A 144,179-nucleotide genomic window follows, 5' to 3' on the forward strand; every position below is an offset into this window, starting at 1 on the left:
AATATTTTCAAGTTTGTTGACAATACAAAACTAGGTGGGATTGTGCGTTGTGAGGAGGATGCAAAGACGCTGCAAGGTGACTTAAATAGGTTGAGTGAGTCGACAAACACATGGCAGATGCAGTATAATGTGGATAAATGTGAAGTTATCCACTTTGGTAGGAAAAACATAAGGACAAAATATTATTTAAATGGTGATGGCTTGGGAAGTGTCGATGTACAGAGGGACCTGGGTGTCCTGGTACACCAGTCATGGAAAGCAAACATGCAGGTGCAGCAAGCAGTTAGGAAGGCAAATGGTATGTTGGCCTTCATTGCAAGAGGATTTGAGTACAGGAGCAAGGATGTCTTGCTACAGTTATACAGGGCCTTGGTGAGACCGCACCTGGAGTATTGTGTGCAGTTTTGGTCTCCTTACCCAAGAAAGGATATACTTGCCATAGAGGGAGCGAAGGTTCACCAGACTGATTCCTGGGATGGCAGAACTGTCGTATGAGGAGCGATTGGGTTGATTAGGCCTGTATTCACTAGAGTTTAGAAGAATGAGAGGGGATCTCATTGAAACATATAAAATTCTGACTGGGTTGGACAGACTGGATGCGGGAAGGATGTTTCCCCTGGCTGGGAAGTCTAGAACAAAGGGTCACAGTCTCAGGATACAGGGTATGAAATTTAGGACCGAGATGAGGAGAAATTTTTTCAATCAGAGGGTGGTGAACCTGTGGAATTCTCTACCGCAGAAGTCTGTGGAGGCCAAGTCACTGAATATATTTAAGAGGGAGATAGATAGATTTCTAGAAACAAAAGGCATCAAGGGGTATGGGGAAAAAGCAGGAATATGGTGTTGAGATAGAGGATCAGCCATGATCATATTGAATGGTGGTGCAGGCTCGAAGGGCCGAATGGCCTACCACTGCTCCTATTTTCTATGTTTCTACTCCTGTGGCTCGGTGTCAAATCTTGCTTGATAACGCTCCTGTTAAACGCCTTGGGACATTTTACTATGTTAAAGGCACTATATAAATGCAAGTTGGTGTTATTGTTCAGATGCAATATTCTTGTATATTATATAGCAACGGTGTTAAATTGCCGGTGTAATATCCATGTGTATTATATAACAACAGTTTGAATGGTGGAAGTGTAGCACTGCTATGTATATATAATCACTGTGCTGGAACTGTAATATTCTAGCGCATCAAATAATAACAATGTATGATCCTGTAATATTCTTGCATATTATATAGTCACACAGTTTGTGTGATGACGGTGTAATAGTTCTGTATTTATGATATATTATAATAATTACACAAAGTGTACAGTGAAATCTATATTTATTCCATTCCCCAAGTACATTTTACAGCATAAACATTTCAGTGGAATATAACAGACAATACCTTAATAGAGAATCTTATCATACAAATATACATCATTATCAATATTTAATCTCATTCTACCAGGAACAGTAAAAGAACTGCTGTCCCAAAGGACAAACAAAAATAAACTCAATTTGAATTTTATTTAAAATTAACAGTTCTAAAACAGAATTATCTAAATCGGCTTCTTTATCCCTGATTTTGGGAAGTCCGGCAACGCAATGTATGTATCTGTGAGGCTGCTCACAGGTTTGTGAAGCTGTTGCAAGCATAAGGATGGCCTAGTGGTTAAGGCATTGGACATAAGATCCAATGGGTTTATACCCACGTGGGTTCGAACCCAACTTAGGGTAACTGTTTACCCCTTTAATCAGGGGGCACTTGATTATTGTTTCAACTAAAATAGTTGTAGAGCTGTTACATTGTGAGTGGCTTAGCCAGTCACGTGATGTTCACAAGACTCAATAGGTCTAGGTCATTCACGATGAGGCATGCGGTTGTGAGCCTAGTGGATGAACTGGTAAGGCGAACGGTGATTGTTAAACCTTTTGTTAATAAACCAACTAGTTCTTAATAGCAATGTGTTGCTATGAATTCTCAAGAAAAGAGCCCACAAAGCAGATACGTTACAGGCGGCAAGAAACAAAACCAAAGCACTGGAACTGCACATCCGCTTTGTTGGCTGCAGACGCGTCCTGAAATAAATCTGTTTTTAGGTATACTGGTTGGCCAGGGCACCAGGGAGAACTCACTGTGGTCGGGGAGGCGGCTAGTCCCATTCTACGTCCACCGCACTGTTGCTGGTCTCTGGGACAGTGCCGGTGATTGGAAGTAAGCGGTGCTGTACAACATTGGCAAGGAGCAACACTGTGCACCTCGAGTGCCCGCAGCCCAGCGAGTGTGTGGTCGCAGCTGGTGAAACCCCAGCTTGCGGAGACGGTGACTAAGCTACGATGAGAGGTTGTCGCCCAGCAAGCCCTGCGTTGCGTCAGTGAGCGGTTCCGGATGTGGTCGACTCTGTATTCTGAACAGAAAGAACAAACACGGAGTTAGGTGAAGAAAATCAATCACAACTTTTCGAGTAAATGTCTTTTTTTTTTTAAAAACCTCTCGAAAGTCAGCTGTGGCTCACTGAGTAGCACACTCGCCCACCTCGGAGTCAGAGATTTGTGGGTTTAAGTCCCACTCCAGGGACATGAGCACATTAATCTAGGCTGAGGGAGTGCTGCACTGTCAGAGTTGCCATCTTTCAGATGGGACATTAGAAAGAAAGAAAGACTTGGATTTTTATAGCACCTTTCAAGACCACCGGACGTCTCAAAACGCTTTGCAGCCAATTAACAACTGTAATGTGGGAAATATGGCTGCCAATTTGCACACAGCAAGCTCCTACTAACAGCAATGTGATAATGACCAGAGAATCTGTTTTTGTTATGTTGATTGAGAGATAAATATTGGCCCCAGGACACTGGGGATAACTCCCCTGCTCTTCTTTGAAATAGTGCCATGGGATCTTTTCCATCCACCTGAGAGAGCAGACGGGGCCTCGGTTTAACGCCTCATCCAAAAGACGGCCCTTCCGACAGTGCAGCGCTCCCTTAGCACTGCACTGGGAGTGTCAGCGTAGATTGGGACTTGAACCCACAACCTACTGACTCAGAGGCAAGAGTGCTACCCACTGAGCCACAGTTGACACTGTCAGGGTGTTGTCTTGAATCTTATTGACTAGCGGAGCAGGCTTGAGGGACTGTGTGGTCTACTCCTGCTCCTAATTCTTATGTTATTATGTAAAGGCAGGTCGTCCTGGTGTTTCACACAGGTTGTGTTGAATGGCTCATGAGGTATTGCAATCTGAGGAAAGTGGTTCTCAATGTTCCACCAGAGGGTTTGGAGATGTTACCTGTCTCAATGATGTCTGTATGCTGGGGTTTGGAATTGGGGTCCATATTGAAGTTTTCCTCAAACACTTGCTGAGACACCGTTTATAGGCATCCCTCACCTATTAGAGGCAAAGACAAAGAACATTTGTAGTTTGAACTGCGTACAAATATAAGGCAGCGTGAGCTACCGAGAACATAGCAAAGATCGGCGTTCCAGCCCTGGTCTGTGCTGAAGTAGTTTAGCTCAGGGCTTGATTGGAATTTAATCTTGTCTGGCTCAGTTACTTACCCAATCACCTTGACAACCAACAATGAATTGCATTTATATAGCGCCTTCAATGGAGTAGAACGTCCCAATGCGCTTCGCAGGAACCTTACCAGAGAAAATTTGACACTGAGCCACATAAGGAGACATTAGGACAGGTGGCCATATGCTTGGTCCAAGAGGTAGGTTTTAAGGAGCGTCTTAAAAGTGGAAAGAGAGGTAGAGAGGTGGAGAGGTTTAGGAAGGGAATTCCAGAGTTTGGGGCCCAGGCAACAGAAGGCACGGCCACCGATGGTTGAGCGAAGGATACTGGGGGTGTACAAGAGGCCAGAGTTCTTGGAGCATTGTAAAGATGGAGGGTACGACAGAGATAGGTAAATGACAGCTTTCGTTATCGTGTTTAAGCAGAAGCATGGATACAGTTCTGGGTTAGACTGGTCAGCATTGCTGCAGGGACTAATGTCATGCAGTCACAGCAAAATAATTAGGCTTCACCCTAATTGCTCTGAACACCATTACAAATCCACTTGGGGGCTTCTGAGGGGGCTTGACAGGGTAGATGCAGAGAGGATGTTTCCCCTCATGGGAATCTAAAACTAGGAGGCATAGTTTCAGAATATGAAGTATAATGTGGATAAATGTGAGGTTATCCACTTTGGTGGTAAAAACAGAGAGACAGACTATTATCTGAATGGTGACAGATTAGGAAAAGGGAAGGTGCAACGAGACCTGGGTGTCATGGTACATCAGTCATTGAAGGTTGGCATGCAGGTACAGCAGGCGGTTAAGAAAGCAAATGGCATGTTGGCCTTCATAGCGAGGGGATTTGAATACAGGGGCAGGGAGGTGTTGCTACAGTTGTACAGGGCCTTGGTGAGGCCACACCTGGAGTATTGTGTACAGTTTTGGTCTCCTAACTTGAGGAAGGACATTCTTGCTATTGAGGGAGTGCAGCGAAGGTTCACCAGACTGATTCCCGGGATGGCGGGACTGACCTATCAAGAAAGATTGGATAAATTGGGCTTGTATTCACTGGAGTTCAGAAGAATGAGAGGGGACCTCATAGAAACGTTTAAAATTCTGACGGGTTTAGACAGGTTAGATGCAGAAAGAATGTTCCCAATGTTGGGGAAGTCCAGAACCAGGGGTCACAGTCTGAGGATAAGGGGTAAGCCATTTAGGACCGAGATGAGGAGAAACTTCTTCACCCAGAGAGTGGTGAACCTGTGGAATTCTCTACCACAGAAAGTAGTTGAGGCCAATTCACTAAATATATTCAAAAGGGAGTTAGATGAAGTCCTTACTACTCGGGGGATCAAGGGTTATGGCGAGAAAGCAGGAAGGGGGTACTGAAGTTTCATGTTCAGCCATGAACTCATTGAATGGCGGTGCAGGCTAGAAGGGCTGAATGGCCTGCTCCTGCACCTATTTTCTATGTTTCTATGTTTTTTTTAATAAGGGTCGCCCATTTAAGAGGGAGATGAGGAGAAATTTCTTCTGAGGGTCTTGAATCTTTGGCATTCTCTGCCCCAGAGAGCTGTGGAGGCTGGGTCATTCACTATATTCAAGGCGGGGATAGACCAATGTTTGAACTACAGGGGGAGTCAAGGGTTAACATAGAAACATAGAAAATAGGTGCAGGAGTAGGCCATTTGGCCCTTCGAGCCTGCACCACCATTCAATAAGATCATGGCTGATCATTCCCTCAGTACCCCTTTCCTGCTTTCTCTCCATTGATCCCCTTAGCTGTAAGGGCCTTATCAAACTCCCTCTTGAAAATATCCAAATTAACTGGTATCAACAACTCTCTGCGGCAGGGAATTCCATAGGTTAACAACTCTGAGTGAAGAAGTTTCTCCTCATCTCAGTCCTAAATGGCCTATCCCTTATCCTAAGACTATGTCCCCTGGTTCTGGACTTCCAACATCGGTAACATTCTTCCCACATCTAACCTGTCCAGTCCTGTCAGAATCTTGTACGTTTCTATGAGATCCTCTCTCATCCTTCTAAACTCCAGTGAATAAAGGCCCAGTTGATCCAGTCTCTCCTCATATGGCAGTCCAGCCATCCCGGGAATCAGTCTGGTGAACCTTCGCTGCACTCCCTCAATATCAAGAACGTCCTTCCTCAGATTAAGAGACCAAAACTGAACACAATATTCCAGGTGAGGCCTCACTAAGGCCTTGTACAACTGAAGAAAGACCTCCCTGCTCCTATACTCAAATCCCCTAGCTATGAAGGCCAACATGCCATTTGCCTTCTTCACCACCTGCTGTACCTGCATGCCCACTTTCAATGACTGATGAACCATGACCCCCAGGTCTCGTTGCACCTCCCCTTTTCCTAATCTGCCGCCATTCAGATAATATTCTGCCTTCGTGTTTTTGCTCCCAAAATGGATAACCTCATTTATCCACATTATACTGCACCTGCCATGCATTTGCCCACTCACCTAATCTGTCCAAGTCACCCTGCAGCCTCTTAGTGTCCTCCTCACAGCTCACACCACCACCCAGTTTAGTGTCATCCGCAAACTTGGAGATATTACACTCAATTCCTTCATCTAAATCGTTAGTGTATATTGTAAATAGCTGGGGTCCCAGCACTGAGCCCTGTGGCACTCCACTAGTCACTGCCTGCCATTCTGAAAAGGACCCGATTATCCAGACTCTCTTCTTCCTGTCTGCCAACCAGTACTCTATCCACGTCAGCATATTACCCCCAGTACCATGCACTTTGATTTTGCACACCAATCTCTTGTGCGGAACCTTGTCAAAAGCCTTTTGAAAGTCCAAATACACCACATCCACTGGTTCTCCCTTGTCCACTCTGCTAGTTACATCCTCAAAAAATTTCAGAAGGTTCGTCAAGCATGATTTCCCTTTCATAACTCCATGCTGACTTGGACCGATCCTGTCACTGCTTTCCAAATGCGCTGCTATTTCATCCTTAATGATAGAATCTAACATTTTCCCCACTACTGATGTCAGGCTAACCGGTCTATAATTACCCATTTTCTCTCTCCCTCCTTTTTTAAAAAGTCCATAGGAACTGATCCAGAGTCAATAGACTGTTGGAAAATGATCACCAATGCATCCACTATTTCTAGGGCCACTTCCATAAGTACTCTGGGATGCAGATTATCAGGCCCCGGGGATTTATCAGCTTTCAATCCCATCAATTTCCCGAACACAATTTCCCAACAAAGAAGGATATCCTTCAATTCCTCTTTCTCACTAGACCTTCTGTCCCCTAGTACAATCGGAAGGTTATTTGTGTCTTCTTTCGTGAAGACAGAACCGAAGTATTTGTTCAATTGGTCTGCCATTTCTTTGTTCCCCATTATAAATTCACCTGAATCCGACTGCAAGGGACCTGTTTGTCTTCACTAATCTATTTCTCTTCACATATTTATAGAAGCTTTTGCAGTCAGTTTTTATGTTCCCGGCAAGCTTCCTCTTGTACTCTATTTTCCCCCTCTTAATTAAACCCTTAGTCTTCCTCTGTTGAATTCTAAATTTCTCCCAGTCCTCAGGTTTGTTGCTTTTTCTCATCAAATTATATGCCTCTTCCTTGGCTTTAACACTATCCTTAATTTCCCTTGTTAGCCATGGTTGAGACACCTTCCCTTTTTATTTTTACTCCAGACAGGGATGTACAATTGCTGAAGTTCATCCACGTGATCTTTAAATGTTTACCATTGCCTATCCACCGTCAACCCTTTAAGTATCCTCTGCCAGTCTATTCTCGCCAATTCACATCTCATACCGTCGAAGTTACCTTTCCTTAAGTTCAGGACCCTAGTTTCCGAATTAACTGTCACTCTCCATCTTAATAAAGAATTCTACCATATTATGGTCACTCTTCCCCAAGGGGCCTCGCACAACAAGATTTCTAATTAGTCCCTTCTCATTACACATCACCCAGTCTAGGATGGCCTGCTCTCTAGTTGGTTCCTCGACATATTGGTCGAGAAAACCATCCCTAATACACTCCAGGAAATCCTCCTCCACTGCATTGCTACCAGTTTGGTTAGCCCAATCAATATGTAGATTAAAGTCACCCATGATAACTGCTGTACTTTTATTAGACACATTCCTTATTTGTTGTTTGATGCTGTCCCCAACCTCACTACTACTGTTTGGTGGTCTGTACACAACTCCATTGGGAACAGGAAAGTGGAGTTGAAGTCAAGATCAGATCAGTCATGATCTCACTGAATGGCAGAGCAGGCTCGAGGGGCCGAATGGTCGACTCCTACTCCTATATCTGATGGACATCCTGTGATAGTTTCGCCAACACATCTCATTAACACTGCTAATTGTTCCAGTGTAATGACTTTTTCATCCTCTCTCTCTACCTACCCATTGTCTAATCATTAATCACTCTTTCATTGACTTGCCTTCCGTTGCAAAACAGGGAAAAAAAACTACTGGACTTGAAAAGACTTTGCAGTCCACCTGACTGGTACAGTGGGACCTTGCTCTTGATCTAGGCATCTCAATAAAAAGAGACATCTGTGGCATTTAAAATAAAAATAAAAATAAAAAGGTGTTCATGGGATGTGGGCATCACTGGCAATTATTGCCCATCCCTGGTTGCCTTCATGAAGGCCCTCTTCTTGAATCCAACGGATTGTCTCGCTAGGCCATTTCAGAGGGCAGTTAAGAGTGAACCACATTGCTGTGGGTCTGGAGTCACATATCGGCCAGACTGGGTAAGGACAGCAGATTTCCTTTCCTAAAGGACATTAGTGAACCAGATGCATTTTTACAACAATCCTGTTTCATGGTCATCATGACAGACACTAGCTTTTAATCCAGATTTATTTAATGAACTGAATTTAAATTCCCCAGCTGCTGTGGTGGGATTTGAAATCGGGTCTTCTAATCATTAGTCCAGGCCTCTGAATTACTGGTTCAGTAACATAACGACCATGCTACCATACCTCCAAGGACAAATTCTTCAATGACAAAGTCACGAAATTAAACTCAACAACAACTTGTATATATACAGCGCCTTAAATAAAGTAAAATGTCCCAAGGCGCTTCACAGGAGTGTTTTATGACAAAACAAATACATTTGACACTGAGCCACAGTAGAATGTATCAAAAGGTGATCAAAAGCTTGGTCCAAGAGGTAGGTTTTAAAGGAGTGTCTTAAAGGAGGAAAGAGGGGTAGAGAAGCGGAGAGGTTTAGGGAGGGAGTTCCAGAACTTGGGGCCCAAGCAACAGAAGTCACGGCCACCGATGGTTGAGCGATTATAATCAGGGATGCTCAAGAGGGCAGAATTAGACGAGCGCAGACATCTTGGGGCTGGAGGAGATTACAGCGATAGGGAGGGGCGAGGGCCATGGAGGGATTTGTAAACAAGGATGAGAATTTTTAAAATCGAGGTGTTGGTTAACTAGGAGCCAATATCGGTCAGCGAGCACAGTGGGTGATGGGTGAGCAGGACTCGGTATAAGTTAGGACACGGGGCAGCAAGCACAGCGGGCGATGGGTGAGCAAGACTCGGTGTGAGTTAGGACACGGGGCAGCCGAGTATTGGATCACCTCAAACTCCTTTCAAAGGCATTTCTTCTTCGAATTTCAGTGTGTTTATTCAGCGAATCAGTGAGCTGCACAGATCAGCAAGACCTCATTTTCGGTTCCCGGTCTGTACTGCGTTAGCTGATCTGGGCGATGGTGGAAGTGGGAGGTGCTGTTATTGATCTCTGTTGCCTGTGTTGGGGAAAGGAAGCTCTGCTGGCCTATTGCTTATGATCTAGTGCCCTCTGCTGGAAGAGTGCGCGTATGCACAGCAGCTGAAGGCAAGAAAGTCTCCAAGCAGAGAATGACATCTGGCCAAAAATTGCGGTCGATGGTTTCCCGTGGGCGGACGCATCAGACCAAATTTTTTTTTTTACAAAAATACCTGGTGGTCCTGGAGGAACGTGGACTTGCGCTCCGAGGCCTAGCTGTGTAGTCCAACGTGGGGGCCCCATGTATTCCAGGAGCGTACGCGCAGACTGGGATCACATGGGCCGGACCAACCAATCAAAATGACGTATCCCCATTCACAGTAATGGTAAGTTCCGTTTGTACGGAGATCACATTTCTATCAATGAGAATACCCCCCAAAAACGCATACATTTTAAACAAATAAGAAACACACTTCACATGTTTAAAAGTCATTAAAATTGAATTTGATTAAATGTTAGACAAAAACGTATTTTTTTTTTTTTTTTGAGTTCTTTTGCGTATGTTGTAATAGGGGTAAAAATAAACTTACCTCAATGGACAGGCGTAACAGTTTGAAGGACATTCACTGGGTAAGAGTTGGACAAATAGCCCAACTCTCCGCCCGCAAAGGCCCTTGTTCCGGGGATGCGTTGGAACTGTCAAATTAACTTTTAACAGATTGCAAGTGCTGGATTTCGGCGCATGCACATGGCGTGCCGAGAACCGGTGCTTGCGGGACCCCTACCGTTACATGCACACATCGTACGCGCCCGTAGAGACCGCGATGTTTGCCCCCATCGAATGCACAGCACAGAGGACAGGCCATTCGATCCAACGGCTCCGTGCCGGTGTTTATGCTCCACATGAGCCTCCTCCCAGCCCTCTTCATCTAACCCCATCAACATAACCTTCGATTCCTTTCTCTAACTGCCCCTTAAATGCCCCATCCGCTAGTCGCCTCAGCCATTTCCTGTGGCGACAGGTTCCACATTCTCGGAGTAAAGTAATTTCTCCTGAATCCCTTACTGGATTAATTAGTGATCATCTTGTATAGATGGCCCCAATAGCCATGGCCAATACTCAGACAGGAAGGTGACTATTTGGGCAATTGGAATGCATTGAACTTTATCCTAGGAAAGGACAGCGACTTCGGGAGAGGACACTTGGACAATATCCCAGAGGGTTGAATGATGCGGACATGTTTCGTGAACTTGACTTGCATTCCCTTGAGTACAGAAGTTTGAGGGGAGACCTGATTGAGGTGTTAAAGGTGGGGTAGATATGGGGAAACTATTTCCTCTGGCAGGAGTCAAGAACGGAGGGGGCATCGTCTTAAAATTAGAGCTAGGCCGCTCTCGAGACGTCAGCGCCTTCAGGAGAGGAGAGAAGAGCTTAAGACACCTTCTTGCATGAATACTTGGGTGCACAAGACACCAAAGTGTGTGGAGAACACGTGAAATAAAGGAATTAGGACTTACCTTTTTATACATCAGGCAGTGCATGATATAAATGAACATCCCCTGGAAACAGTTTAATATGGTGAAGATGAACATCATTGGAATGGTTGCGTTGTGGATATAAAACGCACCCACTATCCAGGTACAGCCCAGGATGACCAACTGACCAATAGCTGTCAGTGTAAATACTCTGTAAAAACAATCATTTATCAAATTATTCAGTCTCCAACTACAGCGATGGAATAAATAACAGTAGTAGTGTTCAACAGTAATATTTATAATATGGTGATCCTTATAATGAAATTAATCCGGGCAGCAGTGATTTTGGATGACCTAAAGTTTACGTAGTGTAGAACGTTGGAGGCCAGCCAGAAGTGCATTGTAATAGCCAAGTCTAGAGGTAACAAAGGCATGGATGAGGGTTTCAGCAGCGGATGAGCTGAGGCAGGGGCGGAGGCAAGCAATGTTACGGAGGTGGAAATAGGCAGTCTTAGTTATGCTGCGGATATGTGGTCATTTGACATTTGCAGTAACCCATTAAGGGAGACTAATTTTACATGTGAGGCGCTCAGTGAACAGTGATTGGACGGAAGGCCGAGAGAGATTTTGGAAAATGCCATTCAATTGGAGAAGGGCCAAGCTAAGTCGAGCAGTAACAGGTTGTCAAGCACTTACCGATTCTTTTTCATGTTCGTCTGCTCAGTATAGATGTTTGACATTTGCTCTTTCAACCTCATCAATGTTTTGCAAAGGAAGATTAAATTGACCTGCAATTAAAGTTAAAATTAAAATTTAATGTTAAACATCCTAAAAGTGATGCAGTACTCAAAAGGTGAATAGGCAATTGTCACATCGCCCTTGATGGGTCAGTGACTTTAGCCAGTGAATTGCCAATCTATACAGACTAGAAGTTCCCAGTTTCCGTCTCCCGTACATGCTGAGTGATATCTTTAGACACCACTCCACAAGCACACGCACTACAAGATGGCTCCCAACAGAACTGTGTCACATGACCTTGCCACATGATCTTTTACTGTCATTACATCACTGGTTGTTATTCCATCAGTAGTCCACTAGGTGGAGCTCTATTACACTGCGTTAGCAGAGAGACGGTAATGGTGTTTCCATTGGGTCTTAGAATGGAGTGTGAGGGAGGGATACATCAGCTGGGAATCCCTCAGATCGCTGTCCGGCAAACCCAGCCAGAGGCGAGTATGTGCGGGAATGTAAGATTGGGATTGGGTTGGGCGATGGAACCATCTACCCTCACTCAATGTCCAGGCTCACACAAGGAAGATGTCAATTGGCCGACATACCAGAGGACAACCAATGCTGATGGAACGCGACTCCAGCGAGAGTTGGTCTCTTCGAGAGGGAGAGAGGAAAACTAAAATAAAATCTTTCATCTGAAAACACCTTTTGGTGCCCTGATGGGCGGTGGGGTGGAACATTGCAGCTCGTCATCCAATCCATACAAGGAGGTTTGCTTTTATTGAAAGGCAATAACCATAGTCGGACACAGTTCTTTAGTTACTGGAAGCCCATTAATCCTTCATCTCGGTGTCCTTTCTTCTTGTATTAGCATGACAGTGAGTTTCAGCAAGCTGTTTAACCAACGTGTCCACATACACATTGCCCAGAAGAGGGCATTGGGCAGTGATCGGATGTGGGCTACTGCCCCTCCATCGACTTCCCCCATCTCCACCGTTCCGCCCCCCCTCTCCACCGACTCTCCCTCCTTTCCCCCCCCCACCCCCCCCTCAATCCCCACCCTCCATATTACAGTAGGTTTCAAGAGCACAAAGTGAACCTTCAGTTTGACACGATAGCATATCTGAAATATTTGTGTTCTGTTTCTTTTGATCAAACTTACAGTGCTGATGATCAAAACGGGCACAAAGAAGCTGAATACAAAGTACCTCTTCGTCGTGAGCCAGCATCTGCGAGAAGAAGATAAAAGGCAGTCAATACTAGTTGGAACGTGCCTGGTTCCTGTAAAGGTAGACAACATTGTCACAATCAGCTAACCAAGGCCTGCATGATCTTGCACTGGCTCCCAGCGTCCTGGCAGTGCCTCCAAGATCTTTCGCCTTCTTTTCAAATCCTTCATTGCCTCAGCCCCATCCTATTTATTCATTTGTTCACGGGATGTGGGCGTCGCTGGCAAGGCCGGCATTTATTGCCCATCCCTAATCACCCTTGAGAAGGTGGTGGTGAGCCGCCTTCTTGAACCGCTGCAGTCCCGTGTGGTGAAGGTGCTCCCACAGTGCTGACTTTGTCGTAGAGGTTTTGCACAACTGAGTGTTTCGCAGGGCCATGTCAGAGTCAACCACATTGTTGAGAGTCTGGAGTCACACATAGGCCGGACTGGGTAAGGACGGCAGATTTCCTTCCCTAAAAAGGAAATTAGTAAACCAGATTTATTTAATTAACTGAATTTAAATTCCCCAGTTGCCATGGTGGGATTTGAACTCATGTCCCCAGATCATTTTCCAGGCCTCTGGCTTACTAGTCCAGTAACATAACCACTATACTACCATCCCCCTAATTTGGGGACATCTTCTCCAGCCACATGTCCTTACCTGGATCCTGTATCTCTCTGAATATGCATGACTGCTTATTCTCTGCTGCCTCGATTCTGGACCACCGGACATCCCAAAGCACTTTAAAGTAATTAAGCAATTTTGGAGTGTAGTCACGGTTGTAATGTGGGAAACACAGCAGCCAATTTGCGCACAGCAACAGCGAGGTGATAATGACCAGATAATCTGTTTTTGTTGATGATTGAGGGATAAATATTGGCCAGGACACCGGGGATAACTCCCCTGCTCTTCTTCAAAATAGTGCCACGGAATTTTTTACGTCCACCTGAGAGAGCAGACAGGGCCTCGGTTTAACATCTCATCTGAAAGGCAGCACCTCCAACAACACAGTGCACTGGGAGTGTCAACCTAGATTGACATGCTCAAGTTCCTGGAGTGTGCCTTGAACCCACAACCTTCTGATTCTGAAGCAGAGTGTGCTGCCCACTGAGCCACAGCTGATACTTAAACATAACAGGGGACATAACAGTACAACCTTCATCCCAGATCAGAGTAAGCGACACATATAAGATTCAGCATTCATAAGAAGACACATAAAAATGGAAACTCACGAAGATGGGGTACCATATCCTTCGCAATAAACTGCTGCTGAAATTGCCACTATCAGAGCCGGAACTCCGTAACCAATCCAGTAAATGTACCTCTCGAAAGGAACCCTTGGTGCGAAAACCACCTCCACCATCAGGTAGAGCTGGACACCTTCCAGGAACATCCAGGCGAACATTGACAGGAAGGAGTAGTGGAGAACTGCTGCGATGACTCCACAAAATATCTAAACAGAAAAGTCACGGCGTGAGTTCAGTACGCCAGTGAATGCAAAATAGATCAGAAGGAAGACTTGTATTTATAGAGCGCCTTTCACAACCACTGGACATCCCAAAGCGCTTTACAGCCAATGAAGTACTTTTGGAGTGTAGTCACTGTTGTAATGTGGGAAACGCGGCAGCCAATTTGCGCACAGCAAGCTCCCACACACCAATGTGATAATGACCAAATCATCCAAGTGACATTGATTGAGGGATAAATATCGGCGCCAGTATACCGGGGATAGCTCCCCTGTTCTTCTTCGTTACGCCCACCTGAGAGAGCAGACGGGGCCTCGGTTTAACGTCTCATCCGAAAGACGGCACCTCCGACAGTGCGGCGCTCCCTCACATTCCTGGAGTAGGACTTAGAACCCCCGACCTTTTGTCTCAGAGGCAGAGTGTGCTACCCACTGAGCCACAGCTGGCACTGCCCCTGAGCTGACCGAACGGGTGAGCGGCTGGCCTTAGTGGGATGTAGTCGGACTGGAACCTTTTTCCCCAACGAATACATGACCAGACCGTGTGGCTGACGGGACAGGAAAGGACGATTAGGTGCGTTAGACCGCTTCCCCGTCAGCATGTCGTCACTTTAACTGAACAATCATTAGGCTTTCTTACCCGATACCCCGTCAGGGAGATTCCAAAAAGGAAGAAGAAATCTGCGATGAACAAACTCAGGCACAGGTTCATGTGGATGATACGCCTTGTGTCTTTAAGGGGATAGCAAGTGACAAAAGTGAGTAATGCCATGAACAGACACACCAGCGAGATGCTTAATCCAACGTAGGTGATGACTTTCAGCGCAAACACCTCTGGGAGTTTCTGTCAACACAATACAGGAAGATCAGTCGTCCGGGATCATTTAACAATTCCATTTTCCTTCATGTATTATTACATTGTCCCCAACTCCTGTCTGAGGCGAAGCCAGACTATTGGTGTCATGAAATTAGCTTTCGACCACATATCCGCGGCATAACTAAGCCCGCCTATTTCCACCTCTAACATCGCCGTCTCATCTGCTGCTGAAACCCTCACCCATGCCTTTGCTACCTCTAGACTTGACTATTCCAACGCACTCCTGGCTGGCTTCCCACATTCTACCCTACCTAAACTAGAGGTGATCCAAAACTCGGCAGCCCGTGTCCTAACTCGCACCAAGTCCAGCTCACCCATCACCCCCTGTGCTCGCTGACCTACATTGGCTTCCGGTTAAGCAACGCCACGATTTCAAAATTCTCATCCTGGTTTACAAATCCCTCCATGGCCTCGCTCCTCCCTATCTCTAATCTCCTCCAGCCCCACAACCCCCCGAGAGATGTCTGCACTCCTCTAATTCTGCCCTCCTGAGCATCCCTGATTATAATCGCTCAACCATCGCTGGCAGTGCCTGGGACCCCAAGCTCTGAAACTCACTGCCTAAACTTCTCAGCCTCTCTACCTCTTTCCTCCTTCAAGACGCTCCTTAAAACCTACCTCTTTGACCAAGCTTTTGGTCACCTGTGCTAACTTCTCCAGTTTATCCACATAACTGAAGTCTCTCATCACTGGAACCATCCTTGTAAAACCTTTCTACACCCTCCCTTAGGCCTTCACATCCTTCCTAAAGTGCGGGGCCCATAACTGGACACAACACTTAGTCAAGGTGGGACCAGTGTTTTATAAAGGTTCATCATAAATTCCATGCTTTTGTACTCTATACCTCTATTTATGAAGCCCAGGATCCGGTGTACATTTTTAACCGCTTTCTCAACCTGCCCTGCCACCTTCAACGATTTGAACTTTAATTCAGATTAAGTGGCTGGCTGCAGAATCTACCATTGCATAATTTGTACTTAGTCAGTGGTTTAATGGGCCGGGTTCATATATTTATATATATATGAATAATTTTAACAAAGTGTGCAGTAATTTAAATCTTCAGAATACAATGCATTAAAAAAAACTAAAAACAATTTTGATTACAAATAGTTAACGATGTTAAATGTTGCCAGGTATTTTTACAAGCCTAGCTGCAGAATCATAAAGAGCTCGGCTATCAGTCATCAGTGCAATAGCTTTATAAAAATAGGTTGAGGATTCTGTCACATGGTCTGTAGAAGGACTGCTCCGCTAAGGAATGCTGTGACTGGAACTCCCTGTTCCTGATATGAGTCTGAACACTTGACACAATCATTTTTGAAGAAGAGCAGGGGGGGGCGGTTATCCCCGGTGTCCTGGCCAATATTTATCCACCAATCAACATTGCTAAAACTAATTATCTGGTCGTTACATCATCATCATAGGCAGTCCCTCGGAATTGAGGAAGACTTGCTTCCACTCTAAAAATGAGTCCTTAGGTGGCTGAACAGTCCAATACGAGAACCACAGTCCCGGTCACAGGTGGGACAGATAGTCGTTGTGGGAAAGGGTGGTGTCATGTACGTACTTTTGGGATCACTAGCCACTAGATGGCATCACTGTTGGAGGCCATTGGGCTGCACGAACGTGTGCGCAGCCCAAGTATCAAAGGCCAGCCATTTTGTACATTAGTCACTTTAGGCCTGAATAAAGCAGAGCCAGGGTTATACATCTTTGAGTTAAACAGTACTCAGTCAAACAGTTATTGCATACTGAACAGGGAGGGTGGGACAGGTTTGCCGCACGCTCCTTCCGCTGCCTGCGCTTGATTTCTGCATGCACTCGGCGATGAGACTCGAGGTGCTCAGCTCCCTCCCGGATGCACTATCCTCCACTTAGGGTGGCCTTTGGTCAACTACAGAGGAATCTCCCAGTTATCAGCCACTGGGAAAGTTGTTGCTGGAGTCCTCCTCAACCGTCTTCTCCCTATGGCTGAGGAGCTCCTCCCGGAGTCACAGTGCGGATTCAGTCCCCTACGGGGCACAACGGACATGATTTTGACAGTGCGACAGCGGCAGGAAAAATGCAGGGAGCAGCACCAGCCCTTGTACATGGCCTTCTGGTCGTTACACAGCACTGAAGGAGGCCTTCTGGCCCATTGTTCCTGTGCTGGCTCTATGAAAGAGCTGTCCAATTAGTCCCACTCCCCCCGCTCTCTCTCCACAGCCCTGCAAATTAAGTGGCTGCTCCCAGCAGGGCAGTCGAGGCCGATCCTGACCACTTGCCACTGGATGGTGAGGAGGAGCAGGAATCCTGGAGCTGATATTTACTCTCCTCGGCTGTGTGTGGGAGCTTGCTGTGCACTACTTGGCTGCTGCGTTTCCTGCGTTACAGCAGTGACTGCACTCAAACGTACTTCATTGGCTGCGACATCCTGGGATTGACATCCTGAAGGTCAATGTTCACTATTATTTTGGGGGGGGGGGGGGGGCCATGTGGCCCCTTTAATGGGCCCCATTCTAAATTCAGCACATGCGGGGTTTTTTTTCCCCAACTTAAAAGCCGGCTGAACAGCTACATGGCTTTAAGGGAACATTGCTTGAGGCTGTGAAAGGTTCTATATAAATGCAAGTCTTTTTTTCAGCTGGGATTCCTGTCTGCTATTTTCATGGTAACTTTTATTTATTAACTCTCCCTCTCTTTTTCGATATTTGTGTCCTTCTATGTTTTCTCTCTATATCCCACTCCAGGGACTTGAGCACATAAATCTAGGCTGACACTCCCAGTGCAGTGCTGAGGGCACGCCAGCTTAGCCTCACAGCTAACCTGGCGTACCTTGATGACCCTGAGATGCAGAATGCCCACAGTGCTTGGTCTGCCCTCCAGGCCACCATAACCAGTGTCTGCAAAAAAACGTTTGGTCACTCAACCAGGAAACACCAGGACTGGTTTGATGAGAATGAGCAAGAGATCCAAGAGCTAATAGATCGCAACGCAGGGCATTTCTGAGCCTTAAACAGCAACCCAACTCGGGAGCAGCAAAGCAGCATTACAGACAGCTAAAGGCTAAGGTCCAACAAAAAACCCGGGACCTAAAGAACAGGTGGTAGATGGAGAAAGCACAGGAGATACAGCAGCTGGCCGACAGCCATGATGTGCGAGGGTTCTTCACCGCAGTCAAGGCCACATACGGACCAAACTCCCAAGGCCCCACCCCACTGCTGGCCAAGAACGGGGAAACACTCATCAAGGACACTGAGGCAGTCAGGACCCGCTGGAAGGAACACTTCGAAGATCTCCTCAAATCGAGACTCTGCCTTTGACTCGAGTGTTCTCGACTCCATCCTGCAGCATGCTACTCGCCACCACCTCAGTGAGACCCCAACACTGCACGAGGTAGAAAAAGCCATAAAACAGCTAAAAAAACAACAAGGCTACGGGAGCGGATGGAATCCCTGCTGAGGCACTGAAGTATGGTGGAGAGGCACTACTGGCGCGAATACACGACCTCATCTCTCTCATCTGGAGAGCGGAGAGAATGCCGGGAGATCTCAGAGATGCAGTAATCATGACCACCTTTAAAAAAGGGGACAGGTCCGACTGCGGCAACTACAGAGGAATCTCCCTGCTATCAACCACTGGGAAAGTTGTCACTAGTGTCCTCCTCAACCGTCTTCTCCCCGTGGCCGAGGAGCTCCTCCCGGAGTCACAGTGCGGATTTTGTCCCCTCCGGGGCACAACGGACATGATCCTTGCAGCGCGACAGCTGCAGGAAAAATGCAGGGAACAGTGCCAGCACTTACACATGGCCTTCTTCGAGCTTACAAAGACCTTCAACACTGTCAACCGCGAGGGTCTATGGAGCGTCCTCCTCCGTTTCGGATGCCCCCAAAAGTACATCACCATACTCCGCCTGCTCCACGACGACATGCAGGTCGTGATCCTTACCAACAGATCCATCACAGACCCAATTCATGTCCGGACTGGGGTCAAGCAGGGCTGCGTCATCGCCCCAACCCTCTTCTCAATCTTCCTCGCTGCCATGCTCCACCTAACAGTCAACAAGCTCCCCGCTGGAGTGGAACTAAACTACAGAACCAGTGGGAAGCTGTTCAACCTTCGCCGTCTCCAGGCCAGGTCCAAGACCACCCCAACCTCTGTCGTCGAGCTACAGTACGCGGACGACGCCTGCGTCTGTACACACACAGAGGCTGAACTCCAGGACATAGTCGATGTATTTACCGAGGCGTATGAAAGCATGGGCCTTACACTAAACATTAGTAAGACAAAGGTCCTCCACCAGCCTGTCCTCGCTGGACAGCACTGCCCCCCTTGGCCCTGGACAACATGGACCATTTCCCATATCTCGGGAGCCTCCTATCAACAAGAGCAGGCATCGACGACAAGATCCAACACCGCCTCCAGTGCGACAGTGCAGCCTTCGGCCAGCTAAGGAAAAGAGCGTTTGAAGATCAGTCCCTCAAAACGGTCACCAAGCTCATGGTCTACAAGGTCGTAGTAATACCTGCCTCCTGTATGGCTCAGAGACGTGGAACATGTACAGTAGACACCTCAAGTCGCTGGAGAAATACCACCAACGATGTCTCCGCAAGATCCTGCAAATCCCCTGGGAGGATAGGCGCACAAACATTAGCGTTCTCGTCCAGGCCAACATCCCCAGCATTGAAGTACTGACCACACTTGATCAGCTCCGCTGGGCAGGCCACATAGTCCGCATGCCAGACACGAGACTCCCAAAACAAGCGCTCTACTCGGAACTCGTCCACGGCAAACGAGCCAAAGGTGGGCAGTGGAAACGTTACTAGGAGATCCTCAAAGCCTTTGATAAAGTCCGACATCCCCACTGACACCTGGGAGTCCTTGGCCATAGACCGCCCTAAGTGGAGGAAGTGCATTCGAGAGGGCGCTGAGCTCCTCGAGTATCGTCGCCGAGAGCATGCAGAAATCAAGCGCAGGCAGTGGAAGAAGCGTGCGGCAAACCAGGCTCCCTGCCCAACCTTTCCCTCAATGACTATCTGTCTGACCTGTGATAGAGACTGGTTCTCGTATTGGACTGTTCAGCCACCTAAGAACTCATGCTAAGAGTGGAAGCAAGTCTTCTTCAATTCCGAGGGACTGCCTATGATGATGGTGCTGAGGGAGTGCTGCACTGTCGGAGGTGCCGTTTTTCAGATCAGACGTTAAACCGAGGCCCCATCAGGTAGATATAAAAGATCCCACGGCACTATTTCGAAGAAGAGCAGGGGAGTTATCCCTGGTGTCCTGGGCCAATATTTATCCCTCAATCAACATAACAGAATATCTGGTCATTACCACATTGCTGTTTGTGGGAGCTTGCTGTGCGCAAATTGGCTGCCGCATTTCCCACATTACAACAGTGACTACACTCCAAAAGTACTTCATTGGCTGTAAAGCGCTTTGAGATGTCTGGTGGTCATGAAAGGCGCTATATAAATACAAGTCTCTCTTTCTCCATTTGCCTGGTCCTCTCCGCTTCACAGCTTCTCAACCTCTCTCTGCTTTCTGCTGTGTAACCATGTTTATGAACCTCTCTGTTATATATGCTCTGTGTAGTCACTGTATGTACTAGCAATAAAGTTTACACTCTGTGTATACCTTGCTGGCACCACTAGAGGGTGCAACTGGTGGAGACCAGGGTTTCCTGCCCCTGTGGCAGAGGCTGTCCACCAGAGGGCACTGTGGTAGGAGACCGGAGGGTCACCTGCATAGTTGTGCAGGGCCCAGTATAAAAGGCTGCCCATCATGCTTGTGCCTCGCTCTGGAGTTATGAATAAAGGACCAAGGTCACTACAGTTTGAGTACAATACATTGCCTCGTGGAGTCATTCACAAGTACATTACAGACATAACACTTTCTCCCTGCCTCCCTCTGCCGACACGGACCTGCTGGTTTACATGGCGGATTACCCCCGAACATTTGTACCTTTAGCGCCATCAGCACGGCAAAACTGGAGAGGTGGAACACTCGGCACACGGTGTGTGTTCTGTTACAGCTCACCAATTCACAGCCTTCGGTAGACCAGAGGCTCCCACTCGCTGTGCGATTCCAGTAGACGCAGCTTATATTTGCCTCATTTTTATTGATCTGTAGAAAAGGCAAGGGAATCTTTCAGGAATCCATGGGTCGGTGATATTGCCTTATGACATCACTAAAGCACACACCTCAAGATGATGTCATTCCTTTTATTGTATAAACAGCAGTGGCTGCATTACCACAGTACTCCAGAAGGTGGTGCTATATTACAGGGTCAACAACCAGGGGGCATAGATTTAAAGTTATTGGGTGGAGGTTTAGAGGGGATTTGAGGGGAAATTTCTTCACCCAGAGTGGGTGGGGGGTCTGGAACTTACTACCTGAAAAGGTAGTAGAGGCAGAAACCCTCACCACAATTCAAAAGTTCTCGGGTATAAGGGGGTGTCTTATGAAGAAAGGTTGAGCAGGTTGGGCCTCTACTCATTGGAATTCAGAAGAACGAGAGGTAATCGTATTGAAACGTATAAGATTATGAGGGGACTTAACAAGGTGGATGCAGAGAGGATGTTTCCACTGATAGGGGAGACTAGAACTAGGAGGCATGATCTTAGAATAAGGGGCTGCCCATTTAAAACTAAGATGAGGAGGAATTTCTTCTGAGGGTTGTTGTACATCTGTGGAATTCGCTGCCTCAGAGAGCTGTGGAAGCTGGGACATTGAATAAATTTAAGACAGAGATAGACAGCTTCTTAACCAATAAGGGGTTATGGGGAGCGGGCAAGGAATTGGATCTGAGTCCATGATTGGATCAGCCATGATCGTATTAAATGGCAGAGCAGGCTCGAGGGGCTGTATGGCCTATTCCTGCTCCTATTTCTTATGTTCTTATGTTCTTATGTTAGGAGCAGGATTACCCCTGCTTCCAGCAGGTGAAAGGACCAGCTGAAAATTGGGGCAATTAAAGTAGAATTGTTCAAGTTGGTTGTCTAGATATGACCTCTCACCTGCTGGGCGGCCTTCGCTGTGACCCCCATCCCAAATCCTGGGGCGAGGTCGTCTGCACAACAGGAGATGGCACCCTGAACCGTTCACAGGGCAGCAGAATTGGCGAGCTGGGCTTGTTGGAGTGGCCTGAATTCTCGCTTAGTTCCTCTGCCATCTTGACCATTGGCCCGAGATCAATCACCCTTTGGGGCCTTGGCATTGGCCAGCTCCCACTTCTGGCCATCGCCTCACGCGGGCACACTTGCCGCTGGCCGTCAGCTGAGCGTTTCCGGGGCAACCTGGAGTCTCCGCCTCCTGGTGTTATGTCACAATAGAGAAGAGCGAGTTGGGCGGAGGGAGCGCCGTGCTCCCCCCTCCATGGGAATCGATCAATGGGAGTAGGAGCCAGGCGCAGACAGATTATCTGTAAAGTCCCCCACTCAACCCCCCCCCCCCCCCCCCCAGCCTAGGTCACGTTAGCTTCGAGCTGACAGAAAAGCAAGACTTGTAGCTTCCTTGATTTCAACTACAAGAGGATTGAAATGGTTCCCATAGACTGAAAAAGCAATGATGCCACTGGCAAATGAAGATTGCGAAATGGTGTTATGCAAACCTTGCTGTGGTTGAAGGTGAGGGTGATGGGATGGGTACGAAAGGTTCTGTTCCTGTTGCTTATCACCACCGTTAATATTTGTGAGCTCAACTTCGCCCTGTGTCGATCAGGTTCGGCTGTGTCCTCCAACTCTTCAGCATTCTTGCCCAAAATGGCCTCCATGTTTTTGTAAACAATTAAGCCAACAGCAGGAATTGTCCCATCTGTTGGTGAAATGAGAGCGAGCAAAATTGTACCACGCCCATCACACGAACCGAGCTACATTTTTCAGCCCTCACATCATTATCATGACACTTACTGCCCTGTGTTTTATTCACACAGAGCACAGCGCACACAGCTCCTAACATGGCAGGCAGCTCTCTCGTAAGTCTCCGGAATCTGCCTGGTTCTGTTTATTATTAACTCTGCAGTTGCAGTACACAATACGTCTGCAATGTGGAGCTACAAACATTACAAGCTGACAGACATTACACATGACACTTACTGCCCAATAATTGCGGCCCTGGAAGCTTTTCCATCCACCTGAGAGGGCAGACGGGGCCTCGGTTTGATGCCTCATCCGAAAGACGGCACCTCCGACAGTGCGGCACTCCCGCAGCACTGTACTGGGAGCGTCAGCCTAGCTTTATGTGCTCAAGTCCCTGGAGTGGGACTCGAACCCTCAACCTACTGACTCAGAAGCGGGAGTGCTGAGTATTGAGCCACAGTTGACACCTGCCATAGCTGCGTTGGCAGCAACTTACACCCAGCCAGGCCCTAGAGGACAGCCCAGAGACGGATAAAACAGCCAACTGTGCCGAGAGCCAGAGGGGGAGCAGAAATGGGTACAAGTATCCTGTGAACTGTGGGGAGGTGGCAGTGGGGGTGTAAATTCGGGAATTACCACTTTTGGAGGTTGGGGGGTCAAGGATCTCGGGGTCCAGGAGTGGCGGCAATTGTGGTAAGCAATTATCTTTTGTTTTATTTTCGAGACGCTTGGAGTTGGTTTCCTCCGAGGCAGCCAATGTTTGTGAACCCATGTAGCAGTGATAGGTCCCTTATTTGCATATGGAAAGGGCCTAACGCTTGCTTCATGTGGGAGTAAAGGACACCTCTTGTTTGTCCTTTCCCAATATGGTGGGTGCTGGGCCCACTCTTCCTGCCCGCTATTTTGAGGCCTTAGGAGGCTGTGTAGTGCCCAAAAAACGGGCCCAATTTAAAGCCCCTATCAGTTCTAAACGGCTTGGGATTCTTTCTAACGCAGGGCAATGCCCTTCTTAACCCATAATAAATCAACAGTTAGCAGTGATACTTTACCTGATGCCATTTCTGCAAATACAGCTGGATCGACTTCCAAGGTGTTTCCCAGTGTCGATACGGCTAAGTGTTCTTCAGGATTTATTTGGCGCCTTATTACAATTTCTAAAAATGCAAGAGTTGACTGTTAAGTTCTGCTGTCACGCATCATATTTCTTTCTTTAAAATTATCATTCATGTCCAAGTTCCTATTAGGCCGTCAGTACTGATGGGTCGGGTTCTTTCTAGTTACGGCTTTGTATCTCCGTGATCTCCCTTCAAATCTGGATGGAAGTTCCCCCATTCGCTGTGAGCTGGAGCAAGCCAAGCTCAAAGGGAGTGTGGATTAGCATACAGCTTTTCCACTCACAGCGTTGGATTGGGGAACTTACCCTCAATTATCTGACATGGAACAAATGTTGGCCAGTCTTAACCCAGCTTCTGATCTAGGTGTTGCAAATTTATATCGAACCTTGGTTAGACCACACTTGGAGCACTGCGTACAGTTCTGGTCGCCATATTCTAACAAGGATATAGAGGCACTGGAGACGGTGCGGAGAAGATTTACAAGGATGATGCCATAAATGCGAGGATATACATGTCAGGAAAGGATGAACAGGCTGGGTCTCTTTTTGCTTGAAAAAAGGTTGAGGGGTGACCTAATATAGGTCTTTAAAATGATGAAAGGTTTTGATAGTGTGGATACAGAGAGAGTGTTTCCACTTGTGGGGAAGAGCATAACTAGAGGCCATCAATACAAGATAGTCACCAAGAAATCCAATAGGGAATTCAGGAGAAACTTCTTTACCCAGAGAGTGGTGAGAATGTGGGACTCGCTGCCACAGGGAGTGAGTGAGGCGAATAGTATCGATGCATTTCAGGGGAGGCTAGACAAGTATATGAGGGAGAAGGGAATAGAGCGTTATGCTGATAGATTTAGATGAGGAAAGACGGGAGGAGGCTCGAGTGGAGCATAAACACCGGCATGGACTGGTTGGGCCAAATGGCCTGTATCTGTGCCGTATATCCCGTGTAATCTTGTGTGAATGATAAAAAGATACACTAGGTTAAATACAGAGAAACTTAGTTCTTCCAGTGGGAGAATCAAGAACAAGGGAACATTATCTTCTAATCAAAACTGGGCCATTGAGGAGAAAAGTCAGGTAGCACCATTTCACATGAAGGGCAGTAGAAAGTTGGAGTTTCTCGTCTCTGGTACAGTGACTGGAGTTTCTAGTATCTGATAAGGGAGACTGAGGTCACTCGTGTTATACAATCACAGGCAGAGGTGTTTGAAAACCATTGGGGCATTACCAAAAATTTGTGTGGATTTTCGCTCTTCCCTTTGATTCGATGAAGCTTCGACTAAAGACATCAGCGTGCTTTCTGTATTATCCAGGAATGACGTGACCTTGCAGAGTTGGTCTGATCGTTCGTCGATTGCTGCCATATTTTTGTAGAGAGTGTCTATTTGGCATGTGCTCATACACTGTAAGCAACACAAGAACATAAGAAATAGGAGCAGGAGTAGGCCCTAGGGCCCCTTGAGCCTGCTCCGCCATTCAATAAGATCATGGCTGATCAGATCATGGACTCAGCTCCACTTCCCCGCCTGCTCCCCATAACCCTTCACTCCCTTATCGTTCAAAAATCTGTCTATCTCCACCTTAAATATATTCAATGACCCAGCCTCCACAGCTCCCTGGGGTAGAGAATTCCACAGATTCATGACCCTCAGAGAGAAGAAATTCCTCCTCATCACTGTCTTAAATGGGCGGCCCCTTATTCTGAAACTATGCCCCCTAGTTCTAGATTCCCTCACGAGGGCAAACATCCTCTCTGCATCTACCCTGTCAAGCCCCCTCAGAATCTTATACGTTTCAATAAGATCACCGCTCATTCTTCTAAACTCCAATGAATACAGGCCCAACCTGCTCAACCTTTCTTCATAATAACCCAAGGAATGAAAGGCTGAAAAACAATTGGTCATTTTTTTTTTTTAAATACATGATTATCTGGGCGGTACTGTACCACAAACAGGCAATAAAACATCAAATAACTCTCAGTACATTCATTGATGAATTTGTATAAGTAGTTTGTTCACAAAGGATGTGGATTATTAAAAATATATAGAGGTCAAGTTTCCATTTTTTTCCGCTAGTTGTATCAACGCAATCCAGGTGGAATCGACTGGAGCTGCACTAAAGATTGTTCCTGTGCATAACAATAGGAAAAACAAAGACTTGCATTCCTAGAGACTTTCATGACCACCGGATGTCTCAAAACGCTTTATGTTCAGTGAAGTACTTTTGTAATGAGAGAAATGCAGCAGCCAATTTGTGCACAGCAAGCTCCCACACACAGCAATGTGATAGCACCAGATAATCCGTGTTTTGCAATGTTGATTGAGGGATAAATTTTGGCCAGGATACCAGGGATAACCCCTCTGCTCTTCTTTGAAATAGTGCCTTGGGATCTTTCACATCCACCTGAGGGGGCAGACAGGGCCTCGGTTTAATGTCTTATCCAAAAGACGGCCTCTCCGACAGTGCAGCACTCCCTCAGCACTGCACTGAAGTGCAAAAATCCAGGCTGATGCTCAAGTCCCAGGAGATGGGATTTGAACCCACAACCTTCTAACTCAGAGGCGAATGTGATACCCGCTGAGCCACAATCGACATTTACTAAAACAGCTCACCTGGTCATTGATCACATTTCAGATTGTGGGAGCTTGCTGTGCGTAAATTGGCTGCCACGTTTCCTCTATTAATTCAGTGACTACACTTCCAAAGTACTTCATTGGCTATAAACCTTTCATAATATTGAAAACCTGCATTGGATCCTCATTTTACCTTCCCTATTCTAATGAGAAAGTTTCAATTTTATACGGTTGTCCACAAAAATTTAAAGAGGTAATTTTAAAAAAAAGTAAACGGGTATAAACATACGAACAGTGATGCACAGGTAAAGACCCGCTGGCCCATCAAGCCTGTCTGACACAATTGCCATACCTTGTGTATTGCAACATATACACTCCACCCCACCCAAAACTATGTGATCTGGGTAAAGGCGAAATAAAGAGATAAAAACCCAGACCAAATTTGGGGGGGGGAATACAATTCTGGGAAATTTCTCTCTGACCCACCTCGGCAATGGACACTGGTTCAGGAGACCACTCAGGCCCTGAACGCCCTGCAGTGCCTACCCCTCTGTCAGAGGTAATCTCCGCCCCAGCCAGAAACAGGTCCAGCTCTCGCTTGAAGGAATTCAGCGAATCAGCATCCATGGCTCGAGACGACAGCCTGTTCCAGAGGCCCACTATTCTCTGTGGGAAAGTACCACCTCCTGACGTCTGTAATGTATTTGCTTAATGGGTTCTTTGCTTAAGAGTTCATAGCAACACATTGCTATTAAGAACTAGTTGGTTTATTAACAAAGGTTTAACAAATCACACTACACATTATCAGTTTATCCACTAGGCTCACAACTGCATACCTCATCGTGGGCACCCTGAACTCAACTGGTTGGGGTTTTATTGAGACTTGTGAACATCACGTGACTGGTTAAGCCACTCCCAACTCAACAGCTCTACAACTATTTGTTTTTTTTTAAAAAAGGGCACTAGAATCCATAAATCCAAATTAACATGTGAATTTTATCAAATCAAATTAAAATTTGGTTGCCGGGGGTGATGATGCACTCCAGTCCCTCCGGTGCCCACCTCTCGCAGAAGACCGCAAGCGTACGGGTGGACACCGCGTGCTCCATCTCCAGGGACACCCTGGCTCGAGCGTAGCCGCGGGAGAGAGGCAGGCAGTCGGGCTGAACAATCCCCTCGACCGCCCACTGCCTGGACCGGTTAATGGCCATCTTTCAACAGCTTTACAACTATTTTTGTAGAGGACAGTTAAACAATTAAATCAAGTGCCCCCCCCTTAAGTGGGGGGGGGGGGGGACACTCCAAACACTTTCAAACAAGTGCCCCCTTGTTTTTTTTGTTTTTTGGGTGTGTGTTTTTTTTTTTTTTTTTTTTTTTTTTTGAGGGCACCAAAACACAAATTATACAAGTGCCCCCCCAGCTAAAAGGGGGGCGGGGGCACTAAAACCGACAAACATAGACAAATTAAACTTTAAACAATTATAATCAAATTAAAATTTGGTTGCCGGGGGTGATGCACTGCAGTCCCGCCGGCGCCCACCTCTCGCGGAAGGCCGCGAGCGTACCGGTGGAAACCTCATGCTCCATCTCCAGAGACACCCTGGCGCGAACATAGCCGCAGAAGAGAGGCAGGCAGTCGGGCTGAACGACCCCCTCGACCGCCCGCTGCCTGGACCGGTTAATGGCCACCTTTCACCAGCTCGACAAACCTGTGAGCATACTCACGGGTGTAATACACATTACAACGTCTAACCTAGACCTGGCCTTATACAGTTTAAATTTGTGACCCCTGGTCCTCCCTAACCTATTGAATTGAAAAAAATTACCAAATTGGGGGAAATAGGTTTACATTGAACCAGTCTCAATGTCACTCCAAATTAAAAGAAACTCAATGGTTGATGCTAAAACAATTAACCCCGCTAAATAAAGAACTGTTTGACAATGAGATTGGAGGCTACAAGGATAGACATAGACAAGAGACGGACAGATAGCTCATGGTTGCTGTGTCACATTGTTGTTTGTGGGAGCTTGCTGTGCGCAAATTGGCTGCTACATTACAACAGTGACTACACTTCAAAAGTACTACATTGGCTAAGGTCGTGAAAGGCGTTATATAAATGCAAGTCTTCCTTTCTTTTCTTCATTACTCGATTTCAAAATTCTCATCCTTGTTTTGAAATCCCTCCATGGCCCTCGCCCCTGCCTAGCTCTAATCTCCTCCAGCCTCAGAACCTCCCCTCCCCAGAGATGTCTGCACTCCTCAAATTCTGCCCTCTTGAGCATTCCTGATTATAATTGCTCAACTATTGGTGGCCATGCCTTCTGTTGCCTGGGCCCCAAGCTCTGGAACTCCCTGCCTAAACCTCTCTACCTCTCTTTCCTCCTTTAAGACGCTCCTTAAAACCTACCTCTTTGACCAAGCTTTTGGTCACCTGCCCTAATTTCTCCTTGTGTGGCTCGGTGTCAAATTTTGCGTCTTATAATACTTGGGAAGTTTTACTATGTTAAAGGCGCTATATAAATACAAGTTGTTGTTGTAGTTGTGAGCCACTTACCATTTGCTCAGATACTGTCGAGTTGGCATCACTGCCTATGGTCTTGTTGAAATGACATTCGCGTTCACAACCTGGGGTGATGAAGGCACAGATTACTATCACGTTACGTTCCAAAACTATTCACAGCTCACATCCACCCCCTAGTGTATTTACTGGGAACTCTCATTTCATTCCAAATAATCTGTGACTTCAGGTTCCACTCTGAAGATGTTGAAGTCTGATGTTTACAAATAACCTCAGGATTTGCCGGGGATTTCAAACCATGTTTTAATTTTTTAACATTTAGCGTTGTAGCACAGTGGATGATAGAGCGGGTACTCTGGGACACATGGGTATTATTGTCAGGCTAGGTGACAGATGTCTACACAACAGTAAACTCCTTAAGAACATAAGCACATAAGAAATAGAAGCAGGAGTCAGCCATTTGGCCCCTCGAGCCTGCTCCGCCATTCAATAAGATCACGGCTGATCTTCTACCTCAACTCCACTTTCCTGCACTATCCCCATATCCCTTGATTCCCTTAATATCCAAAAATCTATCGATCTCTGTCTTGAATATACTCAACGACTGAGCCTCCACAGCCCTCTGGGGTAGAGAATTCCAAAGATTCACCACCCTCGGAGTGAAGAAATTTCTCCTCATCAAAGTTCTTAATAGCCGACCCCTTATTCTGAGACTGTGACCCCTGGTTCTAGACTCCCCAGCCAGCGGTAACATCCTCCCTTCAACTACCCTGTTCAGCCGTGTAAGAATTGTGTATGTTTCAATGAGATCACTTCTCATTCTTCTGAATTCTAGAGAATATAGGCCTAGTCTACTCAATCTCTCCTCATAGGACAATCCTCCCATCCCAGGAATCAGTCTGGTGAACCTTTGTTGCACTGCCTCTATGGCAAGTATATCCTTCCTTAGGTAAGGAGACCAAAACTGTACACAGTACTCCATGTGTGGTCTCACCAGAGCCCTATATAATTGTAGTAAGATGCCTTTACTCTTATACTCAAACCCTCTTGTAATAAAGGCCAACATACCATTTGCTTTCTTAATTGCTTGCTGTACCTGCATGTCAACTTTCAGTGATTTGTGTCCCTCTGAACACCAACATTTGCCAATCTCTCAGCATTTAAAAAATACTCTGCTTTTCTACTCTTCCTACCAAAATGGATAACTTCACATTTCTCCACATTATATTCCATTTGCCATGTTCTTGCCCACTCACTTAGCCTGTCTGTATCCCTTGAAGCCTTTTTGCATCCTCCTCACAACTTATATTCCCACCTAGCTTTGTATCATAAGAAAACTTGGATATATTACATTTGGTGCCCTCGTCCAAATAGAAACATAGAAACATAGAAAATAGGTGCAGGAGCAGGCCATTCAGCCCTTCTAGCCTGCACCGCCATTCAATGAGTTCATGGCTGAACATGAAACTTCAGTACCCACTTCCTGCTTTCTCGCCATACCCCTTGATCCCCCGAGTAGTAAGGACTTCATCTAACTCCCTTTTGAATATATTTAGTGAATTGGCCTCAACTACTTTCTGTGGTAGAGAATTCCACAGGTTCACCACTCTCTGGGTGAAGAAGTTTCTCCTCATTTCGGTCCTAAATGGCTTACCCCTTATCCTCAGACTGTGACCCCTGGTTCTGGACTTCCCCAACATTGGGAACATTCTTCCTGCATCGAACCTGTCTAAACCCATCAGAATTTTAAAAGTTTCTATGAGGTCCCCTCTCATTCTTCTGAACTCCAGTGAATACAAGCCCAGTTGATCCAGTCTTTCTTGATAGGTCAGTCCCACCATCCCTGGAATCAGTCTGGTGAATCTTCGCTGCACTCCCTCAATAGCAAGAATGTCCTTCCTCAAGTTAGGAGACCAAAACTGTACACAATACTCCAGGTGTGGCCTCACCAAGGCCCTGTACAACTGTAGCAACACCTCCCTGCCCCTGTACTCAAATCTCCTTGCTATGAAGGCCAACATGCCATTTGCTTTCTTAACCGCCTGCTGTACCTGCATGCCAACCTTCAATAACTGATGTACCATGACACCCAGGTCTCGTTGCACCTTCCCTTTTCCTAATCTGTCACCATTCAGATAATAGTCTGTCTCTGTTTTTACCACCGAAGTGGATAACCTCACATTTATCCACATTATACTTCATCTGCCATGCATTTGCCCACTCACCTAACCTATCCAAGTCACTCTGCAGCCTCATAGCATCCTCCTCGCAGCTCACACTGCCACCCAACTTAGTGTCATCCGCAAATTTGGAGATACTACATTTAATCCCCTCGTCTAAATCATTAATGTACAATGTAAACAGCTGGGGCCCCAGCACAGAACCTTGCGGTACCCCACTAGTCACTGCCTGCCATTCTGAAAAATACCCATTTACTCCTACTCTTTGCTTCCTGTCTGCCAACCAGTTCTCAATCCATGTCAGCACACTACCCCCAATCCCATGTGCTTTAACTTTGCACATTAATCTCTTGTGTGGGACCTTGGCGAAAGCCTTCTGAAAGTCCAAATATACCACATCAACTGGTTCTCCTTTGTCCACTTTACTGGAAACATCCTCAAAAATGTCCAGAAGATTTGTCAAGCATGATCTCCCTTTCACAAATCCATGCGGACTTGGACCTATCATGTCACCATTTTCCAAATGCGCTGCTATGACATCCTTAATAATTGATTCCATCATTTTACCCACTACTGAGGTCAGGCTGACCGGTCTATAATTCCCTGTTTTCTCTCTCCCTCCTTTTTTAAAAAGTGGGGTTACATTGGCTACCCTCCACTCCATAGGAACTGATCCAGAGTCAATGGAATGTTGGAAAATGACTGTCAATGCATCAGCTATTTCCAAGGCCACCTCCTTAAGTACTCTGGCATGCAGTCCATCAGGCCCTGGGGATTTATCGGCCTTCAATCCCATCAATTTCCCCAACACAATTTCCCGACTAATAAAGATTTCCCTCAGTTCCTCCTCCTTACGAGACCCTCTGACCGCTTTTATATCCGGAAGGTTGTTTGTGTCCTCCTTAGTGAATACCGAACCAAAATACTTGTTCAATTGGTCTGCCATTTCTTTGTTCCCCGTTATGACTTCCCCTGATTCTGACTGCAGGGGACCTACGTTTGTCTTTAATAACCTTTTTCTCTTTACATATCTATAGAAACTTTTGCAATCCGCCTTAATGTTCCCTGCAAGCTTCTTCTCGTACTCCATTTTCCCTGCCCTAATCAAACCCTTTGTCCTCCTCTGCTGAGTTCTAAATTTCTCCCAGTCCCCGGGTTCGCTGCTATTTCTGGCCAATTTGTATGCCACTTCCTTGGCTTTAATACTATCCCTGATTTCCCTAGATAGCCACCTTCCCTTTTTTATTTTTACGCCAGACAGGAATGTACAATTGTTGTAATTCATCCATGCGGTCTCTAAATGTCTGCCATTGCCCATCCAGTCAACCCCTTAAGTATCATTCGCCAATCTATCTTAGCCAATTCATGCCTCATACCTTCAAAGTTACCCTTCTTTAAGTTCTGGACCATGGTCTCTGAATTAACTGTTTCATTCTCCATCCTAATGCAGAATTCCACCATATTATGGTCACTCTTCCCCAAGGGGCCTCGCACAATGAGATTGCTAATTAATCCTCTCTCATTACACAACACCCAGTCTAAGATGGCCTCCCCCCTAGTTGGTTCCTCGACATATTGGTCGAGAAAACCATCCCTTATGCACTCCAGGAAATCCTCCTCCACCGTATTGCTTCCAGTTTGGTTAACCCAATCTATGTGCATATTAAAGTCACCCATTATAACTGCTGCACCTTTATTGCATGCACCCCTAATTTCCTGTTTGATGCCCTCCCCCAACATCACTACTACTGTTTGGAGGTCTGTACACAACTCCCACTAACGTTTTTTGCCCTTTGGTGTTCTGCAGCTCTACCCATATAGATTCCACATCATCCAAGCTAATGTCTTTCCTAACTATTGCATTAATCTCCTCTTTAACCAGCAATGCTACCCCACCTCCTTTTCCTTTTATTCTATCCTTCCTGAATGTTGAATACCCCTGGATGTTGAGTTCCCAGCCCTGATCATCCTGGAGCCACGTCTCCGTAATCCCAATCACATCATATTTGTTAACATCTATTTGCACAGTTAATTCATCCACTTTATTGCGGATACTCCTTGCATTAAGACACAAAGCCTTCAGGCTTGTTTTTTTTTTTAAAAACACCCTTTGTCCTTTTAGAATTTTGCTGTACAGTGGCCCTTTTTGTTCTTTGCCTTGGATTTCTCTGCCCTCCATTTTTCCTCATCTCCTTTCTATCTTTTGCTTTTGCCTCCTTTTTGTCTCCCTCTGTCTCCCTGCATTGGTTCCCATCCCCCTGCCATATTAGTTTAACTCCTCCCCAACAGCACAAGCAAACACTCCCCCTAGGACATTGGTTCCGGTCCTGCCCAGCTGCAGACCGTCCAGTTTGTACTGGTCCCACCTCCCCCAGAACCGGTTCCAATGACCCAGGAATTTGAATCCCTCCCTGCAGCACCACTGCTCAAGGCACGTATTCATCTGCGCTATCCTGCGAATCCTACTCTGACTAGCACGTGGCACTGGTAGCAATCCCGAGATTACTAGTTTTGAGGTCCTACTTTTTAATTTAGCTCCTAGCTCCTTAAATTTGTTTCGTAGGACCTCATCCCTTTTTTTAAACCTATGATTGATATAGATTGTGAATAGCTGAGGCCCAAGCAGCTGAGGTCCAGTCTAAGTGTTATCTGCAACTTGGCATTGTTCTTGATGAGCCAAACATCGAATTCGCTATCTGAGGCACTTCAGAGTCGAGAAACAAAATATACGGCATAGAAATCATAGGCCTAGAAATTGATTTTGTGAAGCGCCCGTTTTTCAGGCGTTACCGGACTAAGGCCCCAACATGGGCAGGCAGCCACTGCAAACTTTCAACGCCATATTGGGTAAGGACAAAAAAAAAGTAAGCGGCGGAGACGGGCATTAGATCCTTTACATGTGCAAACAAGGGGTGTAATGTCTGTTCTAGGCCCCCACTATTGCCAATAGGGTAGCCCCGAGTGAAACCAGGCCCAGAGATCGCCTGCTAGACCTAACCAAGAAGGTAAGTAACCTACCTGACATGAAAGGAACAGTTTCTCCCTCCCCCCCGATTCTCCGTCCCCGCATTGCCCGGATGTAATCGGAGAATAATAACTAGAACTGCTTTGTCGACACCTGCACAATGATTCACTACCAAGGTCAACTTAAAGTAGCAAATCAAAATACATTTCAGTCATGGCTTTTGACCAGACAGAGGTTAAGTTGTTCATTCCTCATGCTCGTCATTCATTAATCCCAAGAATGTAGCATTCCAGAAGAGGGTCTCTTTACCAAACAGGTTCAGAAAGGGTGTGCAGAGCAGATGGCGGAGATTATGAGTTGAACTCTGATGTGGAAGTGCCGCCTGTCAGCAGCCAGCCTCCTTCAATAATTCAGTCATATGATTTTAGATTTAAAGCAACTTAGATTTAAAACTTTAAAAAACCCACAAAAACACTCAAAATATTGCCCACGCCACCACAATACAAATTGCAAAAAAACGTTAAAAGAACAAAGACTCGCACTTACCTGCGGAGTACTTTACCGTCCTCACCGCCGCCGGCGATGCTGGACCGCTCGGATTTCCCGGGCGCGGTCACTGTGAGGCGCACGGGTCGGGCAGGTGCTCAAACTCGCGCCGGTGTCACAACCGGGGGGCATTGCACACCGGGCGCAGCTCTTCCCAGCGGTGCTGCTCCGCGTTGCCGCAAAACTGGATCCGAGGATCACCGCGGGGCGCTGGAGGCTGACCGCCCGCCCAGAACACCACATCTCCGCCTTTCCCGCTGCTCCGGGGGGTGGGGGGGAGGAACCCTGAGCGCAAAGACCCGGAAAATCCAGCCCATTGATTCTCATAGAATCATAGTACAGTACGGCACAGATGGAGGCCATTCGGCCCATCGAGTCTGCGCTGGCTCGTTCGAGGAGCAATCCCGTTAAGTCCCACTCACTCGCTCTTTCCCCATATCCCTGAAATTAGTTTTTCCTTTAAGTGTTTATCCAACTCCCCTTTGAAGGCTGCTATTGCATCTGTATCCAGGCAGTGCGTTCCAAATCCTAACCACTTGTTGAGTATAAGATTTTCCTCATGTTGCCTCTGGTTCTTTTGCCAAATCGCCTTCAATCTGTGCCCTCTGGCTATCGACCTTTCCGCCAATGGGAACAGTTTCTCTCTATCTCCTTTGTCCAGGCCCCTCATGATTTTGAGCACCTCGATCAAATCTCCTCACAACCTTCTCTGCTCCAAGGGGAACCCCAGCTTCTCCAGTCCATCCACATAACTGAAGTCCTTCATCCCTGGAACCATTCCGGTAAATCTTTCCTGCACCCTCTCCGAAGCCTTCACGTCCTTCCTAAAGTGCGGTGCCCAGAATTGGACTCAATTGGGATCGAACTATTGTTTTATATAGGTTTAGCATAACTTCCTGACTTTTATACTCTCTGCTTATAAAGCCCAGGATCCCATATGCTTTATCAACTGAAAGATTTTGCTCCCAAAACCTTTAAAAGAGGAATATTTATTGGCAACATTCCAGGATAAAGTGTGCATTTTTTTCCTAAAGTGCCATTAATGATTACAACTATTTTAGTGTAAAACCATGAATCAAGTACCTCCTTATTAACGGGGGACACTAAAACCCACAATTAAACCAATTAATATTTTACCAGAACTTAAGTCAAATTAAAATTTGGTTCATTAATGATTACAACGATCACTCACTTGAACAGGTGGGGTGAATTAATTTCCCTACGGACACGTCGACAGCACAACAAAAATTTCCGATTGTATTGACGCACGTTCCAATGCGACATATTGATGCACCTCCTCGCTTGCACTCGTCCACATCTACAAATAAATGGCGAAATACAATCTTTTTGATTAGTTCTTCAACGGTGTAAAGTATGGATGTATCATGCAATGAGGGTGAATTTTAACCCCCCCACCCCACCCCACCCCGCCACCAAAACGGATGGGTTAGGGTCAGGTCTGATGTTAAAAATCTGAAAAATCTGAAACCCGCCGCCGACCCGTTCACCGCTGGTTGCCAGGGACGCTGGGCGGGCAGCCAATCCGCTCCCAGGAGGTGGGTTGGCCATTGACCTATTTGAACGAGGCTGGCAAGCCTGGGATTAGTGGCCGGCCGGGTTTCCCAGGCCTCTGGAAATCCGACGGCTGAAAAGAGGCGAGGATGGCTTCAGGGGAGACAGTGAGTGCCTTCACTACACTGCTTGTGGGCCAGGAGGAGCTGGAGTGCTCCCCGCACCCACCCCGTACCCCAAGCTCCGTCCCCCCCCCATCAGTGATCAGGAAGGCCAATGGAATCTTGGCCTTTATCGGAAGGGGGATGGAGTATAAAAGCAGGGAAGTCTTGCTACAGTTATACAAGGTATTGGTGAGGCCACACCTGGAATACTGTGTGCAGTTTTGGTTTCCATATTTACAAAAGGATATACTTGCTTTGGAGGCAGTTCAGAGCAGGATCGCTCGGTTGATTCCGGACATGAGGGGGTTGACTTGAGGAAAGGTTGAGAAGATTGGGCCTCTACTCACTGGAATTCAGAAGAATGAGATGATCTTATCGAAACATATAAGATTATGAGGGAGCTTGACCAGGTGGATGCAGAGAGGATGCTTCCACTGATGGGGGAGACTAGAACTAGGGGGCATGGTCTTAGAATAAGGGGCCGCCCATTTAAAACGGAGATGAGGAGCAATTTCTGTGATAATTGGTTCATGTCCTGAACCATCAAAGCCTTCCCACCACCTCTAAAGCTCAAGTCAGGGGTGTGATGGACTATACATTGTTTGCGTGGATCACTGCAGACACAGCAAGACTCAAGAAGCTCGACACGATCCAGGATAAAGCTTTTCGCTTGGTTGTCGCCCTTGCTTCTAGACTTAATGTCCCACCGTCTCCATCATCAGCACACTGGCCGCAGTATATAGAATCCACAGAAGGCACTGCAATAACTCAGTGTGGTAACTTCGACAGAACCTCCCCAAGAGCAGCAATCTTGAGGGAACTCCTCGATCCCCTCCAAGTCATGCAACATCCTGAGTTGAGACATAAAAATGCTGGAAACACTCAGCGGGTCAGGTATCATCGTGGAGAGAGAAACAGTTAATGTTAGAGATGGAGCAGGATTTAAGCGATTGTAGGGGCAGCGAGAGGGAGCGGGAGAGGAGGAAAGGACTGAAGGGAAGGTCTGTGATAAGGTGGAAGGCAGAAGAGATTAACAGCAGACTGCTATGATAAAACAGACACCTATGGAAACAAAGGCTCTCAAGAACTATGCAGATTTTAGAGCAAGCCTTAAAGACACTGGGAGAACTTCCTGACGAATACAGAGACTGTTATGCATGTAGAATGATTCTATGAATTCAAAGCAAATCAGACAGCAAACTTCATAAATAGAATAATGTATGTGTGCCTTGATTGTACAAAATCAAAAACAGTACACAGGTGCAGTATTTATTTGTTGTCAGTGAAACAATTTACAATAAAATTAATAGTTGTATCATGTGGAAAAAGAAAAAGTCAGAAGAGCTGATGGTGCGAGGCGACAGGAGATGGTAATGAGACAAGTAAAGAAACAAAAGATGGTCTAGGGGAGGCGCGAATGGGGCTTAGACATATTCCTTCATTGCCATGGAATCCCCTACCTAACACCACTGTGGGAGCACCATCGGTATAAGGACTGCAGCGGTTCAAGGAGAAGGCCCACCCAGCACTTCCTTCTCAAGGGCAACTAGCGATGGGCAATAAAAATGTGGCATTGCTTATGCTGCCACATCCAAAGACCAAATGCAGAAGATGGTCAGTGATGTGTTTGGCTTTGATTGATAATTGTGTTTGCATTGCACAAACAGTCTAAATAAGCAATGCAGTTAATGGAACAATAAGTCCTTACCTTTACAATATGGGCGTCCAGTTGTACAGTTGTTGGCTACCATACATATATTAAACCCTTTCAGACAGTGGCATGTTCTGCCCATGGTGGTGTTACGGTACTCTGAACCATAAGGACATGGTTTTGAAAGACACCTATCAATACCTGAAAAACATGCAACAATTGTGATCAATTCATTGAAATTCTGTGCTCCAAACATGATGGGATTTGCAAATATGCTCAGTTATGTTATATTCATCGTTTTTACACTAATGTTGAACCATGCCAGGTAGAATTTCCCGGGAGCCCTCCCGATCTCGAGCTGTAACTTCGTCAGAGGACTGGCAGAAAGCATGGGGAAAGGGTTTGAATGTCATTCCTCCGGGGCTTCTGCTGATCTCCTGCCAAGGATGAGGAGGCCACCAGCTACAACCACAACAACCTCCACTTATATAGAATCTTAAATGTGGACAGATGTCCTGAAAACTTCAGAGGAGTGTTCCAACAAAAATGGATGTATTGGTTGGAGCTAGTTTGATTCTGGACACATTAGGTGTCATGAAGTACTCCAGCCACAGGGTGGCGTTTTTCCGATTGGACAGAAAAGAACAAAGAGAAAGCAAAACCAGAGAGATACCCAGGTGCAGCTGGGAAGCCACAAGCAGCTTCCATTTTAGCTCAAACTGTCTGAACTTTTATTTATTAAAAACAAACTTCCTGCTGTATTAAACCTTTCAGAAGTACACAGTCATGTAAGTAACAACTTCTTATCCAATTGTTCTGCAATTGTAGTATTTATATGTGATGTACAGAAAGAGATAAGTAACTTCTCTTGATTAATGCTTGTATATTAGATCTGTCTTTTATTCTTTATCAACAGTTTTCACACTACATTATTAAAGGATTTGGATTCTGAAGTTCTGAGCTTTGGCCATGTTTCTTGGTGTAGTGTTGAAGTTAGCTGGAGAATCAGAGCTATGCTCGCGGTATGCTATGCTCTGACAGAAACCGGTATAATGGACAAATGGATAGAAAGAATGAAACTATAGACCAATTAGTCTAACATCTGTCATTGGGAAAATGCTGGAGTCCATTATTAAACAAGTAGTAGCAGGACATTTAGAAAATCAGAATACAGTCAAGCAGTGGGAGGTGGGTCATTGAATATATTTAAGGTGGAGATGCACTGGAGAAGAACAGGCCCCGATGGTGCTAGATGTATGTGATATATTCTTTATTACATCACAAACACACACATCGCACAAGACGGCTTCACAGGAACTTATCATGTGACCTTGCCACATGATCCTTTTATTATATAAACAGCAGTGGTTGCATTACCACAGTAGTCCATTAGGTGGAGGTGTCCACTAGGGGGAGCTCTATATTGCAATGTGGTCCAACCAGTTGCTCCAGGTACGCTCAAAACTGTACCTCTTGAACTTGAGTGAGCAAAGATTGGACCATACCAGCAGGAATGATCAGGAGCGGGAACCCTTGGTGAATATTTTATCCCTAGTCCAGGAGTCAATTGTCCTCAGCCAGCTAAGATCAATTTACTCGGTACAGTTGAAGATGTACAGTGTTAGCCATGGCTCAGTGGGCAGCACACATGCCTCTGAGTCAGAAGGTTGTGGGTTCAAGTGCCACTCCAGGATCTTGAGCACATAATTCTAGGCTGAAACTCCAGTGCAGTGCTGAGGGAGCATTGCACTGTCAGAGGTGCCGTCTGTTGGATGAGACATTAAACCGAGGCCCTGTCTACGCTCTCAGGTGTACATAAAAGATCCCATGGCACTATTTCAAAGAAGAGCAGGGGCGTTATCCCCGGTGTCCTGGCCAATATTTATATCTCAATCAACATAACAAAAAACAGATGACCTGGATTATCATATTGCTGTTTGTGGGATCTTGCTGTGCGCAAATTGGCTGCCGCGTTTCCCACATTACAACAGTAACTACACTTCAAAAAGTTCTTCATTGGCTGTGGACATCCAGTGGTTGTGAAAGGCACTATATAAATGCAAGCCTTTTTCTTTTTGGGCTGTTCCTGATCTGGTAAGGCTCAGTTCCACACAAGGGGAGGCAGAGGGGCAATTTATTGACATGTTAATTCTGTAACTCTTAGCTATCAATTAAAATGTTTTTTTTTAAACTTGAATTAAGGGTGAAGCATCTTAAATTTATATAATAATCCCCTATCATGATCATGTGAGGACGCAGATTTAAAAATCTAAAAGGTTTTGACAGAGTGGATACAGAGAGAATGTTTACACTTGTGGGGAAGAGCATAACTAGAGGCCATCAATATAAGATAATCACCATGAGATCGAATAGGGAATTCAGAAGAATTACCCAGAGAGTGGTGAGAATGTGTAACTCACTACCACAGGGAGTGGTTGAAGCGAATAGTATCAATGCATTTAAGGGGAGGCTGGACAAGTGTATGAGGGAGAAGGGAATAGAGGGTTATGCTGATGGACTTGGATAAGGAAAGACAGGAGGAGGCTCGAGTGAAGCATAAACGCCTGCATGGACTGGTTGGGCCAAATGGCCTGTTTCTGTGACGTATATCCCATGTAATCCTGTGTAAAAATAAATGGCAAAAGAATCAGGGGTGAGATGAGGAAACATAGAAACATAGAAAATAGGTGCAGAAGTAGGCCATTCGGCCCTTCGAGACTGCACCACCATTCAATATGATCATGGCTGCTCATGCATTTCAGTACCCCATTCCTGCTTTCTCTCCATACCCCTTGATTCCTTTAGCCGTAAGGGCCACAAATAACTCCCCTTTAAATATATCTAACGAACTGGCCTGAACAACTTTCTGTGGTAGAGAATTCCACAGGTTCACAATTCTCTGAGTGAAGAAGTTTCTCCTCATCTCGGTCCTAAATGGCTTGCCCCTTATCCTTAGTGAGGAGAATTTTTTTGATGAGGAACACGTTGCCTGAAAGGGCGGTGGTCGCAGATTTAATATAAAACTTTCAAAAAAGAATTGCATCTTTGCTCGAGAAGGAAAAATGTGCAAGAATATGGGGAAAGAGCAGTGGGAGTGGGACTAATTGGATCGCTCTTTCAAAGAGCTGGCACAGGCACGATGGGCCAAATGGCCTCCTTCTGTGCAGTAAGATTCTATGTCCTGTAATCTCCTGTGGGAGTTTTTTTGTTCACTTTGTCTGAATGGGTAAGGTGCCAGTTCGTACGGGTGAAGGAAGGAACGTCTTTGTGATACAAAAGCTAAGTACTGCGGATGCTGGAATCTGAAATAAAAGCAGAAAATGCTGGAACTCAGCGGGTCAGGCAGCGTCTGAGGAGAGAGAAACAGAGTTAACATTTCAGGTCGATGGCCCTTCATCAGAACTGGCGAATGTTCGAAATGAACAGATTCTTCAGGAGCACTGAAAGGGGGAGGGGAGGAAAGAACAAACAGGGAAGGTCTGGGATAGGGTGGAAGACAGGAGAGATTAGAGAGACACAAGGGATGATGGGCCGACTGGAGATGGTAATGGCAGAAGTTAGAAAAAGATTAGTCTAAATAGGGTGTGAATGGCAGGATAGTTACCGGCTGCTGTGGGAAACAGAGAAAAAATAAGATCGATCGAGGGTTGGGGGGGGTATATAAAAAAAAAAAGAGGAAAGGGAACAAAATCTGGGCAGAGGTTATGGTCTGAAGTTGTTGAACTCGATGTTGAGTCCAGAAGGTTGCAAAGCACCTAAACAGGTTTGTGATGGTGGACCTGTGGCCACTCTGCCCCAAGTCAACCTGAGAAAAAGACCAACGGTCAGATGGCACCCAGGGGGGTATCTGAAATTCTCGACCACCGTGACAGTCGCCCATGTGGCGTCAGAGCCACTGAGTCACCGTACGGTCAGGGGAATGCCGGTTGGGCCCATCCTTGTCCAGATGGCTTTGGGTTCATCGCAGGTGACAGAAGCAGTTCTTATTGACGCCGCTAGATGGCGCCGCATGCCATAACTTCAACCTCCCATTGAGTGTCTCGAATTCGGTCAGCCATCAACCACACAGTGTTTGATGTTCTGGTTTTTTTTTTAAAATGATAATTTCAGGTTCATCAAGGTTAGGGCCCAAAACGGAAGAGTTTCCCTTTCAGGCACCCCCCAAGCGTAAGCATCAAGAATTCCCGCTTCAGGCGTGACAACGGTGAGATGCCGAGGGAAAGCTTCCGTCCCAGCAGGCTCGGGGGGGCTTTTGCTCATGTTTGAGGGGATCGTGAGTTGCTTTACTCTTTAACCGGATCTCGCCTCTCCTGATGATACTGTCTTCTGCTGGAGGGTTCCACGGCCATCATTCATCATTACCTACCTCCCCCCTCTGGAGCGTGAGTGTCACTGGGCTGTTTGACTGTGCAACTTAGCCCAATTCGGCCTCCACCCAAATCCATCAAACATGTCCTTGCCAGCAGGGGTCACTGCATAACAGCAAGAACCCGAGCTTAAATTTATCTGTCTAATTGAGACAATTGTAATGTCTCCCAGTTGGGTTCAGCACAATGCCTGGTCTGTGTAGCTCTGTCCTACATTGGGCAGTACAGTATAAACAGCCACCAAGGGAACAGTACAGACTACTGTAACTACCCCACCATATATAATGCTTAATTCAGTGTCAGCTGTGGCTCAGTGGGCAGCACTTCGTTCCAGGGACTTGAGCACCAAAATCTAGGCTGACATTCCCAGTGCAGTGCCTCCCCGATAAAGTGCAACATCCCCAACGACACCTGGGAGTCCCTGGCCAAAGACCGCCCAAAGTGGAGGAAGTGCATCCAGGAGGGCGCTGAGCACTTCGAGTCTCGCCGCCGAGAGCGTGCAGAAATCAAGCGCAGACAGCGGAAAGAGCGTGCGGTAAACCAGTCCCACCCACCCCTTCCCTCAACCACTGTCTGTCCCACCTGTGACAGGGACTGTGGTTCTCGTATCGGACTGTTCAGCCACCTTAGGACTCATTTTTAGAGTGGAAGCAAGTCTTCTTCGACTCCGAGGGACTGCCTATGATGATGATGATGGATGAGGGAGTGCCACACTGTCAGAGGTGCCGTCTTTCGGATGAGACGTTAAACTGAGGCCCCGTCTGCTCTCTCAGGTGGACGTAAAAGATCCTGTGGTACTATTTCGAAGAAGAGCAGGGGAGTAAACCCCGGTGTCCTGGCCAATATTTATCCCTCAACCAACATCACTAAAAACAGATTATCTGGTCATTATGACATGGCTGTTTTTGGGAGCTTGCTGTGTGCAAATTGGCTGCTGCGTTTCCTACATTACAACAGTGGCTATATTTCAAAAGTACTTAATTGGCTGTAAAAGCGTTTTGGGGCAGTTGGTGGTTGTGAAAGGCGCTATATAAATGCAAGTCTTTCTATTTCATCTCCAGCACACCCAACTTAATTGCAAATACCCTGCATGCTAGCTGCATAATATACTTTTACTGAATATAATCTTGAATATTTCCCTGTGCTCACCCATGCCTTTGTAGTATGCCCATGTACAAATGGTGCTCATTCTCACGCACTGTTTAATATAATTACCCAACCACACTGATTAATATCAGACTTTGAATGTTCCTATTTACATATTCAGTCCTGCAGCATTGCTACATGTGTGTCTGCAAACTCCCTCTTGTACATTGGCTGGGGTTTGCCAGTCCATAACTTTACAACCGTTGGTGAATGGGCAGGACATTGGGGGCTGAGGTCACAGTGGTAGAAATGCCTGGCCTCTGTGCCTCACACACTCTCTCTCAAATTTTGTGTCTCACACATTCTCTTCTCTCTCTCTCTCTCTCTCTCTCTGTCTGTCTGTGACGCGGGTGTTTGAGGGGTTAGGGCAGCACTTGGCTACGATCTGACGGTGCCTCTCAACGTGTGTTTCCAGCACTTTGTCCGATCTGATTTATTGTGATTTCTATCAGTCTGAGCTGTAATTTAAATGCCAGACGTACACCCTGTCATGCGACAGGATTTGGTAAAAGAAGGAACTTGCATTTATATAGCGCCTTTCACGACTTCAGGCTTTACAGCCAATGAAGTACCTGTTGAAGTGTAGTCAGCCCTGCATTGCTCTATATGCTGTAATGGAGGAAAGTTACTGCATCACAATAATATTCCAAAGCATCGCATTTACAAAAAAGTCACTTGTAATGTGGGAAATGTGGCAGCCAATTTGCGCACCACAAGCTCCCACAAACAGCAATTTGATAATGACCAGATAATCTGTTTTAGTGATGTTAGTTGGGGGATAAATATTAGCCCAGGACACAACTCCTCTGCTCTTTTGAAAAGTGCCGTGGGATCTTTTACGTCCACTGCAGAGAGTGGACAGGGCCTCGGTTTAACATCTCTGACAGACAGCACCTCCGACAGTGCAGCACTCCCGCAGGAACATCAGCTTAGATTTTTGTGCTCAGGTCTCTGGAGTGGGACTTCTGATTCTAGAGTGGAGAGTGCTACCCACTGAGCCACAGCTGAGCTAGTTTCAGTGTTCAACTTCCAGTTTATTTCATCTCGCTGAAGTTTTGAACAAGGTTTTGAAGTGCACGCTCCACCAGTAGATTGAATTTCTCAGGTTCTATTTACTTTGCACAGAGGGGGGGTACACGATAAATTCTTCATAAAAACATACTAATGCTTCCCACATCCCCAATGAGTCATTTGGGTAACTGCATCTTACAGCAAGTACACAGGTTCTGACATCTGGTCTGTGCCAAGTTCTCTGATCACAGGTGCCTAGCAGTGGCATGCTATGACTGGTGCCAGTGCCTCTGAGCTAGGGAGGGGAGAACAGAGCATACTTAACAATAACTTGTATTGATATAGCACCTTTAACGTAGTAGAACGTCCCAAGGTGCTTCACAGCAGTGTTACAAGACAAAACAGATACATTTGACACCAGGAATCAGTCTGGTGAACCTTTGCTGCACTCCCTCAATAGCAAGAACGTCCTTCCTCAGATCAGGAGACCAAAACTGCACACAATATTCGAGGTGAGGCCTCACAAAGGCCCTGTACAACTGCAGTAAGACCTCCCCGCGCCTATACTCAAATCCCCTCGCTATGAAGGCCAACATGCCATTTGCCTTCTTCACCATCTGCTTTCTTCACCACCTGCTGTACCTGCATGCCAACCTTCAATGACTGATGTACCATGGCACCCAGGTCTTGTTGCACCTCCCCTTTTCCTAATCTGGCGCCATTCAGATTACCTTTGTCACAGTCACAAAGGATGTCACTTGTGACTTTGATGAGAGCAGTTTCGGTACTGTGGCAGGGGCGAAAGCCAGATTGAAGGGATTCAAACATTGAATTCGTGGAAAGATGATCACTGATTTGCGAGGCGACAACACGTTCAAGTACTTTGGACAGGAAAGGGAGGTTGGAGATGGGGCGATAGCTAGCAAGCAAAGTGGGGTCATGGGTTGTTTTTTTTGAGGAGAGGGGTGAGGACGGCAGATTTGAAGGAGAGGGGAACAGTACCTGAGGACAGAGAACTGTTAACAATGTCGGCTAACATGGGAGCCAGAAAAGTAAGTTGCGTGGTCAGCAGTTTAGTGGGAATAGGGTCAAGAGAGAAGACAGTGGGTCTCATGGATAAGACGAGTTTGGAGAGATTAAGAGGGGAGAGCAAAGAGAAACTAGAAAAAGATATGTTTAGGGCTAAGGCTGGGGAGCCTCAGATGAAGTTTGACCCTGTGGGCGAGGTGAAGGAAGGGAACTCGCAGAGGCAGCTGATCGAATGGTCTCAATCTTTGGGACAAAGAAGTCAATGAGCTCCTCACACTTGTTGTTAGAGGTGAGTGTGGTGGAGACAGGGGAGAGGGGTTTAAGGAGACAATTAGCAGTAGAGAATAGTAGCCGGGCGTTGTTTTGCTATCTAGAATGATCCTGGAATAGTGAGCAGTTTTTGTAGACAACAGTAAGAATCGATAGGGTTGTGTGTGTTTGGGCCAGATCTGGCAGTGAATGGCTAAACCAGTTGTCCGCTACATCCGTTCAAGTCTACGCCCTTTGATGAGGGAGCGAAGATGCGGGCTGTACCAGGGGGAACGGCCAGTGTAGGAGAGAGTAATCTTTTTCAAAGGGACTAGGATTTCAAAGGTAGTGGTGAGGGTGTGGTTGAGCAGATCGGTGGCTGCAGAAATTTCATTGTTAAAAGGTTGGACAGTTGCGAGTTGATAAGTGCAGTTGTAAGAGAATTTGGAGAGAGTTTTTTTTCAAGGGCGGATGCAGAAGGAAGGAGGTTTGGATTGGGGAAGGGGATGTGGGTCGAGAGCGCGACAAGGAAATGGTCAGAGATGGCTTTATCTTTACCTTTAGCCTTCAGGATTCATGCTCTTGATTATTGCCCAGTGGTGTGTGTGTGTGTGTGTGTGTGTGTGTGTGTGTGTGTGTGTATAGATAGATATTGGGTGAAAATCTGCATTGTGATGCCCCTCACGGCTGAAATAGTCTACTGACGGGAGTCAGGACTCTCATATGAGGAGCTGGCAGTCGACCAGGTAATAGGTGGGTGCTGGTGTTCCTTGAGTTGTACCCCAGCGAGAATCTGCCTCTTTCGGATTGGAAGAGAGAAAATTTGGGGGTGGTGAGGGCAAGAAAAGAAGGAGGAAAGATTTGCCTTTCTATAACGCCTTTCACAACCACCGGATGACTCAAAGCGCTTTACAGACAGTGAATACCTTTTTTAAAAAAAAAAGGTGTCATCACTGTTTTAATGTGGGAAACGCGGCAGCCAGTATAACAGATATAAGATACAACTCCATTGTGAGACCGGGTGCTCCAGAAAATCATAAATAGGTCTCGGTTCAACCTCATAATGTGGGCTAGCTTTGGGCCTCAACCTGCCTCTCAGCTTAAGTTCACTCTCCTTCGATTGTGGTGTATGTTCTGCACCACACATGTATAGGAGATGCAAATAAAACCATGGTTTTCGCATTCCCTATTTACCGCAAGGCACCTCTCTTCCGATAACCTGTGACTGTGGTATCGCCATTGTGGTAGCCATGGTCAACCGACTCATTGATGAGGCTTGAATGTTGCCTCGAAGGCATCAGAAGCAGAACTGTGCTATCGCCTCAGTCTCCCTCAGCCGAGGGAGCAAGAATATCAATACGTTTTTACATTGCTTTTGATACGGAACAATGGCAAAACATCTAATGTCGGAATGATAGGAACATCGGAACAGGAGGCGGCCATTCAGCCCATCGAGTCTGTGCTATTGTTCAGTTAGATCATGGCTGATCTGTAACTTAACGCCATTTACCTGCCTTGGTTTCAGATCCCTGGAAACCCTTACCCAACAAAAATCTACCTCTCTCAATTTTGACATTTTCAATTGACCCACAGCCTCAACAGCTTTCTGGGGGAGCGAGTTCCAGATTCCTACTTACCCTGTGTGTGAAGAAACACTTCCTGACATCACCGCGGAACGGCCTGGCTCGAATGGTCAGGCTACGTCCCCTTGTTCTGGACTCCGACTCCGCAACCACCTCCCCCCCCGGCCTCCCGCCGCCCCCCGCTGACCATAAACATTATTACTCAAGGGAGTATAAACTTAGTCTGTGCAACCTGTCTTCATACTGTAATCCTTTTAGCCCTGGTATCCTTCTGGGGAGTGTGCGCTGCTCCCTCTCCAAGGCCGATATCTCCTCCCTGAGATGTGGGGGCCCAGAACTGAACACAGCACTTTGGCTAATCATCATCATAGGCAGTCCCTCGGAATCGAGGAAGACTTGCTTCCACTCTTAACACGAGTTCTCAGGTGGCTGAACAGTCCAATACAAGAGCCACAGTCCCTGCCACAGGTGGGGCAGATAGTCGTTGCGGGAAAGGGGTGGGTGGGACAGGTTTGCCGCACGCTCCTTCCACTGGTTAAATAAAGTGAGTAGATCACAATTGATTTGGCCCGTGGGCTAGCAGCTCCTGGGGGAGGAATTGGGTTACGCCCTGTATGGGGGTGGTACCCAAGTCAGGGTGGGCCTTCCTGCGCCCGGTGTGGAAGTCCCTCCCGCCCAGGCCACAAAATTGGGGTTACCGCTCCCTCGCAAGGAATGGAGCGCATTGTCGCGGGCTGCACTTGTTGGGGCGGTGTCCGGGGCGCGACGCGGGCGGGATCGGCGGCTTCTCCGCGCAGCGCTGAGGAGTTTTTTTTCCCCCAAGGTCCCTCCCCCTTACCGTTGAAGGGGAGGGGCCGCCACACACTTTGATGGGCTCCACTGGGCCAACGCGGAGGTCCAGCCTCACGGGACCGATTCCGCCGCAGGGCGGACAGGGGTCACAGTGGAGCGCACAGGGGTCGCCGTGCATGGCGACGATGCAAGTGGCCGGAAGCGCAGCGGCCCAGGATGCTGCTCGCGAGTCTTGGCGCTATCGTGTTCACGCCTCAGCTAACTCCCGCGCAATTTTGCAGGTGGCGGTAGTGCGCGCCACCCCCCCCCCCACCAGGTGAAAACAGTTTTGCGCCCCGTTATCGCCCCCCGGGAGGAGCAGGGCAGGGCAATTTCGGCCCCCTATCTCTGATCACTGACTCTCCTGAGTAAAGTCAAAGTCCAGGAAGAGCAAAGGTCGGACACAAAGGTTGCTGAGATAACTTTGGATAACTTCAACACCCAGCAAGAATTAGATAGCTTGCTAGTTAATGATGAGCACGCTTGTTTGTTAAAACAGTACAACTGAGGGCTATCGAGCAAAACTCAGTTCGGACCTTAAGCGGACCTGCACGGAGAAAGACCATGAGCAACCTGGACAGGCAAATGCTCGCAATTCCTGGGGAGTTCGTTACACGTGAGGTTCGCGATGTTGGATTGTGCGTGCTGCTCTGTTTGTGGACTTAAGCCGAATGTCTTGAACCAATAAAAATGTGGTTAATTGTCAAGACATATTACCATCTCGAGTGTCCACAAATCTGTTGCTAAAAAGGATTGGGATTGTCCTCAAGGACTGCACCCAAGTGAGATGTGAGCTCTATTTTTTTTTTTTTTTCGAGGGAACTTCCAATTTTCCTTCCAGCATTAGTCGACCACGTACACTTCTCCCAGTCAACATCAAACAAGGAAAGAAGGAATACTGGAGGATGTTTCCCCTGGCTGGGAAGTCTAGAACAAGGGGTCACAGTCTCAGGATATGGGGTAGGAAATTTAGGACCGAGATGAGGAGAAATTTCTTCACTCAGAGGGTGGTGAACCTGTGGAATTCTCTACCACAGAAGGCTGTGGAGGCCAAATCACTGAATATATTTAAGAGGGAGACAGATAGATTTCTAGAAACAAAAGGCATCAAGGGGTATGGGGAGGAAGCGGGAATATGGTGTTGAGATAGAGGATCAGCCATGATCATATTGAATGGCGGTGCAGACTCAAAGGGCCGAATGGCCTACTCCTGCTCCTATTTTCTATGTTTTCTATGAATAGTATTATGGCACACCAATGATTGTTACCTTACCTGCACAGTGTCCATTGTTGTCTTTGATTCCAGATGAACAGGAAATGGAGGCAGCCAAACACTGATCCCCAAGCGTGCAGAGCAACAACACTGGAAGCCAAGCAAGAACCTCAGTTAGAATCCGACACTTGAGTCATCCTTTATCGGAGAGTTAACTTCGCATCGAGGACAGGCACCACGAGGCAAATTGCAGAGCTGACTAGACATTGGGCCCAGACATTGTGGTCAGAGGCTTCCCACGGGCGCATGCCGCCAAGCTGAAACACTTCAACGAATCTACCTGGCAGTCCCGGAGGCTCGTAGGCTTGCGGTCCTGGCCCTCTATGCCAAGGCCTGCGTAGGGGCCCATGTATCCCGGGAGCGCAAGGGTTTCCTCGGGATCACGAGGGCCGGCCCAACCTATCAGAGTAGGGGGATCCCCATTCCGACTTATGGTGGTCCCGTATGTACAGAACTGCCACAAGTATGTGTGTGATAAACCCTCAAAACATACAAACACCGAAAATAACTTTAAAAAAAAATCACATATTTCAAATGAATAAAAATGGAATTTATTTAATTATTTAAAACATTTTTTTTCAATACATTTACATATTTAAAAAGGGGTTAAAAATCAACTTACCTTATTTAACAGGATTTTAAATATTCAAATTATTATTTTTCATGCATTTTTCTATACTTTAAAGGCTTACACTGATAAAAGCAAACCTTACGCCTGCTTTGTTCAGTGGTAAGAGTTTGAAGGACATTCTCTGGGCAGGAGTTGGCAAATAGCCCACCCCTCTGCCCACCGAGACCCTTTACTTTCGGATGGGGTGGACCTGTCCAAAGAGTTTTTGACAGATGGCAAGTGTTGGGTTTAGGCGCGTACCTAAATACCGGAACTTGCGGGGACCCCCACGGGCGCGTGCACCTCGTACCCGCCCGTGGAGTGCGCGCGATTTCAGGCCCATTGTATCTGCTTGGCAGGATAAGCCACGTCAGTGCTTCGAATATCTCTCCACCTCCCCTCCTCCCACCATCCCCGCAGCCGCCACCACCGTATAACCTTGGTACCATTGCGATGTTTCGCTCCAATTTCCACATTAGCATTCGTGTGTCCCGAATGAGTGAGATTGCCAAACTATAGCCAGTCTAACACTTTAGTCCCAGGCTCATTTCTCTCGAAACGGGCAGACTGAGCGATGACTGAATAGAGGCCTTTAAATGAAACGTATAAGATTATGAGGGGGACTTGACAAGGTGAATGCAGAGAGGATGTTTCCGCTGATGGGGGAAGACTAGAACTCGGGGGCGTAATCTTAGAATAAGGGGCCGCCCATTTAAAACTGAGATGAGGAGGAATTTCTTCTCTGAGGGTTGTAAATCTGTGGAATTCGCTGCCTCAGAGAGCTGTGGCAGCTGGGACATTGAATAAATTTTAGAAATAGACAGTTTCTTAACCGATAAGGGGATATGGGGAGAGGGCAGGGAAGTGGACCCGAGTCCATGATCGGATCAGCCATGATCTTATTGAATGTCGGAGCAGGCTCGAGGGGCCATATGGCCTATTCCTGCTCCTATTTCTTATGTTCTTATGAATGAAGGGTTTTGATGAGGTAGACATTGAGGTGGTGATCCAGCTTGTGGGAGAGACCAAAACAAGGGGCAAAAATATAAGATAGTCACCAATAAATCCAATAGGGAATTCAGGAGAAACTTCTTTACTCAGAGAGTGGTGAGAATGTGGATCTCACTACCATGGAGTGGTTGAGATGAATAGCACAGACACATTTAAGGGGAAGCTAGGCAAGTATACGAGGGAGAAAGGAATAGAAGGATATAGTGATACGGTGAGATGAAGTAAATAGAGTGGCAAACCTGGTTTCACACATATCAGTTAAAATAAAAATTATTTCTTGGGTTGTGGGAGTCGCTGCCAAGGCCGGCATTTATTGCCCATCCCTAATTGTCCGTGAGAAGGTGGTGGTGAGCCGCCTTCTTGAACCGCTGCAGGCCACAGTGCTGTTAGGGAGGGACCAGGATTTTGACTCAGTGACGATGAAGGAACGGCCGATATATGTCCGAGTCAGGATGGTGTGTGACTCGGAGGGGAACGTGGAGGTGATGGTGTTCCCATGCGCCGGTTAGGTTTCCTGTTTATTTCTCTCGGGTTATGCTCTCGCTGTCTGTGGCTCTGAAGTACGTGTCTGAGCTGCACAAGGCCCATTGACCGCTCTTTGGGGCTGTGTGTTTTGTGGTAGGTTACAGTGCAACGGGGCTTTTGAGAATTTGCAGTTTCTGAGCTGCCTGGTGCAAAACACATCTACTGGTGCATTGGTGAGGAGCAGTCTTGGTCTCACCTCCACATTCTCCATCATAATCTACATTTCACGGTCACTGTGTGGTCGCATTTCATGAGAGCTGGAGCGAATCCAAGATTGAATTGCAGCCTTCGACATGTTGTTGCACATAATCTATCATCATCATCATTGGCAGTCCCTCGAAGCGAGGATGACTTGCTTCCACGCAGAAAAGGGCTGAGTTCACCGCTGTTTCAATGAAGGACCTAATATTCCAGGTCCCGAACTACATCCCGACGAGTGGAAGATGCCTGTGCGTGGATTTTTTTTTTTCACGTGTGGTGACCGTTGCACACCAGCCACCACACGGGCTTGACAGAGCTAGGTCTTGGTCCAGTGGCAAGGGTTAACCCAGATCACTGAAGACCAGCCCCGCTGCACGGACCTAGTGCGCGCACATATCGCAGTGTGGGCTGGGCCCGTGCTGCCCCTGGGCCCTCGCCTCTTCTGAGCCCCAAACTCACGCCTCTCCTGGGCCCCGGTCACTTCCCTCTACAAACTCTTGCCGCTCCTTCGCCTCACGTGCCGTGCCTGTCCGCGCTGCAGTCAGCCGTCACCCTCCTGCAGCAGCCACGTGCTGCTCCCTGGAGTGGTATACCGCTGCACGCTCCAATGGCCCCGGCCTGCTGATGGTCACCTAATCTAGAGCGATAAACTTGACAAGAAACTAGCAAGCTCTCCTCATAGTTCGGTTATTAACTTCACCTACCAGCGTGGTGCTACACTACAGATTAAATCCCTCGTGTTGAATAAACTACAACAACTTTAATTGTAAAACAGCATGGATAAATTACCCAAGGTGCTTCACAGGAGCGTTACCACACAAAGTTTGACTCCGAGCCATATAAGGAGACATTAGGACAGGTGGTCAAAGAGGTAGGCTTTAAGGAGCGTCTTAAAGGCGGAAAGAGAGGTAGCGAGGCGGAGAGGTTTAGGGAGGGTGTTCGAGCGCTTAGGGCCCAGGCAGCTGAAGACACGGCCACCAGTGGTTGAGCGATCGGCGATGGTGCAAGAGGCCAAAATTAGAGGAGCGCAGAGATCTGCGAGGGTTGTAGAGTTAGCAGACCGAGGAAAAGCTGTGTGCCTCGTACATTATTTCCAGACCAGTTTAAAACCATCACCTTGGAGTCTAGTCCTACACGTTGAAAGCTGTAGCATGCTTTCAGTCACGCATGACTTTTATCAGGCAATCATCATCTTAAAAAAGGGGGAGAGTGAAGCGGAGAGGTTTACAGAGGGAATTCCAGAGTTTAGGGCCCATTGCGCAGGCCACCAATTTTTAATCTCAAGCATTGCTGGACCGGGAGCCAGTGTAGTTTGGTGAGCACAGTGGTGATTGGTGAGCGGGACTCGGTGCATGATTTCAATCCATGTACTTTGAAATCCTAAATGAATCTCATTTAAAAAGGAAAGAAAGATCTTGCATTTCTATAGCGCCTCATCACCTCAGGATGTCCCAAAGCACTTTACAGCCAATGAAGTATTTTTGAAGTGTGGTCACTGTTGTATTGTAGAAATCACAGCAGCCAATCTGCGCACAGCAAGCTCCCACAAACAGCAATGTAACATCGCAATCAAGAGACATCTGAACATTTCAGTCTATGTCTATTCTTGTGGTCTCCAATCTCATTGTCAAACAACTCTTTTTTTTTTTAAAAAAAGGGGTTAATCATCTTAGCATTTACCATTGTGTTGGGGGTGTGGCCGGGATGGGGACAGGAGTGTGGTGGTGGGGGTTGTTCGGGGGGGGGGGCGGGGGGGGGAGTTTCTTCTACTGTCGAATCTCATTGAGACTGGTTCTCTGTGAACCTATGTCCTCCAGTTCTATGCTCAGTCGGAGCCACGTTACCTGTTTACATCTAAAAAACAATCTCTCAATTTGTGAGAAAAGACTTATAAAGTTGAAGCTTTATCATTGGAATAGAGAAGGTTAAATGAGGATCAAATAAAAGTTTTCAAAATGCTGAAAGTTTTTGAGAAGGTAAATAGTTTTGGACTGATTGCTGAATCAGTAATAAGGGGCAAGAGACTGACTAGAAGAAAGGGGAATATTGAAAGATTTCTTTTCATGCAAGGGTTATAGGTATGTTGATTTCTGTAATACAAGTGAGTTTTTTTTTTAAATTGTTGGGATATGGGAGTCACTGCAAGGTCGGCATTTATTGCCCATCCCTAATTGTCCCTTGAGAAGGTGGTGGTGAGCCGCCTTCTTCAACCGCTGCAGTCCGTGTGGTGAAGGTGCTCCCACAGTGCTGTTAGGGAGGGAGTTCCAGGATTTTGACCCAGCGATGATTAAGGAACGGCAATATATTTCCAAGTTAGGTTGGTGTGTGACTTGGGGAACTTAGAGGTGATGGTGCTCCCAAGCACCTGCTGCCTTTGTCCTTTCAGGTGATCGAGGCCGTGGGTTTGGGGGGTGGACAATAGGTCAGTATATGATGAATAGGAGGAGCAGCAAAAGATCATGGCGGAGGTACAGCAAATGAGGGTACAGGGCCCAGAAGGGAGCATGGGCCAGCCCACACTGCGATATGTGCGCGCAGTAGGTCTGTGCAGCAGAGCTGGTCTCTAGTCGTCTTGGTTAATCCTTGCCACTGGGCCAAGACCTACCTCTGTCAAGCCCCTGTCAACATCTGTGAACCCATGTGGAAGCAAGTCATCCTCATTCGAGGGACCACCTATGATGATGGGGTTTGGGAGGTTCTGTCGAAGAAGTCTTGGCGAGTACTGAGGTATGGACTGCAAATCATTTAAAAGGGAGTTGGATAAGTATTTGAAAAGGACAACATGTGAAACAATTCAGGTAGGATGGGGAAAATACATTTAGAATGGATGGCTTCAGTCGAAGATTTAGCAGCACTTCAGGCAGATATTAATAGGTTGTATCTCAATGGCTTATTAGAGAGTGCCTTCTTTCAAATTTAATTCAGATGGTGCCTCTTCTGTGCTGTCGGTTGTATTATTCTTAGATCGTGTACACGTGAACATTTCTGAGACTTGTCTTGGTGTTGGTGTGCACTGAAGGGTTCCCTGCGACCTTGGCCATCCCAGCTTTGCATTAGTTAGTGTAAGCAAGGCAGCTCCGAGCTTAAGAACCAATGGTTGGTGCATCGTACACGGTTATCTCTCATCGCATCAGAACCCAGCTATGAATGCAGTGCTCAGCAGCTGGCTGAGATCTTATTGGGTCCTACTGCAGGCACAGTACGAGGGGAAAGGACCGGTCTAAAATGCCAAGAGTTTACAAAGCAGCTGATTTCCTTTTAATGATGAGAAATGTAACATTTAAGTATGAATAACTGGAGCTCAGAAGGAACGTTAAAGAATATTTTGGCTGCTGTCCGCTGTGGCTCAGTGGGTAGCACACTCGTCTCTGAATCAGAAGGCTTAAGGGTTCAAGTCCCAGTCAGCGACTCGAGCACGAAAAATTCCAGGCTGACACTCCCAGTGCAGTGCTGAGGGAGTGCTGCACTGTCGGTGGTGCCGTCTTTCAGATGAGATGTTAAACCGAGGCCCCGTTTGCCCCCTCAGGTGAACGTAAAAGATCCCGTGGCGCTATTTCGAAGAAGAGCAGGAGGAATTATCCCCGGTGTCCTGGCCAATATTTATCCCTCAATCAACATAACAAAAACAGATTATCTGGTCATTATCTCATTGCTGTTTGTGGGAGCTTGCTGTGCACAAATTGGCTGCTGCATTTCCCACATTACAACAGTGACTACACTCCAAAAGTACTTCATTGGCTGGAAAGCACTTTAAGATATCCTGAGGTGGTAAAAGGTGCTATACAAATGCAACATCTTTCTTTACTTTAAATGAGATTCATTAGGATTTCAAAATACATGGATTGAAATCATGCAGGCAGATAGTGGTTAAAATCCGAAACACTGCTGCTCTTAACCTGCTTTACCCCAGCCAAAGTGCCTTACCCCAGCGCAAGTTCATCCTTCCCCCCACCCCCACCGCATTGTGTACGGATTGTTAACAGGTTTATTGGGTATGAAGTGAACAGTGACAGTGTCGTGACTTCTAGATATCATCCACTCCAACAATGTCCCTTATAAGGGGGGGGGGTTGGAAGAACACGATATCTCTTCCCCGAGTTCCCTCTCTCCCCCCCCCCCCCCAGTCGCTCACTCCCCCTCTCTCCCCCCCCCTCCCCAGTCGCTCACTCCCCCCCTCTCCCCCCCCCCCCCAGTCGCTCACTCCCTCTCTTTCCCCCCCCAGTCTCTCACTCCCTCTCTCCCCTCCCCCAGTCTCTCACTCCCTCTCTCCCCTCCCCCAGTCTCTCACTCCCTCTCTCCCCCAGTCTCTCACTCCCTCTCTCCCCCAGTCTCTCACTCCCTCTCTCCCCCCCCACCCCAGTCTCTCACTCCCTCTCCCCCCTCCCCCCAGTCTCTCACTCCCTCTCTCCCCCCCCTCTCACTCCCTCTCTCCCCCCCCTCACACTCCCTCTCTCCCCCCCCCCGTGTCTCTCACTCCCTCTCCCCCCCCACCCCAGTCTCTCACTCCCTCTCTCCTCTCCCCGCCCCCTGATCTCTCACTCCCTCCCCCCCAATCTCTCACTCCCTCTCTCTCTCCCCCCCCCCCATCTCTCACTCCCTCTCTCCCCTCCTCTCTCTTCCCCCCCCCAATCTCTCACTCCCTCTCTCCCCCCCCCCCAATCTCTCACTCCCTCTCTCCTCCACCCCCCTCTCCCTCAGTCTCACTCCCTCTCCCCCAGTCTCACTCCCTCTCTCCTCCCCCCCTGCCAGTCTCTCACTCCCTCTCTCCTCCCCCCCAATCTCTCAATCCCTCTCTCCTCCCCCCCAATCTCTCAATCCCTCTCTCTTTCCCCCCCCCCCCCCATCGATCGCTCACTCCCTCTCTCCTCCACCCCCCTCTCCCTCAGTCTCTCACTCCCTCTCTCCTCTCCCCCAGTCTCACTCCCTCTCTCCTCTTCCCCCCCCCCCCCCTGCCAGTCTCTCACTCCCTCTCTCCTCCCCCCTACCCCCAAGTCTCACTCCCTCTCTCCCCTCCCTCTGAAGGATTGGGGTCAGAGCGGGGGCAGGGAGGGACGAGAATCGGGCCTGGGACCTGAGCGAAGTCTCGGGCCTCAGGTCTTGTTTCTCGGCACCACGCGGAGGGAATGTTTCGTGGACTTGACAGACACATGCAGTGCAAATAGTTACACTGAATTTACAGTTCACGAGACGGACAGTCTAAATAAGGAGATGACGAATATATCTGGTCATAACTATGAACACTGTAAAGATAGGATTGAACTATTTACACACCGAGACGAATGAGCTTGAGGCTACCTTGTCAGTGGTAAGTCCATTTACTTGAATTGCTAACGTGTCAGATTGAGTTGGGTGTAGTTGGACCCACCAGCAAGAGTCGGGTTAATAAGTGGGTGGTGGTGACACCCCTAAATCCACTACTGCTTCTGTCAGGGCTCTCTGAACTTTGATATCTGGGGTCCACACTGCCAGCGGGTTAGTTAGTAATGGGATCGGCATTGTTGGTTAGGGTACTTAGTCCCACGGCAATAGGTTTCCATGGGTTACTGGGTTCACCACTCACTCGGCAGTGGATTCAGACAGCCATGGGGCTAGTAAGACTCGTAGCAATGACGTCCCAGTGTTCACAGGTTAGTTAGTATCTCACCAATGGGTCTGTATTGTTGGAAACACCTCAGACAGTGCAGCACCCCTTGAGTACTAAGGGAGTGCTGCACTGTCAGAGGTGGCGTCTTTTGGATGAGACGTTAAACTGGTGGACTCAGGTGGACGTGAAAGATCCCATGGCAGTTTTTAAAGAAGAGCAGGGGAGTCTTGTCCAACATTCTTTTTACCATTTATCCCTCAAATAAAATCAATAAAAATGGCTGATCTTTGTTGTTTGTGGGACCTTGCTGTGTGCAAATTGTAACGTTTCCTTCATTGCAACAGTGACTGCAGGTCATAAAGTACTTCATTGGCTGTGAATCGTTGATGTTCTGGGATAAGGCAGGGTGCTATATAAATGAAAGTTATTTTCTTAAAGACCAGCTCTTTCTTTCTCATCCAGTCAGTCGGTGACTCAGCAGTGGATTGTGACTGCCATGGGCTTATCGAGATGCTCACACAATGGGTTTGCAATTCTGTTGAATGCGTCAGTCACTCATCAATGGATTGTGACTGCCATGGGCTGAGTCAGTCATCCAACAATGGGTTTGCAATGCTATTGAATTAGTCAGTCACTCTGCAATGGGTTGAGACCTTTCAGGGGTCCGTTGACTGAATAGCAATAGATCTGCACTGTTGCAAGGTCTGCCAACAACACAACACAATACATCAATCTATTTCAGACTAATCTCTGTCCCTATTTTTAATGTATTTATGTGTGTGTGATATAGATATATATATATATATATATATATATCATCATCATCATAGGCAGTCCCTCAGAATCGAGGAAGACTTGCTTCCACTCTTAGCAGGAGTCCTTGGGTGGCTGTACAGTCCAATACGAGAACCACAGTCCCTGTCACAGGTGGGACAGACAGTGGTTGAAGGAAAGGGTGGGTGGGGAGCCTGGTTTGCCGCACGCTCCTTCCGCTGCCTGCGCTTGATTTCTGCATGCTCTCGGCGATGAGACTCGAGGAGCTCAGCGCCCTCCGGAATGCATTTCCTCCACTTACGGTGGTCTATGGCCAAGGACTCACAGGTGTCAGTGGGGATATCGCACTTTATCAGGGAGGCTTTGAGGGTGTCATTGTAACGTTTCCTCTGCCCGCCTTGTCCACGGCCAGAGTTCCGAGTAGAGCACTTGCTTTGGAGTCTTGTGTCTGGCATGCGAACTATGTGGCCCGCCCAGCGGAGCTGATCAAGTGTGGTCAGTGCTTCAATATACACCCTATCCAGGCTTATCTTTTGTTTCTAAACTTGTCCCAATGGGATCAGTGCTTGGGCCTCAGCTATTCACAATCTATCTCAATGATGAGGGGACCAAATGTAATATATCCAAGTTTGCTGATGATACAAAGCTAGCGGGGGGTGGGGGGGGGGGGCGGGGGAGGTGCATTGTGAGGAGCATGCAAAGAGGCTTCAAGGGATACAGACAGGCTAAGTGAGTGGGCAAGAACATGGCAAATGGAATATAATGTGGAGAAATGTGAAGGTATCCATTTTGTCAGAAAAATCAAAAAGCAGAGTATTTTTTAAATGGTGAGAGATTGGGAAATGTTGGTGTTCAGAAGGACCTGGGTGTCCTTGTACACCAATCACTGAAAGTTAACATGCAGGTACAGCAAACAATTAGAAAAGAAAATGGTATGTTGGCTTTTATTACGAGGATTTGAGTACAAGAGTAAAGACATCTTATTGCAATTAGATCATCATAGGCAGTCCCTCGATGAGTTCACAGCTGTTCCAATGAAGGACCTAATATTCCAGATCCCAAACTATATCCCGACGGCTGGAAGATGCCTGTGCGGGGATTTTTTTTTTTTTTTTTTAAAACGTGGGGTGACCGTTACACACCAGCCACCACACGGGCTTGACAGAGCTAGGTCTTGGTCCAGTGGCAAGGATTACCCAAGATGACTGGAGACCAGCTCTGCTGCACGGGCCTAGTGCGTACACATATCGCAATGTGGGCTGGCCCGGGCTGCCCCTGGGCCCTCACCTCTTCTGGGCCCCGAACTCAGGTCTCTCCTGGGCCCCAATCACTTCCCTCTACGAACTCTCGCCACTCCTTCGCCCCGACCTCGCCCCTGCTGTATCTGCCCACGCTCCAATCACCGACCTGGACCTTGATGACATCCCTCTTCACTGCCGTCGCCCTCCTGCACCAGCTCGCGCTGTACCTTGCCGTGGCGTGCCCTGACCTGTGAGAGACCACCAGCGGCAGTTCGGGGCCATAAAAGGCCATAAAAGGCAGCCCCTGGACAGCGTACCACTTCAAGGTACAACACAAGCTGCAATTATATAGGGCCCTGGTGAGACCACACCTGGAGTATTGTGCACAGTTTTGGTCTCCTTACCAAAGGAAGGATATACTTGCCATTGCAGGAGTGCAACGAAGGTTCACCAGACTGATTCCTGGGATGGGGGGATTGTCCTATGAGGAGAGATTGAGTAGACTAGGTCTATATTCTCTAGAGTTTAGAAGAATGAAAGGTGATCTCATTGAAGCATACAAAATTCTTACAGGGCTCGACAGGGTAGATGCAGGGAGAATGTTTCCCCTGGCTGGGGAGTCTAGAACCAGGGGTCACAGTCTCAGAATAAGGGGTCGGCCATTTAGGACTGAGATGAGGAGAAACTTCTTCACTCAGAGGGTGGTAAATCTTTGGCATTCTCTACCCCAGAGGGCTGTGGAGGCTCAGTCGTTGAGTATATTCAAGTCAGAGATCAATAGATTTTTGGATATTGAGGGAATGAAGGGAATGAAGGATATGGGGATAGTGCAGGAAAGTGGAGTTGAAGCAGATCAGCCGTGATCTCATTGAATGGCGGAGCAGGCTCGAGGGGCCGAATGGCCGACTCCCAATTCTTATGTTCTTATTACCATCACCTTTTGCCTCGCACCATCATCCCTTTTGTCTCTGTAATCTCTCCTGCCTTCCACCCTATCGCAGACCTTCCCTTTTGTTCTTTCCTCCCCTCGCGCCCCCCTTTCCCTGCCCCTGCACTTCCTAAAAGACGTGTTACCTCTCTAACCTTTTCCAGTTTTGATGGAGGGCCATCGACCTGAAACATTAACTCTGTTTCTCTCTCCACAGATGGTGCCTGACCCACTGAGTGTTGCCAGCATTTTGTGTTTTTATTACACCAGTCTATTTGTTGCACAAGATACGAACACTATGGTTGAATTCAGCATCGGCTTTACAAGAATGGAAACTTAAAATAACCTTGCGAGGTGCTAATAAAGCAAACCCCAAAAAACTAAAGTGTCCACTTCTCCTGTTAATAACGGAATATAACTTTTGCATACTGATAACATAATCACGTTTCCATGTGCAAGATCAGATAAGGTTCGAGATGCGTCTATTCCCCATTTCTGTTTAATTCTGGTCAGTTGGACAGTTTATCGAAATTCTAATGCTTGTGCAGCACAATGTTCGATGTGTGAAAACCTCCACTCTCTATTTAGATCCTACCATGGTATAATTTGTTCTCAAGGTGTCTGCTGAGAGCAGTGAATAAATGGCAAAAGATGTTTGTTAAACGTCCACCTGCCCAGAAACACTTAACATTTATATAGCACCTTTCACGACCACCGGACGTCTCAAAGCGCTTTACAAGTACTTTTTGGAGTGTAGTCACTGCTGTGATGTGGGAAATGCGGCAGCCAATTTGAGCACAAGCTCCCACAAACAGCATTGTGATAATGTCCAGGTAATCTGTTTTTATGTTATGTTGATTGAGGGATAAATATCGGCCAGTACACCGGGGATAACACCCCTTCTCTTCTTCAAAATAGTGCCGTGGGATATTTTACATCCACCTGAAGGGTCTCATCCAAAAGTCAGCACCTCCGATAGTGCAGTGTTCCCTCAGTTCTGTACTGCCTGGATTTGGTGTTGATGTCTCTGGAGTGGGACTTGAATCCACAACCTTCTGACTCAGTAGAACATAAGAAATAGAAGCAGGAGTAGGCCGTTCGGCCCCTCGAGCCTGCTCCACCATTTAATACGATCATGGCTGATCCGATCATGGACTCAGGTCTACTTCCCTGCCCGCTCTCCCTAACCTCTTATTCCCTTATCCTTTAAGAAACTGTCTATTTCTGTCTTAAATTTATTCAATGTCTCTGAGGCAGCGAATTCCACAGATCCACAACCTTCTGAGAGAAGAAATTCCTCCTCATCTCAGTTTTAAATGGGCGGCCCCTTATTCTAAGATCATGCCCCCTAGTTCTAGTCTCCTCCATCAGTGGAAACATCCTCTCTGCATCCACCTTGTCAAGCCCCCTCATAATCTTATATGTTTCGATAAGATCACCTCTCATTCTTCTGAATTCCAGTGAATAGAGGCCCAACCTACTCAACCTTTCCTCATAAGTCAACCCCCCCATCCCCAGAATCAACCGAGTGAACATTCTCTGAACTGCCTCCAAAGCAAGTATATCCTTTCAAGTAGATGAGTGCTGCCCACTGAACCAGTGGCTGACAACGTCGGGTCGCCTGGGAGCTGCTCAAGAGACGCAGGCTGCCCACTGTACAGCAGAACATGTGTGCGGACTTGCCCTCTGGGGAGCTGGCCGTTGCACTACCCTTTCCCCCTGGCCTTGCTGCTGCTTCTTTCGTACGGTTGTAGCAAATCAAATCAAACGTCAATATCCAACTTGGATATCCAGGCCAAAGTTTCCAGTGCAACAGCGTGGATATCTTGTAGGCTGCCAGCAAATGTCCTCCAAGGGCAGTGCTCAATGATGCGCTCCAGAGTCTGATTAGGAGCTCCACAGTCACATGGGGATGATTTAATCTTCCACCTGTGGAGAAGGTGGCAACATCGAAACATAGAAAATAGGTGTAGGAGTAGGCCATTCGGCCCTTCGAGCCTGCACCGCCATTCGATAAGATCATGGCTGATCATTCCCTCAGTACCCCTTTCCTGCTTTCCCTCCATATCCCTTGATCCCTTTAGCCGTAAGGGCCATATCTAACTCCCTCTTGAATATATCCAATGAACTGGCATCAACAATTCTCTGTGGCAGGGAATTCCACAGGTTAACAACTCTGAAGAAGTTTCTTCTCATCTCAGTCCTAAATGGCCTATCCATTATCCTAAGACTGTGTCTCCTGGTTCTGGACTTCCCCAACATCGGGAACAATCTACCCGCACCTAACCTGTCCAGTCCCGTCAGAACCTTGTATGTTTCTATGAGATCCCCTCTCATCCTTCTAAACTCCAATGTATAAAGGCCCAGTTGATCCAATCTCACCTCATAAGTCAGTCCGGCCATCCCGGAAATCAGTCTGGTGAACCTTCGCTGCACTCCCTCAATAGCAAGAACATCCTTCCTCAGATTAGGAGACCAAAATTGAACACAATATTCCAGGTGAGGCCTCACCAAGCCCCTGTACAACTGCAGTAAGACCTCCCTGCTCCTATACTCAAATCCCCTAGCTATGAAGGCCAACATACCATTTTCCTTCTTTACCGCCTGTTGTACCTACATGCCAACTTCCAATGACTGATGAACCATGACACCCAGGTCTCGTTGCACCTCCCCTTTTCCTAATCTGCCGCCATTCAGATAATAACATCGACCAAGACCAGTTCGGAGGTGGTTGATGGTTGTCCACTGTTTGTGGAGGAAGGTTTGATCCTTCAGGTTGTACTGTGGGGTTCTCTAAGGAATCCATTCCGTATGTCGCAGTTCTTCTAAGCATTTCACCGCCGGTCATCGAGGCGGAGAGGAGATCGCTGAAGGGCTTCGGTGACGGTCCAAAATGGCCGTCTAGATTCGAGACGGGTTGGCCAAGTCGGCCTGGATGGACAGGTCTTTGCTGGTGTAGCGGTTGTATTCTCTGGAGACTGCATAATTGCGGCATAGGTGTGGTGGTGTGATGTTTACTGCAGCTCGCTTGTCCCCGGTGCCTCACCCTGTGCAGATCCCGCTACAACAGTGACTACACTTCAAACCAGTACTTAATTGGCTGTAAAGCATTTTGGGACATCCTGTGGTCGTGAAAGGTGCTATATAAAGGCACGTTCTTTCTCTCTTCAATACTTCACATTTTGTGACATTTCAGGTTATTTTTGTAGTCGCCTGCATTTTCAGTATAAAATAAAACAGAGAGGTACTTCGAACAAGTACTTCCCCTTAGTCTGGCCTTCCCCTTTACAGTTTCCAGTAAATCTTCCGAAGTAGTAAAGCAAGTATGAGGGAGGTAATTATAACCTTACTCTCTTGACAGGGAACCCATGGGATTGGGTGGAGCCTGCCTTTCCCACGCTCCCCCATCCAATATGGCCAATTCTTGGCACCGCACTTTAGGAAAGCAGTCAAGGCCTCAGAGGGTGCAGAGGAGGCTTATCAGAATGGTACAAGATCCTACAAATCCCCTGGGAGGACAGATGCACCAACATTAGCGTCCTCGACCAGGCCAACTACCCAGCATTGAAGCACTGACTACACTTGATCAGCTCCGCTGGGCAGACCACATTGTCCGCATGCCAGACACGAGACTCCCAAAGCAAGCGCTCTACTCGGAACTCCTTCACGGCAAACGAGCCAAAGGTGGGCAGCGGAAATATTACAAGGACACCCCTCAAAGCCTCCCTGACAAAGTGCGACATCCCCACTGACACCTGGGGTCCCTGGCCAAAGAGCGCCCTTAGTGGAGGAAGTGCATCCGGGAGGGGGGCGCTGAGCACCTCGAGTCTCGTCGCCGAGAGCATGCAGAAACCAAGTGCAGGCAGCGGAAAGAACGTACGGCAAACCTGTCCCACCCACCCTGTCCTTCAACCACTGTCTGTCCCCTCTGTGACAGGGACTGTGGTTCTCGTATTGGACTGTTCAGCCACCTAAGGAAGGACGTACTTCAGGAGTGGAGGCAAGTCTTCCTTGATTCCGAGGGACTGCCTATGATGATGACCAGGGATGACAGATTTCAGTTACGCAGAGAGACTGGAGACGCTGGGCTTGTTCTCCTTGGAGCAGAGAAGGGCAAGCGTATCTCTGATAGAGGCGTTCAAATCTTAAAGGGTTTGGATTGAGTAAGGAGACGCTGTTTCCACTGGCAGAGGATTCGATAACCAGAGGAAACAGATTTCAGGTGATTGGCAAAACAACGAGTTGCGCCATAAGGAAACATTTTTTTTACGCCGCGAGTTGTTATGATCTGCAGCGAGCAGTGGAGGCAGTTTCAATAGTAACTTTCAAAAGGGAATTGGATAAATACACGAAAAGGGAAAAAAGTTGCCGGGTTACAGGGAAAGAGCGCAAGGAGTGGGACTAATTGGATCGCTTTACCAAAGAGCCGGCACAGAAACGATGGGCTGAATGGCCTTCTTCTGTGCTGTAAGATTCTGAGATACAATGGAGAGTAAAACCACTGCCACACCTGATTCCCGTCAGTTTCCCGATGGGCAGGTTAGTTTAAAAGAAAGACTTGCATTTATATAGCACCCTTCACAACCACCGGAGCGTCTCAAAGCGCTTTACAGCCAACGAAGTACTTTTTGGCGTGCGGTCACTGTTGTAATGTGGGAAACGTGGCAGCTAACTTGCGCACAGCAATCTCCCACAAACAGCAATATGATAATGACCAGATCATCTGTTTTTGTTATGTTGATTGAGGGATAAATATTGGCCCCAGGACACCGGGGATAACTCCCCTGCTCTTCTTCAAAATAGCACCGCAGGATCTTTTACGTTCACCTGAGAGGACAGACGGGGCCTCGGTTTAACGTCTCATCTGAAAGATAACATTTCCAACAGGGCAGCACTCCCTCAGCACTGCACTGGGAGTGTCAGCCTGGATTTATATGCTCAAGTCCCTGGGGTGGGACTTGAACCCACAACCTTCTGACGGGGAGGTGAGTGTGCTGCCCACTGAGCCACAGCTGACAGGTTTGCTCCCATAGAACGCAAGTCGTGATCCCAGCAATTAACTTGATCCACTCAACTTTTGAACTTAGCCCAGAGAAGCTATTCTTACGAAGAATCCCTCCTTATCCTACAATTGTCGAATTTGTTCAGTCATCATCAAAGGCAGTCCCTCGGAATCGAGGAAGACTTGCTCCCACTCTTTTAAAAAAAAGAGTCCTTAGGAGGCTGAACAGTCCAATACGAGAACCACAGTCCCTGTCACAGGGACCAATTGTCCTACAACTGTCGAGTTTGTTCAGTACAGATAGAACGTTTGACGTACGTTTGACAGCCCTGTTCTCATCTACAAGGAAGTGACTGTGGGTTGAGGGAGCGCTTGCAATGGCCTGCCAGTTTCTGATAAGAAAAGCAGTCACCGGCACCTATCAGTCTGGACACAGTGCGGGCGTGGGGCGTGAATGCGAGACTTCTATTAGCAGTGCTTCAACCTGGGTCAATGTTGGATCCGATAGGGTTCAGCACAGCGCCGCAGCAGTGGGGGTGGGGCGGAGGGAGCTGACTGGGGTTCTGAGCTCCCTGGGCTAGGCTCTGAATCCTGCCGACAGCAGTTATCCCATCAGTCTGTGGGCTCCAGCCTGGGAGCCCATTGAGCAACATGCACAATGCAACAGATCGGAAATAAGTAACTGTGCTTTATTGATTTATGGAGTATATATAGATTTGATAGGGCAGATAGGAAGAAACTGTTTTCACTGACAGGAGGGTCAGTTACCAAAGGACGCAGATTTAAGATAATTGGCGCAAGAAGTAAAGGGCGGGGGAGGGGTTGTGGAAAAGAGGAGAATTTATTTTTTATGCAAAGAGTTGTTATGATCAGGAATGCAAAGGGTAGTGGCAGCATCTTCAATAATAACTTTCAAAAGGAAATTGGGTAACTACTTTAAAAAGGAAAAACATTCAGGGCAATGGGAAAAGAGCGGTGGGAGGGGAACTAATTGGATCGCTCTATCAAAGAGCCGCCACAGGCTCGATGGGCCGAATGGCCTCCTTCAGCACTGTGAGATTCTGCATAGACAGAAAAGACAGACTTGCATTTGTATAGCACCTTTCACGACCACCGGACGTCTCGAAGCACGTTACAGCGAATGAAGTACTTTTGGAGTGTAGTCAGTGTTGTAATGTGGGAAATGCGGCAACCAATTTATGCACAGCAAGCTCCCACAAACAGCAATGTGATAATGACCAGATAATTTTTTTTTGAGATGTTGATTGAGGGATAAATATTGGCTCAGGAGACTGGGAATAACTCCTGTGCTCTTCTTCGAAATAGTGCCGTGGGATCTTTTATCTGAGGGTGTCCACCTGAGAGAGCAGACGGGGCCTCAGTTTAATGTCTCATCTGAAAAACAGCACCTCCGACAGTGCAGCGCTCCCTCAGCACTGCACTGGGAGTGTCAGCCCAGATTGTGTGCTCAAGTCTCTGGGCGCATAAAGGAATAGTCGCTGTAAACCTCTGACCCGAGTATCGTCTGCCATTCACAGTTTAATGGCCGAGAGGACGATCTATCCAAGCATACATTGCATGGCAATCGGATTACAGCCACCTTATGGAAACGTGGCCGTATTTGCACCTCTCCCCAGGAGGAAGGGCAATGTCGTGGTGTAACACTGAGAATAAAACTGACACGGCCGTGCCTACTGTATATCTGAGGTCAGCTGCAGACAACAATTGCTCAAAAAGTCTGAGTTAAACACGCCCAGAGTTGCACAACTTTCCGCTCAGTAACTTCACACGGAGAAGCATAGGCACAGGCTGAAAAACCCTACTTTTCGGGTTTTGGGTGGGAAAACTGTTTCAGCCAAGCCTTGCTCAACCTGTGAGAGAAACTCCCTTTGCTTAGCATTCCTTTACGAAACCTGCTTTGCAGTTTGGCGAGAAATATTGGAGCGGAAGCAAATTTCAGGGGCACACGAACAAAGTTGCTGCACCCAGCACGGCAGAGGAAATCTTACCCCAAGGACAGCATCCCACCCGAAACATTAAAGAAAGCAATAACGTGCATTTAGATAGCGCCTTTCATGAGCTCAGGACATCCCAAAGCGCTTTACAGCCAATGACATTACGAGAGCGACTACACACTACGAATTGTAGTCACTGTACACTTGAAGTGCAGTCGCTGTAGTAATGTGAGAAAACGCAGCAGCCAACTTGCGCACAGCAAGCTCCCACAAACAGCAATGTGATAATGACCAGATAATTTGTTTTACTGATCTTGGTCGAGGCATAAACATTGTCCAGGACTCTCCTGTTCACATCAACTGTGGCTCAGTGGGTAGCACCCTTGCCTCTGAGTCAGAAGGTTGTGGGTTGAGTCCCACTCCAGGGATTTAAGCACATAAATCTACGCTGACGCTCCCAATGCAGTGCTGAAGGAGCGCTGTGCTTTTGAATGAGATCTTAAACCGAGGCCCCGTCTGCTCTCTTGGGTGGATGTAAAAGATCCCAGGGCACTATTTTGAAGAGCAGGGGAGTTCTCCCCAGTGTCCTGGGGCCAATATTTATCCCTCAATCAACATCACTAAAAACAGATAACCTGGTCATTATCACATTGCTGTTTGTGGGAGCTTGCTGTGCACAAGTTGTTCACCACATTTCCCACATTACAACAGTGACTACACTCCAAAAGTACTTCATTGGCTGTAAATATAGAAACATAGAAAATAGGTGCAGGAGTAGGCCATTTGGCCCTTCGAGCCTGCACCGCCTTTCAATATGATCATGGCTGATCATGCAACTTCAGTACCCCATTCCTGCTTTCTCTCCATAATCCCTTTAGCCATAAGGGCCACATATAAACCGCTTTGGGGCATCCGGTGGATCGTGACAGATGTTATAGCAATGCAAATCTTTCTTTCCCCTTCTAAATAGTGCCATGGGACATTTAACATCCATTTGCGAGGGCAGATGGGGCCTCAGTACTGCTCTGGGAGTGTCGGCCGAGCTTTTGCACATGAGCGGGACTCGAAAACCACAACCTTCAGACTCCGAGGCGAGAGAGCGCTACCCGCTGAGCCCCGGTTGACATTAAACTTTCCTTTTCTCTCTCAGGCGCTGACTGACCCAGAGGTGCGATACCAGCATGTTCTGTTTTCATTTCAGCTTGTTTTTTTTCCCCCTTTGTGTTTGACGTACGCATGCATGACGAGCCAATCTGTGCTGCTCACGTGTAACCTGGGACGTGGGCAGCACATGCCGATTTTTAATTGCTAAACACTGCACCTTCTGAGTGCCCTTGGTAGACCCTGGGGTCAGCCAGAGATTAACTGTATGTTTAGTTAGGAAACATTGCACATTCCGAGGCGCTGCATGAGCAGCGCGGAAGGGACTTAGCTTCACTCTCTCGTCTCAAATACTTCTGACCAATTCAAGCGTGACTTCTCGAGCTGTGACACAGCTCAATTAAGACCCAACAGAGATGAATAGGACAATAGATTCCTGGCAGCGAGTCACAGTCCAATCGAGGGGGTTGGATGATGTCTTAATCACAGAGAGTATATTGTAGTCTGGTCGCCTTGCTCCCACACCCCCACCACCCCCGCCCCCCCCCCCGCCTCTGGCCCCCCCACCCCTCTCCCTGATGATTATAGACTCTGCATATTATTCTGGCCCTTTGTCCTGTATTCTGTTTCTTTCCACGCGTCTGGCTACCAATGATTGCCGCCGCCACCACAAAACAAGGGAGAATCAATGGTCACGCTCTCATTGCTGCCGGTTTATTGAGAAAGAATCGGCATTATATTCCCAAGGGATCCAAAATTTGGCTTGCAGCAACCGGACTGAATCCTCTCTCTGCAACTTATTTCAGACCATATTTTGCACTCTTTCCTCCTTTTTTTAACCCCCCCCCCCCACCCTTATTATGTAATTCTCTGTCCAGCATGAGGCCTAATGAATGAATTGTAGAGGAGAAAATGCTGTAGTGATTAACCATTAACCACAATTCGGAACTTTGTACAGGAGCAATGGAACAGAACTGGACTATCGCCCTGGTCTGCTGAGGCTGTGCATCTAATGCACAAAACACACAAGACGTTCTGATGGTCCCACCACCATAGTATAAGATCCAGCTTCAAAATGATCTTGTTGCTGCCTTAAACATAACATAAGAACATAAGAACTAGGAACAGGAGTAGGCCATCTAGCCCCTCGAGCCTGCTCTGCCATTCAACAAGATCATGGCTGATCTGGCCGTGGACTCAGCTTCACTTACCCGCCCTCTCCCCGTAATCCTTAATTCCCTTATTGGTTAAAAATCTATCCATCTGTGACTTGAATACATTCAATGAGCTAGCCTCAACTGCTTCCTCGGGCAGAGAATTCCACAGATTCACAACCCTCTGGGAGAAGAAATTCCTTCTCAACTCTGTTTTAAATTGGCTCCCCCGTATTTTGAGGCTGTGCCCCCTAGTTCTAGTCTCCCCAACCAGTGGAAACAACCTCTCTGCCTCTATCCTGTCTATCCCTTTCATTATTTTAAATATTTCCATAAGATCACCCCTCATCCTTCTGAACTCCAACAAGTAAAGACCCAGTCTACTCAATCTATCATCATAAGGTAACCCCCTCATCTCCGGAATCAGCCTAGTGAATCGTCTCTGTACCCCCTCCAAAGCCAGTATATCCTTCCTTAAGTAAGGTGACCAAAACTGCACGCAGTACTCCAGGTGCGGCCTTACCAATTCCCTAGACAGTTGCAGCAGGACCTCCCTGCTTTTGTACTCCATCCCTCTCGCAATGAAGGCCAACATTCCATTCGCCTTCCTGATTACCTACTGCACCTGCAAACTAACTTTTTGTGATTCATGCACAAGGACCCCCAGGTCCCTCTGTACCTCAGCATGTTATAATTTGATGGCTTACTGGGTAAATGCACCTCTTGTCATATTACTGAGACATACTGATCAGCAAGGCTCCAGGCTGGAGTCTTTCACGGAGTTACATAGTAGTTACAGCACAGAAACAGACCACTGGGCCGGACAGGTCCACAAGCCTCCTACCACCCTTCATCTCACCGCATCTGCACATCCTTCTATTCCTTCCTCCCTCATGTGTTTATCCAGCTTCCTCTCAAATGCATCTCTGCTGTTCGCTTCAACTATTCCTTGTGGAAGAGAGTTCCACATTCTCACCACTCTCTCGCTAAAGAGATTTGTTTTGAATTCCCCATTGGATTTATGTTTATGGGCCCTAGTTTTGGTGTCTCCCACAAGTCTCTACGTCTACCCTATCGAACCCCTTCATAGTCTTAAAGTCTGAGTTGAGATGGCTGATAGAATCAGAGAGATTTACAGCAGGGAAGGAGGCCATTTCGGCCCATCATGTCCGCACTGGCCGACAAAGAGCTATCCAGCCTAATCCCACTTTCCAGCTCTTGGTCCATAACCCTGTAGGTTACAGCGCTTCAAGTGCACATCCAGGTACTTTTTGAATGTGGTGAGGGTTTCTACCTCTACTGCCCTTTCAGGCAATAAGTTCCAGACACCCACCACTGGTCTTGGGGTATCAGTACAAGTGCTACAAATGGCCTGATGCCACTGGACTAGGAAGTGGGAACTTATACCCAAAGTCTCTGTTTCTGATCACCACCCAGTGATTCCTGACAGAAAATCTCAATTGAGTATATTCAAGACAGAGATCAATAGATTTTTGGATATTAAGGGAATCAAGGGATATGGGGATAGTACAGGAAAGTGGAGTTGAGATAGAAGATCAGCCATGATCTTATTCAATGGTGGAGCAGGCTCGAGGGGCCGAATGGTCGACTCCTGCTCCTATTTCTTATGTTCTTAAAATGCACGTGTGCAGATGTCAAACGATGACAGAATCTGACTCAGTTGAGAATCTCCACTCTTCCATGGTTAAATACCCAACTATCTTCAGCTACTTCATCAATGACCTTCCCTCCATCATATGATGAGAAGAGGGGCTGCTCACCGATGATTGAATGGTGTTCAGCTCCATTCACAACTCCTCAGATAATGGAGCAGTCCATGCCCACAGACAGCAAAGCCTGGACATCATCCAGACTTGGTCAGTTAAGTGGCAATTAACATTCGCATCACACAGGCAATGATAACCTCCAATATTGAACCTGACTACCTCCCTATGACATTCAATGGCATTACCATAGCCCAATCCCTCACCATCAATATCCTGTGGGTCACCAATGACCAAAACCTCAACTGCACCAGCCACATAAATGCCATGGCTTCCAGAGTGGGTCAGAGGCTGGGTATTCTGCAGCAAGTGGCTCACCTCCTGACTCCGCAAAGCCTCTGCACCACCTACAAGGCACAAGTCAGGAGTGTGATGGAATACTCTCCACTTGCCTGGATGAATGCAGCTCCAACAATACAAGAAGCTCGACACCATCCAGGACAAAGCAACCCGCTTGATTGGCACCCCATCCACCACCTTCAACATTCACTCCCTCCACTACCGGCGCATCACAGCTGCAGTGTGTACCATCTATAAGATGCACTGCAGAAACTCGCCAATGCTTCTTCAACAACAAATCCCAGGTGCATGGGAGCACCATCACCTCTAAGTTTCCTCCAAGTCGTATGCCAATACACCATCCTGACTTGGAAATATATCGGCCGTTCCTTCATCGTCGCTGGGTCAAAATCCTGGAACTCCCTCCCCAACAGCACTGTGGGAGCACCTTCACCACACGGACTGCAACGGTTCAAGAAGGCAGCTCACCATCACCTTCTCAAAGGTGATTAGGAATGGGCATTAAATGCCGGCTTTGCCAGCGAAGCACACATCCCAATAAAGAAAAAAAAAAAATCACTGTCTGGGCTAACCACATGTAAAATGCCCAGTTGGACCAGGTGGAGGAGGGTGACCACACAGGAAGGAGTCAACCATTTCAAGGCAAGAGGGAAGAGAGAAATAAACAGGTGGAATGGGGTGAAATCCCATTGCAAGGAATTGGCCAAATGCTACAAGTGTTCAAGGGGGCGAGGTAATGTTGTATGCAACAGGGTGCTGCTGCATCGGTGGTTATAGGTGTGGGGCTGCTTTCACTTACAGTACAATTCAAATAAAAGGAAAGTGGTACGAGACTCGACTGTGTCACCGACAGTGAATTTCTCAGTGCCTCAAGTGTTTGACTCGGGTTACTAATTTATGGCCATGCCTTTCGCTGGGGGTGAGTCAGATCGATAGTTGCATGGGCGGATTAAACCAGGCATCAAACAAAAAACAGGAAGCGTGAATATGATATTGTTGCTTATCATGGCATTCTACAATGCATGTTCCTGCTCCCTGCTCCCATATCAGTCCGCCACACTCTGCTTCCTGTGCGATTCATGGCTTTCCTGATCATTTCCTGGAGTAGTTTCATGAATTCATATCAAGAAAAGAATGCAACGCTCTACACTCTCCCGCTCCAGCGTTGTACTTTACTCTTTATCCCTGTAACACTGCTTCTCATACTTTGGTTACACCTTGCTGCTCTTTATTTAACCTTTTTTTCCAGTCTGTTCTTCATGTGTATCCTGCTTTTCTTTGCTTTCTTTCTGCTTCATTCTCTCCTTGTTATTTTCTTACCCTCATTCTCTCCTTTCTATTTTGTTCTCTCCCTCCTTTCATCTCTTTCCCTCCTTCCTTCCTCTCACTTTTATTTCCCGTGTTGCTTCATTTTAATATGCATTTTTTCCTCACTTTCTCCCGGCCCTTTCCTTCATTCTTTATTTCCCTTAATCCTGTCTCTTTTTGCGTGTCAGCTGTGGCTCAGTGGGTAATGCTCTCGCGCCTCTGAGTCAGGAGGTTGTGGGTTCAAGTCCCACTCCAGGGACTTGAGCAAAGATCCAGGCTGACACTCCCAGTGCAGTGCTGAGGGAGTGCTGCACTGTCAGAGGTGCCGTCTTTCAGAAGAGACATTAAACCGAGGCCCCGTCTGCCCTCTCAGGTGGACATACAAGATCCCATGGCACTATTTTGAAGAAGAAGAGCAGGGGAGTTTATCCCCGGTGTCCTGGCCAATATTTACCCCTCAATCAACAGAACAAATACAGATTTTCTGGTCATTATCACATTGCTGTTTGTGGGAGCTCGCTGTGCGCAAATTGATTGGCGCGTTACAACTGTGGCTACACTTCAAAAAGTATTTCATTGGCTGTAAAGTGCTTTGAGGCGTCCGGTGGTCGTGAAAGGCGCTATATAAATGCAAGTCTTTCTTTTGTTTTGTCTTTAGATTCCTGTCTTGCTCCCCACTGATCATATGCATTGACCCGCACACACTGCAATAAAATAATTGAGGCTTCAGAGAACTCCCCATAAAAATGATGTCTGCGCGACCAATTTCTACCAGCTAGCTGGAAATCCTGTGAACATCCGCCCATAATAACCTGCATTGCCATTCGATAGGGACATCTCCCGGAGCAGCTTAACCCGAACAGAGATGACAGGTATCTTTACACAGACTTCTGGCAGCACGGTCACGTCAGTACATTTAACACAAGGAGACACTTTCCTCCCAGCCTCACATCCTCACCAACTGGAACAATTAGAGCACCAATAACAGGATCTTGCATTTATATAGCGCCTTTAACGAAGCAAGATATCCAAAAGCGCTCCAGCAGGAGCGTTATCAAACAAAATTTGACACCGAGCCACACGAGGAGAGATTAGGACAGGCGCTTGGTTAAAGACGTAGGTTTTCAGGAGCGTCTTAAAGCTGGAGAGAGGGGTAGCGAGACCGAGAGGTTTAGGGAGGGAATTCCAGAGCTTGGGATAACTCCGAGAATTATTCGAATTGGTTGAGAGAAACCAATGGAGCGATTCTTCATAAATAAAATAGGATTGGAGAGACAGAAGGAGAAAGGAGGGGGAAGAGGAGAGATAGACCAACAGGTGGCTATCACAATCTTTGACTTTGTATCTAGTACACAGCAAGCTTGTCAAACTTACCCAGCCAGGAGGAGACGTGACTGGATGCCATGAATACGGAGTGTTGCCAGCTCCTCAGGTTAAACAGCAGAACTCTGGTGGAGAGCAGTTTCTCACACTATGTGGTCACGTACTGCTGCTAGGCTGTCCTTGCTCACACAGCTTTCCAGACACTGACTGCTTTCCCTCATGTGTGAAAGGACTGATCGTGCTTTCAGATTTGCTGCCTTTGCCAATCTAACCACCTCGAGCTCCCTCTGCCTCGGAGACTTTAACCAATGAAAGGACTTAAAGGGGGAGGTACCCTGATGACATTTCCAAGCTCGTGCAGTCATTAAGTAACATTAATGAGTCACCGCTTAATTTGGTGGCAGCTATAATCTTTCAAAACCGCAATGGGGTTTCCTCAGCCAGTTAAAAAGGTAATCGTTTAGGTGCTGTACTAAATTCATGTAACTTCACCCACCCGACCCAGTTCCCACCCCAAGCAGTGATGTAACTATGCCAATGCAGTGACATTGGGGTCCTCGCTTGAAGGGGGCCCTTGAACTTTAGGATTTTTGTTCCCAAACTTTTCATTTTATAGGGCTTTCAGTCCTATTTCACTTTTGTTCGGTTCAATTTCGCCTAAATATTTCCTTATCTTAAAAACTGATTCGGTTCAATTTCGCCGCAAAAATTCCCTAACCTCTAAAAATGAATTATTTAACAATTGTTTTCGATTCAATTTTGATAACATTTTAAATAACTATATAATTCGAATAGTAATATGATATATAATAAGTAACGTTTTAATTAATGTGGCTTCTCATCAGCCATGATCGTATTGAATGGTGGGTGGTGCAGGCTTGAAGGGCCGAATGGCCTACTCCTGCACCTATTTTCTATGTTTCTATGTTTAAAGACATCCTAATATATCTTTTCATGTTGCGGTCATATCCACCACAATCCCCTGATGTTATAGCACTAAGGCATTCTTCCATCTTGGTTAAGAGGGACTCTTTGTTATCGGATACCCTTTGACGGTTTATCCACTATTCTTGTTGTTAAATATCTTTTTATAATACTTCTCTGTATTGCAAGATAATCCCTCGTATGCTGCAATTTCAGAAACATTCTTTCCATCGTTAGGATTTTTTATTAATGTTTCTTGTCGTTCATTAGTTAATTTTGCGTAATTTTGACGAGTTGTTGGAGTTGAATGTTGATTTGTTTCAGTGTTCATTTTTAGAGCAAGTGAAATTGAAACAAACAAAAGCAAAATTGAAATTATTTTTTAAATTAAATAATTCATTTTTAAGATGAGGAAATATTTCGGCGAAATTGAACCAAACAAAAGCGAAATAAGACCGAAAACCTTATAATTCTTTTTTGGTAAAAAAAAATTTTAAGCTAGTTACAACGTATTACAAACGAACGATTTAGAACTCTCAAAATGGTCGAGGTCAAGGATATGACTGTGCTAGCGCAATGAACGGTGTTTATTCTGGGATACAAACTCGTATAAAAAATTTGAAACCGAATGCGTTATATATTCATTGTGCCGTTCACAATATCAACTTGGTAGTGAATGATGCAATTAATGGCATCGAAAAAATAACCAATTATATTGCAGTCATCCAAAGTATTTATGTATTTTTACGGGCATAGTATCAATCGCTGGGATCTGCTATCTTCGTTTACTGGTTAATCAGCCATAACTCTGAAAAAATAGAATCCAACACGAAGGGCTGGTCGTTTATCATCGTTAATAGCTATAAAACAACGCTATTCGGATGTTTTGAAAGCGCTAAACAAAATCATCTTGGAAAGTACAAAACAAGATGAAAAAATAGAAGCAATAAGGATAAAGAACAATATGGAGAATTTTGAATTTCACGATTACCGTATTATTGGAAAAGATTCTTTTGAGCATAAATTTGATGTCCACATTGTTACAATCAAAGGATTTGGACATCGCTCAGGCAGCGGTTCAACTAGAAATGTCCTACATCGCGGGGACATAGCTTCGAAATGAATTCGAAGTGACTTTAGAGGAGGCAGAAGAAGTTGCTAAAAAAATGGGGTACCCCAACTGAGTTGAAAAGTAAGAGGAACCGAAGACACCGGAAATTTTACGACGAGCTTGTACAAGACCGCTATTGCTTTTTGTCAAAACGCTGAGAGCAGAAATTGAAAAGATCAACACCATCAGAGAATTAGCTAAACTAGCATTAATTAACATCTATGACATGAGCACAAGTTACTCTGAAGTTTGTTTGCTACTGGTTCTTTTTTTGACGATTCCTCTTACGGTGGCATAAGAACATAAGAATATAAGGAATAGGAGCAGGAGTAGGCCATACGGCCCCTCGAGCCTGCTCCGCCATTTAATACAATCATGGCTGATCTGATCATGGACTCAGGTCCACTTCCCTGCCCGCTCCCCATAACCCCTTATCCCCTTTATCTTTTATGAAACTGTCAATTTCTGTCTTACATTTATTTAATGTCCCGGCTTCCACAGCTCTCTGAGGCAGCAAATTCCACAGATTTACAACCCTCTGAGAGAAGAAATTTCTCCTCATCTCTGTTTTAAATGGACGACCCCTTATTCTAAATTCATGCCCTCTAGTTCTAGTCTCCCCCATCAGTGGAAACATCCTCTCTGCATCTACCTTGTCAAGCCCCCTCATAATCTTATACGTTTCGCATGAGTTACTCTGAAGTTTGTTCGCTACTGATTCTTTTTTTGGCGATTCCTGTTACGGGTGGCATCTGTGGAACGAACATTTTCGAAGATGAAGATAATAAAAAACTACCTTCAAAATTCTTTGGGTCAAGAACGATTGTCACACATAGCTCTCTTAAGTATAGAAGCAGAAAAACATAGAAACATAGAAACATAGAAAATAGGTGCAGGAGTAGGCCATCCGGCCCTTAAAGCCTGCACCATCATTCAATAAGATCATGGCTGATCATTCCTTCAGTACCCCGTTCCTTTCTCTCCATACCCCTTGATCCCTTTAGCCGCAAGGGCCACATCTAACTCCCTCTTGAATATATCCAATGAACTGGCATCAACAACTCTCTGCGGTAGGGAATTCCACAGGTTAACAACTCTCTGAGTGAAGAAGTTACTCCTCATCTCAGTCCTAAATGGCTTGCCCCTTATCCTAAGACTATGTTCCCTGGTTCTGGACTTCCCCAACATCAGGAACATTCTTCCCGCATCTAACCTGTCCAGTTCTGTCAGCCTTCTAAACTCCAGTGAATACAGGCCCAGTCGATCCAGTCTCTCCTCGTATGTCAGTCCGGCCATCCCAGGAATCAGTCTGGTGAATCTTCGCTGCACTCCCTCAAAAGCAAGAACGTCCTTCCTCAAAAAGCGGAAATTATGGACGTTTCAAAAGTTATTGATGACTTCGCCACTGTGAAATCTCGAAAGAAGATTTTTTAAAGTATTTTTCCTCAATTTTATTTTTATCTATGCATATGTGTTAAAGTAAATTCTGTTTAATTCATATTTATTTCATCACATGTTCAAGAACATTGTATTAAAGACGTATCATTTATTTGGGATTTTCTTATTTTTTTCTTTATATACGTTGGGGTAGAGATAGAGGGGCCCTTGATCTATGTTTGCATTAGGGCCCACATCCTCTAGTTACGCCACTGCCCACACGCCGATCGTTCCTCTGATGCCCCTTCAGAACTTTGGCTCAAAAGAAAGAAAGACTTGCATTTACATAGCGCCTTTCACGACCGCCGGATGTCTCAAAGCGCTTTACAGCCAACGAAGTGCTTTTGGAGTGTAGTCACTGTTGTAATGTGGAAAACGCGGCAGCCAATTTGCGCACAGCAAGCTCCCACAAACAGCGATGGGATAATGACCCGATAATCTGGTTTTGTTATGTTGATTGAGGCTCAGTGCTTGAAGGGTTCCCGGTAAACGCAAATTACATCAGGAAAGGTGCAGAGTTGGTGCACACTTGCACAGCATGGGGGGGGGGATCATTTTGAATTTGGGGGATGGCGTAATATATGGGAAATCAGATCCAGCACCTGTTATTCAGTAGAATGGGCCTATGCTTGCTGGAGTTTAGAAGAATGAGAGGTGATCTCATTGAAACATATAAGATTCTGAGGGGGATTGACAGGGAGATACTGAAGGCTGTTTCCCCCTGACTGGAGGGTCTAGAACCAGGGAGCATAGTTTAGGACATTTAGGACTGAGAGGAGGAGAAATTTCTTCACTCAGAGGGTGGTGAATCTTTGGAATTCTCTGCCCCAAAGGGCTGTGGATGTTCAGTCGTTGAGTATATTCAAGACAGAGATCGATAGATTTTTCGACTCTAATGGAATCAAGAGATATGGGGATAGTGCGGGAAAGTGGAGTTGAGGTTGAAGATCAGCCGCGGTCTGATTGAATGATGGAGTAGGCTCAAGGGGCCGAATGGCCTACTGCTGCTCCTAATTCTTAATGTTCTGATACATCCCCCCTGATTTCTATGTTCATTGACTACAACAGCAGATCAGATAGCGTCCATTTTACACAATCACCCCTTGTTACAATTACGCCCCCGTGAGCTTCCTAAGTTATTTAATAAGAACATAAGAAATGGGAGCAGGAGAAGGCCATACAGCCCCTCGAGCCTGCTCCGCCATTTAATACGATCATGGCTGATCCGATCATGGACTCATATCCACTTCCCTGCCCGCTCCCCATAACCCCTTATTCCCTTATCGGTTAAGAAACTGTCTATCTCTGGCTTAAATTTATTCAATGTCCCAGCCTCCACAGCTCTCTGAGGCAGCAAATTCCACAGATCCATAACCCTCTGAGAGAAGAAATTCCTCCTCATCTCAGTTTTAAATTGGCAGCCCCTTATTCTAAGATTATGCCACCTAGTTCTAGCCTAGTTTATGCCATCAGTGGAAACATCCTCTCTGCATCCACCTTGTCAAGCCCCCTCATAATCTTATACGTTTCGATAAGATCACCTCTCATTCTTCTGAATTCCAATGAGTAGAGGCCCAACGTACTCAACCTTTCCTCATAAGTCAACCCCCTCATTCCCGGGATCAACCGAGTGAACCTTCTCTGAACTGCCTCCAAAGCAAGTATTTCCATCACAGCAGAGGTTGGCGAGCCTGCCCAGCCCTGTAATACAGAAGGTCGCGGCGTAGCTATCTACGCAGGCTGGCTTCATTCCCTACCTTTGATAGCAGAACCGTGATGCCCATCCAGGTGGATCGTCCAAAGGATTTGATGCTTCGTTGGCTTATGCTCACATTCCGCCCCTCCCCCCACCCCTCTGACACACCGGGAATCTTTGCAACCACAATGGCGGAGTCACAGATACCTGGGCCACACACAGGCAGCCATTCCAGGGATTAGACTGGATAACCTCTTGTTGGCCGGTGCAGATACGATGGTAAGTACTACAGGGAATCGAATACGGCCAGGGTGATCTCCTGGATTGTTTCGATCGCCTGAATGGGTCGGAGAGGAATTTTCCCAGATTTGTTTCCCTAAATTGGCCTGGGTTTTTATCTGGTTTTTGCCTCTCCCAGGAGATCACATGGCTCCGGTTGGGGTGGAGTGTAGAATGTTTCAGTATAAGGGGTGTCGCAGTTGTGTGGGGCGGACTGGTTGGGTTGTGTGCTCTTTGCCTTTCCGTCATTGTTCATACGTTTATATGTAACCTTCAGGGCTGCTGATGGCCGGCGGGGGCACGATGGGCCGAAATGGCCTCCTTCTGCGCTGTAAATTTCTATGTTCCTATGTTTCTATTCCCTTGTTGTTGCTGGTTCCCAACTATGCCCACAGCCTAAGCTGCAGGAACTCAGCACGCAAGGAGCAGGGCCACTGATCAGAGCCAACTCCATTGGCAGTGAGCCCACATTATAAATAGCTGAGCCAACCTGGATATTAATAGAGGGCCCAGGAATAAATCAGCTGGTGGTAACTAGGATTCCCAAGCATAGCTTGACTGGACAGCATGTGCAACAAGTTTGACATGGCCCGTCAGCAAACTTGGCACTTTCATAGAATCACAGAATGGTTACAGCACGGAAAGAGGCCATTCAGCCCATTGAGCCCGTGCCGGCTCTCTGCAAGGGCACTTCAGCCAGTCCCACTCCCCCGTCCTTCATCATCATAGGCAGTCCCTTGAAATCGAGGAAGACTTGCTTCCACTCTAAAAGTGAGTTCTCAGGTGACTGAACAGTCCAATATAGGAATTACAGTCTCTGTCACAGGTGGGACAGACAGTGGTTGAGGGACAGGGAGGGTGGGACTGGTTTGCCGCACGCTCCTTCCGCTGCCTGTTTTCTGCACGCGCTCGGCGACGAGACTCGAGGTGCTCAGCGCCCTCTCGGATGCACTTCCTCCACTTAGGGCGGTCTTGGGCCAGGGACTCCCAGGTGTCGGTGGGGATGTTGCACTTTATCAGAGAGGCTTTGAGGATGTCCTTGAAACATTTCCTCTGCCCACCTGGGGCTCGCTTGCCGTGTAGGAGTTCCGAGTGGAGCGCTAGCTTTGGGAATCTTGCATCAGGCATGCAAACAATGTGGTCCGCCCAACGGAGCTGGTCGAGTGTGGTCAGTGTTTCAATGTTGGGGGTGTTGACCTGATCATTTCCCGAATGGACCACGATCCTCCAAACACCATTAATAATTCCCACCGAATCCACTGTAAGGAAAAGAGACCTGCATTTCGATAGCCCCTTTCACGACCTGAGGATGTCCCAAAGCGCTTTACAGCCAATGAAGTACTTTTTGAAGTGCAGTCACTGTTGTAACGTGGGAAATGTGGCAGCTAATTTGCGCACAGCAAGCTCCCACAAACAGCAGTGACCAGCAGTGACCGAAGTTGCCCACCGCTGGAAACACGGCGCACCCACCATGTTTTGACTGTTTTTACTGGCCCGGTGGATGCGGTGGCCTCTTGAGCGAAATTCTGCTCTTTGGCGGGTTTTTTTTCAGCGGCCCGGAAGTCGGTCATAATGGGGGCGGAAATGCGGCATTGAGCGGACGTTCGCACACTAGAGGGACGAATGTTGTGGGGGTGCGGGCGAAGTGTCCTCCGCTGTCACTCATCAGCATAGCGCGAATAATGTCATCACGGCGCCGCATCACCACGTCTCTCCCCTTCAATTAAAGGCGAGAGCCTGCGCTGTTTCTAAGGTTCGGTCCACTGGGCCACCGGCGGGGATGGTGGGGGGGGGGGTTTCGAGCCGGCCGGCGGCCTGGCACTCTTTGTCAGCCCAACATGGCAGTTGGCCGACAAAGAAAAAAAGATGGCGGCCGCGGCAGTGCGCCCTCCTCTTTAATATCCAGCCGCGCCGCCATTTTAGAAGCACTCCAAGCACAGTGCGCCGACAGGAAAAGCTGCCGGTGGCACCGAGCGGCGGGAGGAAGGTTTTCTCCACAGAATTCGCGTTCCGGGGGGGGGGGGAACATCGGCGGTGCGCACACTGATGACGCATCGGCAGCAGCGGAGCGGTAGTGGGGGGGGGAGCGGGTCACCGCCGGGATACCGCAGGAGCGGAATTTTCAAAATGGCGGCCGTTCCACGAAAAATCGGCAGACATTGCACTCCGCAGCATGACCCCCGAATTTCTGGCGGTAACAGGCCTCAAGGGAAGGGGCAATTTCAGCCCCAAATCTGTTTTTTTATTATGTTGGTTCAGGGATAAATATTGGCCAGGACACTGGGGATAACTCCCCTGCTCTTTTCCGAAATAGTGCCATGCGATCTTTTACGTCCACCTGAGAGAGAGCAGACGGGGCCTCGGTTTAACGTTTCATCCGAAAGACGGCACCTCCGACAGTGCAGCACTCCCTCAGCACTGCACTGGGAGTGTCAGCCTGGATTTATGTGCTCAAGTCTCTGGAGTGGGACTTGAACCCACAACCTTCTGACATTCGAGGGCAGGAGTGCTGTCCACTGAGCCACGGATGTAACGAGATAGTGCCCTGTGGGTGATGGGGAAATATGGCCAATACATAGTACAAGGGGGCAATGCTTGGCAATACCAGGATTTAACGCCGGTTGTACACCACTCTCAGTTTGCCTTCCTATTGGTTCAGTTTGCGTAGGCCTGACAAATTTGACTGGTCAGATATTCAAGTTCCAGCAAGTTGCAGACACTTTAATCCAGGACATCATAGAAAAGGCTGCTCTGTTCAAATGAAAGCCTCTGTTGGAAAATCTCCAAGAAAGCGCCTTTCAATTTGAAACTAGTTAAAGAGAAGAGTTGTTCGAGTTTCCAAGGAACCGTTTGAATTCATCTCTGACAGTGGTATTGCCTCCCAGGGAGAGAAACTGTATTATTGAAAGGAACAGAGAGAACTTGCATTCAAATCGTGGCTTTCACAACTTCAGGAAGTCACAAAGCACTTCCATGGCCAATGAATTAATTTTGAACTGTAGTCACTGTGGGAATGTGGGAAACGCCAACTTGCGCACAGCAAGCTCCCACAGACAGCAACGTGATAATGGCCAGATAATCTGTTTCTGGTGAAGCTGCGATTGTGTGCACTAGGTCCGTGCAGCAGAGCTGGTCTCCAGTCGTCCTGGTTAACCCTTGCCACTGGACCAAGACCTAGCTCTGTCAAGCCCGTGTGGTGGCTGGTGTGCAACGGCCATCCCACGTTAAAAAAATCCACGCACAGGCATCTTCCACCCTTCAGGATCTGGAATATTAGGTCCTTCATTGAAACACCTGTGAACTCATCCTTTTTTGGTGTGGAAGCAAGTCTTCCTCGCTTCGAGGGACTGCCTATGATGATGGTAAAGCTGGTTGAGGGATAAATATTGGCTAGGACACTGGGGATAACTCCCCTGCTCCTCTTCAAAACAGTGCTACGGGATCTTTTATGTCCACCTGAGAGGGCAGACAGGGCCTCGGTTTAACATCTCATCTGAAAGATGGCTCCTCCGACAGTGCAGCATCCCTCAGCACTGCACTAATGTGTTTTGATGGAGATTTTGCACTTAAGTGTCTGGAGTGGAACTTGAACCTACAACTTTCCAGGATCTCAGAAGTGAGCATGCTACCCACTGAGCCATGGCTAAAAGTTCTTAACAGTCAGCTTAGTTGTTGAGTAGTGATTATTTTGTCCTCACAGGACGTTCGCTGCAAGGCTGTCTCCTGTAAATATTTAACTATTGCTTATTTGCTTATAGTAAAATAAATACACTGCCTATTTTATACTTCGAACAAGATCTGATACGAAGCTCTGCCAGACCGTTGTAACCTAGACGTCGTATTTGACCCTGAGATGAGCTTCTGGCCACATTTCCGCAACATAACTAAACCCGCCTATTTCCACCACCGTAATATCGCCGCCTCCGCCCCCTGCCTCAGCTCATCTGCTGCTGAAGACCTCATCCATGACTTTGTTACCTCCAGACTTGACTATTCCAACGCACTCCTGGCCGGCCTCCCACAAACTACCCTACATAAACTAGAGGTGATCCAAAACTCGGCTGCTCGTGTCCTAACTCGCACCGAGTTCCGTTCACCCATCACCCCCTGTGCTCGCTGACTTACATTGGCTCCCGGTTAAGCAACGCCACCATTTCAAAATTCTGATCCTTGTTTACAAATCCCTCCATGGCCTCGCCCCCTCCCTATCTCTGTAATCTCTTCCAGCCCCACAACCCCCCCGAGGTGTCTGCACTCCTCTAATTCTGCCCTCTTGAGCATCCCTGATTATAATCACTCAACCATCGGTGGCCGTGCCTTCAGCTGCCTGGGCCCCAAGCTCTGGAACTCCCTCCCTAAACCTCTCCGCTTCTCTACCTCTCTTTCCTCCTTCAAGGCAGTCCTTAAAACCTACCTCTATTTGGTCATCTGCCGTAATTTCTACTTGCGCGGCTTGATCTCAAATTTATTAGTTTTGTCTTATAACACTGCTGTGAGGCGCCTTGGGACATTTTACTACGTTAAAGGCGCTATATAAATACAAGTTGTTGTTTTGAAGTTAGAATTTATGGAGGCTGAAGGTAAGCCTAGTCACAAAAGATAATGAAGATTCAGGGATAGCTACTTGTGTTTGGGGCACGCTGTTTATCTGGCTCCCTAGACACCCTCGAAGGGTTGAGGAGTCAGGACTTTTCCATCAGAGTGATGTGAGATAGCTGAAAATAATCCAGAAACAGTTTAGAAAAGGTCCTGAAGCATAATCTAGATTCTGAGGCCTGCAAACTCATTGAGGCTGCGCCGGCTTTAGGGCATAGGGCAGACGGCTGAACGTCCAACATGTCGGCCTCACACTCATCCCACACCGGGGGCGTGCCTCCCACCGTGTCGGTAACGGCTCTGGTGAAGGTGTCCGGGACTTGCACCCAACGCAGGCCCCGGGGCCTCTCTGTATGCGGAGGTGGGGCCTAGCTTGCGCTTGAAGCCTCCTTCCCCGAAATCGGGCTGCCCTGATCGTTGGTGCTGGGCCTGCGATCGTCACGGTAACTGGGTCGGCAGGCGGCCTAACCGGACGCCTCTTAATGAAAGAAAGAAAGACTTGCATTGATATAGCGCCTTGGGAAGTTTCACTACATTAAAGGCGCAATATAAATACGAGTTGTTCTTGTTGTATTCCTCTGGTTGCGAGTGCTTCAATGGTACTTTCCATCTAGGACGCGTCGAACTGCTGTGGGTGCCCACATTAGTTTCTGTGTTAGTGAACTAGGGGATATTTCCCGTCACCAATGACTGAGCAATGCCTCCGTCTCACTGTCTGCCTCCTGCCATCAAGCTGACTGGTAAACCCTCCCCACCCGCCCCTCCAACCCACACCGAGTTCTTTTTTACTTGAAGCACTTCCTTTCTCACAAGTCTAAACTGCTGCTATAACACATCTCAGGGCTTGGTATCTGTAGATAAGCCCATGAACTGGTCAGGACAGGACACCACACCGAGTATTTATCATTTTATAGTCAACCTTTCTGCCACCCTGCCTCCCATATAACAAACCTGGCTTCACCAATCTTGGAGGACTGAACTGATTTCGCTTCATGTAACCCATGTTGTGGTCCTTCTGCTGATCTACACTCTGTGGGTTTATGTTTTAACTGAGGCACTTGACAGAAGTGACTTCATTTCTGCTAAGCTGTGTGTGTTGGTAAATATTTTTTTTTCCTTTCCCCACTTTTGTGACTCTTGTTGAGTGGCAGTGGTCACTGCCCAATCATTCTTCACTTGGGAGGTTAGACACTGAATGTTGGCCAGCTATTCAACCCCGGGGATAAACCCAACCTGGCATCTACTCTCACACACACACAGAAACACACACACACACACACACACACACACAGAAACACACACACACACACACACACACACACACAGAAACACACACACACACACACACACACAGAAACACACACACACACACACACAAACACTCACTCACACACACACAAATACTCACTCACACACACACACACACAAACACACTCACACACACACACACACACACACTCACACACACACACACAAACACTCACTAACACACACACACACACAAATACTCACTCACACACACACACACACACAAACACACTCACACACACACACACACATACACACACACACACAAACACTCACTAACACACACAAACACTCACTAACACACACACACTCACACACACACAAACACTCACACACACACACACACACAAACACTCACTAACACACACAAACACTCACTAACATACACACACACACACAAACACTCACACACACACACACACACAAAACACTCACTAACACTCACAAACACACACACACACACACACACATACACACAAACACTCACTCACACAGACACACGCACAAACACTCACTAACACACACAAACACTCACTCACACAGACATACACACAAACACTCACTCACACAGACATACACACAAACACTTACTCACACATACACACAAACACTCACTCACAGACGCACACAAACACTCACTCACACAGACATACACACAAACACTTACTCACACATACACACAAACACTCACTCACAGACGCACACAAACACTCACTCACACATACACACACACACACACACACAAACACTCACTCACTCACACAGACACACGCACCACACAGACACACACTCAGTCAAACAGACATATACACACACACCACACAGACAGACACAGACAGACAGACACACACACACCATAACAGACATATACACACACGCTCATAGAAACACACACACACACACACTCTCACACAGACGCACACACAGAGACGCACACACAGAGACACACACACACAGACACAGATAGAGATAGCGACACAGACACTCACAGGGACACACCCACAGGCACGCACGGACGCAGACACAGACACACACAGACACAGACACACATACACCTGCTCTCACACACACACACACACACACACACACACACACACATACATCTGCCCTCACACACCATACAGACATACAGACAGACATACACACACAGACACACGCACACACACTGACATGCACACACAGACATTCGCGCGCACACACAGTCATCTGCCCACATACACACATACAGACACACACACCTTCCAGGAAGGATAAATGCATTGTGAGCAGGTGCAGAAACCTTGCCAATTTTTTTTACCCCAAAGTCCAGGGCTGCTGAGACTAGTAATGATCCTCTGTCAACTGTGGCTCAGTGGGTAGCACTCTTGCCTCTGTGGTCTGAAGGTCATAGGTTCAGGTCCCACTTCATGAACCTTGAGCACAAAATCTAAGCTTCCATGGCTGCACTATTAGAGGGGCCATCTTTCAGGTGAGATGTTAAACTGAAGCCCTACCTGCCCTCTCAGGTGAACGCAAAGCATACCATGACGCTATTCAAAGAAGTGCAGTGGAATACTCCCTGCTATCTTGACTAATATTTACCCCTCAACTGACACCTTAAACAGAGAGATAAATATTAGTCAATCTTACATTTGTGTTTGTGGGAGCTTGCTGTGCACATGTTGGCTGTCGCGTTTCCCACATTACAACAGTGACCACACTTCAAGGGGGTGGCATGGGCCGCAAAGCGCTTTGGGATGTCCTGAGGTTGTGAAAGGCACTATATAAATGCAAATTCTTTCTTTTACATCAGCTATCCAGGTTGAGATCAATCAACTCAGCGCAGAGAAGGGAAGAGACTTGGTCCTCCCCACTCAGTGTGACTCAGCACCACGTCAATCCGTGGTTAAAAACATGCGAGAGACACAACTCGTAGGGCTGCATTTTTGGCTTTGATGATTTCGGGGCGATAATGGCGGCGGAGCGGTAAGGTTAGCGCCCGGAGAACAGTTTGCGCCTCAGTAGGTAACTTTGGGCAGCTGGGCCCTGAGTCAGGGGGCGCAGTGCTAAGGGAGGCGTTGTACCCCTTTCTTGGGGCGTTACCATGGGAAACTCCTGAGCTAAAGAGCGCTCCCAGAGATGCCTGGAGAGAAAAACAACCCTAAAAAACTCCACAAAAACATTCCCAAAACATTACCCATGCCACCACAACAAAATGTTTTTTTTAAAAACAATCGCACTTACCTCAGGAGTCCATGACTCACCTCTCCGCTGTCGGTATAGGTTCCCCGTCTGATTTCCCAGGCGGTCACTGCGGGGCGCGCTGCGGGGCGGGCGGGTCGGGCGGGAGTCAAAACTCGCGCCGGTGTCGTAATCGGGGGGAGGCGTTGCACACCGGGCGCAGCTCTTCCGGGCGGTGCTGCTCCGCGCCGCCGCTAAACCGGACCCGAGGATCGTCGCGGGGCGCTGGAGGCTGACCGCCCGCCCAGAACACCTCACCCCCGCCATTGCCGCCGCTCCGGGGCGAGAAACGGAGCGCAAAGACCCGAAAATCCATCTATATGATTGTATAAACTTCTATTTTTTAGCATTTTTAATGATTTTTCTTTACACTCTCTTGACATGTCTCACGTGATGTTATTTTGCTGTACCTGGTTCCCCAAATTTGGTTATCGGACCTGAAACAGAAATTATTTACTGATTACATTTCCCGTTTTAGTGGAACACACAGAGCGACTGGTGGTTTAGAGAATATAAAACTCTTTAATGGCTTCATTCGTGACACACATTTTGACTCCCTTTGCCAGGCATCAATGAGGCGGTAAAGGCCACAAAATGGCGTCGGTAGACTTCCACATCCAGTTGCCGCCGGCAATGCGGCGGCCGCCATTTTGAATGGGGCCTATCGCTAGCTGTCCAAAGCACCCGCCTGATTCAGCCCCCTATTGATATGGAAAACGTGCTCCTGTGACCTTGGTTGCCATTTTAGGTCGGAACTAGTTGGAGTCTGCAACATGTTCATTCCGACCAGCTCCACGGGCGAGGGAAGAGGAGGGAACCAGCAAAGGCCTGCCTTGACTTATTTTTTGCGGGCGCTGGGGATCCGGATCGTTGCAGCCCCCTGGATTGCGCCCTCCATGATCGCGACCCCTCCCCTCACCACTTACCTCAATGGCGGCAGCTCTGAGCTGCTTTTCATTGCTGAATCCCATTTCCGCCCCCTGCCTCAGCTCATCTGCTGCTGAAGCCCTCATCCGTGCCTTTGTTACCTCTAGACTTGACTATTGCAAAACACTCCTGGCTGGCCTCCCACATTGTACCCAACGCAAACTAGAGGTGATCCAAAACTCAGCTGCCCGTGTCCTAACTCGCACCAAGTCCCGCTCACCCATCACCCCTGTGCTCGCTGACCGACATTGGCTCGCGGTTAAGCAACATCACGATTTCAAAATTCTCATCCTTATTTTCAAAACTCTCCATGGCCTCACCCTTCCCTCGCTCTGTAATCTCCTCCAGCCCCACAACCCCCCAGGGATGTCTGCACTCCTCGAATTCTGCCCTCTTGAGCATCCCTGATTATAATCGCTCAACCATCGGTGACCGTGCCTTCTGTTGCCTGGGCCCCAAGCTCTGGATTTCCCTGCCTAAACCTCTACGTCTCTCTACCTCTCTTTCCTCCTTTAAGACACTTCTTTAAACTTACCTCTTTGACCAAGCTTTTGGTCACCTGCTCTAATTTCTCCTTATGCGGCTCGGTGTCAAATCTTTTATCTGTTAACACTCCTGTGAAGCGCCTCGGGACGTTTCACTCCGTTAAAGGCGCTATATAAATACAAGTTGTTGTTGTTGTTGTTGAATCTGGTGAGCTGTGTTGGGAGGCCTGTTTGACACCCTGCAGCTCGCCTGGCGACCATGAATAAAACGAAAGCCTTAAAATGACGAAGGTCTCTTCGCTGCCAGAAAGCAAAGCCGGCCAAAAAGCAAAATCTGCCAGAGTGATTTGTTTTTCAAAATTTCAATACAGTTTCTGCTGCTTCCCGTGGCATTGGTGTCAGCCGTGGCTCAGTGGGCAGCACACTCAAACCTCTGAGTTAGAAGGTCGTGGGTTCAAGTCCCACTCCAGGGAATTGAGCACATAAATCCAGGCTGACACTCCCAGTGCAGTGCTGAGGGAGCGTTGCACTGTCGGAGGTGTCGTGTTTCAGGTGAGACATTAAATCCAGGCTCCGTCTGCTCTCTCAAGTGGATGTAAATGATCACATGCCACTATTTCGAAGAGCAGGAGAGTTCTCCCCGGTGTTCTGGCCAATATTTATCCCTCAAATGGCATCACCAAGAAAAAGGATAACCTGGTCATTATCACATTCTGTTTGTGGGAGCTTGCTGTGCGCAAATTGGCTGCCGCGTTTCCCACATTACAACAGTGACTGCACTCTAAAAGTACTTCATTGGTTGTAAAGTGCTTTGAGATATCCTGTGGTCGTGAAAGGTGCTATATAAACACAGGTCTTTCTTTGGAAGACAGGTACTCACTCTCACATGCCTCAAAGCCCAATACCGACATTACTTGTGGCCTTTCTGTCTCGAGCTGCAATATGACAGGAGAGCCATTGTGCTCCTTGAACTGGTCCCCCACCAGACCGACCCTAATGTCTCAGATGTAACTCCCAGTCTGCACTGTGTTCTCCTTGACTGGCTAGTTAGGTAGTTACAATTTTTTTTTTCTTTTGTATTAGTTCCGGGATCTGGGCGTCGCTACCAAGGCCGGCATTTATTGCCCATCCCTAATTGCCATTGAACCGCTGCAGTCCGTGTGGTGAAGCTGCTCCCACAGTGCTGTTAGGGAGGGAGTACCGTTGTCATGTCTGAAGCTGGTGCCGTGTGGTCCATCCGGTATTGCCGTTCTTCTTTCTTGTCGAGGTTTGGTATAACTGAGGGGCTCGCTAGGCCATGTCAGAGGCTAGTTAAGAGTCAACCAATGTTGCTGTGGGTCTTAAGTCACCTATAGGCCCAGACGATTTCCTTCCTGAAAGGTAATTAGTGAACCAGATGGGGTTTTACAATAATCCGATATAGTTTTCTGGTCAGCATTACTGGCGCGAGCTTTTTTTTTTCCACTTTGAAGATTTATTTATTTAACTGAATTTAAATTCCCCACCTGCAATGGTGGGATTTGAACTCGTCTCCGAATTACTAGTCCCGTAACTTAACCACTATGCTACCGTTCCCACCAATTGACCTCACTGCCCTCAGCTCGATCAGAGGGGACTCAGTTAGGGTTCTTGCCGCTGCAGTAAAGGTGGTGGTATCATTCTCTTTAAATGCAGGAAGGGATTTTAATGTTGCACATGCAAGTCATTGCTGTGAGGGAAGATAGGTAGCCATACCATAATAATAACTGTGGTGTATGTAGGCACCTTTAGTAATGACTCCACGAGGCAGGTGATGATACTTAAACTGTGCAGACCTGTCGTCCTTTATTTGCAGCTCCTGAGTACCGACAGCAAGCTGTGTGTTCCTTTTTATACTGGGTTACCTGCAGTGTGCAGGTAACCCTTAGGTCTCCAGCAGCAGCACTCTCTGGTGTACAGGCAAGGTGTGTACAGTGTAATGGTACATTCAGTGTTGCATAACATATTACAGACATCACACAGTAAATAGGCATGCATACACAACAATACTTTCCCCTAAGCATTTTTCATATCCTTATTGTCATATCAGGGGATTTGATCAGCGGTGGGCTATGGGAGGTTGTGCTGAGGGTTGTGACCCCTGTACTTGAGGCTGGCCTCGTACGTTTCCCCTCCCTCACACACAGACCATGTGGGTGTCACTGTTGTGGGATCCCTCGGCGGGGTAGCCACGGCAGCAGTGGGTAGTGTGTATACACTGTGATGTGGGTAGTTGTGGGGTGGTGGGCAGGGCCACAAGACTGGGTGGGCTCCTTGTCCACCAATTGGGATGAGGGTCAGGGCATCCCAGGGTTTGCCAGAGAAGCTGGAGGGGTATTGGCCTCATGCTTCTGGTGTTGGCCCTGGTGGCCAGGGGTTGTAGGGTTGGTTTGATGCAGGTTGCCATTGGTTGTGGCTGAGTTGCCCATTGACTACTGTCCCTGCAGTGGGTCTGCTCCCACTACCTGTGTGTGTGTCCTGCAAGGGGCATCACATTCGTTCCAAAGGTCCAGACTACATGGTCAGGTAGCCTGCTGGACCTGGGGGTCTTCCACAGGAGGATTCCATTGGTATCAGCATGGTCCCTGTAGGACCCAATGTCCTTTGGCAGTGTCCTACCAGTATACATAACACCTTGGCTCTGATCACACATAGTCGAGCCTGCATTATACATTCTAGCATTTGCATCACTTTTGGGTGTCCTGTTTTCAATAGACATGGTTACATTAGGCATTTCACATTCATTATCATTATTGTTAAGCATAATAGACTTGTTCTTAACCTTACTGACATCTGCATTCATCTCATTAGTCACATTAGTTAAACCAGCATCACAATTCATGGTTACATTGCATACATTTTCATACTTGTACCCTTTAATTGCATCTTTAGCTTTAAAGTCCGTGTACTCAAAGAGTTGAAATTTCCCCTTTAAATTTTTTTGGTTACTGGTCTCCTTTAAGGGAGCCTTCAAATCCGATTGGCCGCTCAATGTCACATGATGCTCCTCCATGTTCACTCGTGGCATGGCGGAGGCCATTTTGGTTACAGGTTCTGCTGCTTGTGGTGCTGCGGCCATTTTCTGGTCTTGCTGCAGGTAGGCTGTGGTGCTCTTTTCTTCCACAGGTTCGATCCTGGATGTTGGGAATCCATTTCTTTTGTCGATGTTCACCTCTTGGAGTGCTGCCCCGGCCCGGAAAGTGAGTTTGGATTCTCGATCTCGGAGATTTTGCTGGGGTGCTGTGGGCAGTCGAGCTGGACAGTAGAATCTCCGGTTGCAGCGATGGATCCATGTTCGAGGTCGATTGCCGGAGCCCAGAGGCCTGGGAGCAGCTTCGCTTGGACAGGCTGCCGTTGTAGTCGATTGCCGGGATTCATCCAAAGTTCTTCAAAGGTTGCTTGGCTCGTCACAGACTGGCTCGCCCCTGTGTCGCTCTCCATAGAAACTGGGACTCCGTCGAAGTCTACTTTCATCGCCCACGAAGAACTTTAGGTGGAGCAGGTATGAGTTCCATACTCTTCTTCCAGGGGTTGAGCAACTTCACCTTCCTCTGTGTCGGAGCCCCGGTGATCAGCCAACTCATCAGAGACGCGGTGAGTAAAGCTTTTTCTGCACATCCTTTGAAGGTGCCTTTTCTCTTTGCATGCATAGTCTTTGTAGCGGCACTGGTGGGCCCTGTGGTTTCCTCCACAGCGCCAGCACGGGGCTAGCCGGTTTGCCCCATGTGGCGAACTCAGGGTTGCGGGACTCGGGACAGCGTTTCTGCCCTTAGAAGTATCAATGCGGTGCACTGCTCTCGTCGGATTAGAGTCCCTTAGTGCTTCATTTAGATGGTCGCCAAAGTCGCACGGTGCAGCCAGTCTCCTTAAGTGTTCCAATCTTTCTACAAAAACGTCCCAATCTTGCCCCAAAAACATCCCAATCTTCCCCCAAAAACGTCCCAATCTTACCCATCGGTAAATTGCTGAAAGTTGCTGAGATTCGACATGTTGAACGTGTGTTTCGTGACCTTGTATTCCCATCGCCAGTTGTCGCGTATGTAGGCACCTTTAGTAATGACTCCACGAGGCAGGGTATGATACTTAAACTGTGCAGACCTGCAGTCCTTTACTTGCAGCTCCTGAATGCCGACAACAAGCTGTGTGTTCCTTTTTATACTGGGTTACCTCCAGTGTGCGGGTAACCCTTAGGTCTCCAGCAGCAGCACCCTCTGGTGTACAGGCAAGGTGTGTACAGTGTAAGGGTACATTCAGTGTGGCATAACAGTGTTACAGACATCACACAGTAAACGGCATGCATACACATCAATAACCATCCAGGACACAGCAGCCCGCTTGATTGGCACCCCATCCACAACCTTCAACACTCACTCCCTCCACCACCGGCGCACCGTGGCTGCAGTGTGCACCATCTACATGATACACTGCAGCAACTCGCCAAGGCTTCTTCGGCAGCACCTCCCAAACCCGTGACCTCTACCACCTAGAAGGACAAGGGCAGCAGATGCATGGGAACACCACCATCTCCACATTCCCCTCCGAGTCACACACCATCCTGACTTGGAAATATATCGGCCGTTCCTTCATCGTCGCTGGGTCAAAATCCTGGAACTCCCTCCCTAACAGCATTGTGGGAGTTCCTTCACCACACGGACTGCAGCGGTTCAAGAAGGCAGCTCACCACCACCTTCTCAGGGGCAATTAGGGATGGGCAATAAATGCCGGCCTTGCCAGCAATGCCCACATCCCAGAAACTAATAAAAAAATATATCCTGAGTTAGTCCCACCTCCCTTAACCAGAGTTTATCGTGATAGGATATTTTAGAGGGCGAAGTGTGTGTTTGATGTCTAAGCGGTCCACGGAAGAAGAAGGGGAATGGCCGTATACCTTGCATGACCTGTCAAGTCATTGATCTTCTTGTTGCGCTGGTGTGTAGACCTGGGGAGGAGGGTGAGTTGGCACTCAGTGGCAGCGTTTCACTTCCATGTGAATGAAATAATTTTTTTCAGGTTTCCTGCCACAGACACCCAACAGTCTGACCCTCCTGATCTCAGTTCCGTTCAAGAATGTTTTGCAGGACCTCTTCTGAGAAACTGTGGCCTCAAAGGGCCGGTAGCCAGAGACCACAGATTTAAGATAATTGCCAAAAAAAATCCAGGAGGAAAATGAGCAGAATATTTTTTTACACGGTGAGTCGATGTGATCTGGAACATGCTGCCTCAAATGGCGGTGGAAGTAGATTCAATAGTAACTTTCAAAAGAAAATTGGACATATATTGAAAAGGACAAATTTGCAGGGCTATGAGGAAAGAGTGGGACTGGTTTGAGAGCCAGCACAGGGATGGTGGGCCAAATGGTCTGCTTCTGTGCTGTATGAGGCTATGGGTCCGAAATTGCCCCTTTCCATTATCTGGCCTCTTAACACCAGAAATCGGCGGCCATGCTGCGGAGTGCAATGGCCGCCGACCTTTCGTAGAATGGCCGCCATTATCAAAATTCCGCTCCTGCGGTATCCCGGTGGTGAGCCATTCCCCCCACTACTGCTCCGCTGCTGACGATCCGTCCTAAGTCCTAATGTTCCCCCCGGACGGCGAAATTCCACCGAGAAAATCTTCCTCCCGCCAAAAGCTGCTTTTCTCAGGCGGTTCAGTGAGGCTGCGGCCTTCTGCAATGGCGGTGCGGCTCCCATTAAAGGGGAGGGCACGCTGCTGCCACCGCCATGTTTAATTTTTTGTCGGCCGACTGCCAGGTCGGGCCGACAATTATGCCCCCGGGTTTGGCCGGGCCGCCAACAGGCAATTTGGCACCGCCTCTTGGGTGCCAGGCCTTTGGCCCGGCCAAAACCCTCCCTGGTGGACTGAACATAAAAACCATGCAGGCTCGCCCCTTTAAGTGGTGACGCCCGGCGCCATGGTGATGATGACTGGCAGCGGCGGACACTACAATCCGAAAAAGATGTTTAGTGTAAGGCTCAGAGACATGGACCATGTACAGCAAACACCTCAAGTCGTCGGAGAATTACCGCCAACGATGCCTCCGCAAGATCCTGCAAATCTCGTCGGAGGACAGGCGCACCAACATTAGCGTCCTCGACCAGGCCAACATCCCCAGCATCGAAGCACTGGCCACACTTGATCAGCTCCGCTGGGCAGGCCACATTGTTCGCATGCCTGACACGAGACTCCCAAAGCAAGCGCTCTACTCGGAACTCCTTCACGGCAAACGAGCCAAAGGTGGGCAGAGGAAACGTTACAAGGACACCCTCAAAGCCTCCTTGATAAAGTGCAACATCCCCACCGACACCTGGGAGTCCCTGGCCAAAGACCACCCGAAGTGGAGGAAATGTATCCGGGAGGGTGCTGAGCACCTCGAGTCTCGTCGCCGAGAGCATGCAGAAATCAAGCGCAGGCAGCGGAAGGAGCGTGCGGCAAACCAGTCCCATCTATCTGTCCCACAAAGACTGTGGTTCTCATATTGGACTGTATAGCCACCTGAGGACTAATTTTTAGAGTGGAAGCAAGTCTTCTTCGATTCCGAGGGACTGCCTATGATGATGATGAGTACACTCCTTCCCCAACGTCCGCCCCTCTAGTGCGCTCACCGCCGCGTATCCGCCATTATGAGCGACTTCCGGTCCGCCAGGAAAAAAAAAGCCAAAGAGCGGAATTTCGCTCAAGAGGCCAGCTCATGCCCCGCGCTGGTGAAAACAACAGACCCGGAAGGTGGTGTTGTGCACCACGTTTCCAGCAGTGGGCAATTTCGGCCCCTGTATGATTCTGTAAATGGGGCACAATACACCGCGTGGAAACACAAGACCGTTTGTAAGTGAGATCAAGAACCAGTCTGGTCCGTATGGCCAGAGGTCATTACCCAACCAGTCCTGTGACGTTCCTTCCCGAGCCATGGAATGGTCATGATACTGCCTGACCATGTGAGAGGGAAGGGCAGTACTAAAATTCTCTATTTGTTCCCACGTTTCCCAGACAGAATACAGGATCACGTTGACTAAATATAATTCGAGATGTTGACACCAGAAGTGTCATCCTCAACAGAGCTGTTGTAATAAGATTGGTTGTCACGAGCCTTGGTTAATTAATCTTGTGAGGAGGAACTGTCAGTCACACCACTTTCTATGGCAAAAGAACAACGCTGCAATATCACTTCTCTCAGTTTCTTCCCATTGAAACTGATCATTTTTATTTGTGAATTCTGTGTTAGGCGGGATGAGGGGTGTTAGAGGTAAAGTATGGAAGAGGACAGATACAGCACAGTTAAATAGCGTGCAGCTCTCTCTACACTGTCCCGTCAAACATTCCCAGGGCAGGTACAGCACGGGTTAGATACAGAGTAAAGCTCCCTCCGCACTGCCCCATCAAACATTCCCAGGGCAGGTACAGCATGGGTTAGATACAGAGTAAAGCTCCCTCTACACTGTCCCATCACACACTCCCAGGGCAGGTACAGCACGGGTTAGATACAGAGTAAAGCTCCCTCTACACTGTCCCATCATACACTCCCAGGGCAGGTACAGCACGGGTTAGATACAGAGTAAAGCTCCCTCTACACTGTCCCATCACACACTCCCAGGGCAGGTACAGCATGGGTTAGATACAGAGTAAAGCTCCCTCTACACTGTCCCATCACACACTCCCAGGGCAGGTACAGCACGGGGTAGATGGAAAGTGAGGTTCTAACCTCAGGAGAGTGCCCTCCTGTACCACTGATATTTTTCCATTTCTTGTAGCTCCCATTCTTCGGCCTCTCTGAGCAAGATTGTCAATTCAGTCCTAAATAGTTGAGCTGTGAACACTTCTTCAAGTAGTGCCATGGGATCTTTATTACACGCACCTGATAAGCAGGCAGCGCCTCGGTTTAACCGAAAGACAGCACCTCCGACAGTGCAGCACTCCCTCAGTGTCACTGGGAGTGTCGGCCTAAATTTATGTGCTCAGGTGTCTGGAGGGGGACTTGAACCCACGACCTTGTGACTCAGAGGCGAGGGTGCTGCCCACTGAGCCAGGATGCCAAACTCTGATACTGCAATAGAACTTAAGCCACACTTGCACCGTTTTATGGGAGGACTTTGCGGCTCTGTGCCAAAGGTACGAAGGAGGAGCAGAAGACCACCTGACCGAAATCCTCCCCGCCTCCCCCCCACTCCAGAGAGATCAGCTGAACAATTTCATGTCACTAAAGAAGTGCTGGGTATTCATTTATTTTATGAGGAACTATTTTGTCCTAGTACAGCGATTTTGAGACTTGTAATGGAAAAGTGAGAACATTTTGAACCCGCGATTGCAGAGGCTGTGTTCACACATTGCAGGGCAATTCTCTTTCACTTCAAGTTCCTGCTTAGTTCCAAGTATTGTCCATCACCAAACCCAGTGTAACACAATGGAAGCACTGAGTGGCGCTCTACTATAACGACAACTTGCATTTATATAGCGCCTTTCGCGTACTAAAATGTCCCAAGGTGCTTCACAGGAGCGTTACCAGACAACATTTGACACCGGGTTACATGAGGTGATATGAGATAGGTTTTAAAGAGCATCTCAAAGGAGGAACGAGAGGTGGGAATTCCAGAGCTTAGGGCCCAGGCAGCTAAAGGTGTGTCCACCAGTGGTGGAGCGATTAAAATCGGGGCGCGCAACAGGGCAGATATCTCGGGGGGGGGGGGCGGGGGTTGTGGGGCTGGAGGAGGTTACAGAGATAGGGAGGGGAGAGGCCATGGAGGGATTTGAAAAGGAGTGAGAATTTTAAAATCAAGGCGTTGCCAGACCGGGAGCCAATGTAGGTCGGCGAGCACAGGGGGTGATGGGTGAGCGGGACTTGGTGCGAGTTAGGACACGGGCTGCCGAGTTTTAAATTAGCTTAAGTTTACAGAGGTGTAAATAGTTGAGCTGCGAACACTGCTTCAAATAATGCCATGGGATCTTTTTTACATGCACTTGGGAGAGCAGTCGGGGCCTCGGTTTAACATCTCATCTGAAAGGCGGTACCTCCGACAGTGCAGCACTCCCTCAGCAGTGCACTGGGAGTGTCGGCCTAGATTTTTGTGCCCAAGTCCCTGGAGTGAGTCTCAAAGTAACAAAGGCAGGGATGAGGGTTTCAGCAACAGATGAAATGAGGCAAGGGGGTGGAGTCGGACGATGCCACGGTGGTGGACGTAGGCGGTGTTGGTGATGGCAAGGATATGTGGTCGGAGAGTCAGCTCCGGGTCAAAGAGAACGCCAAGCCTGCAAACGATCTGGTTCAGCCTGAGACAGATGACGGGGATAGGAATGGAGTTGGTGGCCTAGGGAACTTAATTTCTGTTGGGGACCAAACGACAATGGCTTCCAGACTCCCAGGCCGAGATATTGGAGGTTTTAGCATTGGCCGTTAAGGCCCGTTGTGGTGATAAAATGGCGGCGGCCTCACTCCCGCCCGCTTCCGGCGGGTCCTGCCGCGGTCGCCAATTTCGGCAGGTCGGCTGCGCGCTGCCGATATCCGTGTTCGCTGGAGCTATTCAGGTGATGCAGATTGTGACGTCAGAGAGTGTGCAACGCTCGCTTGATGCCCGATCTACCATTTTCACGTTCGCCTCTCCTCTTACGTTAATCACAGTTAACAGACCAAGCATTGACAAGCAGCAAGGAGCCCTCCAGCAGCGCGACTGAAAGGGATCATCAGCAACATCATCATCATCATAGGTGATCCCTCGAAGTGGGGATGACTTGCTTCCACTCCAAAAAGGGATGATTTCACAGGTGTTTCAATGAAGGACCTAATATTCAGATCCCAAACTACATGTTGAAGGGTGGAAGATGCCTGCGCGTGGAATTTTTTAATGTGTGGTGGCCGTTGCACACCAGCCACCACACGGGGCTTGATCTTGGCCCAGAGGCAAGGGTTAACCAAGATGACTGGAGACCAGCTCTGCTGCACGGACCTACTGTGCACACAAATCGCAGTGTGGGCTGGCCCGTGCTGCCCCTGGGCCCTCGGCTCTTCTGGGCCCCAGACTCGCGCCTCTCCTGGGCCCCGGTCACTTCCCTCTACAAACTCTTGCTGCTCCTTCTCTCAGAGGGTTGTGGATCTGTGCAATTCGTTGCCTCAGAGAGCTGTGGAAGCGGGGACATTGAATAAATTTAAGACAGAAATAGACAGTTTCTTGAACGATAAGGGGATAAGGGGTTATGGGGAGCGGGCAGGGAAGTGGACCTGAGTCCATGGTCGGATCAGCCATGATCGTATTAAATGGCGGAGCATGCTTGAGGGGCCGTATGGCCTTCTCCTGCTCCTATTTCTTATCTTCTTATGTTCTTATGTCCTTTGCCCCTCCAGCTGTGCCCGCCCACACTGCAATCAGCGACCTGGCTTCCCAGCCGTCGCCCTCCTGCAGCAGCACGCGCTGCTCCCTGCAAAGGCCCCGGGCTGCTGATGGTCTTGCAGGTCGGGACCGAGTCGATTTCCGGTGCACTCAAATACTTCACATACAGCAGCAACTTGAACCTGACATGGTTTCTCGGTTTGAGTGGCTTTGTGGAACTTTCTGCAACTCCTGCAGCTTGCTAAGCTTGTTTCAAGTTCCTGAGGTGACAGGGAGTGTTGGTGCAAGAACGCCTTCAGTCTTGTGTAAAGGCTTCTGCTCACAGTCACGAGGGCTACACTTCCAGTCCCTCTCGCTGTTGACTTAAAGCAAGGTCCTCTTTGTTCACTTGAGCAGTAACCAATTCCGTCAGCTGGTTATAATCATTTTTTGCTTCATCAAAAGCAATTAACAAACGGAATATAGCCACAGATGGAGCAAAGTATACCTCAGTAAGGTTGTCTCCATGCTCTTGATCAAAAGAAAAGGTTTATATTTGTGCACTTTTTTCTTATCAAACTGGAGCAGACATTACTTAACACGAAACACAAGTCTATATCTGCAACACACAGAAAACACTGTGGCTATGCTGTGTAAGCATCAACTACAAATCACGAGACGTCTCTTACCCAAACATAATATTTCTAATCTAGAAGAACATTCTATTATGAATGTCGAAGGCTAAGTGAAATCTGCCTCTCTTTCTCTCTCTCTTCAATGATACCAACCATATTTTTTTTCCCTATATCGAATGTACGAAACCTTTCAGAAGCTCAATTAACCAAATTCCATAGGCCAACACTCGCGTGCGAGTATCTTCAGGAGAGGCAATGAGGAAGAGGAGAAGATGGCGCAGAATATAAGAACATAAGAATTAGGAGCAGGAGTAGACCATTTGGCCCCTCGAGCCTGCTCCGCCATTCAATCAGATCATGGCATGAGAGGGAGCAGCGTGCGGTGGCCCGGCCTGGAAATCGGCACGGTCCCGGCCTGCAAGACCATCAGCAGGCCGGGGCCATTGGAGGGAGCAGCGTGCGGCGGTATACCACTGCAGGGAGCAGCGCGTGCTGCTGCAGGAGGGCGACGGCTGACTGTAGTGCGGGCAGGTACAGCAGGAGCAGCGAGGTCGGGGCGAAGGAGCGGCAAGCGTTCGTAGAGGGACGTGACCGGGGCCCAGGGGAGGCGAGGGCCCAGGGGCAGGACGGGGACCAGCCCACACTGCGATATGTATTCGCACTAGGTCCTTGCAGCAGAGCTGGTCTCCAGTCGTCTTGGTCAATCCTTGCCACTGGACCAAGACCTAGCTCTGTCAAGTCCGTGTGGTGGCTGGTGTGTAACGGCCTCCATATGTTAAAAAAATCCATACAGGCATCTTCCACCCTTCAACATGTAGTTCGGGATCCGGAATATTAGGTCCTTCATTGAAACACCTGTGAACTCATCTCTTTTTGGCGTGGAAGCAAGTCATCCTCGTTTCGAGGGATTGCCAAGGGTAGCCCTTGTCTCTGAGCCATCACCCTCAGGATTGGTGTGGTGGAGCATGCAGCAAGACCTGGATGACATTCACGTTTGGGCTGATACGTGGCAAGTAACATTCGCATCACACAACTGCCAGACAATAACTATGTGCAACAAGCGAGAGTCTAACTACCTCCCCTTGACATTCAACGGCATTACCATCGCTGAATCTCCCACCATCAATATCCTGGGGGTCACCATTGTCCAGAAACTTAACTGGACCAGCCACATAAATACTGTGACAACAAGAGCAGGTCAGAGGCTGGGTATTCTGCGGTGAGTGTCTCACCTCTTAACTCCCCAAAGCCTTTCCACCATCTACAAGGCACAAGCCAGGAGTGTGATGGAATACTTTCCACTTGCCTGGATGAGTGCAGCTCCAATAACACTCAAGAAGCTCGACACCATCCAGGACAAAGCAGCCCGCTTAATCAGCACCCCATCCACCACCTTCAACATTCACTCCCTTCACCTTTTGTTTCTAGAGTTTTGAAGAATGAGAGGGGATCTCATTGAAATGTATAAAATTCTGACTGGGTTGGATAGACTGGATGCGGGGAGGATGTTTCCCCTGGTTGGGAAGTTTAGAACAAGGGGTCACAGTCTCAGGATACAGGGTAGGAAATTTAGGACCGAGATGAGGAGAAATGTTTTCACTCAGAGGGTGGTGAACCTGTGGAATTCTCTACCACAGAAGTCTGTGGAGGTCAAGTCACTGAATATATTTAATATGTAGATAGATAGATTTCTAGAAACAAAAGGCATTAAGGGGTATGGGGAAAAAGCAAGAATATGATGTTGAGATAGAGGATCAGCCATGATCATATTGAATGGCGGTGCAGACTCGAAAGGCCGAATGGCCTACTACTGCTCCTATTTTCTATGTTTCTATGTTTGCCAGGATAGTCGGCTCCCCCATGGTGCAGATCGCCATCAACTGCACCCACTTGGCTGTGCGGGCACCGTATACCAATCCCGAGATCTTCTGTAACCGCAAAGGCTACCACTCACTTAATGCGCAGTTGTTGTGCGACCACACCCAACACATCCTGATGGTCATTGCCCATTAACCTGGCAGCAACCATGATGCCTTCATCCCAAAAACTTTTTTTTTCATTCCTGGGATGTGGGCGTCGCTGGCAAGGCCGGCATTTATTGCCCATCCCTAATCGCCTTTGAGAAGGTGGTGGTGATCTGCCTTCTTGAACCGCTGCAGTCCGTGTGGTGAAGGTGCTCCCACAGTGCTGTTAGGGAGGGAGTTCCAGGATTTTGACCCAGCGACGATGAAGGAACGGCCGATATATTTCCAGGTCGGGATGGTGTGTGACTTGGAGGGGAACATGGAGGTGGTGGTGTTCCCATGCGCCTGCTGCCCTTGTCCTTCTAGGTGGTAGAGGTCGCGGGTTTGGGAGGTGCTGCCGAAGAAGCCTTGGCGAGTTGCTGCAGTGCATCTTGGAGAGGGTGTACACTGCATCCACGGTGCGCCGGTGGTGGAGGGAGTGAATGTTGAAGGTGATGGATGGGGTGCCGATAAAGCGGGCTGCTTTGCCCTGGATGGTGTCGAGCTTCTTGAGTGTTGTTGGAGCTGCACTCATCCAGGCAAGTGGAGAATATTCCATCACACTCCTGACTTGTGCCTTGTAGATGGTGGAAAGGCTTTGGGGAGTCAGGAGGTGAGACACTCGCCGCAGAATACCCAGCGCCTGACCTGCTCTTGTAGCCACATTATTTATGTGGCTGGTCCAGTTAAGTTTCTGGACAATGGTGACCCCCAGGATGTTGATGGTGGGAGATTCGGTGATGGTAATGCCGTTGAATGTCGAGGACTGATGATCAGACTCTCGCTTGTTGCACATAGTCATTGTCTGGCAGTTGTGTGGTGCGAATGTTACTTGCCACTTATCAGTCCAAGCCTGAATGTCATCCAGGTCTTGCTGCATGCTCCACCACACCAATCCTGAGGGTGATGGCTCGGAGACAAGGGCTACCCACTCTGCACCTGACTGATGACACCCCTCCCCAACCCCAACTCTGCTGACCAGCACTTGTATAACGAGAGCCATGCTGCCACCAGGAACATCATCGAGCAGACAGGTTGGGCTGCTGAAGCAACGGTTCCACTGCTCTGACCGCTCGGGAGGAGCTCTCCAGTGGAGGCTGGAGCGGGTGTCCCATTTCCTGGTGGTCTGCTGCATGCTCCACAACTTGTCCATCATGAGGGTGCAGCAGGACCCCCTTCAGCCAGCTGTGGACCCAGAAGGCACGGCTGTAGACCGCACCACCTCGGCGTGGGCGGCAGCGATCTGGGCTGGCTGGCTGACAGGCAGGGATTGCGGGAGCACCTCAGGAAGGGGGAGGAGGAAGAGGAGGAGGAGGGAGAGGAGGAAGTGGAGGAGGAGGAAGGGAGGATGCCAGCAGCAAATCCCCATTCCGGACGGATTTTCCGTGAGCGCCTCATCAGACTCCGATTTCAGTGAATGAAACACCAGATTCCTGTTGCTCACCACATCCCCATCGTACCAACAATCACGGAACATCACAGCATCCGCCTGGGCACAAAGCTGCAAGGAGAGCCACCACAAAACTGTAGTAACGTTTTTCTAATTGAAATTGTTTTGTAAGTTTTGTAACTTTACAACTTATAAGTGATCTTTCGGTTTTTCGATGATCTTATAGTGTAAATGCTCTCACATTTTGTAATTTATTTAATTTTGCACCTAAAAAGTGATCTTGAAGTTTAAGTGACCTTAAGAATGTAAGATTTTTCACATTGAAATTGTTTTGTAACTTTTGTAACTTTACAAGTTTATAAGTGATCTTAAAGTTTTTAAGTCATCTTAAAGAGTCATATTAAAAAGTAATGTTCGATACAACAAATATTTTATTACACAAACGTTAACTTTTCAATAAAATATTTTTTCATTAAAACTGAATCATGTTCCATTAACACAACACAACGTAGGAACAACTCCAAAAAATAAGCATGTCCATGAGCAACAGTGGTCGCAGAGCCCTCAGGCATCAGTAGTTGAAGCGTTCACGGATGAGCTGCTGGCGCAGGGCTTGAGCAATCGTTAAAGGAGCACGATGGACCGCCCTCCTCCGACCTCGTGCTCCGGCATCAGGCACTTGCATGCTTTCCTGATCGTCGTCATCATCCTCATCCTGCTCTTCCAAATTACTATCATCAGGCACTCGCCCCTTATGTGGGTCTTCTGGTTCCACTACCAGCTCCTGCTGCCTCATGATGGCTAAGTTATGCAGCACACAACAGTGAACTGACCGACAATCTTAGGAGAATATTGCAAGTGGCCTCCGGAATGGTCCAGTGTAGAATTTACCAATATTTCGCAAAGATTCCTGGTACCTTTCTCCTGCAGAGGAGAAGAATCCCTTTCTGGGCTTTTAAAACGGAAGAAAAAACTGCGGGACACAAATGAGTTTTAAAGGGGGAGACGAAGCCTGCAGGGGATAAAAGGGGATGTATTCATGGAGACCCCCCCCCCCCAGTGTTTGGACTTTTTGAAAAGAGAATTCAAAATGGACCTAAATTACAGAAGCCTGAGATCCCCTGAACATCTATGGGAAGGAGCATATCAATTTTAAGGTTCTACAACATTTTGGCTGCGAAAAAGAGTTACCGAATATAAGAGATGGGGCTAACCTCTGTGAAGCAAATTCGTGTATTAAGGATTCCAGAATGTCTGGGGGAACTATGCAACACCAATTCACTTCCTATGAGATAATCAAATTACCCAATCAATGGAAATCATGGGCCCAACTAGATGGTCAGGAAACTGACAATCCTAAAACAATGCAAAACCAGTGATAGCACATTATCGCACCCTAATCGAGTTACTGCTGACTAGCCCACTAAAAACACTGACAAAGGAGATATTTGAAAATCAATGGACAGAACAGTTTAAACAAAGCCCAAGAACTGATTTGGCGCAAAGTTAAGGAAGCCTGTTTTAGTATAATTGAAGCCTGTTCTGGCAGTTAGGTGTGCTTCTAGAGACACTATTAAGTTAGCAGTCTCGTTGCATAAGTTCTACACCAGCCTCGAAAAGTGGGACCTCGAAACATCGGTGAAAGGAATCTCTAAAACCCAGAAGGACAGCACCACAACAGCAAACAGGCTGTCAAAACCACTATTGGAAAGTTGCGGGCCATCCCGACCAACCAAACAGTCAACCGGAACCAACCCGACAAAACGGAAGAAAAACCGAAGATTTTCCACTCTATAAGCTGGTCCTATGCTACCAAGGGGCACAGACTACAGAACGTGGACAACTAAGGCGAACCCCGGAGTTGGAACTGTCAAAAGGGGATTGGTGAGCATGACCCCTGAAACCCCAGAGCTATAACTTAGTTAGTTAGGGGAATTGGGAGGGGGGGGAGGCTGGGATAACTTATGTAAATGTATCTGCATTCTCCTCTTTACCCCATTTAGAGTTTGAGCTGTATTCTTTTCCCCACAGGCTGTAATTTGACATTTTATTCAATGTGTTGTACCCCTCAGTGTGTATTAGTATTAATATTCTGTGTGTCTTATTAAAGGTGTGCCTTTTACTTCTTTTTAGACACAATAAAGCCATACCTGCTTCCTACCTTGAAACCGATTGTCTGTCCAAGTCTGTCACAGTCCCTTCATAATTCCAGTGTCTAGAACCAAGGGTGTGGGAGCGATTCGGAACCACTCATATAAGGTCAGAAGGGAAAGCTGACCCCCTGCAAACCACCCCTTACACCAGGCATCGGAAACGCTGTTTCAAGATGCCAATGGTCCTCGCTATGATGCTGCGCATCGCAATGTGTGACACGTTGTACTCCCGGTCAGCTTCCGTCCGGGTTACGCGCAGGGGAGTCATTAGACAGGTGGCGAGGCTGTACCCTTTGTCTCCCAGCCTTTCTGGCTGCTGCTCAAACATGTCAGATACAACGCTGTCGCGTAGGATGAGCGCATCATGATTGCTGCCAGGGTATCTCGCATCGACTGACATGATGCGCTGCTTGTCGTCACACACGAGCTGCACATTGATGGAGTGGAAACCTTTTCTATTCCTGTACTGCCCGGAATCCTCCACAGGTGCTCTCAAGGCGATGTGGGTACAATCAACGCAGCCCTGTACCTTTGGGAAGCCAGCAATCTTTGAGAAGCCCACTGCCCTGTCATGCATTGCTTGGCCAGTCATTGGGAACTTGATGGAGTCATTCCTCCGCACATACAGTGCAGCCGTGACCTGGTAAACGCAGGCACGTATTGCGCGTTGAGAGATGGCGCACACATCTCCAGTTGTAGCTTGAAATGATAGAAGGAAAGTGCAGCTGTTACCTTCACTTCAACAGACAAGGCAGTCGGCGTTCTGCTTCTGGGCTGAAAATCTGCTCTCAACATATCACAGATCGCAACGACAACTTCTCTGCGGAAACGCAGCCTTTTGACACCATCAGCCTCGCCCATGTCCAGGTATGAACGCCTGGCTCGAGATTGCCGACGTGGGTAAGGTCTCCTGCCCATCAGCCTACGGGCTATGACGTCCTTGCTGAGGTGAGCTCTAATCAATTCTCTCCTATGCAGTGAATTGATGGAGAACCATTGCATAATCTGTGGTGATAATGCAGCGCCCATACTTGAAGTACAAATTAAACTTTTAAACTGCTGGTTGGCTGGCTGGCTGGCTCTCCCTCCCGGTGCTTTGTACGCCCTGTCCCCTGGCCAAACGGCCTGAATCTTTGCAGCTCGAAGGCTGCTGCTGCTGCTGCTTCAGACAGGTAGGAAAATTCAATGTATTTTTTATTTGCTTTATTTATCATTTATTATTCAGGGTGGCTCTTTATTTGTAGAAGTGAAAGCGTTAAATGCTTGTAAAATTCCATAACTTCCCTTCCCCCGCCCCCCCGCCATCTCTCGTTCCCTACGCCTAATTCCTAAAGTGGAGGCAAGCTTTTTCTGAGCGTACAAAAATCTACACTTACTCCATTCTCAGTGAGTTTGGAGTAAGCTTTCGCTGCCTAAACTTGCAAAACAGGCGTAAGTGGCTGGACACGCCCCCTTTTGAAAAAAGAAATCTGTTCTACAATGAAACTATTCTAACTCACTAGAATTGGAGCAAACTAAATGCCGAGAATTGTAATTTCTAAGATGCTCCATTCTAAACTAGTTGCTCCAAAAAAATAGGAGCAACTCAGGCCAAAACTTGAGCCCATGATTCTATATGATTCTATAAGCTTCATCCCTTTATCTAACGACAACAAATTGTATTTATATATAAAATTCTTACAGGGCTTGACAGGGTAGATGCAAGGAGGAGGTTTCCCTCTGGCTGAAGAGTCTAGAACCAGGGGTCACAGTCTCAGGATAAGGAGTCGGTAATTTGGGACTGAGATGAGGAGAAACTTCTTCACTCAGAGGGTGGTGAATCTTTGGAATTCTCTACCTCAGAGGGCTGTGGAGGCTCAGTCATTCAGTATATTCAAGACAGAGATCGATAGGTTTTTGGGGAAGGGAATCAAGGGATATGGGGACCGGGCGGGAAAGTGGAGTTGAGGTAGAAGATCAGCCAAGATCTCATTGAATGGCGGAGCAGGCTCGAGGGGCCGAATGGCCGACTCCTGCTCCTAATTTTTATATGTTGTTTGAGCGAGACAAGAGCTAGTAGAGTTATGATGATGATGTCTGGCACTTTTGTTCCATTTTGCTGACCACTTTCTTGGTTATTTCTATACCGGTATTTTCAGTGAAGCCATTGCCATTTGAGCTCCGCCTTTGAGTTGCATGCAACGGGTTAGTCAGCCTGAAACTGGTGATTTTGTGGTTCATTTCTAGTTTTTCTTGCTTCTCACTGGAAACTCGGGGTGGGAAAGTCTTGGCTTGAGTAACATCCTCTTGTGCCAGTCATGTGAACGTTTCTGTGGGAAATACCCGTGGTATTCAAATCATGATTAATGTCCGACGGTAAGGAAGAAAGTCAGCTTTTGAAACGATGCAGCCAGCCCCTGGCAGAGAACGTGGGCTCCGAGATCTCAGCGCTCCTCCAGCTGTGGCCTCTTGACCATCCCTGATTTTAATCGCTCCACCATTGGCGGCCGTGCCTTCAGCTACACTCTGTAATTCCCTCCTGCAATGTCTTTGCTTCATGGGGTTCTTTGCATAAGAATTCATAGCAACTATTAAGAACTAGTTGGTTTATTAGCAAAGGTTTAACAATCACACTGCACGTTACCAGTTCATCCACCAGGCTCACAAGCACCTGCCTCATCGAGGATCCCCCGAAACCAACTGGCTGGGGTTTTATTGAGTCTTATGAACATCACGTGACTGGCTAAGCCACTCACAATTCAACAGCTCTACAACTATTTTGTTGTAATCTGTAAAACATAAATCGTTAACTCAAATGCCCCCTCATTAAAGGGGGGGGAGGCACTAAAACAGAAACTTTCAAACAAATGCCCTCTTGTTTTTTGGGCTTTTTGGGGATTTTTTTCAGGGCATCCACAAACAAATTTTACAAGTGCACCCTGGCTAAAAGGGTGGGGGGGCACTAAAACCGACAATAAACAAATTAAATTTTGGATATCAACTCAATTCAAATCAAAATTTGGTTGCCGGGGGTGATGATGCACCCCAGCCCCTCCGGCGCCCACCCCTCGCGGAAGGCTACGAGCGTACCGGTGGACACCGCATGCTCCATCTCCAGGGACACCCTGGCTCAGATGTAACCACGGAAGAGAGGCAGGCAGTCGGGCTGAACGACCCCCTCGACCGCCCGCTGCCTGGACCGGCTGATGGCCACCACAACAGCTCTACAAGCCTGCGAACATCCTCACTGGTGCATACATTACATCTCCCTAAACCTCTCCGTCTCTCTACCTCCATTAAGACTCTCCTTAAAACCTATCTCTTTGACCATTCTTTTGGTTGCATGTGCTAATATCTCCATATCTGGCTCGGTGGCAAATTTTGTTTGATAACGGCCCCGCGAAGTGCTTTAGGATGCTTCACTATGTTAACGGCACTCTATAAATGCAAGTTGTTGTTGTTAGATTAAGGGATGAAGCTTATGGAATCATAGAATCACAGAACGGTTACAGCACGGGAGGAGGCCATTCAGCCTTTCGAGCCCATGCTAGCTCTTTGCAAGAGCACCTCAGCTAGTCCCCCGCCATTTTGAACAAAAGAAATAGGAGCAGGAGTCGGCCATTTGGCCTCTCGAGCCTGCTCCGCCATTCAATAAGATCATGGTTGATCTGATCTTGGCCTCAACTCCACTTTCCTGCCCGCTCTCCATAACCCTTGACTCCCTTATAGTTCAAAATCTGTCTATCTCCATCTTAAATATATTTAATGACCCAGCCTCCACAGCTCCCTGGGGCAGAGAATTCCAAAGATTCACGACCCTCTGAGAGAAGAAATTCCTCCTTATTTCTGTTTTAAATGGGAGATCCCTTATTCTGAAACTATGCCCCCCAAGTTCTAGATTCCCCCACGAGGGGAAACATCCTCTCTGCATCTACCCTGTCAAGCACCCTCATAATCTTGTATGTTTCATTAAGATCACCTCTCTTTCTTCTGAACTCCAATGACTGTAGGCCCAACCTGCTCAACCTTTCTTCATAAGACAACTCCTTCATCTCAGGAATCAACCTCGTGAACCTTCTCTGAACTGCCTCCAATGCAAGTATATCCTTCCTTAAATACGGAGACCAAAACTGCACGTAGTACTCTTGGTGTGGCCTCATCAACACCCTGTACAGTTATAGCAGGACTTTCCTACTTATATACCCCATTCCCCTTGCAATAAAGGCCAACATCGCAATAAAGGCCAACATTGCATTTGCCTTCCTGATTATTTGTTGTACTTGCATGCTAGTGTTTTGCGTTTCATGTACAAGAACACCCATCACCCTGCAATTTTTTCTTTTAGGTACTTATCCAATTCCCTTTTGAAAGCCACGATCGAGTCTGCCTCCACCACCCTCTCAGGCAGCGCATTCCAGATCCTAACCACTTGCTGCGTACAAAGTTTATTTCCCATGTCGCCTTTGGTTCTTTTGCCAATCACCTTAAACCTGGGTCTTCTGGTTCTTGACCCATCTGCCAATAGGAACTGTTTCTCTCTATCTACTCTGTCCAGATCCCTCATGATTTTGAACACCTCGATCAAATCTCCTCTCAATCGTCTCTGCTCCAAGGAGAACAACCCCAGCTTCTCCAGTCTATCCACGTAACTGAAGTCCCTCATCCCTGGAACCATTTTTATAAATCTTTTCTGCACCCTCTCTAAGGCCTTCACATCCTTCCTAAAGTGCGGTGCCCAGAATTGGACACAATGTTCAGGTTGAGACTGAACCAGTGTTTTATACAGGTCCATATAATATCTACGCTTTTGTTCTCTATGGGTGCGAAATGCCCTATTGCTCCGGTTGGGGGGGGGCGCAGTAATGTCTTCGGGGCCGGACATGTTGTGCCCAGCGTGGAAGTCCCACCCGTGAAGCGAAATTTGGGGTTACCCCCCCGCCCCCCCAACAGGAAATGGAGCGCAATGTCGCGCGTTCCACTTTCTTTCGGGGTGGGATCTGGGCATGCTTCCCGGGCGCATCGCGAAGCGCTACGCTGGGCGGCCCCTGGAGCAGCGTGGCGGCATTCCACTACAAGGCACAGCGCGGGCTGATGCAGGAGGGCAACGGCAGCGAAGAGGGCGACAGGATTGGACGTCACCAAGGTCCAGGTCGGTGATTGGAGTGCGTGCAGGTACAGCAGGAGCGGCGAGGTCGGGGGCGAAGGAGCGGCGAGAGATTGTGGATCGATGTGATCGGGGCCCAGGAGAGGCGTGAGTTCGGGGCCCAGAAGAGGCGAGGGCCCAGGGGCAGCACGGGCCAGCCCACACTGCGATATGTGTGCGCACTAGGTCCGTGCAGCAGAGCTGGTCTCTAGTCGTCCTGGTTAACCCTTGCCACTGGACCAAGACCTAGCTCTGTCAAGCCCGTGTGGTGGCTGGTGTGCAACGGTCACCTCACATTAAAAAGATCCACACACAGGCATCTTCCACCCTTCAGGATGTAGTTCGGGATCTGGAATATTAGGTCCCTCATTGAAACACCTGTGAACTCATCCCTTTTTGGCGTGGAAGCAAGTCATCCTCGCTTTGAGGGACCGGCTATGATGAAGCGCTATGCGGCGTCTCCAGAAGGCGCTGACGCATTTCAACGTCTCTCCCCTTCCATTAAAGGTGAGGGACGATGCAAGCTCTTTGATGGGCCTCCATTGGGCCACGGGATGCAGGTTGCCATGGCCACTGCCCGGCATCCAGACGGAGCGCCGGGCTACATGATCATGGCCCGAACCCCGCCAACGCATTGCACGACGACCCGACCAGTGAATTGGGGGACAGAAAAAAAACAAGGCGTCGTCTCCTTCACTGGGGTCCCTGGCACTCCGGTGTTCCCTGATGACAAGATAACTTATTGCGGTCCCTGGAGGAGCAGGCTGAGGGACTGCTCTCGTGAGTCGTGGCTCAGTGGGCAGCGCATCTCACCTCTGAGTCAGAACGTTGTGGGTTCGAGTCCCACCCGACAGACTTGGGCACAAAAGCCTAGGCTGACACTCACAGTGCAGTGCTGAGGGAGTGCTGCACTGTCGGAGGTCCTGTCCTTCAGATGAGACGTTAAACCCAGGCCCTGTCTGCCTCTCAGGTGGACGTAAAAGATCCCATGCCACTATTTCGAAGAAGAGCAGGAGAGTTATCCCCGGTGTCCTGGGGCCAATATTTATCCCCCAAATCAACATAACATGAAAACAACTTGTTTGTTTGTGGGAGCTTGCTGTGCGCAATATGGCCGCCGCGTTGCCCACATTACAACAGTTACTAAACTCCAAAAGTCCTTCATTGGCTGTAATGTGCTTTGAGAGATCCGGTGGTTGTGATGGGCACTATATAAATGCAAGTCTTTCTTCTCTTTTATAAGGACGCTGACGTTGAAGTGTCGAAAAAGGAATGCATTGCCACGTTTTCCGATATAAGCAGGCTGACATTGAGGTGTCTGCGGAGAAGATGTAAAGTGCTTGTGTAAGTGAATTCGTGTTAGTGATGAAATCACCCACAAATGGTTAATGTTTAGTTTTAGGGGATAAACATGGGGAGTGGGTGTCCATTGGAGACAGATAACAATTGGTCAGAAATCCTTGAAAATGTTGCACCAGGAAGTCTCCTTGAAGGAAAATGGTTCTGAGGTAAACAATTGCGAACAGTTTACGTAGTCTGTTTTCAGAGGATTTGGGAAATAGATATTAATTTTGACATTTTCCTTTGATGCAGTTAAAATATGGTGTACAAATGAGCATGGTTTTCTACAACGCAAAAGCAAAATACTACGGCTGCTGGAAATCGGAATTAAAAAGAGAACATACTGAAATACTCAATGGGTCAGGCAGCATCTGTGGAGAGAGAAACAGAGTTAACCTTTCAGCTCGATGACCCTCCGTCAGTTTTTACCATCCTTGATACCTGAATGGGAGGCGGTGGGGCGGGGTGGGGGGTGGGGGGGGAATGTTTGCTGTTAAATCGCCGGGTGAGGCGAAGGCTGAAATGGAACTGCGGGCGAGGGCAGGTTAGAAATTTGAGGCTCAATTTTTCCCAAAGCTTTTCGTTGGCGTTACGCCAATTTTTGGGGGGCCCTAGTACACACTCACTCACATAAGAACATAAGAATTAGGAACAGGAGTAGGCCATCTAGCCCCTCGGGCCTGCTCCGCCATTCAACAAGATCATGGCTGATCTGGCCGTGGACTCAGCTCCACTTACCTGCCCGCTCCCCGTAACCCTTAATTCCCTTATTGGTTAAAAATCTATCTATCTGTGACTTGAATACATTCAATGAGCCAGCCTCAACTGCTTCCTTGGGCAGAGAATTCCACAGATTCACAACCCTCTGGGAGAAGAAATTCCTTCTCAGCTTGGTTTTAAATTGGCTCCCCCTTATTTTGAGGCTGTGCCCCCTAATTCTACTCTCCCCGACCAAAGGAAACAACCTCTCTGTCTCTATCTTGTCTATCCCTTTCATGATTTTAAATGTTTCTATAAGATCACCCCTCATCCTTCTGAACTCCAACGAGTAAAGACCCAGTCTACTCAATCTATCATCATAAGGTAACCCCCTCATCTCCGAAATCAGCCTAGTGAATCGTCTCTGTACCCCCTCCAAAGCTAGTATATCCTTCCTTAAGTAAGGTGACCAAAATTGCATGCAGTACTCCAGGTGCGGCCTCACCAATACCCTATACAGTTGCAGCAGGACCTCCCTGCTTTTGTACTCCATCCCTCTCGCAATGAAGGCCAACATTCCATTTGCCTTCCTGATTACCTGCTGCACCTGCAAACTAACTTTTTGTGATTCATGCACAAGGACCCCCAGGTCCCTCTGCACTGCAGCATGTTGTAATTTCTCCCCATTCAAATAATATTCCCTTTTACTGTTTTTTTTCCCCCAAGGTGGATGACCTCACATTTTCCGACATTGTATTCCATCTGCCAAACCTTAGCCCATTCGCTTAACCTATCTAAATCTCTTTGCAGCTTCTCTGTGTCCTCTACACAACCCACTTTCCCACTAATCTTTGTGTCATCTGCAAATTTTGTTACACTACACTCTGTCCCCTCTTCCAGGTCATCTATGTATATTGTAAACAGTTGTGGTCCCAGTAACGATCCCTGTGGCACACCACTAACCACCGATTTCCAACCCGAAAAGGACCCATTAATCCCGACTCACTGCTTTCTGTTCGCCAGCCAATTCTCTATCCATGCTAATACATTTCCTCTGACTCTGCGTACCTCTATCTTCTGCAGTAACCTTTTGTGTGGCACCTTATCGAATGCCTTTTGGAAATCTAAATACACCACATCCATCGGTACACCTCTATCCACCATGCTCATTATATCCTCAAAGAATTCCAGTAAATTAGTTAAACATGATTTCCCCTTCATGAATCCATGCTGCGTCTGCTTGATTGCACTATTCCTATCTAGATGTCCCGCTATTTCTTCCTTAATGATAGTTTCAAGCATTTTCCCCACTACAGATGTTAAACTAACCGGCCTATAGTTACCTGCCTTTTGTCTGCCCCCTTTTTTAAACAGCTTTCCAATCCGCTGGTACCTCCCCAGAGTCCAGGGAATTTTGGTAGATTATAACGAATGCATCTGTTATAACTTCCGCCATCTCTTTTAATACCCTGGGATGCATTTCAACAGGACCAGGGGACTTGTCTATCTTGAGTCCCATTAGCCTGTCCAGCACTACCTCCCTAGTAATAGTGATTGTGTCTCAAGGTCCTCCCTTCCCACATTCCCGTGACCAGCAATTTTTGGCATGGTTTTTGTGTCCTCCACTGTGAAGACCGAAGCAAAATAATTGGTTAAAATCTGAGCCATTTCCACATTTCCCATTATTAAATCCCTCTTCTTATCTTCTAAGGGACCAACATTTACTTTAGTCACTCTCTTCCATTTTATATATCACTCACTCACTTATTCACTCACTTATTCATTCACTTATTCATTCACTCACTCAGTCACTCACCTGCACCGATTTCCTTACCTGCACCAATTTCTTTAATTCTCGGGAAGGTTTTTCTACAGAGGCCACATACGCTGGCCTAAGCAGAACTGGAGTAACTCTCAGCTGGCCAAACTTCCCTAATTGGCCAGAAGTGGCGTAGGTGGCAGGTTACGACCCCTTTGGCTGAAAAAAAAAACTGACCTAAAACAAATCGTAACTAACTGAGTTACGCTGGTGCAAATTGATCGGGGAAACTGTGTTTTTTTTTAACTTAGGCCATAAAAAGCAGCCTGCTCAAAAAAAAACAGCGCAAATCACCGGCGGAAATTGAGCCCAGAGTGAGTCGGTGGTGCTGGGGAAAGAGGTCGAGAGTCTGCATCTGGCAGCACATGGCGATGAGTGTGGATCCCAGGATGCGGCGAGAGCAGTGGTTCGAGGGACGCCATGGTTGTCAACAGTTTGTCAGAGCGCATACGCGACATACAGAACCCGCTAACGTCACTACCTGTGTGCAGGTAAGACCTTTACTGTGTATCAATAAAGTCTGCTGCATGTACACCACTCATCTCCTGGTTAGGCAGGCCCCCGGAGTCGAGGATGACTTGCTTCCACACTAACATGAGTTCTTAGGTGACTGATGAGACCAATGCGGGATCTACAGTCTCTGTCACAGGTGGGGCGGACGGTGGTTGGAGGGACAGGTGGGTGGGGGGCTTCGGTTGTCGTGCGCTCCTTCCGCTGTTTGTAATTGGCTTCCGCCTGCTCCCGGCGAAGAGACTCAAAAGTGTTCGGCGCCTCCCCGGATGCTCCACCTCCACTTTGAGCGGTCTTGGGCCAGGGATTCCCAAGAAACATAGAAATTTACAGCGCAGAAGGTGGCCATTTCAGCCCATCGTGTCCGGGCCGGATGACAAAGAGCCGCACGGCCCTCGGTCAGCAGCCCGAAAGGTTACATGTAAACCTATGAACAATGACAGAAAGGCAAAGAACACACAACCCAACCAGTCCGCCTCAGCACAACTGCGACACCCCTTATACTGAAACATTCTACACTCCACCCCAACCGGAGCCATGTGATCTCCTAGGAGAGGCAAAAACCAGATCAAAACCCAGGCCAATTTAGGGAGAAAAAATCTGGGAAAATTCCTCTCCGACCCATCCAGGCAATTGAAACTAGTCCAGGAGATCACCCTGGCCGTATTCTATTCCCTGCAGTATTTACCATTATATCTGCGCTGGCCAGTAAAAGGTCATCCAGTCTAATCCCAATTACCAGCTCGAGGTCCATAACCCTGCAGGTTATGGCACTTTAAGTGTCCATCCAACTATCTCTTAAAAGTAGTGAGGGTTTCTGCATCCACCACTCTTCCAGGCAGCAAGTTCCAGATCCCCACAACCCTCTGCGTAAAGAAGCTCCCCCTAAAATCCCCTCTAAACCTTTCACCAACCACCTCAAAACTATGCCCCCTCGTAATAGACCCCTCCACCAATGGAAATAGACCCTTACTATCCATTATGTCCAGGCCCCTCAATATTTTGTACACCTCGATGAGGTCTCCTTTCAACCTCCTCTGTTCCAATGAGAACAAATCCAGCCTATCCAATCTGTCCTCATAACTAAGATTCTCCATTCCAGACAGAATCCTAGTAAATCTCTTTTGAACCCTCTCGTGTGCATTCACGTCCTTCCTATAACACAGTGACCAGAACTGCACGCAGTACTCCAGCTGTGGCCCAACCAAAGTATTTGGTGGTGCAGGCTGGAAGGGCCGAATGGCTTACTCCTGCACCTTGTCGAAATCTCGACCTCCGATAAACAACTCAGACACCTTCAGCTCCGGCAGAAGTTTCTTTAATTTACTTGCTAGCAAGGGAAAGGTCACACTCAGTCAATGGCTAAGTGAACACCTCCACAATGGTACAATTTTGCGAGATATTTATACAGTAAAACCCAAGTTATGGCCTCTCCCTGTGTATTGGCTCTGTCTCGCAGTCAGTGAATACAGATAAAGAGTTAATTACTACATCCTTGTCCTGACATGGTTTCCAGATATTTCCTTTTGTCAGGGTTATTAGTTGGCTAGCCAGCCATTAAAGATGAGAGTGTGGTAATGAGCTATTACCTGCCTTGCATTGTGTCAGGATGGTCCAGTTTCCTGGTCAGTTATCTTTTTGCATCAAATGGATGAGGTCTCTACAAGAGATAATGGCTGGTGGTTTGAGTTCTTCGAAAAGGGTGGGGTGGAGTGGAACTGGTGTCGTATAGACAATAGGAGAGCACCATGGGGTGGTACTTGTCTTCAGCAGGACTTGTCTCCAAGCTGTCTGGTGGCTATCAGCCATTTCAAGCCAGGTTTAGCTGTTTATGCAAACCGACTGCTTTATGCAGAAATTTCTGGAAGGACCAGGACTCCATTTTGTTATATATTGCAAAGGGCACAAAAATACCGTGTGGTATCAGCTTAGATAAAAATACATTTCCACATTCCCCCATTTTGTCCTTCACAAGGACAACTTAATCCATTCTGATCTTGTACAGTCTCTCTATTTCCATTTCCACACAAGAGCCTTTAGTAGTTGTTGCTACCATAGGCATGGTCTCGGTAGGTAACAGCAACACTTAACGATGACAGATAATAGATACAGGGCGAAGACTATCAGCAGGAATATGATCAAACCCTGTACCACAGATTTCCCCAGGGATCCCAACCATCCCGATGCCCAACCCCACAAGGTGATACCGTCCTGGCCAACTGTCTGTTTATACTCTATTACCTTTTTCCTAATGTATTCAGCTAGACTGCCGATATCTTCTGATTTATCCGGGATATACGTACAGCATTCTCCACCTATTAATGCGCATGTCCCTCCTTCCTTGGCTAGGAGATAATCTAAGGCCATACAATTTTTGTGAGCCACTGTTCGAATAGCTACCATTTCATCATTCACACCTTCAAAGGCTTGGCTACTGATTCGACTAAGTTAGCCAGTTCCCGTAACTGCCATTCGGTTGATGCTATTCCATAGGGTGGCACCATTACCTTGAATATTCCATTTAGCCATGTCAAATCCCGTTTAAATCTATGACTACCATAGGCACCCCTTAGAGTCTTTATTGATCTGATAAAGGGTACCACATATCCTAAGTAACAGGACCCTGTCCAGTTGGCTGGTAACCATGGGTAGGCTTTATGGCCACAAATAAAGTAGGTGCAATTATAGGACGTCAGCTCCTGGTCCTTTCGCACTATCCATACTCGAGTGATCTCACCTTCCCACCCTTCACCTGGGGCTTTGTTATGGACTATTGTCCAGCCAACGGTTGCTATCTTTCTCCCATCAGTGGGATTAGTTGTGGCTTGCCATTTAGTCATTTGGGAACACTTGCTGCGTCCCATTTCTGGTCCTTTAGTCTCATTATTCCCTAGGCATATTATACCTTCGGGATTTCCTATTCCGGGAGTAATACTTAGGAAGGGAGGCTGACGGTTATTACTGTAATTGGGCTGGTACTATCCCTGGAAGGCTGTAAGTTTATACCCTGCTGACCTCCATTCTGTTAGATCCTTTGTTTCTGACACCTTGGTTAGGTTTGTCCTATTTTGCACTATCAACCATTCTACCATTTCTGCTTCATTAAAGGGGACAGATCTCAGGGGAATACCCCCTTTGGAGTAGACAGGTAAATGGGAACATATCCAACAACTCGACAAGTTTCTTTCTTGAGCACACTTATGACTCAGTGCCATAAATACGTTTACTTGCAGTTCCCTTCAGTGGCGTGTCTGTACCCCTGGTATAATCAATAATGCAAAGTAAAACCCTGTCAAGCCCAGTACCATCAGTCCCCATAGTCCATACAGTTCCTTATTCAGTCTTCCTTTTTCTGTTCCTCTGATTCCTTCTTCCCTTCCTCCTGGTCGGGTGCCCTTTTGCAATGGGATGCACAGATCCATGTTGGTCTTTCCTTTACCTTGATTGCAGTATTAGTCGCCAGCAAGACCTGGTATGGTCCTTCAAATCTTGGCTGTAGACTGCTTTTTCTTTTAAAGATTTTGATGTAAACGAATTCCCCGGGCTCCAGGTTATGACACTTCCCTTCCGCTGGCTTGACTTGAGCTTCCTTTACCTGTGAATGAAAGCTGGAAATACATTTGGTTAGTGCAATACAATAATTCAACATATTTTCCTCCATTTTGTGGATGTTCATTTGTTTTGCAGTAAATGATGCTGTAAAAAGTAGTTGTTGGGGACGTCCCATAACTATCTCATGCGGTGACAGGCCTGTTGTTCTGTTGGTTGCAGATCGCATTACCATCAAAGCTAAGGGCAGCAGTTCTGCCCATTTCAGTCCAGTGTCATTGCATAGTTTTGCCAGCTTATTTTTAAGCATTCCATTATATCTTTCAACAAGTCCAGCTGATTGTGGATGATAACTGCAATGAAAACGTTGATTAATCTGCAAAGCTTTACACATTTCTCTTATGACAGTCCCCGTGAAATGTGACCCGTTATCACTAGAAAGCTTAGCAGGGATTCTGAAGCGCGGTACGATTTCTTTTAACAAACATTTAGCAACAGTAGTGGCATCGGCCTTTTTACATGGAAAGGCTTCAATCCCTCTCGAGAACACATCTACAATAATTAATGCATACTTGAATCCCATACACATAGGTAATTCAATAAAATCCATTTGTAAATGTACAAAAGGCCCCACTGGATTTGGGTGGGAGGCAGATTCTACTTTTTCCATCTTACCCGGATTCATTGTCTGACAGGTAACACAATTTTCATAGATTTGTTTTGCAATTGCCGAAATACCTGGTGCATACCAAGTTGCCAGAATATAATCTGCCATCTCCCCTTTGCCTGCATGTGTGAATGTATGAACACATCGGGCAATCCATGGAAGTAAGGATCTGGGCGCCACCACGCGGCCGTCATGGTGAACCCATATTCATCCTGGATTTTTATAACATTGATCCTTCGTCCAGGTCACCACCTCCTCCGTACTGACCTGTGTCTGAAAGGTCAGCACATCATTAATAGTGGGTGGCGGGTCTGAGCAATTATTTTTCCTTAGTGGGAACAATGACACCTGCATCCCCCCTTTTGACAGAGCTGCTGACTTAGCTGCATTATCAGCTCTGGCATTCCCAAGTGCCACCTCATTCGACTGGCCTGTATGTACTTGGCATTTGATAATGGCAAGTTTCAAGGGGCATTGAATGGCTCGCAGGAGATTTTCCACTTGTTCTGCATTTTTGATAGTGGTTCCTGAAGAAGTCAGGTACCCGCGAATCTTCCAAATTTGTCCATAGTCATGTGATGCCCCAAAAGAATACCTGGAGATGGTGTAGATATTAACTGTTTGTCCTTTAGCCAGAATACAGGCTCGAGTTAACGCAAACAATTCGGCTTGTTGGGCTGAAAAGGAGTCTGGAAGAGAGGCTGTTTCGACAACATTAAACTGGGTTACAATTGCATAAGCCGCTCTAGGTTGGCCTCTATCATTTCGTAAGGCTGATCCGTCAACATAGTACACTAGATCAGGGTTACACATTGGTACATCTGTTAAATTGATACGTGGTTTAGTCACTAATTCGGTTACTATTTCACATGAATGGGGTTCGCCGTCTTCTTCCGTGGGGAGTAGAGTGGCTGGATTTAAGGTAGTACATCTTTTAATGATAAGGTTCGGATTTGATAACAGTTCGACTTCATACTTAGTGGTTCTTGCAGAAGTTAGGTGTTGGGTGGCACATTTAGTAAGTAAAATCTCGACAGAGTGTGGGATGTATAGAATGGTCTGATGCTTTAGAGTTATTGCCTGAGCCTGTTGTACAGCGTAATAAGCTGCTGCCAACGAAGGAAGACATCCTGGTAGTCCACGTGCCATTGGGTCTAGTTGGGTCCTGAAATACGCTACCGGCCGCTGCCTGTCCCCATGTAACGGAGTCAAAACAGATTGTGCAAAACCCGACTTGTGATGAACAAATAAGTTAAATGGCTTAATGTAATCTGGTAATCCCAAGGCTGGTGCTGAAGTGAGGGACTGTTTAAGATTCTGGAAAGCATTCCGGGATACTTCATTCCAAATCCTTCTTTAAGCATTGTGAGAATATAGTAGATTCATTCACAGCTCGTAGGTCTTGGACAAACCTCCATTTGTCACTATTGGGCTTCTGAACCGGAAGAATCGGTGTATTACACAGACTTCTCATTTATGCTTATAGTGATTCACAGATCACAGAATGTAAAGTATTTGTTTTATAATTTTATTAAAAGGCTTCCAAACCCAAGATTTTTCCAATACACCCAAAATGTTGATCAAGGAGATCACCTGAAATATTTCAAAATCCCAATTCAAATATTGTACTGCCACTCTTTATCTAAAAAACAAATCCTCTTACTGAGCTGGAAGCTTTCGTGTCAAGATTTTACACCAAGGACAATGGGAGCGTACTCCCCCAGCCTGCAGCCTCGAGAGACCCACAAAGGCTTTTTTTTAAAAAGGCATTACAACTTCCCAAGGCATTACAACTTCCCTTCCCTGTTCTTTATCTTACTCCTAGACTAAATTTATGTCTTTCATACCAATATAATCAATGATTGCTTGTCTTCTTTCGACAAGCAAGTGAGCGTGTCAAATAAATTCTCTTATTTTTAAACCACCGGGACCATGTCTCAACAAACCTACCCTTTGTGCATTTCCTAGCTCCGTAACTTCTCATCCCACGCCTGCGTTTCTAACTTAAAATGTTTTAAACTTCCCGCATACAGGACAACACTATGAAGGGTTAAAAAAAAAACTTCACTCTGTTTGAAAAAGTGGGTAGAGCTAAAACAAACAGGCAGTTGCACCACCTTTCCAAACAGGTTTCCAGACATGAGAGAAAAAAAACACAGAAGCACTCTCATTCAAAGACAGACATTCACAAAAGTCTCTCTTCATTCAATAAAGCTTTTTTTCTGTTGGCTAGCTTTATTTTTTTTGAATCCATAAGTCACTATCAGGTTCTCTTTTTTTTTACATATTGATTTACTTCCTCTGTTAATTTTACATGGGCTTGAAGAATCGGAACCCAGGCCTTTTCTATTACTTTCCTTTTTTTTTTCTTTACCTCTTCTACCTGGATCTCTGTTTATAAGATACTCCTCTAGACATGTTGTTCTCTAAATTAAATGAACCATCGGGTGGAAATGGCCTGTTTTCACCCTTAGTCCACTTTACCCATTTTTCTTTTGGTCAATTGAAGACTGACCACAATTCTGGAGCATGACATAGGCTGGTGTGCCTTTGGTGGTGTTTTACCTGCTCCGGCACCCATTCCGGATGATTAAGATTTTCCACAGTTTCTGATCTCACAATCCTTTCGGCCAACTGAGTTCTCTACGCCCACTTCACCTGGCTGTTACGTGGCCTGAAAAGGCTCTTAATTTGGGCTCAGTCTGGGCGTGTGAGATATGTTGGCACGAACCAACCGATCAATCAGTTGATCAATCAGTTACTGTTTCTTCTCTTAATCAATCCTTGTTTTTCCCAAATCACAATTTTCCCTAGTGACTCTTCCCATTTCTCTAATTGTAATGTCGCACAAAAGTATTGAACACAACAGTATAACAAGGACAACTAGGACAATCAACATTCACGCGGGTATACAAATCATAACCTTAAACTCTATCTAAACAAATAATCAATTCTCAGTCTGCATTGTACGCCACTACAGACCGAGTCCTTAACTTATCCTAATAAAACTTATAAAACTTATGGTCCCATACCTTAACTCTTATCACATAAGAACCTTCGATCGATTAGCGCTTTTTTTTTCTAATCTTATCACATAAGAACCTTTTTTTTTCCTACTCTTATCACATAAGAACCGTTTTCCTAATTAACTCTTATCACAGAAGAACCTTCGATCGATTAGCACTTTTTCCCCCCTAATCTTATCACATAAGAACCTTCAATCGATTAGCGCTGTTTTTACCTTTTCCTACTGAAACCTTCCAAGAGCTGTTTCAAGATATTTCCAGAACCAGATCTCTTCTGCCTGCGAGCTGAGAAAGAAATGATCATAAAAAATAACTTTAGCTTTTAAATGTCGAGTCTCGTAGATTGCAGTACCTCCCCTGTGGACAACAGATTACATATGCGATTCAACAGTGAAGAAACCTCTTGTGAGCAAAAGGCTCACCTTGTTTTGGCCACTGAAGCCTTTCACTGGAGAGGCACTATGCCTGTATCCGTTTTAGGGCAGAGAGTATGCATCTCGGTGGAACCTCCAAAAAGTAACTGTCGAAATCTCGACCTCCGATAAATGACTCAGACACCTTCAGCTCCGTCAGAAGTTTCTTTAATTTACTTGCTAGCAAGTGAAAGGTCACACTCAGTCAATGGCTAAGTGAACACCTCTGCAATGGTACAATTTCACGAGATATTTATACAGTAAAACCTCTCCCTGTGTATTGGCTCTGTCGCGCAGTCAGTGAATACAGATAAAGAGTTAATTACTACATCCTTGTCCTGACATGGTTTCCAGATATTTCCTTTTGTCAGGGTTATTAGTTGGCCAGCCGGCTATTAAAGATGAGAGTGTGGTAATGAGCTATTACCTGCCTTGCATTGTGTCAGGATGGTCCAGTTTCCTGGTCAGTTATCTTTTTGCATCAAATGGATGAGGTCTCTACAAGAGATAATGGCTGGTGGTTTGAGTACTTTGAAAAGGGTGGGGTGGAGTGGAACTGGCGTCGTATAGACAATAGGGGAGCACCATGGGGTGGTACTTGTCTTCAGCAGGACTTGTCTCCAAGCTGTCTGGTGGCTATCAGCCATTTCAAGCCAGGTTTAGCTGTTTATGCAAGCCGACTGCTTTGTGCAGAAATTTCTGGAAGGACCAGGACTCCATTTTGTTATATATTGCAAAGAGCACAAAAATACTGTGTGGTATCAGCTTAGATAAAAATACATTTCCACAACCTATTTTCTGTTTCTATGTTTCTGTTATACAGTTTAAGCATAACCTCCCTGCTCTTATACTCTATACCTCGGCCAATAAAGGCAAGCATTCCGTATGCCTTCTTAACCACCTTATCCACCTAGCTGCTACTTTCAGGGATCTGTGGACAAGCACTCCAAGGTCCCTTTGTTGATCTACATTATTAAATGGCCTACCGCTTAATGTATACCCTTTCCTTATTAGCCCTCCCAAAGTGCATCACTTCACACTTCTCTGAATTAAATTCCATTTGCCACTGCTCTGCCCACCTGACCAGTAGATTGATATCCTCCTGCAGCCCATGACTTTCCCCATCATTATCAACCACACAGCCAATTTTAGTGTCGTCTGCAAACTTCTTAATCATACTCCCTGTATTCAAATCTAAATCGTTGATATATACCACAAAAACCAAGGGACCCAATACTGAACCCTGCGGAACCCCACTGGAAACATCCTTCCAGTCACAAAAACATCCATCAATCATTACTCTTTGCTTCCTACCTCCGAGCCAATTTTGGATCCAACTTGACACTTTGCCCTGTATCCCATGAGCTTTAACCTTCATGATCAGTCTATCACGCGGGACCTTATCAAAAGCCTTGCTAAAGTCCATATATACTACATTGTACGCACTACCCTCATCGATCCTCTTGGTTACATCCTCAAAAAATTCAATCAGGTTAGTCAAACACGATCTTCCCTTAACAAATCCGTGCTGACTGTCCCTAATTAATCCTTGCCTTTCCAAATGCAGATTTATGCTGTCTTTTAGGATTTTTTCCAATAATTTTCCCACCACTGAAGGTTCGGCTGACAGACCTGTAACTACTTGGCCCATCTCTTTTTCTCTTCTTAAACAAGAGTATTACATTAGCAGCCCTCCAATCCTCCGGCATCATGCCCAAATCCAAAGAGGACTGGAAAATGATGGTCAAGGCCTCTGCTATTTCCTCTTTTACTTCGCTCAACAGCCAGGGATGCATTTCATGTGGGCCTGGGGACTTATCTACTTTCAAAGCTGCTAAACCTCTTAATACTTCCTCTCTCACTATATTTATTTCATCCAGAATATCACACTCCTCTATAGCAGTATCTGCATTACCATGGGTGGACTCCATATTATTTTCACACCAAAGTAGAACGCGGAAACCGCACGGCCTACCCTATCAGCAGGACAGCGGAGTGCAATCGATTGGATGGGTTTGGGCTCCGAATAGCAGCGAGATTTGGTTTGCTCGGTTAGTAGAGCAAGCTGTTACAGGTTTATTTCTGTCTTCGACACTTTCCCCGCCCTTCCTGTACCCAAACCAGTTTCTCAGGGCTGTGTGTTCATACTTTAAACACACGAGGCAGCATGGAGTGAGGAGAGATTACACAGCCCACTCTACCACACTGCAGAGATTTGAGCGCATATTCCAGTGCAGTCCTGACAGGGTGCTGTTCCGTCAGGGGTCTGGGGGTGCCATCTTTTGGATGTTAAACCAAGGCCCCGTCTGTCCTCTTGATTGGACGTAAATGATCCCATGGCACTAATCGAAGAAGAGCAGGAGAGTTATCCCAGGTGTCCTGGCCAATATTTATCCCTCAATCAACCTCGTTAAAGAGTAGGTTATCTGGTCATGATCACATTGCTGTTTGTGGAAGCTTGCTTTGCGCAAATTGGCTACTGCGTTTCCCTATATTACAACAGTGACTACACTCCAAAAGTACTTCATTGGCTGAGGTCGTGAAAAGCGCTATATCTTTGTTTCCTGAACCAAGGGAGTGGTAGTCATCACGATATCCAACCTCTGCTATTTCCTCTTTTACTTCGCTTAACAGCCTGGGATGCATTTCATCCAGGCCTGAGGACTTATCTACTTTCAAAGCTGCTAAACCCCTTAATACTTTCTCTCTCACTATATTTATTTCATCCAGAATATCACACTCCTCTATAGCAGTATCTGCATTACCTCTTTCCTTTATGAAAACAGATGCAAAGTATTTGTTAAGAACCCTACCAACATCTTCCGCCTCCATACAAAGATTACCCACATGGTCTCTAATAGGCCCTACCCTTTCTTTAGTTACCCTCTTATCCTAATATATTTATAGAACATATTTATAGGGTTTTCCTTAATTTTACTGGTCAAGAATTTCTCGTTTTTACTCTTGGCATTCCTAATATCCTTTTTCATTTTGCCTCTTAACTTTCTATATTCCTCGAAAGATTCTACAGTATTTAGCCGGTGATATAAGAGTCGGTGGGGATGTTGTATTTTTTCAAGGAGGCTTTGAGGGCGTCCTTGAAGGGTTTTCTCTGCCCTCCTGGGCCTCGCTTGCCGTGACGTAGCTCAGAGTAGAGTGCTTGTTTCACAGGCAACAGAAGGCACGGCCACCAATGGCTGAGCGATTTTAATCAGGGATGCTCAAGAGGGCAAAATTAGAGGAGCGCAGACATCTCGGGGGGGTTGTGGGGCTGGAGGGGATTACAGAGCTAGGGAGGGGCGAGGCCATGGAGGAATTTGAAAATAAGGATTCTCCAAGACTACAAAGTCTCATGCTTACTCGGAATGTGTTGTTGTGAACCGGAGGAGAAGGGAGGTTGTTGAACAGGGAACGGTTGGGAACTGCAATTGTCCATGTGCAGCAGAGTTTGGACACCCCAGCACCATCGGTGAAATTTATTACCAGTGTACAACACACGACCTCTGACCTCATGAAGGCATGAGAACCAAACCATGGGTGGACTCCATATTATTTTCACACCAAAGTAGAACGCGGAAACTGCACGTCCTACCCTGTCAGCGGGAGAGCGGAGTGCAATCGATTGGATGGGTTTGGGCTCCGAATAGCAGCGAGATTTGGTTCACTTGGTTTGTAGAGGTTACAGGTGTATTTCTGTCTTCGACACTTTCCCCGCCCTTCCTGTACCCAAACCAGTTTCTCAGGGCTGTGTGTTCATACTTTAAACACACGAGGCAGCATGGAGTGAGGAGAGGCTACACAGCCCACTCTACCACACTGCAAAGACTTGAGCGCATAATATCGGCTGACATTCCAGTGCAGTCCTGACAGGGTGCTGTTCCGTCAGGGGTCTGGGGGTGCCATCTTTTGGATGTTAAACCAAGGCCCTGTCTGACCTCTTGATTGGACGTAAATGATCCCATGGCACTAATCGAAAAAGAGCAGGAGGGTTATCTCCGGTGTCCTGGCCAATATTTATCCCTCAATCAACCTCATTAAAGAGTAGGTTATCTGGTCATGATCACATTGCTGTTTGTGGAAGCTTGCTTTGCGCAAACTGGCTGCTGCATTTCCCTACATTACAACAGTGACTACACTCCAAAAGTACTTCATTGGCTGAGGTCGTGAAAGGCGCTATATAAATGTATGTCTTTGTTTCCTGAACCAAGGGAGTGGTAGTCATCACGATATCCAACCTTTGGGAGCAGCATTCTGGCCAGGCCCATCCTATCTTAACATGACATCTATATCTAACCTTTCACTTTTCCCCAAGGTAGAGGCTGTTTGCTGGGATCGGTTCTCTCTGGGCAATGGTCCTCCTCTACTATCTCGATCAAGAGGCCATTATCATGTATGGGTTTAGATAATGAGGGTCAGTGGACTACTTGATCATCAGCAGGCCGGGGCCATTAGAGGGAGCAGCGTGCGGTGGCGTGCCACTGCAGGAAGCAGCGCGTGCTGCTGCAGGAGGGCGACGGCTGACTGCAGTGAGGGCAGGTACAGCAGGAGCGGCGAGGTTGGGGCGGAGGAGTGGCGAGAGGAGACTGTAGAGGGATGTGATCGGGGCCCAGGAGAGGCGAGAGTTCGGGGCCCAGACGAGTCGAGGGCCCAGGGGCAGCACGGGCCCAGCCCGCACTGCGATATGTGCGCGCACTAGGTCCGTGCAGCAGAGCAGGTCTCCAGTCGTCTTGGTTAACTCTTGCCACTGGACCAAGACCTAGCTCTGTCGAGCCCGTGTGGTGGCTGGTGTGCAACGGCCACCCCACGTTAAAAAAATCCACGCACAGGCATCTTCCACCCTTCAACATGTAGTTCAGGACCTGGAATATTAGGTCCTTCATTGAAACACCTGTGGACTCGTCTCTTTTTGTCGTGGAAGCAAGTCATCCTCATTTTGAGGGACTGCCTATGACGATGATGATGACCGAGCAGACATTGGAACTCAGTTGATTCATCCAAAACCCGGCTGCCCGTGTCCTAACTCGCACCAAGTCCCGTTCACCCATCACCCCCTGTGCTCGCTGACCTACACTGCATCCTGATCTGGCAATACCTCGAATTTAAAATCCTCATTCTCTTGTCCAAATCCCTCCATGGCCTTGCCCTCCCTATCTCTGTAATTTCCTCCAGCCACACAACCCTCCAAGATACCTGCGCTCCCACAATTCTGTCCTTTTGCACATCCCGGATTATAATGGCTCCACCATTGGCCCTGGGCCCCAAGCTCTGGAACTCCCTCCTTAAACCTCTCTGCTTCTCTACCTCTCTCTCCTCCTTTAAACCTAACTCTTTGACCAAATGTTTGGTCACCTGTCCTAATTTCTCCTTATGCGGCTTGGTATCAAATTTTGTCTGATTCCGCTACTGTGAAACGCCTTTTCCTATGTTTAAGGTGCTAGATAATGTTGATTGTGCCCTCACTTAATGCCCATATACACAGTTTCTAGAAGACATTGCTGGCTAGTTGGGACCTTGGATGCCTTTCAACTCTGTAACCCAAGAATGCTGAGACAAGCTGACACTTTAGAGACTGGGGTTTCAACTTGGGGTCCTGTTGATCTGTATAAACTGTATCTGAGTTCTTCCTGGTGCCCTGGCTGGTATGTCTTTAATACTCTTATGAATGACTCCACGAGGTCTAGTATTGTACTTGAGCTGCTGTGACCTTAGTCCCATTTATTGGCCCCAAGTTTCCACATGATTTGCTCCTGATTTTTAGGAGCAACTGGTGTAGAACGGAGTATCTTAGAAATCGGAATTCTCATCATTTAGTTTGCTCCAGTTCTAGTCAGTTAGAACAGTTTCACTTTGGAATAGAATTCTTTTTTCAAAAGGGGGTGTGTCCGGCCACTTACGCCTGTTTTCAAAGTTTTGTCAGTGAAAACTTACTCCAAACTAACTTAGAATGGAGTAAGTGAAGATTTTTGTACGCTCGAAAAAACCTTGTCTACACTTTAGAAAATCAAGCGTAGGTTACAAATCAGGCGTAGGGAATGGGGGGAGGGGGGGGGGGTTTAAAGGGAAGTTTACAAACATTAAACACTTCAGTTTTACAAATAAAGAGCCATCATCAATAATAAATGATAAATACATCAATAAATCAACCAATAAATCAATCAAAAAAAATTAATAAGAAATAATTTTTTTTAAAAATCAATAAATAAAACATTTTCTACTTACCGACTGTAGCACCGGGAGCCCTCCAACAGCGTGCTGGGATGCCCCCCCAGTGTGTCTCTATCAGTGTCTCTATCTCTCTGTCTGTCTGTGTGTGTCTCTCATTCTCTGTCTGTCAGTGTCTGTGTTTCTGACAGCGAGGGGAGGGGGAGGAGGGGGGTAGAGGGAGAGAGAGGGGAGCAGAGGGAGGAAAGGGGAGAAGGGGGAGGGATGGGGGAGAAGGGGAGGGATGGGGGAGAAGGGGGGGAGAAGGGGATAAAAGGGAGAAGGGGAGAAAGGAGATGGGGGGGAAAGGAGATGGGGGGAAAGGAGATGGGGGTGGGAAAGGAGATGGGGGAAAGGAGATGGGGGGGAAAGGAGATGGAGGGGAAAGGAGATGGAGGGGAAAGGAGATGGGGGGAAAGGAGATAGGGGGGGAGAAAGGAGATGGGGGGAAAGGAGATGGTGGGGGGAAAGGAGAAGGGGAGCGGGAAAGGAGATGGGGGGAAAGGAGATGAGGGGGGGGAAAGGAGAAGGGGGAGGGAGGCTGAACGGGCCGGGCCCGAGACTTCGGGCAGGGCCCGTCCCCAGCACCAGATTTACAGGTAGGTGGCGTTGGGTCGGGTCGGGGGAGCGCGGGTCGGGGGGAGGGAGGGAGAGGGAGGTCAGGTCGGGGGGAAGGAGGTCAGGTCGGGGGGAGGGAGGTCAGGTCAGATCCAGTCCGGGGCGGGGGGGTGGGAAGCGGGAGTTGGGTCGGGTCCGGTCCGGGGGCGGGGTGGGGTGGGGGGGGAAGCGGGAGTCGGGTCAGGTCCGGAGGCGGGGGCGGGGGTGGGGAAGCGGGAGTCGGGTCCGGTCCGGGGGCGGGGGGTGGGGGGATGCGGGAGTCGGGGCGGGGTGGGTCCGGGGGCGGGGGGAAGCGGGAGTCGGGTCAGTGTCGGGTCCGGTCGGGGGGGGATGGGGGGGGGAAGTGGGAGTCGGGTCGGTGTCGGGTCCGGTCTGGAGGCGGGGGGCGGGAAGCGGGAGTTGAGTCGGGTCGGGAGGAAGCAGGAGCTGGCCGTGGGAGGAGCCTTATTCACGCAGCCCCAGTGAGGCCATTCGGCCAGGGCTAGGGGGCTGCATGCGTCGGGCCCCTCCCACACAGTTTCGGGCGCCTGGAGCTACTGCATTTGCGCGCCCACTGTACCGCGCATGTGCAGAGGTCCCGGCACTGTTTTCAGCGCAGGGACCTGGCTCCGCCCCCTGCAGCTCGTGCTGCGCTGCGCCGAGGGCCAGAAGACCTGCAGGGAGCTGGAGAATCTGGAGGTTTTTTTTAGGCGCACTTTGTGGCGTGAAAAACGGGCGTCCAGGTCGGGACTGCGCCGTTCTAGGCGCGGCTCAAAACTTGGGCCCATTTATTGTAACTCCAGAGTGAGGCACAAGCATGGTGGGCAGCCTTTTATACTGGGCCCTGCACACCTCTACAGGTGACCCTCGTGTCTCCCACCGCAGTGCCCTCTGGTGGCACACCTTATGTGACTATACAGTTAGTATACATGGTCTACATACATGACACTGGCCAATATTCATCCTCAATCAACATAACAAAAAAACTAACTATCTGGTCGTTATCACAATGGGGCAGAAATACGGGCCTCCCGCACAAAGTTTCTACGGACCCGGGAAGGCATCGGAAAAACTGGTTTTCAGTGTGCAATGAACAAACTGGAGCTTGACAGATCTTCCACATCTCGGGAGCGAGGACATTTGCAAGGGTAAGATTGCAGTATTTACCCATATCTTGCCCAGCAAATGTCCTCAAAGATCTTGCGCCTGATAACAACAAGCGCATAGCCCACTTTTACGGGCATAAGAGTTTTAAAACACACTTGAAACATAAAAAATAAAATTAAAAAAACACATATTATTTGTAAAAACCCTGCCCAATACGTTACATTTATTTTTAACCAGAATTAAAACTTTTTTTAAAAATCGGCAATTTTTTTTTCTTTAAAAATCATTTCTAACAACTTTAATTTCTATTTATGTGAGACATAGAAACACAGAAAATAGGTGCAGTAGTAGGCCATTCGGCCCTTCGAGCCTACACCACCTTTCAATATGATCGTGGCTGATCATGCAACTTCAGTACCCCATTCCTGCTTTCTCTCCATACCCCTTGATCCCTTTAGCCGTAAGGGCCACATCTAACTCCCTTTTGAATATATCTAACGAACTGGCCTCAACAATTTTCTGTGGTAGAGAATTCCACAGGTTCACAATTCTCTGGGTGAAGAAGTTTCTCTTCATCTCGGTCCTAAATGGCTTACCCCTTATCCTTAGACTGTGACATCTGGTTCTGGACTTCCCCAACATCGGGAACATTCTTCCTGCATCTAACCTGTCCAATCCCGTCAGAATTTTATATGTTTCTATGAGATCCCCTCTCATTCTTCTATGCAGTGTTTGGGTGTTTGGGGGTGCTTCTCATTTACAGTAATAGGGGTTTCAGACTTACGAAACTCCTATTACTATGAATGAGAAAATGTTTTACCATGATTGGGTGTCCAGGCCCATGTGACTCCTGCGGACGTCCCGACGTGAACGCGCTCCGTTGCACAAGAAGAGGAGTCCCCGAGTCCTGGATCTCTGGCAGGCGTTCGACCAAAAGATAAGTGCTCGCCTTTTCTCTTATTTTTAGTCGAATGCCCACGGGGAGAAGAAACGGGGATTTCAAGGCCACATTGCTGTTTGTGGGAGCTTGCTGTGCGCAAATTGGCTGCCGCATTTCCCATATCACAACAGTGACTACCCACCCAAAAAAGTACTTCATTGGCTGTAAAGCGCTTTGAGACGTCCAATGGTCGTGAAAGGCGCTATATAAATGCAAGTCTTTCTTTCTTCATAACCCACCCTCCCATGTCCCACCGTGCCACCACCCCTAATCCAGCGAGAGCCAAATGGGGAAAACATATTTTATAACCCGTTGTCAGTCTCTTCAATCAGCTGACAAGAGGTGCGCTCCTGGAGCGGGTCCTGGTGACAACGGTTCTGGTTTGCTCACTCCGTCAACGCCGAGCTCTGAGGCTGCGGCCAGTAACTAAGCTGTCAGTCGCTTCCAGCCGTACTGCTGGGGCCGACCACAGTCAGACCGTGCGGCTCTCTGTCTGGCTTCTCTTCCTGTTCGTGGCACTTCCTGTTGGTCAGCCCTCCTTCCCGTAAACCCGTTTGGTTTCTGCTCAGGGCTGTGGCAAACAGAAACTAGGAAACACCTTGCTGTGGGATGTGTGAAGCTCTTTGGTGGCACGAGCATCTGCCTTGCTCACTGGCCCACCAGTGTAGTACTGAGTGAAAGAAAGAAAAAGGAAAGAACAGTAGAAAGAAAGAATTTGCATTTCTCATCATCATAGACAGTCCCTCGAAATCGAGGAAGACTTGCTTCCACTCTAAAAGTGCGTTCTCAGGTGGCTGTACAGTCCAATACGGGAATTACAGTCTCTGTCACAGGTGGGACAGACAGTGGTTGAAGGAAAGGGTGGGTGGGACTGGTTTTCCGCATGCCCCTTCCGCTGCTTGTGCTTGTTTTCTGCATGCTCTCGGCGTCGAGACTCGAGGTGCTCACGGATGCTCCCGGATGCACTTCCTCCACTTAGGGCGGTCTTTGGCCAGGGACTCCCAGGTGTCGGTGGGGATGTTGCACTTTATCAGGGAGGCTTTGAGGGTGTCCCTGTAATGTTTCCTCTGCCCACCTTTGGCTCGCTTGCTGTGTAGGAGTTCCGAGTAGAGTGCTTACTCCGGGAGTCTCGTGTTGGGCATGCGGACAATGTGGCCCGCCCAACGGAGCTGGCCGAGTGTGGTGAGTGCTATGATGCTGGGGATGTTGGCCTGAGCAAGAACACTGATGTGCGAGGTTTCTTCAGCGCAGTCAAGTCCACCTATGGCCCAAGCTTGCATTTCGACCGCGCCTTTCACTACCTCAGAATGTCCTCAATAAGATCATAAGAATTAGAAGCAGGAGTCAGCCATTTGGCTCCTCGAGCCTGCTCCGCCATTCAATAAGATCATGGCTGATCTTCTACCTCAACTCCACTTTCCTGCACTGTCCCCATATCCCTTGATTACCTTAATATCCAAAAATCTACCGATCATGTCTTGAATATACTCAACGACTGAGCCTCCGCAGTCCTCTGGGGTAGAGAATTCCAAAGATTCACCACCCTCTGAGTGAAGACATTTCTCCTCATCTCAGTCCTAAATGGCCGTTCCCCCCTTATTCTGACCCTTAGTTCTACTAGACTATTACAGCTTTACAGCCAATGAAGTACTTTTGAAGTGTAGCCACTGTTGCAATGTGGGAAACGTGGGAGCCAATTTGCGCACAGCAAGTTCCCACAAACAAAAATGTGATAAATCTTCTGTTAATCTGTTTTTGGTGCTGGTTGAGGGGTACAAGGGTGAAGTCCCTTACCCTTCTTCATAATAATGCAATGGGATCTTTTACGTCCACCTGAGAGGGCAGACAGGGCCTCGGTTTAATGTCTCATCCGATACAAATCTAAAGGTCCCAGGTTCCACCTCCATTCTTATCATCATCATAGGTGTTATCTATGCAGACTACAGATACACTCTCTGTGAAGTCACTGTATAGTTGCATAAGATGGAGACTTGTTACCTGATGTACTATCAATAAGGTTTACACTGTGTATATACTATGCTGGCGCCACTAGAGGGTGCAACTGGTGGAGACCGGGGTTTCCTGCCCCTGTGGCAGAGGCTGTCCACCAGAGGGCACTGTGGTGGGAGACCTGAGGGTCACTTGCATAGGTGTGCAGGGCCCAGTATAAAAGGCTGCCCACCATGCTTGTGCCTCACTCTGGAGTTACAAATAAAGGACCAAGGTCACTACAGTTTGAGTACAACACATTGCCTCGTGGAGTCATTCATAAGTGCATTACAGAATATCAATAGGCAGTCCCTTGAAATCGAGGAAGACTTGCTTCAACTCTAAAAGTGTGTTCTCAGGTGACTGTACAGTTCAATACGGGAATTACAGTCTGTCACAGGTGGGACAGACAGTGGTTGAAAGAAAGGGAGGGTGGGACTGGTTTGCCACACGCTCCTTCTGCTGCCTGCGCTTGTTTTCTGCATGCTCCATTCTGTTCCGTTAACGGACCTCAGAACCCGACAGTTAAAAGAAAGTAAGAAAGACTTGCATTTATATAGCGCCTTTCACCACCACTGAATGTCCCAAAGCACTTTACAGCCAATGGAGTATTTTTGGAGTGTAGTCACTGTTGTAATGTGGGAAATGCGGCAGCCAAGTTGAGCACAGCAAGCTCCCACAAACAGCAAAGTGATAATGACCGGATAATCTGTTTCTTTGTTATGTTGATTGAGGGATAAATATTGGCCAGGACACCGGGGAGAACCTCGCTGCTCTTCTTCAAAATAGTGCCATGGGATCTTTTACATCCACCTGAGAGAGCAGACGGGGGCTCGGTTTAACGTCTCATCCAAAAGACGGCACCTCCGACAGTGCAGCACTCCCTCAGCACTGCACTGGGAGTGTCAGCCTAGATTTTTGTGCTCAAGTCCCTTGAACCCACAACCTTCTGACTCAGAGGCGAGAGTCTAGGTCTCGGGATCACTAGTCCAGTGACAGAACCACTATACCACCGTACCCATAGATTAGTGAAACCTTCCGTCATGAGCCATTTAAAACTATCTTGGTTTCGCTCTGTCTTTTGTGGAGCATTGTAGGAAATTGGGAGACCAGGGCACACTGCTTGCATGACAGCACAGTTGACGTGCAGTGCAAAATGTGAAGCAAACACATTCTTCTGCAGCAATCCACAACCTCTCGCACTTGTCTGTCCCCCAGCTGCATTCTGCAGAGCCCGGGTGATGAAGGGGGCTGGGGGGGGGCGGGGGGAGGCGGTTGTTAGTGTTGGGCGATTAAATTCTTATCTACTTCCTTCTCTCACTTTCTGGTATCAGTATGAATCATTCCTATGGCAGGTACAGCACGGGTTAGATACAGAGTAAAGCTCCCTTTACACTGTCCCGTCAAACACTCCCAGGGCAGGTACAGCACGGGTTAGATACAGAGTAAAGCTCCCTTTACATTGTCCCATCAAATACTCCCAGGGCAGGTACAACACGGGTTAGATACAGAGTAAAGCTCCCTCTACACTGTCCCATCAAACACTCCCAGGGCAGGTATAGCATGGGTTAGATACAGAATAAAGCTCCCTCTACACTGTCCCATTAAACACTTCCAGGGCAAGTATAGCACGGGTTAGGTACAGAGTAAAGCTCCCTCTACACTGTCCCATCAAACACTCCCAGGGCAGGTACAGCACGGGTTAGGTACAGAGTAAAGCTCCCTCTACACTGTCCCATCAAACACTCCCAGGGCAGGTACAGCACGGGTTAGATACAGAGTAAAGCTTCCTCTACACTGTCCCATCAAACACTCCCAGGGCAGGTACAGCACGGGTTAGGTACAGAGTAAAGCTCCCTCTACACTGTCCCATCAAACACTCCTTATAATGCCCCAACAAACTACCTTAACCCGACTGCAACAATGTGTTATTTTTCCATTTACTCCATCAGCCAATGTTCTATTCCACGGGTTATTTTGAACATGCCCGTTTTACATTAGGTGGCTCTCAGGGCACCAATATCAACGCTGCAACAACTGCACATGCACAAGTCAAAGACTTTGACCTGCGATGTCGCTGGACAGAGACCATCTCTGCTGCTGGCCAAAGATAAGCAGAAGGTTGTCACTTAAAATTTGCAATACTGGCCTCTACTGGTGGACCGAGGAACTGCACCTAAACTCTCCAAAAGAAAAATATTGGCACACAGCATATAAATAGGAAGAGGCCATCCAGCCCCTCAAACCCACTCTGCCATTCAATTAGTTCATGGCTCATCTGTACCTCATCCCCATTTTAGCTCCATATCCGTATCTAGCACTACCTACAGCATTGTGTGGGTCAATCAGCTCCTGAGCTGGGTCGCCGTGCAGCCAGCTAACCAAAGGTTGCTCAAAGAGGTAGGTTTTAAGGAGGGTCTTAACGGAGGAGCGAGAGGTGTGTTGTGCAGGTGTGCGTGGGTTCCGGACCGGAGTCATCAGCCCCGTCATGAGTGGCTAACCCTTCAATAGTGACAATCAAAACAGAATTGGATAAATAAGGGAGAACGTTTACATGGCTATGAAAGACTTGAAAGACTTGCATTTATATAGCGGACTTCATGACCACCGCACGTCCCAAAAAAACTTTACAGCCAATGAAGAACTTTTGGAGTGTAGTCACTTTTGTAATGTGGGAAACGCGGCAGCTAATTTCCGCACAGCAAGCTCCCACAAACAGCAATGTGATATTGACCCGATAAACTGTTTTTATCATGTTGATTGAGGGATAAATATTGGCCAGGACACTGGGGATAACTCCCTGGCTCTTCTTCAAAATAGTGCCATGGGATCTTTTACATCCATGCGAGAGCGCAGACGGGGCCTCGGTTTAACTTCTCATCCGAAAGACGGCACCTCCGACAGTGCAGCACTCCCTCAGCACTGCACTGGGAGTGTCAGCCTAGACACTTGATGCTTAAATTCTCTGGAGTGTGACTTGAGCCCACAACCTTCTGACACAGAGGCAAGAGTGCTGCCCACTGAGCCAGGGCTGACAATTCGCTCTGGGGAAAGAGCAGGGGGAGTGGGACTAATTGGTTAGCTCTTTCAAAGAGACAGATGAGGACGATGGGCCAAAAGGCCGCCTTCTGGACTGTAAGAGTCTACGCTTCTACCTCAACCCAGTCAAGTTTGGCGCATCACCGTACAAGATGACAAAAACAGGGCCGGCAAGAAATTGGCAGCCATTTTGTTGGTGATTGGCACATCGACGAAGAAGGACATGAGTAATGGAAGAAAAAACTAATTGAAGGGCGACATTTCAATATCAGGAAATCTTTCAGACAGGGAAAGAACTCTACGGAAGTGAACCTGGTCATGCGACTATCTCGTTCCGAGGTGGGAGCTACACGCCAAGGTCTGATGAAAGCATCTAATGGCCAAAGCAGATGCATTAGCTGAACAATGGCTTGGGCTGATGAGAGGTCACCAGGATTCATCGCAACCGATACAAGTCGGGAATGTGACTCAGAGGCAAGAGGGTCGGAGGGAACCACATTTTTTGGAAGTGGATTTTTATCAGAGATTCATCAAAACAAAACGTTTCCAGAGCTTTGCAAAGACAGGAGCAAAAGTCTCCGCCTGCACTGAAGGACTCGTTCACACGCGAGTCTTTATGCATTCGAGCAAGATCCCGCGGCCTTATTCAGTGGCCCTCTCGGACCTGGAGCACAAAGTGATGTTTAGTGTCACGGGCCAATATTTATCCCTCACACACTTAAAAAAAAAAGATGATCATTATCACATTGCTGCTTGTGGGAGCTTGCTGTGCGCAAATCATCCACTGCATTCCCTACATTACAACAGTGACAACACTTCACAAGTACTTTGTTGGCCGTGAAGCGCTTTGTGTAGTCCTGAGGTTGTGAAAGGCGCTATATAAATGTAAGTCTTTCTTTTGCCTTCTTGTACTGTGTCAGCCGTGGCTCAGTGGGCAGCACACTCGCCTCTGAGTCAGAAGGCTGTGGGTTCAAGTTCCCCTCCAGAGACTTGGGCACATAAATCTAGGCTGATACTCCCAGTGGAGTGCTGCACTGTCAGAGGTGCCATCTTTCGGATGTGATGTTAATCTGAGGCCCTGTCCGCTCTCTCAGATGGATGTAAAAGATCCCACGGCACTATTTCGAAGAAGAGCAGGGGAGTTATCCCCAGTGTCCTGGGGCCAATGTTTATCCCTCAATCAACATAACAAAAAAAAGCAGATTATCTGGTCATTATCACATTGCTGTGTGTGGGAGCTTGCTGTGCACAAATTGACTGCTGTGTTTCCCACATTACATCAGTGACTACACTCCAAAAGTACTTCATTGGCTGTAAAGTGCTTTGAGACATCTGGTGATCGTCAAAGGCGCTATATAAATGCAAGGCTTTCTTCTTTCTTCAACCATCTAGCGGACATTTCAGTCTGCCGTCAGTCAGTTATCCTGCCTGCCTCACAGAATGATCGGTGATAATATTCTCCCTTCTCTCCTGTCGACACTGTCCTGTGCTGGACGATAGTACCAGTGGCACCAGTCAGCTAAAAGGGGTCTCAGTATTCCTAGTTTAAGGAAGGGGAATAAATTATATAGGTGTGGTCTCACCAAGGCCCTATATAATTGCAGTAAGGCTTATTTACTCTTATACTCCAATCGCTTTGTATTAAATATATTAAATTATTACACTCAGCAGCCCGTGTCCTAACTCGCACCAAGTCCCGCTCACCCATCACCCCCTGTGCTCGCTGACCTACATTGGCTCCCGGTTAAGCAACGCCTCGATTTCAAAATTCTCATCCTTATTTACAAATCCCTCCATGGCCTCGCCCCTCCCTATCTCTGTAATCTCCTCCAGCCCCACAACCCACCGAGATGTCTGCGCTCCTGAAATTCTGGCCTCTTGAGCGTCCCTGATTATAATCGCTCAACCATCGGTGGCCGTGCCTTCTGTTGCCTGGGCCCTAAGCTCTGGAGCTCCCTCCCTAAACCTCTCCGCCTCTCTACATCTCTCTCCTCCTTTAAAGACGCTCGTGAAAACCTACCTCTTTAAACAAGCTTTTGATCATCTTCCATCATTTCTTCTGTGGCTCGGTGTCAAATTTATCTGTTTGTCTGTAACACTGTTGTGAAGCGCCTTGGGACATTTTACTACGTTAAAGGCGCTATATAAATAAACGTTATTATTATTAGAAAGACTAACATACAAACAACAGGGTTGACTGGATAATGAGCAGAAATGGGTGATTGCCTCTTAACTGGGTTGCCGAGGTCCGTTGAAGCCTCTCAACAACCTCCCAACTGAGATGGACTTTCTCGGCACAGATGAGAATTGAACCTGGGACCATGTTGGTCAGCGCATCTCAGTACCGTACTCCCCGGGTCAATAGATGAGCTAAAAGTGTCTTATACCTGGTGACGATTCTCAACCAGAGTCCCAGATGCTTGTCAGGAAAATTCCAAAGGAATTCTCATCCTTCCGTTGCGGAATGGATGGGGACCCGTCCCATGTGCGTCAGACTGGCAAAACAATGGATTGCAAGATTGCAGGATTACATCGGATACACGGCACAGAAACAGGCCATTCGGCCCAACCAGTCCATGCTGGCGTTTATGCTCCACTCGAGCCTCCTCCCGTCTTTCCTCATCTAAATCTATCAGCATAACCCTCTATTCCCTTCTCCCTCATACACTTGTCCAGCCTCCCCTTAAATGCATCGCCCGGATACTATTTGCCTCAACCACTCACTGTGGGAGCGAGTTCCACATTCTCACCACTCTCTGGGTAAAGAAGTTTCTCCTGAATTCCTTATTAGATCTCATGGTGACTATTTTATATTGATGGCCTCTAGTTATGCTCTTCCCCACAAGTGGAAACACTCTCTCTGTATCCACTCTATCAAAACCTTTCATAATTTTAAAGACCTCTATTAGGTCACCCCTCAGCCTTCTTTTTCAAGAGAAAAGAGACCCAGCCTGTTCATCCTTTCCTGATATGTATATCCTCGCATTTCTGGTATCATCCTTGTAAATCTTCTCTGCACCCCTCTCCAGTGCCTCTATATCCATAATATGGTGACCAGAACTGTACGCAGTACGCCAAGTGTGGTCTAACCAAAGCCTAAAGACCGAGGCTTCCTCCTCCTGTTTGCTATCTAATGACCCTTGCTGGAGATGCGAGGGGTCATAGAAACATAGAGACATAGAAAATAGGTGCAGGAGTAGGCCATTCGGCCCTTCGAGCCTGCACCGCCATTCAACAAGATCATGGCTGATCACTCACCCGAGCACCCCCCCCCACGCCCCCTCCACAACCCCCCCGACCCCCCCCAGCCGCAGGGACCGCATCCAACTCCCTCCCGAACACATCCAATGAACTGGCATCAACAACTCTCCGCGGCAGGGAACCCCACAGGCCAACAACTCCCCGAGTGAAGAAGGGTCTAGTGAGGATGTGACTGTTCTCTGCTTCGTGGCTGAATAGCCTGCCAAGGGCCGAGGCTCACATGTGAGGAGTAGTCACTCAGGCGGGGTACCGGAGGACAGGCGCTGGCTGTGAACCAGTGAGCCTCAACGGTTTCAGGAGGGGAGGGAAGAATTTAAAAAGTAAAACAGAGAGCTGCGGAGAACTTATTTTACGCAGCGAGTTGCTGTGATCTGGAACGCGCTGCCTGAAAGGGCGATGAACGCAGAATCAATAATAACTTTCAAAAGGGAATTGGATATATACTTGATCAGGAAAAAACATTGTAGGGCTATGGGAAATGAACAATGGGGGAGCTGGCACAAGCATGATGGGCTGCATGGTCTCCCGCAGCTTTTGGTCACCTGCCCTAATATCTCATGTTTGATTACACTCCTGTGAAGTTTCTTTTTCTCATCTACATGGTGCCCCTTGGTGACATCATCCAAAAACACAGCGTCAGTTTCCACATGTACGCTGATGACACCCAGCTCTACCTCACCACCACTTCTCTCGACCCCTCCACGGTCTCTAAATTACTGCTTGTCCGACATCCAGTTGTGTATGAGCAGCAATTTTCTCCAGTTGAATATTGGGAAGACCGAAGCCATTGTATTCGGTCCCCGCCACAAACTCCGTTCCCTAGACACTGACTCCATCCCTCTCCCCAACTTCTGTCTGAGGCTGAACCAGACTGTTTGCAACCGTGGCGTCATATTTGACCCTGAAAGGAGATTTTGACCACATCTATCTGCAGCGTAACTAAAACCACCTATTTCCACCTCCGTAACATCGCCCGTCTCCACCCCTGCCTCAGCACATCCGCTGCTGAAGCCCTCATCCCTGCCTTTGTTACCTCTAGACTTGACTATTCCAACACACTCCTGGCTGGCCTCCCACATATTGTTCCACATAAACTAGAGGTGATCCAAAACTCGGTTTCCCGTGTCCTAACTTGCACCAACACCCATCACCCCCTGTACTCGCTGACCTATATTGGCTCCCGGTTAAGCAACGCCTCGATTTCAAAATTCTCATCCTTGTTTTCAAATCCCTCCATGGTCTCGCCCCTCCCAGTCTCTGTAATCTCCTCCAACCCCACAACCCCCCCGAGATGTCTGCACTCCTCTAATTCTGCCCTCTTGAGCATCCCTGATAATAATCATTCAACCATCGGTGGCCATGCCTTCAGCTGCCTTGGCCCCAAGCTCTGGAACTCCTCCCTAAACCTCTCCGCCTCTCTACCTCTCTTCCCTCCTTCAAGATTCTCCTTAAAACCTACCTCTCTGACTAAGCTTTTAGTCACCTCCTGTTAGCGCGAATGTTTCCCAGGAGGAATCACTCGACCCTCTGGGTCGGTTCCAACATCAAAACGGCCTTTATTACATCAGCGGGGAGAAAACCTCAGGGTTACACCAGGCACTACTCTCCATCGAACAAAGAAATTCAGTGATATGTATATGTTTTACAACAGTTCACTACAATTACCCGACCTATGTCGGCTGGACACAATCCAATCGTAACGATTAAAGATTACATACAGGTTTCTTTAGGCCAATAGAATTGACCCTCAAGCATCAAGGGGTTGCATGGTCAGCTCATGTTTAGCTGGAGCTGATTTATGTCCTTGTGATGTTTCCAGACCCCCCCCCCCCCCCCTTATCTCTGTTGTCCTTGGGTTCTGCCTGTGCCTGACTTTCTTATCTTAACATAGTTTCAGGGAATCCTTTGTTCAATGTTCTGATCGGATATCTTGTCTAGGCTTGTTGATTAAAGACATTCTGCTGAACTGCAGTGTCATCAGCTATCCAGAAAGTTAGTCAACTTGGTTAGCTGAATACCCCTAGTGCTTTGCGGAATCCCTGGCAGCCATCTTATGTCTGGCAGCCATTTTACACATATATATACATACATTCTGCAGGTGCCTTTGCCTTTGAAAGTGCCCTACAACACCTGCCCTAATTTCTTGTTATGAGGCTCAGTTTCAAAATTTTTGTCTCATAACACTCCTGTAAAGTGCCTTAGGATGTTTCACTATGCTAAAGGCGCTATATACATACAAGTTGTTGTTGTTGCTGTTATATTTCTCTGATTTTACTCTTCTTCTAAAAATGGGAAAAAGAATGAACCAATATTGAATGAATATTGGCTAACGCTGAAGCAGAAACAAATAATGCGGGAGCAGTCACAGTCCAACAAAGCTGAGATGTCAGTGTTTGCTCGAGTCACAAGGCAGTTGCCGCTAGTGCTCTCCATCTATAGTAGCGCTGCAAAGTTCACATACTTCCCACAATCAAAAAAGAATCTCTTTCGAAAAGGAGGATGCGTAGATCGGTGGCGTGATGTCTCGGGTGAGACTAGTCATTAACCATTGATGATATGGGGAGATAGTTCTCAGGTCACACTGCTCAGACAGCATTGGAAACTTGCAGATACAGTTGATGGATTGGAGGCTGTGACTTGCATCAACTCTCCACGAGCGATGGACTTAGTTAAGCTGTGGGGCGGATAATCCTGGGGTGCCATTCTTGTTGTATCCTGTGGTTGGAACCTCAACGTTCTCCACGTTTCTTCTTGTGGAGAATCACGCTGACATTTTAAGAATTAATTCTCGGGTGTCGCTGGCAAGGCCGGCATTTATTGCCCATCCCTAGTTTCCCTTGAGAAGGTGGTGGTCAGCCGACTTCATCTTGAACCGCTGCAGTCCGTGTGGTGAAGGCGCTCCCACAGTGCTTTTTGGGAGGGAGTTCCAGGATTTTGACCCAGTGACAATGAAGGAATGGCCGATATATTTCCAAATCAGGATGGTGCGTGACTTGGAGGGGATGTTGGATAGGGTAATGTCTCCTTGCACCTGCTGCCCTTTTCTTTCTAGTTGGTGGTCGTGGGAGGTCCTGTCGAAGAACATCATAAGAAATAGGAGCAGGAGTCGGCCATTCGGCCCCTTGAGCCTGCTCCGCCATTCAATGAGATCATGGCTGATCTACCACCTCAACCTCACTTTCTTGCACTATCCCCATTTCCCTTAATTCTCTTAATATCCAAAAATCTATCGATCTCTGTCTTGAATATACGCATCGACTGAGCCTTCGCAGCCCTCTGGGGTAGAGAATTCCAAAGATTCACCACCCTCGGAGTGAAGACATTTCTCCTCAGCTCAGTCCTAAATGGCCGACCCCTTATTCTGAGACTGTGACCCCTGGTTTTAGACTCCCCAGCCAGGGGGAAACATCCTCCCTGCATCTACCCTGTCTAGCCCTGTAAGAATTGTGTATGTTTCAATGTGATCATCTCTCATTCTTCTCAACTCAAGAGAATATAGGCCTAGTCTACTCAATCTCTTCTCATAGGACAATCCCCCCATCCCAGGAACCACTCTGGTGAACCTTTGTTGAACTCCCTTTATGGCAAGTATATCCTTCCTCAGGTAAGGAGACCAAAACTGTCTCAAAACAGCCTCGGCGAGTTGCTGCTGTGTGTGCTGTAGATGGTACACACTGCAGACACCATCATAATAGGCAGTCCCTCGAAACGAGGATGGCTTGCTTCGACGCAGAAAAGGGATGAGTTCACAGGTGTTTCAATGAAGGACCTAAAATTCCAGGTCCCGAATCTTGAAGGGTGGAAGATGCCTGTGCGTGGATTTTTTTAACGTGTGGTGACCGTTGCACACCAGCCACCACACGGGCTCGACAGAGCTAGGTCTTGGTCCAGTGGCAAGGATTAACCAAGACGACTGGACACCAGCTCTGCTGCACGGACCTAGTGCGCACATATCGCAGTGTGGGCTGGCCCGTGCTGCCCCAGGGCCTTTGCCTCTTCTGGGCCCCCAACTCACGCCTCTCCTGGGCTCCGATTACATCCCTCTACGAACTTTCGCCTCTCCTGGGCCCTGATTACATCCCTCTATGAACTCTTGCCGCTCCTTCGCCCC

The 144,179-nt window shown here is 47.6% G+C and overlaps 1 protein-coding gene across 1 annotated transcript; it reads right to left on the reverse strand.

Moving 5' to 3' along the window:
• Positions 1-1,313: 1,313 nt before the first annotated feature.
• LOC139237981 (adhesion G protein-coupled receptor E5-like) lies at positions 1,314-74,584 on the reverse strand. Its single transcript, XM_070867349.1, has 16 exons — positions 74,366-74,584; positions 49,514-49,603; positions 38,082-38,225; positions 35,890-36,015; positions 29,043-29,113; positions 25,143-25,317; positions 23,850-23,954; positions 22,554-22,756; positions 20,906-21,067; positions 14,726-14,929; positions 13,853-14,073; positions 12,572-12,638; positions 11,374-11,465; positions 10,720-10,888; positions 3,273-3,371; positions 1,314-2,396 (listed from the first exon to the last, which is right to left on the reverse strand). Exons 1-16 carry the CDS (start codon positions 74,394-74,396, stop codon positions 2,361-2,363), a joined length of 1,995 nt encoding a protein of 664 aa, XP_070723450.1. The 5' UTR covers positions 74,397-74,584; the 3' UTR covers positions 1,314-2,360.
• Positions 74,585-144,179: the final 69,595 nt, after the last annotated feature.

The sequence above is a fragment of the Pristiophorus japonicus genome, chromosome 24 (genome assembly GCF_044704955.1).
Source record: "Pristiophorus japonicus isolate sPriJap1 chromosome 24, sPriJap1.hap1, whole genome shotgun sequence".
In the NCBI taxonomy this organism is placed as follows: Eukaryota; Metazoa; Chordata; class Chondrichthyes; family Pristiophoridae; genus Pristiophorus; species Pristiophorus japonicus.

Excerpts from the sequence above, each read along its gene's own strand:
- LOC139237981 (XM_070867349.1), bottom strand. The coding sequence starts at position 74,396 with ATGGCATCCAGTCACGTCTCCTCCTGGCTGG. Across the intron at positions 29,114-35,889 it reads AATTCACCCCACCTGTTCAA|GTTGTGAACGCGAATGTCAT; the intron begins GTGAGTGATCGT and ends TCATCACCCCAG. Across the intron at positions 12,639-13,852 it reads GGATATGGTACCCCATCTTC|ATGCTGGCTCACGACGAAGA; the intron begins GTGAGTTTCCAT and ends TTCTTCTCGCAG.